Source organism: Hippoglossus hippoglossus, chromosome 1, assembly GCF_009819705.1.
Source record: "Hippoglossus hippoglossus isolate fHipHip1 chromosome 1, fHipHip1.pri, whole genome shotgun sequence".
Classification (NCBI taxonomy): Eukaryota; Metazoa; Chordata; class Actinopteri; order Pleuronectiformes; family Pleuronectidae; genus Hippoglossus; species Hippoglossus hippoglossus.
The window spans coordinates 5385922-5528717 of record NC_047151.1 but is presented as its reverse complement, the minus strand read 5'-3'; the positions used below and the strand labels follow the sequence as shown (position 1 = coordinate 5528717).

The following is a 142796-nucleotide window of genomic DNA, read 5'->3' as shown; positions in this document are numbered from 1 at the left end:
CCCAGAGTTCGTTAGTGAAGTTGAAGTCTTCACTAAATAATTCATGTTACAAAGGTTGAACTCCTACTTTTAATGCTGGGCTGGTATTCACACGAATTTAATAAAAGTGATATGGTGTGATGAGAGTTTACAGTAAAGTGAGGCTTTTATCAAGGAGATGCGATTACACACATGCCTTGTTTATGGGAATCCAATTTGAATGGAGCAGCTTGGAGATACCATTTGTTACAGATGGTTACTGCAAGATCCCAGAGTTGGGTTCAGAAGAAACATTGTTTGAATGGTTGCTTTGTTTGAAATTCTGCAGAATAGGAGCAACTTGTGTGTTTACATGACACCCCAGTAAACTGTGGGCCGAAAGACTTAATTGCACTTTTTTTGACAATAGAAAGTTATCGAAGACCATCAACAAACAACATAACTCAGAATTCATTATGCTTGGGTAATAATCAGAGATTGTTGAGTGAAATTTCGTTCTAGTGATGAAATGACAGACCTTGCCAGACAGATAAGTGGCAGTGTGTTTGAAGTCCCACGCTGGAACCATAGGCTGGAACACAAATGAAAAACAGGACAAATAGAAAGAAAAGAAACGTTTTCTCTATTGTAGCCAAAAAGAGACAGAAAAAGCATCGCTGGGCCACAGGTGGTAAAATGCTTCAGGTAGGAACAATTACAAACTGTCCCCATTTGACACTTTTCTCTATTCCATCTCCATGGCTACATAGTGTGGTAGGAGTCCCGAGCCCTGTTATAATGCTGGCACTGTCATAAACCAGCATGTTCACTGTGAGCAATCAAGATCTGAAGTGGGCCACAGCGGATCTTTCAGTAAGTTGGAGCCAGACTGGTATCTTATGTGTACAATCACATTGCTAAATTTATACAGACCTGAGGATGCAATAAAAAGCGTGTGTGTGCGTGCGTTTGTGTGTGTGTGTGTGTGTGTGTGTGTGTGTGTGTGTGTGTGTGTGTGTGTGTGTGTGTGTGTGTGTGTGTGTCAGGTCCTTTCTGTTCTGCAAAGTTTCTCTTCTCGATTGGAGAGTGCCAAAAGCACAATGGGTTGAACTACCCAGCTATTACCTAACCTCTCATCTGGATAAGTGGGGCTTATCGTTTAGTACTTACTCTTAGTTCTGACTCCCGACATTCCTGAGCCCACCCAGGAAACATTTAATGAGGCAGAAAGGTAACGAAAGACAAAGAAAATGCCTTTATTTCGGTCTCATGAAAGCCTCCGCAGGGGCCGTCTCTCCGTTCCCTGCGTATCTCTCTGCCCAATAGCTAAAATAGCAATGATGCAGTCTTTGTAATTTCACTGTTCTACCTGGTTGTCCTGGAGATTCCTTCTGACCAATCAACAAGAGCAACCTTGGGTCTTATTTGCTCTTGCAGCCCGAAAAAAGGTAAAAAGCAGACCTCTCTGTATTTCCTGTTTCTCTACCACCTCCCTGAACTTAGGCCCAGGCCTTACTGCCTTCTTGTTCTTCACTTCTAATTGGGCAGCAAGATCACTGATCACTTGACACAACTTTACACCATTTTTGCTCCATTTTCTTTTTTTAATGAGACACGAACTGTAGAGGCCAGCAGCCAGCGATGGGTAAAGCACTGTCCAGAGGGGAGGTCTGTGTTCACCACGAACTAAAAACACAAAAGTAAGACCTTTTGCTTCTTTTAAAGGTAAAGTTTGAAATCCTCAAAAAAGTCACAAAGACCTAACAGCTGTCAGAAAGATTATCTAGTATTCAAGAGTAAAAAAATAAAAGTTATTTTCTGCTTGAAGCAACACAAATTAAGATTCACCTTTAGGTGGGATGCGTGATTCACTGTCGTATATTGGAGTTGCGGTATGAACCTCACTATGCACACAATTACACGCACATGCAAGGGTTAGGGTTAGGGGTTAAGGTAGAGATTTTACACAAAGATGATGGGTTGTTTTTATTGGTTATTGTTATGGATGTTTTCTGGAAGCTGGTGAAAGGAGAACTCAGGCAGCAGCTGATGTCTTACGCCGGGTTCACACCGGACGCGGAAGCGACCCGAAGGGCAGCCGCGGTTCTGCTTTCTCCGCTGGGTGTTGTATGCTCCGTTCAATGTTGGGGTTCGGCGGGTAAATGATGATGGTCTTCATAGCCCGTCCCCCTCCACCCCCCACCCTTCTCTTTCTCTCTCTGTCTGTCTGCTTGGGTGCCTTTAGTGGATGGGCAGATGGGGCAGTTTCATCATGTGGGGGAAGAATTCGGGGAAATTGAAACTCCAGGAGAACAGCAGGAAAATCTAAAGTATGGACCGTATTCTGTTAAACAGTCAGTCAATACACAGGTCTCAGTGCTGCAATTCACTATATGAATAAGAAAAAACTTAAATTTGTGAACCATCAAACTGAATCTATTCAATTCCAATATATAGGTTTTTCCATAGTTATTCAAAAAAATGTGATGCATATTGTTGTTATACCTACATTAGGTGTAATGATGCATTCAAACCAAATGCAAAGCAAGTTTTTGCATAGTGTTACTTGCGCAAGTTTGGCTGCTTGATCATTTTTGTTTACTTGTGGTACTCCCGTGAGCAGCATGATTTAACACAACCCGCCTGTTCTCTTAGGCAGACTATCTATCTGTCTCCAGTGAGTTTCCTTCTCAACGTGGATTGGCCTTTGCGACAATGCGTCGCACTTATCTTTCATCAAGGTTTTCAACTTGAGTGGCTGAACCGAAAGATGCAAGTATTGCGTATTTGCTTCTATAACATACTTGTAGAAGTAAATACGCAATACCTGCAATGTACAAAAAAATGATTCTGTCTTAGGTCTAAATGCTCCATAAGAAGCTGCACAGTCCAGGACTGTACTGCAGTTTCACAGACAAGACTAATTCAGCAACGCTAACCAGGTTTATATATCTATTTTGTTGCAAATAAAAGATCGGCTGTCCAGTGAGAAATCATTTTGTGTTTCTATGTCTGTTCTGCAGTGTTGTCGTGCCAGGTGGGTACTGTAGCTTTAATGGATCTGACCTCCTGAGCCTCACTGAGTGATTTGTTCCCTGAGTTTGTCCTCCAGCCAGCACTTCTTCCTGGGCTTGGTGCTTATGTTGCCCATGGGGAAGCGCTGCCCTAAGACTTAAGTAAGGCAACAAAAGTCTCCTGTTCACAGTAAACACCACAGATTACTGTACATGAAAGACTCTAGGCCTGCATATAATCTGCCAGATGCATTGCTATTTGTCTGTTGCCATTTTTAGGTTGATATATACGGTACATCCTTCAGCCTAGATGTGGATATACGCAGTATACCAGCATATACGCACCACTACACCTCTGCTGGTCCACAACTGTACAACTACACTGGATCCCCAGAGAACAGTTCTGAGCATAATGGCCCATGACTGCAGCTAATTGCCAGCGCCTGTTTAGTCTCTTGAAATTGTGACCAGCCGTTGTTCTGTGCCCTGTGTTCAACACAGAATAACATAAACTCCCTTTCAGTGAACGTCTCCCCAATTCTCTGTTAATAAAATAAACAGCACCACTGCTAAATGTCAGCACTATTAGCGGCTTCTTGAAGTCTTCAATGTATAGGTTTCTGTTTAAAATGTGAAGCTAAAATGCTTGAACAGTGTCAGTGACTTTAAAATGTTCTCTTCTTTGTCCGATATCACTCTGTATGTTGGTGCACGGCTCTCAACATTCTCTTTCTGCCATTTACTGTCATTTGAGCTTCTGAAGTCTGAATTGAATCATGTTCTCTGTGGTCCTCTCCCTGAATGGCAGGAGAAATACAGTGTCAAAAGATGTGTCTTTTCACTTTTTGATAAAAAAAATCCCACAACTCAATGCTCTGCAATTGCTCCACAGTGGCAGTGGTTCAGTGCATAGCCTGAGGAAGGCCGCTGAGAAGTTGGGAACATTGGCAAGTTTTCTGGGAAGTCGCTCACTGCTGAAAGCCTCTTAGTTTGCACTTTGAGACTTGAGAAAAACATGACTAAACTTGCCAAATATGGATGGATGGACGGATGAATGTTTGGTGGGATCAGGAAATGTCAGTCAGGGTGAGAAAATTTATTAAATTGATATAATTGACAAGACTCTGCTGTCTCAAGGTAAAATAGAATAACATACAGTGAAAAGTACATGTTTTCTTTCTTTCTTCCTTTTTTTTTCTTTCTTTCTTATCTCTATTTGACACCCCTCTCCTCCCTCTATTCTTCCCCTCAGCTCAGCCCTCTGCGTCTCTAACTCTTACTTGGTATCTTACACCTCAACTGGTGCAGAGACAGACTCACAGTTCACTTCATCTACTCTGCTTCCCGCGACAGAACAGACAGTTATGTGCCCTCACAACACAAGGTTATGGAAGCACACTAATGTGTCACTCCACCACACACACACACACACACACACACACACACACACACACACACACACACACGAAGGTACACACTCTCAGAGCTGTGCATGGCTATGTGAAGCATTTACAACACACAAATTCCAAGTGGTATAAGCTACATAGTCACTCAGCAAGACGCACACACACACACACACACACACACACACAAATGAGTCATTTATATGGGCAGCCAAATGGACTGCCGAGTGCTGCTTCACCTCCCATAAAGCTGCCATAAACCCGCTCCGCCTCTGACAGCTGACTGATTGGTGTTATAACAAGGCAGGTATGTGTGTGAATGTGGTGGCTTGTGTGTGAGTGTATGCACTGAGGTGGACAAAGGACTCATACTGCCAGTGGTGGATATAAAGAGATAGAAAAGTATCTATAAGAAAGTTTCATTGTGCAATTATCTTGGACAAACTGATGCCAGTGAGCAGTATTTACCTCATAATTCTTCATCTAAGTTGAACCGTTTCATAGAACCATATATTGTATAATGCCAGGTGTTGGCCATGTCTTTAAGACGATTGTCCTGCTGGCTTTGGCTGTCACTCATACAATATTTTCCAGAGCTTCAAATACTTGTCCTGAGCCTAGAAATGTCAACACTTAAGCCTATATCCAGACAATAAGCCTGCAAAGTCTCTGCAGACAAAGTGTTGCTTACTTCACCTTCCTCCATGATAAATATGCACTTCATCAGTCTTCTATACGAAGACATAGGAAACCATATAACAACATTTACTGAGATTATGGAACCTGCTTCAGATTTTTGCTCCCATTCAGCCACAAGAGAATTTACTGAGGTTGGACAGTGATGTCAGAAAATATGACCTGGCTTTGAGATGGCATTCCATGTGTCAGCATTCATCCCAAATATGATGGATGCATCCATCCATCCATCCATTCATTTTCTTCTGCCAATCTGGATTTGAGTCACGGTGGAAGCAGGATTAACAGGATACTCCAGACAGCAGGTTAAACCTGGTTTAATTGTATTTCCTCTAATAAAGGTATGGCAATACACGCTACTAAATACCAGGACACTACGGTATGAAGCTGTGCATCTTGCAGTCCTGCAATAACAATAAAAACCTTGTTAAAACAAATGAAAGGATTCAGTCAACAGAAAAGCGAGCGTGCTTGTTGCAAATATTAATGCTGTGACACATTCGACATGACGACATTGGAATTGTGGTGAAAGATAATCTTGTTTATTCGGCTGTGAACCGCGTGCAGACAAAATAAGCAATACCTCGACGCCTTTAAAGAGCAACACGGCTCACGGAGGTGGTGTGGACACTCTAACCTGATAACATGGGCACCGAAGGGAACTGCCCGACCACCTCAAGGTCTAATTGTCTCTGTCCCTTTGTGTGGAATTCAGGCTCTGTTCATACCTGACATTAACATGTGTTTTGGGTGATCCCTCCAGAGGACAGCTCCATCAGATCACTTCCTGCTCTCGAATGTGTCTCCACATGCATCTCAAGCAACCACTTGTTATTGGAAATCACGTCGCTGCTCTGTATGCAAAGACCAAATGCATTGTTGGTTTTAGCCAGTCTAACTATGACGGAAGGGAAGTTGTTAATGTGTGTGTGAGTTAGCGAGGGAGGGAGAGCAGGGCAAGGAGGGGCTGAGTGAATGAATGCCCTTCGCACAGCTCTACATTTTACTCATTTCAAATAGGAAAAAAAAAAGAAAATCAATATGTGGTGGTCGGTGTTGATATTGTTGTGAGCTACCAGAAATAAATCAAAGTAAGGGAAACTATGAGGAGTGTAAAAATATTTTCCGTTATAAATCTGTCACAGGCCAGAGGACGTCAGTTCTTTCAGAGTGGCCCAGGAGGGATCACTGCGAAAAGAAAATGTGGCCCAGACCAAGTCCAAATGTGGTCTGAGTCATTGATTTCTCAAATGCGTCTTGCGTCCGATGTGTTGATGATGGTTTCCCCGTCCACTTGTAATCAGATTACCTGAGAGGAATGTTAATACGTGGTCTGAACAGAGCCTGAGTATGCTGCTGTGGCCCTTAATCTCCCGTACAAAACACAAGCTCCAGATACTCTTCACCAAATTAACCTTTGACAAATGGAAAGCTACGACTTTAAATAACTTTAACTGCTTAAAATATGTTTTATTTTCTGGTGATTATTAAAATTATAAATAATTTTCTGTATAAAAATGTATGTCCTCATTCTTCTGGCCATGTAGCATATGAGCGGCTCACCTCTGGTTTCTATTAATGATAGACATGTACACGCACACACACAGAAACAAAGACACACTTTTACACTCATTAAATAACCACAAGTGGAACAGTACTCCCTCCAGTTTATATTCTCTTTCCTTTGCTCACATTTTAAACTGGTAAAATCACTCTTTCTACCTCCCTCCCACTCTCTCGCTGCCTCACACACACACACACCCACACACACACTGGCAAGCACTTGCAACGGCCCACAGCACTTGCAGCGTGGACAGCTCCATCCATTGTGTGTGAATAATGTTCAAGGTCACTGTGTACTCAGAGGGTGATCATAAAAACCATACTGCTGCTAACCACAGGCCCAACCACTGAATTAGACAGATGCTGGGTGAGGCAGGGAGAGAGGAAGAAAGAGGAGGGGGAGAGTGCAGTGTGTGTGTGTGTGTGCTAGAAAGAGGAGACAAGAGAGAGGGCAGAGGAGCCTGGAGGATGGGGAGGAAAAGCACAGACAGACGAGAATAGGTGAGCAGGGGTGGAGACGCAAGATGGGGAGCAAAAGGGGAGAGTAAGGGACGTGTGTGAGGTAAAGGAATCTGCAGCTGTTGCTTTCTGTCCCTCTGATCAGTCCAGGGACGTAGGCGTTTTTCTGCCATAGGCCACATCTGAGGACAAAATCTGGTCTTCACACCAGTCAAGTGGGGTTCATGAAGATAGAGACATAATCTGATCTGTGTCTGTCCTACATATGTTTTCACTACACTTTCACTCAGTACAATGTAAGACAGTATGTCTTAATTGGGGTTATAGTTAGTGTCAGGTTTAGACCTCTGGAAAGTCAGGTTTAGACCTCTGGTTTCTAATCATGTTACATCCTGCCTCCTAAATGCTGCGTCACCCCTCACCTGAACGCTGCACAGATTCCTGTGTTGTTGTGAACGCATCTGAGCAGAGAATCTCTTGCTGCGTTGTGTATGTGTGAAAGGCAAACTCTGGAGAAAGTCCAGACCCAATTGTGCGGACATTCTCCGGCGTTCATGCATAAAAACTGCTTTATACTGAAGAAAATGTAAAACATGACCATTTCCAGGCAAGAGCTCTGAGAAGCATCTTTATGGGCAGTTATATAGAAAAATACATATATACAGATATATATATATATGTCTTCCTTATACATCAACGCATACAATACTACAACAAGTTGATACTGTTATGTTTAGAACACCTGCATGAACCTATCTCCACCTCTGTGCTAAACTAAACTGAGCAAAGCAGCTACTGGCTTTAATCTCATATTCACTGGACAGATGTGAGTGGAATCAATTTTATTACCCAACTTTTAGCAAGAAACTGAACAAGCAATTTTGAAATAATTAGAATTATTCCTTCAACAAAGCCAGAGTCCCCCATTTACATTTTTTTTTGTTCATCTCCATTGTTGGGACCCATTGTTAGAAATAATAGGCCTAGTTTTGTTAAAAGGTGACACAAACACTAGAACTGTATTAAACCAAATGGTGTTGGTTTCAAATTGTAAAACGATGTCTAACAAGAAGATGCTGTAACAAGAAGATGCTGTAACAAGAAGCTCCTTGCTAAACGAAAACTACTTTCCTGCTCAACACACTGGATCCAGTCATTTAGTTATGATAAACAAAACAAATAAATTAAGTTAACAAACCTCTTTGTTTAACATTTTATTTACACTAGACCATGGGTTTTCATCCACATCTACTGTATGATGTATTGAATAGAAAACTTGGATTAAAAGATCTGTCTTTCAAATTTAAACCTTGAGTTGAGTAGAGTGAACGTTCCTTCTTTTTCTTTTTTTCGTGCCATTTTTTTATTTCATTTTGAAAATCCGTGCAGAGGGCAACAGTAAAAAGGTGCGAGAGACTTGTATGGCGTGCAACAACAGTCCCTGGGCTGGGAGCAAGACCGTGGACATTGGGGGTGTGAACCTTGAAGGCTGAGGGTGTTTCGTTTCCTTCATTGATGATCAGAGACAGAGCTGATCAAAAAGCTACTACTGCAAAGCCATTTGACCTGGGAGTGAACACCACTTGTATCCTTATCTGTTACATTGCAGATGTTAATAGTCATTAGTGAGTTTTTTATATAGATATCAGATATAAATCAGTCCACTAAATATGCCAAATTTTTTCATCAAGATCCTTTTGTTATTACTTGTAAAATCAATGAAAACGTCAAAAGAAATGCTCTCAATGTTGAAGAAAGTCATAAATAAACTCCTGGCTCCTTCCCTTTGTCCAGATCTGACACAAAGTTTCGTGGAAATCTGCTCAGTAGTTTTTGCGTAATCCTGCTGACAACAAAACAACCTAACACATGGACAAAGAAAAACACAGGCAGGGGTGAAAACATATCCTCCGTGTCGGAGGTAATTAAGTTTGTGATCAAATTATATAAGTGATGAGGTGTGACTTTGTGAAAAAAGGTGCTTTTGTGAACATCTGGCAGCTCTGAAGTACGTTGCTATAAAGCCTGAACTACTATAGTGCACAGTGATTGGTCGATGCCTTTATTCCCGGTGCAAGCTCTGAAAAATAGCACATCTTCTAAAGATTATTACAATTTCCAAATTTAAGTGAAAGTAGCCATGACAAAAACAGTAGTTTACATTGATGTGCAAATTAATTGCACGGAAAAAGTGTGCCCCCTCTTGTCTAGCTGCTGCAACTCCACAGTGTGTGTGCCATCAAACTCATCCTGACTCTGGAGTCCGTCAGTCAGAAGTTTGGTATCGCTGAATATCTTTACACTGACAATGAGCCCACACAGTGGAAACTTGACGCTAAACTGTGTTTTCTATGCGGTAGTTGTGTGGAAAGTGAAGCGAGCTTAGTGAAGACAACCACATATCTTTAAAACATTAGTGGACTCATAAGTGTTTGTCACTGCATTTGTGACAGTCACCGTGTTGTGACGTTGTCGTGTAGACGTCGTTGTTTGTGTCCCATACTTTTTACTTACTCACATTTAAAATAGGTATGTAAATACCCATTTTGCATGGAGTGATTACATGGTAAGCTTCTTTTTATGTGTGTGTGTGTGTGTGTGTGTGTGTGTGTGTGTGTGTGTGTGTGTCTGTGTGTGTGTGTGTGTGTGTGTGTGTGTGGCCTGCTTCCCCTCAGTCCCCCATGCACCTACATAATTAGTGTGTTCTTGGTAATGTAGTCTAATGGCTTCACAGGAACACTCTGAAATGCTGATGAACATCTGTTTGGCTGAAAACTCAGCACACACACACACACAAATACACACACACACACACACACACACACAGACACACACACTCCGTCTCTGCCTCTCTCCCTCTCTCTGCTGCTCACGCCCCAACAGAAACACGCACTTAACGCAGCCGGGCGTCCAATCAACAGTTTTCGTGTGTGAATCTTTGGGAAGACTGTAAAGTGCACCTGAAGAAACGAATCCAGCCCAAAAATCCTAAAAATATGTAATTACAGAAATGTCTCTGCATAACATTCTTCCTCTCTTAGCATAGCATTAATTAGCATTGTAGACATTTCTGTTGCCTATACACACACACACACACACACACACACACACACACACACACACACACACACACACACACTCACACACACACAGACTACAGAGAAGAGGAACAGTTGAAATGATAGTTTTCTGTTTCCTTTTAACAAACACACACTCACAGACAAACCAACTGGCTGAATTCTTAAGAGGTCAATGACAACATGGAGTACCATTTAGATGAGAGCAGGTGGCTTGTGTGTGTGTGTTTGTGTGTGTGTGTGCTTGTGTGTGTGTGTGCGTGTGTGTGCTTGTGTGTGTGTGTGCGTGTGTGTGTGTGTGTGTGTGTGTGCTGCTTGTCTGCTTGTTAGGGCTGTACAGTTTGTTGCCCCTACCAAGGTCACAGAATGTCTCAGTGCACCCTGGGAGAAAGAGCATGTGTGTGTGTGTGTGTGTGTGTGTGTGTGTGTGTGTGTGTGTGTGTGTATACCCTTGCCAGCTGGCAGGGGCCCAACCTGCTATCAGTGTCACCCCCTTCTCCTGGAGACAGATCCACTGACTAGTTAAGAAGCTAAGCAGAGAATCTGACTCCCTCCCTCGCTCTCGCCTCTCGTCGTCCTCCTCCCTTCTTTCTGTCTCATCACCATCACTCATTTTCTTCTTGTCCTTCTGTCATTCTCTCAAATGTCAGCGCAAAGAGAAACAAGACTAAACCGTATGCATTTGTAGGCGGTTGGCTCTGCATTCGCTTGTCTGCTGTCTTACACCTTAAATCTGACAGTATCCACGACTGTACCCTGAGGGCGCCTCATCAGTTGGACCAAAACTCACATTAAATGTGACGCCGCAAGACTGACATTCATTTATTTCACTTCCTTGCCCTCAGACTGCAGGGTGGACAGATGAAGGGACGCTGGGATGTAGGGATGAAGGAGAAGAGAGATGCCAAGAGAGCCAACCACGTGACGACGGCCGCTCAAACAAGCTGCCTAATTGGGCACAAGAGGCCTCGCAAGTTTGGTGGCGGAACACTTCAAAAATACTTTTCTAATATAAACACATGCCGGAGAGGCAGATAAAAAGGCCACATATAAATACACACGATTGCAAACACACACACACAAACACACACAAACACACTTATAAATAAAGAAAAGAGATGATGGAGTCATGAATTTGGACGAAATGAATACTTCAGAAACACACGTTGCTCCAAAGCAGGGAGATGAAGGCTCTTTGTCTTTCAATGACACGTGCACATGCGTTACTTCCCCTTACACACAAAGAGAGAGAGACACACACAAAAGCTTAATATAATAGGAGTCCCTCAGATCTCAAAGCAGTTGCATTATTTAACAGCAGGACTAGGATAGCCTCCAGTGTGTGTGTGTGTGTGTGTGTGTGTGTGTGTGTGTGTTTGAGTGAGAAATAGAGACTCTTTTTCCATCTATAAATACACCTGCATCTGAGAATCCCCCTGTTCTCTCACTGTTTTCCTCTGTCTCTCTCGTCCTTTCCTCTCCATCTGCACTGGAACTATTGCACCACATTGATTCATCTAGCATTTGAAATATTTCCTGACTTACATCTAAATGGCACCTGGCATGAAAGCAAAATTCCGCATTACAGGATATCACAGGGAGGGAAAAGCCTTGTGTCACCGCCTGCTGCTTTGATTCCGAAACCTGCCATCAAAGGGAAATGTATGGTTTTCTCACGCACGGAGAGCTGTGATTTCACCTCCGTTTTCCTCTGAAGCTGATTGTTATCTCACAATGACAAAAGATTGGGCGGCTTTAAAAGGCATTGCTTGAAATGTCAGTGACACGGTTGACTGTAGAATGAACCGTCAGAACTGCAGTGTGATCACTGCCGCGGTCATGCTTGAACTACTAGTTTTTGGACAAACCTACCGGATGTGAAGCCGTTATTTCTTTGCTATTTACAGAATATATCTAAAAACACTTTTGATTGTTCTTTCCTTTCCCCTGTAGGTAAGGATGTAAAGTACAAATTCAGCTCTGATTGAACAGTTATTTCCTCTCCTTGCTGTTATACTTGTTCGCAAATGAAGTTTCTCAAGCAACATGTTTCCACATTATGTTTAAGTCCTGGTACCTTGTAAAAAGTATACCACCATGAATACAGAAACTGCATACTATGATAATCAGATGTTTCCGATGTATTTCAACTTAATTTGGAGCTGGGAGCTATCAGCTGCTAAATGCTAATACCAGCTAGATTTAACTATATTCTTTGTTTGACACTAATGCGGATATTTTGCAAAACAAACTTTTTACTCTGAGTTTTGTCTCGTTCACATGCAAAGTGTTTCAAAACTTTAAAATTGAGATTTTAACAAACGCCTTCCAAAGTGCAAATTTTTCAAAAACTGTGGTATCTGCGTATCTGTGCATACATGTAAAATGGAGGGTTTGGAAAATAATCATGTCACAGTTTACTTCACACATGTTTCCTGTTGCTTTGTGAAATGACAATGTACCAGCAACAGCAACAACAATGGCGGCAATATACTGGTTTGTCTACATTTGGTTAGCACTGTTACCGTAGCAAGTTTGTTGCTAAATGTAGTATCACTACACAACAACACCAGCAATCACAGGGGTCTGCCTCACCCAATATTACTTGGACTGGTATTTGACGGGTCATTGATGTAGACCTTATTGCCACCTACTGGTTTGTTTGAGCATATTTAGCCGTTTTTGTGTTCTCGTCTGGACAGATGTCTTGCGGAAATAAGATCGTGTTGACAGAGAATGTATCGGATCAAAAACATTTTGACAGTAGTGTAGACAAGGCATCATAATAACCAACCATCACTCTCATAGAGCCACATTCAAGTCTGTTTACCAGTTTGGGAGCGCTACAGCATAAGTGGAAAAAGTTGTATGGAACCTCTAGAGGGTGCTGTGTGAAGTCTGATAAATACTGACTCTTCACTTGAGTAAGTTTGTGAGGACTAGAACCTAAAAGCCTCATCCTCTGTGGAACATAAATATCTACAACATTTTATAATATTCCATCCAAATTTTGGGGGGATATTTTGACCTAGTCCAGAATGTTGGGCCAACCAACAGACCAATACTATCATCCCTTAAGGCAAGTGTGGCCTAAAAAGTTTGTATTATCTTATTCTGAAAGGGTTTGTGAGCTTGGAACCTCTTTCCAGTTTCCATAGAATTAATGATAATCCCTCTTGGCCAGTGAAACAAAGACAGTTCAGTTCAATTTAATTAAATTATCCATAACCTTTTGAGAACCTCCAAATAAAAGTGTGAAGTTAATGTTTTTTAAATCCAGGTTCAGTATGTTAGAGTGAGAGAGAAAGAATGTCCAGCCCAAAGAATTAATACTACATTTTTCGTGGGAAGCTTGCATCAGCATCGGGGGCCATGCTGCAATTACAGAACAAGGACTCAAATGGGACAATGGCAATCTTACTTACTTACTAAGGCTCTTTTGAGTTTCCCAATCCTTAATTTGAAAAAAGAAAGCTTTCGCTGTCCCTCAGAAATGGATTGCATTTTCAGTTCAATTCATCTTTTTTCAATTTAGTTCAGTGAAACTTCATCACATGGGAGGCAATTAAAATAATGGCAAGCAGCACACTTTCGACAGACGGACATGCATGAGACAGACAGGGACCGTACACACAATCAACTTATCACTGAATTGTGACTCCTTCTCTATGAAGTCGGTAACCAAGGAACTCAGCTCAGCTAATGGACAGAGACACTGGTCATCAAAAGACAAGCACACTTTTCTGCACAGCAATTTTTTTCACAGCAAGAGTAGAAAGAAATGAATTTGGAGAAACTTTTCCACCTCGGCCTGAAAATGGAAGGGAAGCTGATTACAGCTGTGAAAGGTCTCGCAGTTCTTTCTGACATTGTTCTGAAGGTTATGAGGAGATAGAGTGGAAAAAAAGATACAAGCCACACCATGGCACAATTCTAAAATTGAAAAAAATAAATGTCTTCCTGTGATAAGAATGAAATCGTGCCGGGTTAATTCTTGAATAATTTAGTTGATGACATGGTTGCACATGTTTAACCATTAGTCCATAAGACAAACATTAATGATACTTAGCAATTACTGCAGATATAAAACTACACATTCCACTTAAACAGGTCTAATTCCTGGGCTTCATCTGGAATACAGTCCAAACCATTTTGAATGAAAAATGTTGCGAGCAACGTTATTAAGCATCATAAAGTAAAACTCCATCATCTCATCTCTCCCTGACTCTATATCCATCCATCCCAGCGATTCAATCCCATCCTTTGCTTTTTTGTCTGTTTGCAATTCAACCCTTACCACTTTTGGAGAATGTTGCCCATTTATGCCCCTTTGGACTTTGGTGTCAGATCTGGCTGCTTACCTGCTGCTGACCGTTTTTGTTTTTACTTGATCCAATGCATCTGCTAATGGTGCTTTTGAGTATACGCTTTGTTTTGCTGAAACATATGTGGTTGCAGTCAACAGAGTTGGGATTTGTCAAAGATACAGTAAATAGAAAGTGATATTGTATCTGCTCTGCTCCTTTATTTTGTTTAGGAATGAAAGGAAATTAACAATGTACATAGCTTACCTAATGCAACCTGTTGGTTGCTCTTATGATGCAGAAACCACTGGAGGACTGTTGTCATATCTGTTCCCTTTATAGCACTGTATTTCATTCTTGCTTTTAGTCAGGGCCTCCTCCAGACTCCTTTGCTGATGAAGAAGCAGTTTTGATGAATTATATTCACAGTCTCAATGGGGCTCATGCAAGAAAAATTCTGTATCTGTACAATACATAGTTCTTATCTTTTACTTTTTACTGCGACTCTTGTTCAAATCTTCAAATTCCCAATTCACCAAACTCTCTTAACTGCGTAAACTTTAACACAGGTTTTGGATAGTGAGACCCTAAATCCTTAGGCTGACTTTTTGGAAAGAAGTGGACTGGAGGCCACAGGTTGACAGTCAGGAGTTCGACATCAGCATGAGATGCCATCATGAACGCCACCAATCTGTACACTCTGTACAAATGGACAGCACTTTGAGACACTCTTCATGACAGTCACAAACAGAATCCGTGAGATAGCACATTACTGTTAGATTGACTAGAGCATTAGCAGATCATTGTGGGTTCGCTGACTGTCAGGTAAATATGGGAAAATGAAGATAATTGGGCACATCTTGGCTACAGTCGAAATGTCCTGCTGGATAATAAGTCCTGAAGCACATATAATCACAAAATGGTTCCAGGAAAATGACAGTCCCATCATCTTACTCTAACTGTGTGTGACTGTACCCAAATGTGTGCTATTTTGGGAATCAGGAAGAATGGGAAGCTCGCAGCATGTTTAAAAATCATCAAAATGAGGAACTGTGTAAGTAGAGTAGTCGGCATCTTTTTTTTGAGGATTTCAGGCTGTTCTGGAGGGGAAAAGAAGTTGTGTTAGACGCCGTTGAGCTGTACCTACTGAAGAGGACATTTATGCACATGAATCGATGCGAAAAGTACTGTTGAAGTCGAAACGTCATTAAATCATCTCCTTCAACCTCATCCAAGAGCGGCTCGACTTTCTAAGACTCACACAGGCCATTAGAACAAAAAGGTATTTAAAGCACTGTCTGGTATTGATTTTTGTTTACTAGTAAAAATGGAATAACTCCCATGTGTGGACCTATTGGCAAACCATTATGTCTACTTTTATAGAACGGTACAGAAAAAACACACTCAAACTAAGAATCTCCTTGTAGATGAGGGTTGTAAATTTCCAGGTATCAATCAAATAATAAAAACAGAAGACAAAAGCAAGTTAGGAGGAGGAGAAAGAGAACAAACTAAAAGGACACAGTTGAGAACAGGCAGTTTCATCGGGGGAGCACAAATGCACTTGCAGGGGGAAAAGAAAAAACACAAGATGACTAAAGGGAGCACAGGGAAGGGGTGTCTTAGTTGTTCTTATTTTATTTTTTTCATTTTCACATGGAGAGCAGGAGAGAGCCGAGACATGGTGGGATGTTTCACATAAATTTAATATATTTTGCTGTCTCCTGCCACTAATTTGCCAAGGGAAGGAGTCTTGTCAAAAGGGTGAGACGTGGCGCTCCGGCTCTGACACCGGCAATTGATGGTATTCACTTTTGAGTCCAGCTATAAAAATAAGTGGGCCCAGTGCCCAAGTCTGAGCAAATTGAGAGGGTTAGGTGAGGTGAAAATAACTTTGTATGTTTGTGTCTATTCAGCCATGTGAGAGTTTCTTACCTGTAGGATAAGGTTGATCCTTTTTTTATGCACGTCACCTGGAGTTGCTCTTGTGGTTGTTCATCGACAGAGCTCTCCCTCATTAAGGACCAGATTCACTCCCTTCAAATCCAAAATTCCACTTGTTTTCTTCGTGTTTATCCATCTCAGTGCAGTTTCATTTGTCTCGTGTTAAAAAGTTCATCCAATATTGCAGCTGTCGTGCCTGAGCAGACAGACAAATGTGGAGGAGAAAAACAAAACAGCAGGATCAAATAAAAAGAGTCAGAAAAGCTTTGCCCTTCTGGTATCATTTCTCATATCTGTCTCATTCTTTCTCTGTCTTCCACATCCAAGTTTGAATCACTGAAAACTTAGCAGTTGGACACTTCTGCAGTGGCACTGTCGAAGAACCGCAAAACTTTTCAGAATGTTTTTTTTTAAATCTTTTTCCTGTTTTTTCTTTTTTAGATATTACAGAGTTCCCCCCCCCCCCCCCCCCCCCTTCTCATTTGTGGAAAAATAATAATGCATGGGAACAAGAGAAATAACTTGTGTCTACATGATATTTGCTGTCACAAGGTAAATCTGTGATATATTTATCTTCCATTTCAAATACATGTTTAATTTCAGAGGATAAAGGGAAGGATACAATTATAAAACTATGTCTAGTTATCCTGCTGCTAACATCTCAATAGTAATGACTGTTGGCCATGATAATATTTTACTCATCACTTCTATTGTAGGGATTTAGAATCCCAAAAAAGCTTAACTATTTCTGATCTGCTTTTTATTCATGTTGTTGGTCCTTACATAAGACATAAACTACAGAAAAATGTCTGGATGCATGGGGGTCAGTACTTCGTCTGTATGTCTGTACATATGAAGAGGGGCAGCAGGAGATTCAGTCAGAAGGGTTCACATCGACACTGATGTCTCTGGAGCGTTCAGGTGAGGGATGGCACAGCAGGCAGGACATAACATATTAATAACACTGCAGAGATAAGGAGTTTTTATTTACAGCACATCGACACGGGCGTCGGCCCTTAACACCAACAGTTCTTGACTCTTGTCTCTCAAAGTCTGTCCAGTCTTCATCTATGTCTTTTACCTGTGTGACACCTCTTTTTCACCCTGAGATGTTTGTATTCTTTTTTCTTTTGTTTTGTGTCTGTCCTATAAACGCCATCAATGCGCCCATGCACTCGAGGTGAATCCTCTGGACTGGAGGGTCTCCTTCTGTATTCTCACATGGGCTCTTTCGAACATTGTCCAGAGTTCTTATTTGGGTGTTGGCAGGAGAAACTCATATGCAGCCCCTCTGGATGACTTAGTACATGTGTTACAGCTGCTACATAGTCCATGGTCCAAGCAGAGCCAGAGAGAGACTTTCAGCACAGGAAAGACAGGCAGCACAAAATCACGAGACAGAACAGGCCTTGACTTGGAGGGAGATTGGCTCCTACTGCTGTTATTAATAAGGTATGATGTAGTCCAGTCCAGTTTGCTCGCCGGTGTAATAACCTGTTGAATCACACAGTCAGATGATGGTGGGTTTTGTTTGCAGACCTCCTTTAGAGCCTGGGTCACTGTGTTCTATAAGTATGAATGGCGCCACACAAACACCATGATAATTGGACGAGACTAACAGTAGCTCAGCACCCTGCTCAGGCACAGTATGTATGTTTGGAGCGGTCGGGATAATGGAGGTTAGCAGACATTTTTCCAGTAACTTGATGATGTTGAGAAATAAACATGTTGTGCATCACAGGTGAGTGAAAGTGAGTGTACAAAAATGAGGGATATTTGTTGTTTTATGGGCTACATTACATGCGTAGGCGTGTGCGTCTCTGTACACATTGTTGATGTGCTGCAGCCACTGATCAATGACTCCCTGTCCTTCTGCAGCCGACTACATCAGACTCTGTCCGCCAGCTCCGTCGTGTCCCAATAACACCCTTGCCTCCCGCAGATAATTATCTGCATGGCTGCTCCCCTCGACTCCGCTCCTACTCTGCATCTGATTCGGAAAGACAAAGAGCAAGTTTGTAAAAGAGCCTGAAAACTTGGTTAGGGAGTAAGAAGGGGGGAAAGAGAGCGCGACGGTCGGGTGGGACGGGGAGCGGGTTCAGGGGAGGGGCAGACGGCGGAGCAGACAGACGAAAGGAGAGGAAGGAGAAATGATGATGATGATTGTGGATGGGCAGGGAGGATTGAATCTTTTAATCTCCCAAAGTGGGAAGAAAGCGACCTGAGGCATTTGTGATTGGATTTCCTTTAAGTCCACAAGTAGGTCAATAGAGCTAGCATTGCTCATTAGCAAAGAGGGAGGAGAGGGAGGAGGCAGAGGCAAAAAAAGTTTTTGTGTCGATACAGTGAGCATCATTCATTTGCCCTTTCTTCAGAAGAGGGAGGAGGGATGTGATGGAGCAGGGAGACTGAGGGTTTTTGCAGTGTGGCTTTGTTGACTGTCTGTAAAGGATGGAGGAGAGGTTGGAGCAGGCAGCAAATAATGAAGTAGAGATTACAAAAGGGCATTCAAAGTATGAACTTCAAGGCTTGTGGAGAAAATATAAATTTCTCACTGTTAAAACTGAGAGGCCTTGTTAAGCTGACTGACAACCATCTGACGGCACCTCCAGCCAAAAAGAGAATAAGTAAAATCGAAACCCCGACACAGTCGTTCATCAGCCCTTAAAATAACTGCCACCATACTTCGAGGTGTGAACGAAGCAATGAATTAGCCACTTGTTCTGGCATTTGGTTAAATAATAAACAAGCACTGAAGGGCTCAGGATGATTCCTCCAGCCCAGATTTCTTTCTGCACAATTACATTTTGCTCCTAAAGCACAATGTGGTGCCATAGAACAATGGGAGAGAAGAAGGAGAGACGTGGCTGAGCAGGGGGGGGGGGCGATAAAAAGATGCCGAAAGGTTAAGTACAGTGGAGCACAGTGTGTATGGAAATGTCAGGATGTTTTTTAAAACATTTATTGGCCCTGGGTGGGCTTTGCTTTCCAAACTGCAAGAGCTTTGTCGTTCTGTCATTCTAATGCTTTCTTTAAAATGAATTGTTTAGTGCAGCTTAATTATGAAGATGATGGTAACAACAATACTCCTTACTTTACTCAACCTGAATTGCAGCATGCTTTTAATTAAAGTGAGCTTCACAAGGCAGGTTTGGTGGCAAATCTCATGTTTTCCAATATGTGTGTTTAAGGCAGTAGAATTGGATGCTACAATATATGCATTCTGGGTATTTCAGTGAATACTATATACTTGTTAAGGGTTATCTTAGAAAACCCATTCTACGATTAAATAGAGTTGGCGTTAGCCACCATGCTACAGACTGTACCATATCCTGATATATGTAGTACACATAGGGGGCACCAATATCTGAAATTTGATTCCAGTTGTTGTTGTTGTTAAATCAAACGTTAAACTAGTAAATTGAGATGTCGTTAAAGTTACATTTCTGATGATTAGCTGTTCAGCTGAAGACAAGTAAGTGGTAAAATGTTGCCCAACACATGTTTTGGTGAAAACGTAACATATGACAAAGTGTGTGTTGGTCCTTTCTGTGATGGTTCATGTGGGTTTTCTTCAGGATCTCTGGTTTCCTTCAACACTGGCTATTTTAAAGACATGAAACTCATAGAAGCTGAAATAGATGCTGAATACACAGTCACTCACATCCACTTGGTCAACTCTTTGTCCTCTTGTTTTGGTGGTTGAGTTGTGTTCTCGGACCCATAATGTGCCTGTAGCTTGCAGTCATCAAAAGCTGATACATTGTGGCACTTTTTACAAGCAGCAAAGCCACTGAGAACGTATTCAGCACTGCTTCTGTCTTTATGTGATCCATTTTGATATTCGAGCTAATTCAGTATATTCAGTGACAGTTATTTGAGCAGAAGTGAAGGGGCCATAGGCGTTCACAGTCAAATAATCCCTGCACCTGACCAGGTTTCATATAAGATGATTTAGATTTTAAAATTACCTGACTTCAAGGACTCAAGGCTGGACATTAAAACATATCCAACCAACTACGTTCTTGCTGCTTTAGGTCACATCAACGTCACACTTTCTGATGGTATAACTATAACCATTAACCAGATGAAGGCTTTTAGTCATCAGAGAACCAAGCTGAGAAAAGAGTCTCCTGAACAATGAAGACTGAGGGAATCCAAACCTCGAAACGAGCTGAGCATCTAGAAACAAGCCTGCAGCACCTCCTGACGTCCTGTGTTCACCAAATAGCGACAGAGAAAGAGAAAATGCTTTCCTCAGCGATGATCACTGAACTTAACAACAAAACACCATTTGTTGGAGTTATTTAACAGTGAAGACAGCAACTCTGTACACTTGTAATGGAATATTACAAGTGTGCAAATATTACATCCAAAGGTTCAAGTTAGCAACATGTAAATGGGTTCCAGTTTGTCCCCATCTGTAATGAAAAAAAGGAGACTGAAAAGTGTGTGATGATGGACGACTGCAGCTAACAGTGTTGAGCAGCAGCAGCAGCAGCCTCTTCCCATTTTGTGAAGCAGCTGGCTACTATTTTCACCCAGCTGGACACTGCATGCACTTGTGGAGAACCCTGTGCATTCTGGGATAAGCTGCGGCTCTCACTGTATGTGTGTGTGCGAGTGTGTGCGAGTGTGTGTGTGTCCCTTTAACACTGAAACTCTTCTCTTTCGCTCGATATAAAATCTTAAACTGAAAGTTCCTGTTGAAAGACTCTTCTTCTCTTCTATTAAAATCCAGAAATGAGAGAAGACCTTGATGAATGTGAACTTGTGTATAGTTTGTGTATATGTATACAGATTTTAGGGCCTTTTGTAATTTCACATTGACTGTATTTAGTGTAGAGTCTGTTGAGAGGAATATGGACTGCAGTCTTGCCCTACTCATACCATTTGCACTGAACTGAAATTGAAGTGCATATGAAATGTGTATGTGCACAATCAATCTTGCACACACACTTTTTTTACAAACAAATATTCATAAAAGTCCCTGTGCATGTGCACGCGCACACACACACACTCACGCACGTAATGTGCAGGGAGGTAATGCTGATGAAGCAGTGGCAGCCTTTGGGCTGAGACAGATGATGGATGGAAGGGAGTTGATGACTGTGTTGGGTGGCTGCTCACTCCCTTTCTTTTCCCTTCACACCCCTCCCCATACAATGTCTCTCCCCCTTTATCTCTCCTCCTATCTCTCTCTCTGTGTCCCGTTCTCCTCACACATCCATGTCCTAGTCCCCCCCCACATTCTCTGCTGATGAGTGATGGAGGGAGGATCAGCTCTTCCTCCCTGCCACTCAGGGTGTCAGCATGTCCCGTATCCTGTGTGGACCCCGGATAATTTATAGATGCACTTTGATATGGCCCAGGGTGTGGGGAGGAGGGGGGAGACCGGGACGCAAACAGACATGTAGGGAAAGAGAGAGAGAGAGACAAATTAAGAGGTACGAAAGTTTTAATTTGAAGAGGAAGCAAGAGACAGCTTAACTGATCAGACCAAACACAGCTCCACTTAGTCTGTATCAGTGATCAGCAGCTTATACCATGATCCTCCATGTTAATGATCTCTAAAGTCACAACCGGAACCGAAAAACTTTCATCATGAGCGTAAATCCAACGCTGACCACATGGGAGACTGGATGTCAAACAACAGACGTCATGACAACCGATTAAATCGTGTGAGATGGTTATTAGGATTAGCACAGAGCAATTAAATGTTAATGATGTAATGAATAATGAGGCCCCACTCATTCTCATTAGCAAACAGTTGTTAATTGTATACGAGGCTGCTACCCACTGAAGCAGGGAGGGGATTAGGGATAGAAGAGAGGATGGAGAATTAGAAAAAAAGGAGAGAGAGATCAAGCAAAGCAGGACAGAAAGGCACAAAGGGTGCAACATTCCTACTTAATTGTGATTTTTGGATTAGCGCACATGATAGACACCTCAATCCGAGTCCACGGTGAAACAGGCCTGCCTCAGTATACTCCCTGACATTTGGTGGAGACCCAGGAGCAGGTTGAGGAGCTGTGCAGCCGCTGTGGGTGCTCGGGACCTCTCTCATTTCCTGAAAACGCCCAGAAATCGGAGACAGCGCTGATAACAAAAGTAGTGTTCTCAAAAACAGGATTTTAATAGAGGGTTAGGGCCTGTTTCTTAGAAGCATGTACTATTTTTTGGTGAATAACCAAGTTATTTATTTCTTTTTTTTTCCCATTTGTTTGTCCTGAGGTAGTGGGGGTTTCTTCCATATAACAAGAGCGCCCCCATGAGGCGGGAAGCTCGATCCTCCGACTGTCCAGAGGGATGAGCATCACTTCGGGGACCTGGCGGCAGTGCACTGGAGTAGATTAAGAGGGAAAATTATTTATAAATTCCTCTTCAATTATTTATTGAGCAATTCCTCGCAGTGTTTACTCAGGGGTTATAAAATATTATGCTGCTAAGCTACTCAAAAGACAGAATCGTCAGAGGACATCCCGGGATACTTTTAATTCCAGCGCTCACAGAAATCACAGAGCTTCCAGAAAAAAGCGTGCTCAATGCAATTAACGGAACGGCTGCACGACCAGTTTTCTCACCATTTCACTTTTGTCCTCCTCTTCCTCTCCTTTTCATTATGTTTTTTTTTTTTTTTTCAGAAAGGAAAATCTGCTGTCTCTGGCCAAACACTGTTACGTGTGTCTGTGCGCGCGCACATGGACACCCGTGTATGCCTCGCTGAGAGGTAATGGAATAACTGTGGCTCATAGAGCTAATCCGATCTGTCTCTCCTTCTCCCTCTCCAGCCCCTGTCTTGCTTCTCTCTATCTCACTCTCTCAGTACATTGAGAGACAGACCTCTGTCTGCTGGCTCAGAGACCGTCAATAGTTTGCCCAGATAGTGGCAGCAGGCTTAGCCAGGGAGAGGAAATGTAGCCCTGGATTTTTTTTCCGTCTTGGCCTCCACAACAAGCCATCTAATAGGTTTTTGGTCAGAGGCAGGGAGAAAAACTTTAACCCTGATGAATATTATACAGCTGTAACAGTCTGAATCTGCCTGGAAGACTCTAATCGTTCGTCGTACTGTTGCCTTCTACAAATTGCCATTTGTATAAATACACACACACTCATTCTGCAAAACCGTGAAAAATTCACATCAAATATGAAACATAGAGAAAAGCTCACAGGGACGTGTGTGACATTTCTTCAGCCACTCTTGCTGCTTGTTGCCCCTTGTAGGGATTCATTCCATCTGCTCCGGTCCCTCATGAGCAAGAAAGGAAAAAGACTGAGGCGTGTGTGTGTGTGTGTGTGTGTGTGTGTTTGTGTTTTGCACTGGGTGGCTCACTTTACCGAGACAAAAAAAGGGGGAAAACACACACCATAGCTATCATCCTTCTCCACTGTCACCCACTCTCAGTCTGTCTTGCCTCCTCTCCCTCGCTTTGCTTTCCTATCCTGTCTGTGTTTGTTACTGTGTGTGTGTGTGTGTGTGTGTGTGTGTGTGTGTGTGTGTGTGTGTGTGTGTGTGTGTGTGTGTGTGAAGGCCAGAGGGTAGAACACTTCAAAAAACAGACAAAACAGGATAAGACCAATAAGTCGGAAGGTAGCAAAGCGAGAGGAAGCAGTGACAGTAAAGAAAAATGTGTCATCTGCTTGATGTCGAAAAGAGAGCAAGAGACGAAACCACTGGCAACGTTTTAGAATGTGTGTGTGTGTGTGTGAGTGAGTGAGTGTGTGTGTGTGTGTGTGTGTGTGATTAAGTAAGTAAGTTGTGCTCCAAATGACACTGTGCACTCATACACATCCCCCAAAAACTGTGTTCACCTTAAAATGTACAATTTACATGACTTGCTGTAAGTCCCCATAATGTCCCTATGTAAACAGATTTAGTTCCTCAAAACAAGAGTAGTACATAGACACACACTCACACACACACACACACACACACACACAGCTCAATCAGTACACGCTGGTGGTTTCCAGCATTTCCACGGTGCAACACTGACCCCTACTGAACGCAGCCCTTTTCTAAATGTACTTGAAATATACATACTGTGTGTATCTGTAGGATTCTCCTAATCACAGCTTTCCATACCAAGCCTGTGAAAGCAGAGACTCAAGGAATAATAGGTTTTGAAGAACAAAGCTTTGAGTGCTGCTAGAAACACGGACTAACAGCGAGGTCTGGTTGTGAAAAGCAGATGTGTGATGTCGAGTATTTTTCATGCACAAAAAATCTCCACTTTCTCTCCTTCTATCAGAACGAGCCAGTATAATTACACTGGCAGCTGATGCCGTAATCTTACAAATGCACCACTATGACTCCACAATAAAGGAGCGGGTTTTAATGAACAACCACAGGGAATGTGAGTGATTGTGTTTGAAGATTGAACTCTCCTGTCTCCTTCTCTTTTGTTCTCTGCTCTGTTCTGTGTCACCAGCACTGTGAGAAGGCCACGTTTATCATGTTTGGTTTCAGCAGCATAAACTTTTAATGACCTCCGTTCCTACTCTCTTCAAAAGTAATGATTGTTCAGGAGCGCGAGCTGGTGTATTTCTCGAGCCGCGTTTAAAGAGCATTGACGACATTTTCAAATGGCAGTTTGAGGACTCAGCAGCAATCTCTCGGCTGATTGAACCTCTAATGCTTCTTTGTGTGTGTGTGTGTGTGTGTGTGTGTGTGTGTGTGTGTGTGTGTTTGTGTGTTTGTGTGTGTGTGTGTGTCTGTCTGTCTGTCCACTTGTGCATGAGAGAGATGTGTTTGCTGATAAACCAATAAAAATGAAAAGTGGACTAGGCCACACCTGCTTAACTTCTCAGTTTTTTTTAATGTAGCTATAATAATGGTTTTAAAATAGGGATATTTTTCATCTTTTCCACAAAGACAACACCTAAAATTACATTCTTTACGTTTGACACGATTAGTTTTGGTTTGATATTGCGTTTTTAGGAAGTACACCAACTTGCGCGTGTGCATGTTTGGTGTGCACTACTATTCTGAATGAAGAAAATGCATGATGCGTTTCACTTCATTTATTTCATTGCCACTATAATATCATTATGGTATTACTCATCGATCAAACATGATATTATTGGAGGGGAAGACAGCAAGCAATCCTTCGAGCCGCTTCTGCTTCCTTTTCTTTTTCTTCTTCAATTGTTTAATGTTGTCACACCTTCCTGCAATAGGGCCGAAAGTCCAAACTCTCCAAAACCTTTTTTCAAACTGCAAATGAACTGGTCCATGGTTCAAGACCACCTGTTTTGGTCGGACTCAATTTTGTTCCAAATCGTGGTCCAAGACACCTTTCACAGCTGTTATTGTTGTTTGGACTAAACAGAAACGTCAGAAGGTCCAGACCAAACTAGGTTGGTGCTAATGTGCCTCAACCCCAGGGTGGAAATGTCTACAATCACTCATCTAATAAGTAAAAGTGACTCAGATGAATGTTTTCATCAGCTCTTCTCTTCTCTCATCTGGACTTTGGGAGGTCAAAATTTTAAAAGACAATATTTAGAATTTGGTTAGAAAAGCAACAAGAGATGTGAGTGGAACAAAGGTGGGATTTTGAAAAGCAGGGTGACACCCTTGTGACATCTCTTTAATAATTAAATTCTGAATTAAACCTGACATCTTTAGCACTTGGCTGAAGTATGTTGGGGCAAAAACTGAATCCTGTAAATGAAATAGAATCCCAAAAAGTCTCATGTCTTTTCTAATAATTTACTGGTGGGTCTTTATAGGGATGGCAAAATTGAACTCCACTCCACAACACTTTGGTCCATACTGAAATAATTCAAGGACTGAATGGATTATCATGACATGTTATACATTAGTGGTACCTTCTTATTATTATTTTCAGTTAAACGAAATCTATTTGATTGATTGCTATAAAAGTTGGTACAGACATTTGTGATGTCCAGCAGATGAACCTAAAAGACTTTGGTGAGCGCCTGACTTTTCCTCTCCACAAGCAGTTGAGTCAAATCACAAATCACATATTTGCCTTAAAGGGCTTAAATGATGGAGTATTTACCTATTATATAAAATACCGTGGCTTCAAGAACCCCTTCACCTTTTGTGTGTGTGTTTTATTGTGTTGTATATTATATTTTACAAAACGGATATAAGGATACACTTTTGACCATTAATCATCCCAAGGAAGAGATAATGACAAATTGGAAAAGGTTTTTAAAAATCTAAAACTGAAATCCCTCATTTACAAATGTTTTTAGAATCCTAATTCACCCCTTTGTTGAAGCCCCTTTGGAAGAGTCAGTCTCTATAAGATTTGCGTCCAGATTTGAACAGTTTATCTCACTCTTCACTGGCAAATCCTCTCAAGCTGCATCAGACTGGAGGGGAGACATCTTCTAGTCTCTCTACAGATGGTCTATAGGGTTCAAGTCTGGGCTTCAGCTCCTTGTAAACCATCAGAGACTCGTCCCAAAGCCACTCCAGTGTCGTCCAAGCTGTGAGCTTCAGCTCATTGTCATGAAATGGGCCTTTGATAGGAAAAGGTTTCCTCAAACCAGGTCGTGCCATCACCTGATTTGACCAGTCATCGGCAAAACTAATCAGCCTCTATTATACTTTATATGTATGTTGTTACTTAGCGTTTGCTAAGTAACAACATAACATAACATGTTTGCATAATATGCTAGCATGCTAACATTTGCTGAAATAAGATGGTGAACATGGTATAAACACCTGGCGTTAGCATTTGGCTCACACTAGACTATAAACTGTTACTGTTGTTATTGCAAAATAATCTTTTTTATATTTTCAGAGAAAATTTTTTTAATACAAAAAATCTCGAGCAGATTTTGGAAAGTGTACATTTACCGTAAATTGACATCTCACTTGTTTGTAGGCTTGTAATTTAAAACCTTTGTGGTCAGTTGGAAAAAGTATTGTTGTCTGTTCTGAAGGGAATAAAAGAAATACCCTTACATTTTCTATTAAAGGGTTAAATTACAAAAAAGCTCTGAGAGATGCATAAATATACTGTAGTTATACACACACTTAATTAGTCCAAAGGTAAAGCATGTAAAGAACAAGACTTAAATCAGCTCCCTATAACGTGCAAATATATTAAATATCACAAAGTGTTCTGTAAATACAGAAACACAGAAGTGGCATTTCAGCTTCCTGACAGGGAGACAGAGCCGCTAGTTAAACAGAATAATAAAAGTGCAGCCTGATGACGGTGGTGACAGGAGCCAGTGTGTGTTGGGAGTGTGGGTGGGTATGTGCCTACAGCTACGACGGGAAATAACTAGTCGAATTGGCACTTTTCAATGTTCTACCAGGGCAACATGAGTAACACTATGCTACGCTGCTGAAATTGCACCACAGCAAAGGGCCACTATTGCAACTCAGTGACAATAAATGCAGTGATCAACATGTTCAGCTCTTTAACACCCACACTAAGAAAGGAGAGGTCAGGGAGGTGAACCTGAAAAAACAGGTTGTACAAAGGAGGTGGACAGGAGAGGAGGTGGAGGGGGGGACTGTACAGATGAACACAGAGAGAAAAACTAGAAAGACCGAGAGATGAAATGGGCGAATACCAAAACACAACATGAAACATAGACTCACATTTACTAAGGCACTGACACAATCAAATTATGATAGGTTGAACAGTGATGAGCATTACTTCACCATAATATTCTCAACAGCAATATCAGAAAATTAATAGAGTAATGTAGTCAATGTTCAATTTACCATTGATATTTAGTGAAGAAGAAATGTCCGGACTAAAATTCACAAATACTTTGTCAATGACAACATTAAAAAATCACATTAACAAAAAGGGAAAATAGTCAGTGACTTGTTAATTAATTGTATCCAAGGCGACATCTGGACGTCTATGTTTTCACTTGAAAACGCATCCACTCTGCTACGGATAAACCTGGCATCCACACCACTGCAGAGTTTTTAGAGCCACTTAAACTGAGAAGTTTGGAAAAGCTGCTGACCCTGTTTTAGTTTGAATACTCCGGGGCTGTGTTTTATGAAAGTTGGGCAGAGACAAGAGATGTTTGGTAACGAGGACGTAGACACTCACAAACGCTTCCTGATTGAGTCTTTTCAGTTAAGACGTAGCCTTTACAGGGTAAACAGTGTTGCAGCCAAAGTAACCCCTTCTTCAGATGTAAAAAACAACAGAAAGAATATATATCATGCCTCCATACTGCTCGTGTGGTGTCATCCCTCTGGGGAGGATATCAGAGGGACTTTAGACTAAAAACATGGTGTAAATGACCTTGTTTTGGATTTGGCTGCTACACTGTTTACCCCTGAGACTCCTAAAGTGCTTTGTGGACATTTCACCCACCCCTCCATCGGCATAGTGGTGAGTAGATAATGAGTGAATTTTAATTTTGCCGTGAACTAACCCTTTAAATATAAATATGACCACTTTGACCAACTCCTTTAGTTTTTATCTTTCTTTCATGACATATATGCATAGTGATGATTGGATCTTCAAACACTTAAAAAAGGTATTTGAATTCCAATTTAAGTATTGAACTGCAACTATTCTGTTTCCTCACTTGGAGAAAACATTGGCAGAGTGTTGTTGTGGTGTGCACCAGCAGCAATACACCTACGGTCCTGCATTATTTATTATCAAATCCTGTGGCCCTGTCTTGCCATGTGTCAAAATCTGGTTTGAAGAACTTTAAACTCCAACAGTGTTTTAACCACATGGAGACTGTCACACATTATCAGCTCATAATATTGGTGAGTGTGTTAGTGAACAATCTGAACATCCAACAATCATGGTGCAACATTATCATACATTTGGAGTCATGTTTCTGGCCACCTGACACAAGTATCCGTCTTTTTAGATCTGTTTTGGTCTTCATACCTTTACACATTGTGTTCATCAGCTAGTCGAGAGTTTGTGGGTCTGCTGTTCGGTGCTGGGCAGGTTGTGTACCATCATCAGAGCTTTGGCTGGGAACAAGGGTTGATGAGGGGAGTGAGACTGAGCCATAAAAACAGTAAATCTGAGGGCCAGAGAGACAAAACACAGAGCTGAAAGATGATGAAACACTGGAGTAGTGAAGGGCACTGCAGAGTCTGGTCTCTGTGGGGTCATCGCTGTAAGTAACATAAAAATATTGATCAGTGCAGCTTTATAAGATAAGAAAATACTGTCAACAAATGCTATGAAAAGACCAAAACCAACAATATGTTAATCTGTGTCTCAATACATCACTGATTCCGACCAAATGAAAACATTAATCCTTAAAAACATGTCACATATTCAGTTTCATTAAAAATGTTACTCTTACTCTCAAACATGAGTAAATAGCACATTTGTTATCTGTGGATTAATACACACTTGGTGCACTATCTAGCATTAGTGACAGCAGGACTGTGTATGTGGGAATGACTCAAACTTAAGTGATGATATTCATCATAATGAAGGAATATGTCTCTCAGTGCATCGGTGTGGTTCGTTTATGTGTTTTTCAATAGGTCATGTCCAACGGAAGAGCTCTAGAGGAATAAGCCATATCAGGGAATGGGATTTGTTGACAGTAATATAAAATAAAAGTACAAGCCTTCGCTGTAGCCTCTGTTTTTTGTTGCGTTTAATTAAAATATCTCAGACTAATTCACAGAGGAAAACATGGGGAGAGTTGATATTCCAGCAGTGTACTGGTGAGTTCCTGGTTGTTTGTTTCTGGGCAAATGTTTGAATCTGCCCTGCGCTGGCCACAGTGTGACGACACCAGGTTATATACATAATGCAGAGAGATGATTGGACAGTTAGCGAGTAATTTGCCCCAGGGCCCTCATAACACATCAAACTGGCCATGTACCCAATGATATATTAACATTCATACAATTGACTAAATAGAAACTTTTACTGGCCTAATATATCATAGGACAAAATTGAATCAGTTAGAGAAAACACTCCAGACTCTCAGATTCATTTCAAAGGCCTTGTTAACAAGGATCTGGCCTGACCCTGTGCTGCTCTGCTCCACGCCAGAAGGCTCTCTGTGGACGAGTGTATTATAAATCAGACATGTAATTAATACTGCTAGAATAAACTCTTAGTGTGTGAGCAGAGTAGGAATATTCTGGGTTTTAGTCAGGCATGGTCTCTCAAAGTCCACACTTTAAGAAATAAATCTGCATCTGCTTTCAGAGAGAACACTGATATTGATGTTGACAATTTTCCATGTGATATTAAAATGGATGAAGCTCGCCAGGTAATTATAACTGTAGGTCTACAGTGTTTTCATATTCATATTGGCCTCAAAGGTTTCCATGTATAGGATAAAGTTTCAGTATGATTGCACTTGTTTACTATATACTGTACATACATACGTCCAATCCTTCTACCAAGTTTTGTGGAAAACCATTCAGTCATTATTGTGTCATCCTGCTTATAAACAAACAGAGGTGAAAACATACCTTTCTCACAGAGGTAATAACACTGAAACTGTATCCTCTACATCAGCACCATACAGGCCAAACTAATTATCAAAAGAAAACTGTAGATCTGCAGTTATTTATTATTTATTTCCTATATCAACATCACATGTAATCTTTCAACATCAATATCTGTGTGCTCTCTGAAAGATTAAACAAAGCAGATGCAAACTTTGTTTTTTTCAACTGTCCAATCAGAACTTCTAAGTCAGCAGCCAACCTCTAGAAACAGAATCCACTCCAGCCCCTCTGTGATGCACGTCCCTATGAAAAGTTTCATGAAGCAGAAAGCCTGAGTGAGGAGCGCTCTGAGAGGTTCTCTGAATGTTTGTGAAGACACCCCATGCTCATAATATCTGAGGAGAAACGAGGGAAGTAGTGTGAACTTCATAGCTGTGCTTATTCTTTGATACACAATAAAAAGAAGGTGAAGCTCCAGGACTTAAGTCCCCATCTTAATGGATTTAGTGGACTTATACAAAAAATGGGAATAGGAGTTAGAATGGAGAACACATCAAAGTTCAATTTCTTCTGCCTGAGCTGCTTTTATGAAATATGAAGGTGTTATGAATAAGGCACACTACCCTTGCAACACTTGGCATAAATCATCCACGACGCACTCCGTAGCCTGTTAAGCACTGAATTTAATAATGGAATTATTTGACACAGAGGAGAATAGAAGAAGTTTCTTTTAAAGAATAGCAATCAATTCAAGCAGGTGGAGACATTATTTTCCAAGTCTAGCCAGGCTCTGCCAATAACACAGATTGCCTCGTAAATTTGAAAAAACAGGAGGAAAAGAGTGACAATAATGTGACAATATCAGGGGTTAAGATAAATACTGAAGAAGGTGTAACTCTGTTTTCTCGGTCAAAGCAGCGGTATCCTCTTCTTCTTCTTCTTCTTTATTCTTCTCAGTTTAATTTCTTCTCGTCAACATGTTTTCTACTTTGCTTCTATCTCTCCCTGCTCAGGGAGACGTTAACGCTCGCTGTAATGAAAGGCAGCAAAAAAAAAAAAAAAAACACTTAACAATTCTGAGCTAAACATGTTGCAATGTTGAAGATATTAAAAAACATATTAAAAAACAGTGAAGGCAAAGCAAAAACAATCATTTATGGATGAAGGAATACGCAAGAGGTTTGTGTGCGAGGCATAGAATGTATAAAAATGGACATTGACCCTGGGTCTGGAAACTAAAGCCAATGCTGAAACCTGGATTCTCTCAAATGAATAAAGAAGTCAGTTTCAGTTCGGGAGGCCAACACCCTCTCTATTTTTAAGAGTAGCCTTAAAAATGTCCTTTTTGATAAAGCATATAGTTAGAGCTGGCTCAGGTTGGACCAGCTCTTAGTTATGCTGCTGTAAGCCTAGATTGTTTGGGGACATGAAGCTTCTCTTTCTCATCACATTTATGTCTCATCAATTCATGTTACTAACTTGACTTCGTCCCTGCAGAGTGCATGTGCTTTATCGTTTGCAGACCCAGGATCGCTGCAGCGGCCAAATCGTGTTGATGTGCTCTGTTACACGCAGCATCTGTTGCACTTCTGTCCGTCCTGGGAGAGGGATCCCTCACTTACAACCCTCTCTGAGGTTTCTACAGTTTTTTCCCTGTTAATAAGGTTTTTGGGGTAGTTTTACCTTGTTGAGGTCAGAGAATGTTGCACCTTTTTAAGCCCTATGAGGTAAATTTTGATTTGTCAGTATGGGCTATTAAAATAAATTCAAATAGATTAATTGATTGACGCTATATGAATCTATAGATATTCAACTTCTCATTTGATCTTTAAAATCAGTAAACATTTTCATAGAGTTTGTGGTCTCCATTGCGAGTTTCAAGCCTTCTTCAATTGTCTCCTCTCCTGTTGCCGGTACAGGTTTGTCTTTAGTTTTTTTTTTCCTGCACCCTAAGTTTGACGTCACGAAAGCAACGGAAACTGTGGCGCCCTCTCACCTCGCTGTGATGCCAAATTAATGCGTTCGCCAGGTGTCACGTTTCCATCACTTCTGACCAGAGCCGATTAAAACGTCTACTGCCGAGTCATTTGACCCGGGAGAGAATGCTGATTGTATCCATTCCCATTGCAGACAAAAGCTAGATGTTTGTGGCTGTTAGTTGTTTTTTGGACGAGTTGAAAAGGGGCTTAATTCAGGCTCACCCTCCCTGCTCCTCCAAATACATCTCTGGTTTCAAAAAACTAACATGGTGCTGAACAAAATGCCAGATTCAAGTCCTTAAAAACAGCAGTCAGCCAACTTGGCTGTGAGGGGCACTTGGCAATTAACAAATCTTTCTCATTTAGAGACTGTACGAAAATAAAATTAGATCAAATAGTTCCATCTAAAATATATACTGGGGTAAAACTACTGCAGGACACAAGGCCTTCGGCACAGAGCTGTCGCCTGCACTCACTGACGGCTGTTTATTTAGCAGATGGAAAAGAATATCCCTCAGCTCCTTCCAATTAAATGACAAATAATAGAGTGCTGCAGGGTTGGCATGGTTTTGTAGACCAACGTGCAAGTTAGCATCACCCCAGTTCCCTGGACAAAAGGCAATGGGATTTTTCTATTTGCTTATAGATGTCTGCTGAAATTAATGAACACCACCTTGAAGTCAATTTGATTTGATGAGCATACTTTCTTTAAAAAGTCTTTCCTGTGAATAGAGACAGTAAGTGTAAACACAATGAGGCAATAAAGGCCGACTTAATACTCTCATGTCTGGCGCGATGACGTTTTAAGTCCCTGACACCTCCGAAGTCTCATTTACACACTTGTTAGCTGCTTCCTTTTTGTAATGCCCTGTTCAGTCCTGGTATTAACGTCGCTTGGAGTACTGGTGGAGAAGGAGACATGACTCAAAATCCTCACCTGCTGCTTCACTTTATTTCTGTCACCAGTCAAGTGCAAGTGCAGGTGTACAAATGTGCAGTTTAGAAAAAAAGACGACAAAAATGGAAAATACTAAACTCTTCAAAATTATAGTAGACAACTCAAGTCACTTAAATACAACAGTACAACCAATACTAGGCCCCTGAGTATTGGGCTCTATATGCTGCCTCCAGGCCCTGATTACAGTTAAAACCCCCCTCTGGACTGGCCTACATGTGGTCCAAATGGGGTTAACATAGCACATGACAAGTAACCACAATTCTCCTACAGGGAATAAAATAGAACTGTAAGCCCCTTGTTTGTGTATGTCAAGTGTTTGCAACCTTACATATTGGCATGAGGTAACCCCATGACATCCCTCGTGAGATCCGATCACAAGTAAATGGTCTGTATTTATATTTATAAAGCACATTTCTAGTCTTGATGACCACTCAAAGCTATTACAGGACAGTTTTACCATCCACCCATTCACACACACGTTCACACAGTGCATCTACTCGCAGCACTTTCTCTATCACACATCATTCATTCGGGGTTCAGTATTGCCCAAGGACACTTCGGCACGTGAAATGGGGGAGACGGGGATCAAAAAGTGATCATTTTGTGCTGGTGGCCACAAGTAAATCAATGCATGGTCAGTGAAAAGTGTACAAATATTGCATCCACATATTATTATTATTATTATTATTATTATCGTCATCATCATCTAATAATAATAATACACTTCAACATGAAACAGGTGCTGCTTTGTTGTTGTTTGGGGAAATTGATGAAAAACTATTTCTGTCATGTTTTCCTTATAGAAATATATATCCAATTTTAGATATGGGGGAGGTTTTAAGTAAGTGATAAATCCAGCGAAAACAATTATATTCTGCACTCTTACCTATGCCAATCATTTTTCTTACAGCCCCTTAGTTGATGTAATGTGCAGCATGACACAGAGGAAGCAGGCTGGGCTTCACTTTCTTGCTCAGGGATCCTTCAATAGGAGTTGCCAATTTGTACAAGCTTGTAACAATATCGCTACGTGCTCCATGGTTGCCCAGATCCATTAACTCTCTTTCTTTGTGTAACCTTTTCCAGTGTGTGGTCTTTTTTTTTTTTCTAACCAAATCCAATTTAACAGCAGCTCAGCGCACAGCTTTTAGATATGGCCAAAAGGAGAGCCAAACAGACCTACCCTTCACATGGAAACCCCCGACTCTTGTTCATCACAATTCTGCCGCCTCAGGGTGACTGGCTGCTCTCTGAAGGGCAGGAGAGAGTGTATGTACAGGGAACAGAAAATGTGTCCAAATGTGAAGGCTAAGGACGGGGAGAGGGAACAGGAAATAAAAGCGCTTGTGGGTAGATTCTTTAAAGTAATTAAACATCATCAAGAGAAATGCTTACATCGCAGTGGTCCAATTAGAGGATACGCTGAGGATTCACATGAGCTTAATGTATTATAGATTACAGCTCATGTTGTAGCTCACAGGTTAGAAACACTTGGCCAACATACAGGGATGTGTTCACGTGTATATACAGTATATCTGTGCACTCCATCCCTTCGGACTGAGAACCAAGAGGCTGCTTCTTTTACAATTCCCCTCACACCGCAGCCTCCACTATCTGTAATGCTCACTGCAGATTCGGCTAAGTAGGTGTTTCTCCATCGCTCTTCAACTTCTTGTTATTGGGTTCAAACATCAAGACGAAAAGATATCATCTAGAACAGAAGCACTGCTTTAATCCACATTCTGTTCGTGTGTGTGTGTGTGTGTGATAGAGAGAGAGAGGACATTCTTTTTCTCACCTTGAAAATAAGATTAAAATGTTATCAGTTGTTCCACCTGCACCGTCCTGCTCTGACTCAAACTACAACACATGGAGCTTAGCTGAACACCAGATATATAACACACACACAGGCTCAGACACACATGTACGCCCTTAAACAGTGTCTACTGAATTACTGTTACTCTAACAGAGTGGTTTTCTTCATGATTACTCTTCTGTTCGATTGATACATTCACTGCTTAGAAATCATCTAGCGCAGGCGCTGGTATTTGCAGTGTGGTGAAAGGGTGACACCAAGTGGTCATTTGAGATACTACAACATGTTGTTAAACTTGACAGGTGTTGTTTTTTTAATAATTATCAGTGATATATAAATCCGTCTTGACTCATGATTCAAAATGTAAGTATTTTCAGTTGATCAGAAGGTGATGGTTTCACAATTTTTGTACAAAACAAAAACAAATCATACTCGAGCTTTTACAAAACCACATGGACCCTCGATTGCAATTACTCAGTTCAGTGTGAGAGTTCACAAGAATACTTTTATGTGCTCAGGGCAGGAATAATCTGTAGTTTGTTTATTGAATCATTTTATTGTTATTTTGCTTCATCCATTGTTCATACTTAAAAAATAAATCTGCCTTTTTTGTTTTATATTTGTTTTTATCCTGAAGGACTACAATAGCTATTATTGTATAAAAATTGTATGTATAATTTATAAATATACAAATAAGTATAACATAGAAATTGTCAGGTTGCAGAAATAAAAACAAATGTACAGAATAAGAATATTATCAAAATAAAATGCAATTAGACTCAATCTACACTATTGTGAACTAGAATGAAACTCTTCCGAGTGCATACCTCTGACAAGGTCAAACAGTCCCATTATAAAAGCACATATAAATTCATTAGATCTGGATTTCAATGGAGATCTGAACCAAATTCCACACGCTTAGAATCAAGATCCATGAATTATCTGAGAATGTAGAAAAATGCCCTGTTGTTAAATGGTAGAGAAAGTGAAAAATCATGATCCGAATCTGCACCAAAATTTAATGGATTCTTTCCTGACCAGTATCTAGTCCTTCCACCATGTTTCGTGGTAATCCATCCAGTGGTTGTGTGTTATCCTGCTGACTAATAGACAAACAGATGAAAACATATTCTACTTGGCTGAGGTGATTGTTTATTCATCGTGAGCGACAATAACACGTCTCAGAAGGTGTGTTCTCACCTCTCGTCCTTTATTTCAGCCATAAAGGATTTTATCATGAAGCTTTTTTGAGTGTAACATTTCACTTTTATAAGTTAAATAAAAAGGGATTGATCCATGGTTAATTGGTGTGTTTGTCACTCGCTCACAGGCACCGCACAATTGATATCATGAAAGAATATTCGTGTTCACAGAATAAATAGTATTTTATTGACCAAAAGTGACAATTGACCTATCTTTGTGCACAATACATTTCACAGCAAACTGCCTTTAAATCATTTAAATAACATTAACACATCGCCAGAAGTTACTACATGAGTCTTTCTGGATATCACAGAAGAACTTGGGACGATCACTTCAAGAGACGAGTACACATAAAGGATTTTTGCAATGCATCATAGTTACACTGCAAAAGAAACACTGTAGCATCTCAAAGAAACAAACAGCAATTGTGTATTTTTGTCACTATCTGTCCACCCTCATACATCCAAGTGGATCCTCTGGTGACGTTTCAGGTTACATTTCTGGGTGAAGCGTTTGCCACAAGCCAAGCAGCAGTACGGCCTCTCCCCAGTGTGGACCCGGCGGTGGGCTTTGAGGTTGCTCAGCTTGGTGAAGCTGCGACCACAGAGCGAGCAGCAGAAAGGCCGCTCACCTGTGTGAGTCTGCAGATGAGCCTTCAGGTTGCTGGGGTGTGGAAAGCACTTTCCGCACTGGCCGCAGCGCAGGATGTTCCTGGGGCCAGTGTGAGAGTCTGTGTGGGGTACGGGGCTGGCGTGATGTGAGATGGAAGACTGGGATCTGACGCTGACCCACGGGGCACCGGTTCGGCTGAGTGGCGCTGCCTGTTTGTCTACCAGGTGAACCCGCTGGGCCGAGAGAGGAGGAGGTGGGGCGGCTTTGGATGTGGAAGGAATTCTGCTGAGGGGATTTGAGTTCACAACCTGAGAATGACCTAAAGAGAAAGCTGCTGTGCTGCTGTTCGAGAGCGTGTGAGGGTGTTTTTTCAATGGTCTGTGGAGGTGCTGTATAGCTGCTTGCAATTTGAGACCTGTACCGGCTTTGGAATGCAGCTTCACAACCTCCTGCACAGTGGCTTTACGGTAAATGTGGTTCCGTTTGTGTGCTTCTGAACTCAGTCTGTGCTGTTTCAAAGAGCATGAGAAAGACTTCATTCCAGACTTTGGAATTTCTTTCTTTTCCGGATGCTCACTTTCCTCACAGCCGTCAGAATCAATAGTTATTTCCTGCTTTATTTTCACACCCAATGTTTTGCTGTTTTGTAGTCTAGCTTCAGAGCATCCTGACGTTGCATTCTGGGTAGCCTGAGCGTGAACGTCTGCTGTTACAGATTCAGACAGCTCGTGTTCTGCACGCTTTAGAGAAGCTCTCGTTTTGGCTGAATCATGATCATTTTCAGCCCCAAGTCTGTGATTCAGCAGAAGCCCAGTCCAACTAGTGTCCATTTCCAAAGCTGGGATATGTGATGGATCTGTAGCCATGTGCGTTTCTTCTAGTTCTTCAGGAAAACAAAATGCTGCAGATATCTGTGGGCCTTGCGTCATGATATCCCTCAACAGCTCCTCACTGTTCTCTGGAGTCTGTTTTGGTTGTGCCTCAGTCCTCTCAGTTATGCTTTGTGATTCCAGTCCTGCTTTGCCTGGATAATGAATAGAAATGGGGGTTATATTAATGACTTCAACGATAGACACTTACCAAAAAAGTAAGTCTGTAGTTGTCACGGCTTATGAGGTCAGCATAATAAATATGTGAATACATGATATTCCATCCACTGACATTGTTTTGGACTAAATAAGCCTAACGACGTAAGAGGATTGATGATCTAATTCTGTTTATTACAGAAGCTAAGTGCATTGGTGCAACATAAATTTGAGAAACTGCCGGCATGTGAAGATATTAACCTTTCTATCCACGAGCCACAGCAGCAGATGTATTCTGAAATCCACCAGCTACAGAGAAAAAGTGAAAATGTTCCCACATGGACGGATCAATAGGAACAATGAGATTTGTATACAAGGAAGAAATTAAAAATTGCTCAAAAATCAGTTCCTTTTTGTAGAAATTACTGAGAAAATGGGGTTGATGAAGCCAAGATGTTGAGCCCTTATTCAACTGCACGGACTCTCATCAACTGCTCAAGGCCTGTCGTTATCTGTTCCCTTTTCCTATTTAAATCCAGAGGTGACTGTGAGGCTGTTCCACCTAAACTTTGGAACAGACTTCCTCTTTCTATCAGATCTGTTGAATGTGTTGTTTGTTTTACAAAGCTCCTGAAAACTAATTTCTATAGATTAGCCTTTTTTTTTTTAAATCACTCTAAGTTTACCTTAAGTTATTGGTTATTTTGGTTAAATGCTGAATTGATGCCCATGTGTATTGGAGAATGCTCGACTGTGTGTAGTTACACTTTTCTGTATGTATTCCTGTATTTAGGCTTATTTGAACCTATATGTGAAGCACTTCATAGCTATGTTATAAAGTGCAACATAATTGAAGTATTATTTAATGGTATAGCTCTTTTAGAAATTAAGAAATAGATATGTAATTATGTGCATGTTACCTTGAGGCAAAGTCAAAGGTTCTTTTGTATTCAAAGCTCATTAAACTACATTAATCCCACTTTGAATGATTTTTTTGCTAGTTTTACTAGTAGTACCCTCCTCCACATTTAAACAGCACTAGATAGATATATAGATGGTGAGGGAGGTCACTATCATAATAGATTATGATTTTACTATGTACTAGAGATCAAAAATCTAAAAATAAAATTGTGTGTATCGTGTATTCGTTCAAATATATTAAAACACCCCATAACCCCCATGTGAATGCAGTCAGACATGTTTGAAAACTCTGTGGCACCTCCTCCTCTGCTGCTAACATGTGAGCCCACATTTATAAAGCGACAGCCCCACTCTGTAACTGCACAACTAATCCTAACTATATAATTGTAACTGTTCCATATATAGGGCCAGGAAATACAAGTGTCATAGAGCTAGAATGATAAATCTACTAAGCATTAGTTTACTGCAGGTAAATCCATGTGTTGACTGATAAGTAGAAAAAAGTACAGCTCAGAAACTGAAGATAGCAGTGTAATACATGTCTCCTCAAGACCCTCAAAACATCCTGCATCTTGCTGACTTTGGCCCCGGACCCCTGTGCTACCAAACTCAATAAGGTCACTGTATTGTTTTGGTTGGTGTAGTAACAGCTGAATCAAACACTGATATAGTGGAGTTGTAGTTGGTTGTTTGGCTCCACTTGAGGATCTGCAAAAGTTACCGCACCCCACTGATCTACATCTATAATCATACCTGTTAATGGAGTTTTTGAACTCCCAAATACCTCAAATCAAAGGTCCAAAAATAATGTCTCATGTGCAACATAGTGGACTCAAATGACACAACACTCACCATCAAGAGTATCGCTCCACCCTCCCAAATGCCCAGATGAGCAAGATGGCTTAGTACCTTCTTCTTCCTTCACATCCACAGCAGGCACCCCTTCCACTTCTTCTGCTGCCTGAACAGTAACCAGAATAAAAGAGCACAGGAGGATAAGGACATACAAAGTATTGAGTTCACTCGGTTTCCAGAGTTGATATCACATGCACAATCTTATTCGCTACAACATTTGCATCATTTATTTATGTTTAAATAATCAAATGTATTAATATGTGAGAGCAATTCTGATGTTACGCCTGCACGCCATACAGGCCCTGTTAAGACCTGGTGTTAACATCCGTCCAGAGAGATCTGTTCACAAGGCGTCAGCACTAGGTTCGTCTGTTCACAGCTGGCAGTCAAGTGCCTCCTGAATGTGTCTCCTGTGACCACTTGAGATCGGATCTTCACTTCACTTTATATGAAAATAAACATGTAGGTCATTTGTGTTAGCGGAGAGTTAGAACAAGTTATGTTGCTGTATTTTTTAGGAGGGGTTGAGTGAATCAGCTCTGCTATGGAATAAGATTTGACCCATTTGAGAGAAGAACAGAAATCATTATGTGATGATCAGAGTTGATATGTGGTAACACAAACACTGATCACTCAGACCACATTCAGAGGTGGACTGGGACCATGTGGCTACATTCTTTTCACTGTGTGAACACAAGTGCTTCCTGGACCGCACACGAAGGACCGCCCACTCAGCTGACGTCTCTGACACGCTACAGTTAGGGTACATCATTTTAATGCTTCTCAGTGACCATATGTTGATTTGTTTGTGCTCACCGCCAAAGTATCAATCCTGATCACCACGTTATGACAAATACTTTTATTAAATTGGTCAAATCTTTCTACAAAGCGGCACAAGATTCATTCAGACGGGCATTCCTCTCTCTCTCTCTCTACCTCTTCCTCTCTAGCTCGCTTGTTCAGCCACACAGACACCATCACATTGGATGCATCTGTAAACTCAGACTAGGTAAAAACAATATAATTTGGTCTTCATGAACAAAAATGACGCACAATATTATTAGCATGTGGAGAAGGGGAAGCAAGATCTCAAGTGGTCACAGGAGACACATTCAGGACGCATCTTAACACCAGATGTGAACGTACGTGGCCCAGGATGCATTGACGTTCACACAGCTAACAGAGTATGGACACGTGGACCAGACCACCTCCCAACGTGCGTTCACACCTGTCACAGAGCTGTCCGCTTGTGATCAGATCACAAAAAACACATGTTAATACCAGGTGTCATAGTCACATGAAGCAGCCCACCTGGGACTCCCTCTCCGGGCTGGGGGCAGCTGAAGCGTTGTCTGCCTCCTGTGGCAGCTCTGATACGACTTCTCGTCTGTGGCCTTGTGTCCATCTTTCCACAGGACTCCCCTCTTTCTTCACAGCACAGACCCTCAGCACATCTGGAGAAAAGAACCACTGCGGTATTACAAACACATCAGACATCCTTTGAGATACATCTGCACTCGTGTGTTCCTGCTCTTACCATCATGCTGGTGGTCGCACCTTTCTCCTGCTGTGTCTGGGGACAGCTCCACGTCCTTCTTGGCGCAGTCCACACACCTCCCTGTCTTCTCTCCCTCTCTGTCACTTAATTTCTTCTCAGTCCACTGCAGCTGCATCCTCAGGGTCTCCACCTCCTTCAGAAAGCCGTCCTCCACCAGCCTGGTCACCTCGTACATGGCCGTCTTCACCACAGACTCCATCACGTCCGAGAGCTGCGTCTGAAAGGTGACTATGAGAGAGTCCAGGTCCGACATGACGGACTCGGTGTCTGCTCCCTGTTACACGACGTGTCTTGAGTTGGTAAATAAACGAGACAGACAGAGTTGTCTTCTTGGGAGATTCTACCACATGTTGTTTAGGTTTCTCGCCATTGTCGCAGAGCTGCCTCTGTTCAGCGATACATGATGTTGTTGTTGTTGTTGACTACCTTCATGACAGCTAGCAAGCTAATGTCACTCCTTAGCTTAGCTGTAGCATTCGTATGCTAACCAACGTTCGCGGCATCAAACGGTGAACAAAACGAACACAACTACGAATGACACAAACCATAGTGTAAACGAACGTGTTCAACTACGTCGGTGCGCGTGGGTAGCTTCCACAGCTAACGACTATTCAGCTAAACAAATTCACGTGTACCTGACTTGTCATTAAGCCGAGCTAGCTAGATTTTTTTTTTTAAACAAACGCTGGTGCCCGTTGTTTTTGCTCGTGATGTCGTACATGACGTGGTACGGTGGCCTTACATGACATGTCTGAATGAGACAACGCGTTTTAAAAGAAGTGAAACCCATAGGCTGCACCACGTAGGTAAAGAACACATCGTGCAGTATGGTGATGATTGTGGCTGCTGTGCAACACATCATCACGAGGAGCACATGTGTGGGTGCTACAATGACACCTGTAAAAGGGGGCAAAACAAGAGTGTTGCATTTTTTTTTTTTTAAACCCGTGCCTATGATTAACACACAGACTGTATGGATTCACATGAGCCGTTTTCAGACATGACCTGCAGGCAAAATCAGGGGATATTGGCTACAGACTTTACTCTTAGTCTCCCTAATATAGGGTATAGAAATGTTAAATTCATACTTTATTATCCCCCTTAGAGAAATTTATCAGATGCTTTTAGATTACATATATATATATATATATATGCCATGACAATAGATCGTAGCTAATGCATACTAAGTGAAAAAAGGTTTTAACTATTCGTATATAATTATTTTTATTTTACCTGGAGGGTTCTTTTTGTATTTAAAGCTCAATAAATCACATTATTATATCATAAAACAAAATTAATCCCATTTTAAATTAGTTTTCACTTTCATCATAAGAAACTGACATTCAAGGATAACTGTTCCATTTACAGGGCAGAAAATATATGTATCATAGAGCTGGAACGATTAATTTGCTCGGCCAATGATTCAGCTGTATATGTTGATTAATCACACTTTGACATTGTGGTTTTTGGGGAGAGAAGTTTGAATAGTAATCCTGTTGATGAGGCCAAGTCATTCCTGAGAAGGTAAAAATGGATGATGGAGGTGCATTCAAACGCTACACAGACAGACCTCAGCTGGCTCTACAGTGGCCAAAAACAACAGAACCCTTTTGAATTGTATGCAATTTTATATATACATTATTCTTCATCTCATTTACTATTAGGAACAAACAATTTCACTCTAATGACACACAAATCATTATAATGTTCTTGTCCTTGTCTAATATATCATTCAATCCTTCACGGTGTATTTCAAGAAAAGTATGTGTACTCCAAGGCTAATGAAATTTAAAAGAAACTGACTGGAGGCAGGAGTTAAAAAAACAAACAAAAATGGAACAAGATAGGAGGTGAGGGTTAAGAGCTACATTATTTCATTTAAAAAAAACACTCAACTTGCTTTTTTGTTTAGTATTCACATGAAATAGCTGCTGATGTGAACCATGGTCTCAGAAGAGGGTCCAGAAAGGTTTATTTGACTAAAGCTGGAAAGTTACCTCAAACAGTTTAGTTCTTCATCAGTCCAAAGTGACACAAATTTGAAATGGAGACAATCTACTCATGTGAATACTCTCAAAAGTGGGCATCAAGCTAAGGTGTCTCCAAAGAAACAACAGACTGATCCGAGCAGTAAAAGTATCAACCCCAGAGTAACAGCGAAAGCCTTAACGGAATCATTAGAGCTGGTTAATCTCTCCGTTAATGAGTCTTAAAAAAATCACTGCACAATGCTGCATGGAGCATGGTGTGTATGGAAAGACACCACAGAGGAAGCCACTGCTCTCAAAAAAAAAGAATAAAACATCAGTGTCTACCTGACATTTGCCAAAAAGCAACTTCACACCCCTAACAGGGAAATGCAAGAGTGGCTGACCGCTAGCTGAAGCTCATTAGAAGTTGGGTGTTGCAGCAGGACAATGTCTTTCAACATCAAAGTAAATGTACTGCAGATCTGCTTCAGTAAAGACATTAAAGGATGACCTCAAAAGGGCTGTTCACACCAAACAATAAGATTATGGCTGAGCTAAAGCAGGTATCCAAAATTCCTTCTGAACATTGTGCACGTCTAATCCACAGCTATTGGGATCCCTTGTTTGAGATTATTTCCACCTAAAGGAGGCTTGGATTTTGTCGATATTGACAGAAAATTGAACTGTTGAATATTGTGGACTTCGAGCTTCGGCACACTGTGTTTCTCTATACATGTGACTTACTAATACAGAAACAAAGGATTCAAATTGTTTGTCCTGCCAAGTACTTTGTTTTAATGGATGTTGTTTGGTGAATTATGCTTTTTAATATGCATCAATCCTCCTTTTACCATTCAGAAATCCCGAGGTTTCTGACTTCAGAAATGTTCCTTTTATTCGCTAAACCTCACTCTCAGTTGAAGGATTTGACATTTAAATTCTTCTAAGATAATTATTTTGAGTGGGTCCTTCTCTAACACCCTTAAGAACCACTTCTTCCTACATTCTCTCCCCTGAACCACCCTCCATCTTCCTTCAAGGAGAAGGTGGATTTCTTAGCAACCCTCCATTGAGAGAGCCTGTAACCTTGAGCACTAATTATTTCATAGAACCCTCCAACTATTTTTATTCTCCCAACACTTGATCATGACATTGTCACCACCATCACTTCCTTCTTAAGCTTAAGCTCCCCTAAAATGTATGAAATCTGATTTGCCAATCAAAATAACAATATGCATAATATGTATGAATTCTGCATAAATATTCAAGCTTAATGGATTTAAATATGTACCATTAGTTTCTGCACTTGAGTTACTATATGAGCTTGTTATAGGTAATCTACGAGAACCATTGCTTGTCCTTCTGCCACACGAGCTTCACTTTGTAGAACTTATTTCATTATTTTAAAATAAACAAACAAAGCATTTATAATTATAATTTCATATTTATTTCTCAGTATATGTTATGTATTTGTTTTATTGACATTTAGATTCAATTCTACCATGCCAAAAGAAGAGGTTCTTCCTGATCAAAACTATGGTTTAATGATCACTACTCTCAGATAAAGACCTGATTAAAAAAAATTAAAACAGTTTGAACAACGATGTGATAGAAATGAGATTATATCTCATGAATTTGGCCTCATTGATTTTATTTACAGAAAACATTTACAGACACAGAAGACAAACCAATGATAAAAGAATGAGGGGAAAAAAACATAATTTTTAACTTCCTTTTCAATCTGTAAAGTAGTCACAAAGATGATGTCTACTCAGTCTTAATTATGTATTTTTTTCATTAACAAAATATGCAGCACAAAAATAGGTATTGGATGTTAATTTAGTTTTATATTTTTCACAACCATTTTTGGATAAAAAGAAGAACATAGTTATCCCAACAGAAAATACGACTGTGAGTTTTTGCTATGTTCATGAAAAACAACCATGACTTACAAAAAACCTCTTAAATTATCTGATGCTCTTTCCCCCAAACGCCCATTGTTTCATAGGTCTGACATGTGTTTGCGCTGATGTGATTTCAGATGGTCGAGGCGTTTGAAGCTGAGGCCGCACACAGCGCAGCAGTATGGTCTTTCCCCCGTGTGGGTGCGATGGTGAACCTTCAATATATCCGCCCGTGTGAAGCTCTTATCACACATGGTGCACCGGTGAGGTTTTTCCTGTGTGTGAATTCTGCGGTGAAGCTTCAGATTCCAGAGTCGGCTGAACTTGTTCCCACACACAGTGCAGCAGTACGGTTTGTCGCCTGTTTGGCCACATTTATGTGTCTTTAGTTCAGAGAAAGAAGGGAACCCTTTTCCACAATGGCTGCAGAGGTGGAGCCCCTGACCCGAGTGAATCCTCTGGTGAACTTTGAGGTTACAGGCTTGAGTGAAAGTCTTTCCGCACTGGGTGCAGGAGTATGGCGGCCCTTGTCCTGTGCCTTTATGGGTCTGCTTGTGAGCTTTGAGAGAGGCAGAATCAGGGAATGACATGGAGCACAGGTTACAAATGTGTCTCCTCCCTCCTCGCCCTGCTGCCTGATGCTGCAGCCTCTCTCCCAGGTTTAAGGTGTCACTATATGAATCTGAGGCCCCATACATATCCTCTGTGCTGTCTAAAGTGGGGTCAGTTCGGAATCTGCCACCTGAATCGCCTGACACATGGTCAGGGTACAAGATACCCGGGTCCTGTAGATAGCCTTCCTCATTAATTAATAAACAGCTGAATCCTCCACTTACATTAATGTTAGTCCTTGAGGGTGAGCCTGCAGGTGAACTGACCCTTTTGTTCCGTGGGACTCCTGTTTGGTACGCTTGATGCTCATTGTCCTCAGGTGCTTCCACATTCCCCTCATAGTGCCCCATGTAATTCAGATCCTTACCTAGATGGGACGGTGATACTTGTAACCCATCCAAGTTGCCCATTTCAATCATGCTGGCATCGCCATAGCCCGTCTTGTCAAAGCCAGCCAAGTCTTCCATGTCATACCTGTTTGGGAAAAGTGGTTCGGACGGGTCGCCCGAGTGTCCATGTTGGCCAGAGTCTGGCCTCTGGTCAAAGCCAGCCTCCCAGGTCACATGACACTTTGGGATCTTCTGGTCACTGAAGCGTTTACTGGGCCCTGGCAAACCTGATGTATCTGTTTCTGTCCAATGAAAGGAGGAAAAGAAGCATTATAGGTGTACAGGAACAAACATGATAAATCCAGCATTGAAAATGTGAATGATATCATTTATATTTTTCTAATACACCAGTAGCTGTAATAATGATATATCTCATCACTTCTCCAGTGTGTATGCTGTTATGAACAGGGCATTTTAGGTAAAACTATTTTATGTAAATTGTTCAACCCTGTGTAGATTAGAGGAGACTTTTATTTTGAATGTTATAATTCCCATTTTCCAAATTTGTAAACTTTTCTATGAAGTGAGTAAAATATTCTAAGTCACTAAAATAGTTTTGAAATTATCTTTACAGGCATTTCCCTCTGAAAACAAGAATTTTGTTTTCTATTTAATTTCCATGCTTTGTATATATGTATATGTGAAGTTACTTTAATCTAACATAAAGTGAAAGCATTTATATTTTTACATTTCAGTGCTTCTTCTGCAAGAAAGATCCTGTGAAGATTTAGTGTGTGTTTAATGCATGTTTGTATTATTGTAGTATTTTTCTGAAAGAATAAAATGTAAGACTTAATTTAGTTTTGTAATATTATTGGGTATTTGTCTCTCATTTGTCCTTGTTTTTCCTGGATAATGCTGTATTTCTGTCCCGGGAAGAGTGTTTGAGCCACAACACCTACACTTGACTCAATTTGATACTATTACAGATTCCTTTAAAAAAGATTGCTTGTTAGACTCTTTCAGTATCTGTACACTGACCATCCAGATTGACTCCCCATCTCTCTTGGGACTCATTGGTTTCTGACGGCATGTGAAGGGCTTCCTCCTTGAGCAGTCTTTCCAACTTTTCACCTTGTGCACCTGGGGACTGGCAGATAAGCAGAATGACAGGATTAATACAGGAAGTGTAACTCTGCACTCCTCAAGAGAAACTCTAAGCTTGGCATTTAAATCGATAGAAGGATTTATTTTTGTAGCATAGCTTTAAAAGAAGAAATTAACGGCCACTTTACTAAATATTGTAACACTATAACCTAAATTAGTGACGCTCATTTAGTGTAATAAATTGCCCCTACCTGTGTTGCCCTCATAGCACAGTGGCTCCCTGGTTTTGTGTCTTCCACTTCATGGTCATGTGTCGCTGCATCAGTGCCCTGGGAGCAATTCATCCCTTCTTGCAGCATACTCTCTTGTTTCAAACCTTTCTCTGTAACAGAAAAAGGAGATGTTTTTAAATTAGACAATATGAATGATCTGCTCTGCATCTGGAGGATTTGAAAAAGTGCAGATGAGGCATTGCTCTTCCTCGATTCCCCCAAAATATCAAAACATTCAAAGTAAAAAATGTATCCAGTAAGCCTGCACAACTGGTTTACTGTCTGGTAAGTTGCCAATTTATACAATGCTTTCACTTTGGTGTGTGAATGTTAGAGCTCTTAGCTAAAACAGGGGAGTATTTCATGGCCAAAATAGGGGAGATTGAAGACATTTAAAGAAACCCTGATATCTCTCTATCTCTCTCTCTCTCTCTCTCTCTCTCTCTCTCTCTCTCTCTCTCTCTCTCTCTCTCTCTCTCTCTCTCTCTCAACATATATGAAAAGACCCCAAATGAACACTGTAAGCGGGCTTAGCGGAGCTGTACAAGGCTCCCTGGGTGTCTGCCCCGGACTTGGCAGCGCTGTGGCCAGGCTGTGCGCACTCTGGGACCCGGACAGCTCCACTGGCCAGGGTCCCTGCATCTGTGCCCCGGGTCTGTGCGCTCTGCCTGGGTGTCTGGCTTGGTACAGCTGTTTTATTAGGGCTTTTTTGATCAGTTACCATGGTTAGACTGAACCAAACACTTTAGCTGTAAAAAATAAAGCAATGAGCCAATTAGCTGTGTCACTCTAAACAATATAAAAAGCAATTTGATCAATTAATATAGAAAACATTGATTGGTGCAAATTTTCAGCCAGTGCGGAGCCCCTTGGATATTGGTATAATTCCTAAAGATGATTTGTATTTCCTTGTGTTTATATTGTATGTTTACTTATTGTTACTTTTACTGATGTTTATTTTTTGACTGTCCTCATTGCTGCAGCAACAAAGCAAATCTCCCCCTTGTTGAACTAATAAGTATTATCTCATCTCATGTTGTGCACCCCTCACCAACGATTTACCAATGCTCCTACTCAAAAACTTTTCATCCAGGTTTGCTACTCAAATGAAGTTGCTGATGTAATTCATGGGGTAAGCATTTAGACCCATGTATGATCAGGTGAATGGTGGCTGAATATGGATGAGAAACACAGACTCACCTGTAGCTCTGGGTCTCTCCTCGACTCTCCCGCAGTCCACACACCTCCCTCTCCGGTCCCCCTCTCTCTCCTTGCGTCGACTCTCGGACCACCGGAGTCTCCTCTTCAGGGACTCCACCTGCTCCCTGCTCCGGGTCACCTCCTCCAGGAAGCTGTCCTCCACCAGCCGGGTGATCTCGTACATGGCAGCCTTGAACACGGTCTCCATGACACCGGACAGCTGGGACTGAAACGTTACTATGGTCTCAGCCATTATGACGGAACAGTGTGTGACAAACTCAGCCGATCACTTCCAGTAAAGTGGGTAGAAGCGTGTTAAAAGCTCCTGTGGAGTGAGTGACGTGTGTTGACCACATCCACGGACCGTCTCTTAAAACTGACGTTACTTAACCCAAACCTCTCAGTGTTTAACACTTTGTACACATATATTCGACTGTCTGCATTTACCCGATGGTGTTTTTTAGCGAATGTTACCAAACGGCTGAGTCGTTGGAGATGCCCATGTTAGCTAACTAGCCTGCTGCGCTAGTTTAGATTCGAACACCTCCTGAAACGCACTACATGAAAACATTAACCTGCCATATTTGGCACGAATAGAGTCTGTGTCAGCTGCAGCGTTTGTCTTTTAGCACAAATAACCCGGATGGTTTCGCTTTGATCTATCGTCGCACACTGATGAGCTTTTACGTTTCCTCTTGATTCCGTAAACAACGGCACTTCCGAGATTTACAACTACGGGTCGGGAAGGGGGACAATCTTGAGATGTTAGCAAAGTGGGTACCTGTTAATAAATTATGTATTCTGCTTGAGGGCGACACGTGGGGCATTAATGGTGAAGATTAACTAGAATAATTCGCATTTTATTGTGTTTTATTACCACAGGAAAATGTGTGAAAACACAGATTAGGATTGATGCGGATCAACCGGATGTAGCGCTGGACTCCCTCCCTCCCTGCTCGGAGTCTGTGTGCGTCACACAAAGCGGAGAGCGCGCCTGACAACGGGAAGGAGCCATGTTGGAGCAGCTCCTGACCCTGCGTGCTTGACAACGCAAATCCTCTGTCTGAAGAGCAAACTCTGGGGGACGACACATCCAACCCCACGATGTCCACGGACGATTTCCAGAGCAAGTACGCCTCCGTCATGGAGAGCATGCTCAAGAGTGCCATCGCGGAGACCACCAAACTTTTCGAAACTATGGTCGACGAGCTGAAGGCAGAGATCTCCAGAATCAAGAAGGAGAACAAGGACCTCAGGGCAAGATGCAGCCAGTTTGAGGAAAAACAGTCGACTGTTTACAGCAGAGGACACCAGGCTCCTTCGCACCCATGCTCTGAGAAACGGGACACAGCTGTACAGTGTGGTGAGTTAGGCTGTAGGTCAGAGAAACGTAAACAAAGGACAGTTTGGATATTAACTGTCTGCTGATGATACGTGATGTTTTCAGGCTAAATACTGAGTGTATTTGTGTTATATGCTATATAAATATAGCACCTCCTGTCTATTTGTCTATGTGGAGCTCAGCATACAGTCTTAAAGCGTGGGATCCAAACCAGGAGGGAAACCATACTGTGCTATCTTGGCTAGCAGAAGGGTTAGATCCCTACACTGATGATGTCAGGATGTGAGCGTTTGGATTCCATTATGTTGGAAGCTACAGGCTGTGCAGAAAAACGAACGGAAGTGGAAAAAGATCAAACTGCACGTCCACTACTTATATATGAAAGACCTCTTGACTTCCCATAATAACAAAATTAAAATAGCAAGAGCAAACTATTTCTCCAAACTACTCACCATAATCCCAGATTCATTTTTAAAACCATCAATAGACTTGTAATGCCTGCTTCTTTCACATACTGACTGTGAAAAGTTTTTATCTTTCTTTTAGCAAAAAATCCATGACATCAGAACTAACATCGCATCAGCTACCACTGTCGTCCCAAATATCGCAGAGCATCCTGCCCGTCCCATTCTAATTAGTAATTTCAGCAAGCTTCACTTCCTGATTTCATCGACACTGTGTCGCACATGCAGTCGTCGTCAAGCCCTCTCGGCATCCTACCCACATCACTCCTCAAAGAAGTAATCAGTACTAATGGTCCTAGCCTTCTTAGAATTATGAATTGCTCCCTTTCTTCTGGCCAAGTCTCTGATTTTTTTAAGAAAGTCACCATTCAGCCTTTATTGAAAAAGCCAAATCTTGACCAATCACTTCCATAAAATTATAGGCCCATTTCAAAACCCACATTCATGTCCAAAAGGTGGTTCTGACCCAACTGGTAGATGTGTGTGAGAATAATACAATTTTTGACAAATTCCAGTCAGGATTCTGCAAACGTCACAGTACAGAAACCGCTCTCCTTAAAATTACTAATGAGTTGTTAATGTCTGCCGTTGCTGGTGATTGCGACGCATTACTACTCCTTGACCTCAGTGCCGCATTTGACACCATTGATCATAACATTCTGATCAATAGACTAATGCAGTGCATCGTCATATCTGGAACTGCCCTTAGATGGTTCAAGTCACATCTCTCAGATAGACAGATCTCCGTTTCCATTGGAAATAACACCTCATCGTTGGCTCCACTGATGTGCGGAGTGCCACAAGGCTCCATTCTTGGTCCTATCCTATTTTCACTCTACATGCTCCCATTAGGAAATGTCATCAGCCATTTTAAAGGAATATATATCATTTCTATGCCGATGACACACAAATTTACTTGTGCTTCAAGCCAGGCAATGTCAGCCACTTGAGTGTCCTAACAGAGTGCCTATCCGTCATTAAGGAATGGATTTCACTTAACCAGTCCCGACCAGCTAGCAGGCAGACCTCAGTTCTCGGTCCCCTGGCCCCCAATATTAAAACAACAGCTAAAAATCTAGGTGTCACATTTGATTCTCATCTGAACTTCAAAACACATGTTAATCCTATCATTAAATCCTGCTACTTCCATCTACAAAACGTTTCTAAAATCAAATCGGTCAAGTCTCCCTGACTTAAAAAACTAATACATGTCTTTGTTTTCTCCTGCCTGGATTACTGCAACGCCCTGTATACATGCCTCAGCCAAACCGTAGTAAGTCGTTTGCAGCTTGTTCAAAACACTGCTGCTCGTATTTTAACAAAAACAAACCGTAGAGCTCATATCACGCCAATTCTTGCATCCCTTCAATGGTTGCCAGTTAAATTCAGCATTGATTTCAAGATTCTTTAAAGGCTGGCTACTCAAGGTGACCGGGCTTTCTCTGTCAGGGCCCCGAGGCTCTGGAACTCCCTGCCTGATGAGATTAGGCTCGCCAACTCACTACCTATATTTAAATCACTGCTCAAAACGTATTTTTATAGGAAAGCGTTTCTAACATGCGACTTGTAACTATTTTTATTACAACAATCAGTCTTACAAATTTTGAGTTGATGTTCCTGATCTCTTTAAAAAAATGACCACTAATCATATTTGTTTATGTTTACAGATCTCGTTCCTTTACGCACCATGCTGGTGGAACAGTGTCAATCATTGGAATATTCATCATTGCAAATCGAACAGCAACAATGCTGTCAGTGGGAGATGGAGAACAGGTTACAGGATCACAACTATGGGAATGGAAATTCCCAAATGACACTTATGCTTGTCAAAGAGGAGGTACGAGTGTATCCTAGCAGACATATTTTATCTTTTGTATATGCCCTCTCGACACTGACATTTGTTTAACTCCTCCACAGGAATCTTATGATGATTCGTCTTTGCTGCCTGTCATAAAGCAGGAGGACGTTGAGCCCAACGTATTTTGTGGCAAAGTCACAAATGCAGGTGAGAGAAAATTACTTTTTTCCCCCAATTACAGTTGAATAATTTGTAGAATTTGATACATCCTACAGAATTTGGTAAAATTTGGTTAAAATATAACTTCTTATTTATTTTTCATTTATCCTCCATGTAATCCTCATCACTGCTGTTCTTGGGGTCAGCACGGGGCACTACTTGTGGAAATGAAAATGAAGGGTCTCTCATTGACCACATGTGTTCAACTGGAGAGATGTTTGAAAATGATGAAGAGACTAGAGTCCCCTTGGAACTACGCTGTCATGGAATGGATAATGATTTAGAAAGAGCCCAGAACCAACCATCTGAACCAGAGCATCCACTAGTTATCACAATAAAATGTGACATGGGGGACCAGACAGAGGGACTACTTGTAACGTCTGAAGAACAAACATTTGTGACTGCTCAGCAACAATCCATGGTTGAACTTCAAAAGGAGCAACTATCAGTGGTTCCACAACAATGTCACAGAGAGGGTGAAATGTCAATAAGTGAACAGACTGATGCTACTGTGCAGCAATATGCAAATGTACAGTGTACAGAGGAACATTTACCAGAGCCCACAACACAAAACATAGAAATAGCATGTAAAGAACAAAAAAATGGCATGGCAGAAAGTGATGCTAGTACCCAGCCTGTACGCCGTAGACGAGGACGGCCACCGAAGAAAGTAAAACAACTACAGCAGCCTGTCAAAGAAACTGATGTAACAACTGAACAAGATGTGGTGAATTCCCCTTTAGTAAGAGTGGAAGAGGTTGAGGTTTCTTCTGCCATTGATAAGGTTGACACCACTGAATCTGCAGCTCCAGTATCCCCAAATAAACTAAACATTATTAATCCATCCGCTCTGCAGAGAACTATGGAGTCTGCTGTAGGAGACGTGGAGAACAGTGAATTAGGCTCTTTACCTTTTACAGTGGAATCTTTGACTCGAGGATGTTCCTCTGACATGGAAAAAACGTCTGGATCTCAACAATGTTCCATGGAAATGGAAGCTCCACCCACCGAAAATTCATCTGCAACTGAAACATTAAATTCCCCACCAGCAGAGTCACCACAAGCATCACCAGTTGAGCTCAGAGAACGTTGTTCCTCTGTAACGCTTCAGGATGCAATGTTACTCGTTGAAGCCATGAATCTGTCATCAGGGGAAAATTCGTTATCCTCTTTCAAAGGAATGATGGAATCACCCCAAACCCAGTTTGTTCCTCACATGGATACGTTACAAACTATGGACAAGGTCCCAGCAGAGCCACAGACACTGACGCTTTCTTCTGAAACTTGTGACGCTGCAGGCAGTCCAGCCATAACATTGCTGTCCACAACACAATCGACAGTACAGACACTTAGCACCAGTCCTCAGGTTACAGATTCCCATTCAACCAATAAACCCAAGCCCCACATTAAGATTGTCATTCAAAAACATTTGGTCAGAGCATCCAATATTGCCACACAGCAAATGCCCTCATCAATCTGTGCAACTCAAACAAGTGAGCAGTCAGAGCAGCAATTTCCCCGTCCTGTGATAAGATGGCTAACACAGAGTAAACCGAGTAATGCCAAGTCTAACAAAATAATTGTTGTGCCAAGACCAGAAAGCTTATTAATGCCTTATCAATTTGCTGCACTGTCCCCAACCCAGCCTCCGACTCTTGTGTCAACAATTGTTGCTGCACAGAATAATAGTTTACTTTCATCTTCTACGGAAGGACCTTCCTTTTCCTCCCTCCCTGAGAAAACAATATCTGCTGCCTCCAGGAAAGCAGTTCCTGTTGTCCCTTCGCAGTTGGCAGCCACCTCAACAGACCAGCAGTCAGGGTTTCTACCCCACACAAAAGCAGTTATATTTCCAAGACGGGTGTCAGTTGTGGCATCAGGGACACATCAATCACAGACAGTTTTTACAGCAAAGCAGGAGTCAGCAGAACCAGCTAATGCTGTGACAGTGTCATCACCACAGCTGATTTATTTGTCACAAGAGTCAATCTATTCTGTGGTTGGACAAACTGCTGAAGTGTCTGCAATATCATCTCAAAAGAAGGATAATACATCTTCCAACTTTGGATCTCCCAAACAAACTGCCTGTGTTTTTGAAAAGACAAATATACCACAAACTCATTCCAGTTTAATAATGTTAGTTCCAACTAAGTTTGTGCCAACCTCTGTATCTCCACTGGAACAGAAACTCTCTGCAGTGGTCAGATTAACCAGGCTGCCAATTTCTGTATCAACGAAAGAATCTGTGTTGGTCTCAAGACTGCTCTCAAATGGATTTCATGAATCGCACTTAGTTTTGAGAGAGGGTGCCACACAAGCTAGATTAACTGTGGACATACTACAACGGCCATCAGAGGTGCAAGTGACATCCCCTAACATTTGTCCCAGTTTAAAAGAAACTGCAGATTCTGTGTCTTTCAATACCTCTCAGTTGTCAAAAGAGAAAAATAACAATCAAGATATGTACGACAGCGAGTATGTGCCGCCCCCTACACCACCCAAGGTGTCAGCACCAGTCTTGGACATATCAACAGAAGCCATCAGCAAACCTTCAGCTGTTGAACCTATTTCTAATTTGGAGAAGGAAATATTCAGCAATGCAATGCAAGGTTGTGCACGTTCTAACGACGCAGCAATAGCGGAGAAAGGATCAGCTAACCTGATACAGCTGACCTCCATCCCGTCCAAGGACAGATCGGACCCTCATTTGCAAATGAGCAAAACCCAGTTCTTGGCGCAGCTGGCAGTGTCACCTGTTGTTCAAGCCCCCAAAAAGGTAAACACTCAATCACAATTTTAAGTAAAATGATTGCTACTGTCAAAAATTATATTTGCACTGATAACCACACATTCATGCAGCCTCAAATGGGCAAAGTGAAGAAAAGGGTTGCAGCTAATGATTTTTATTTTGGATTATTGTGACTATTATCTTTTCATTTACTTGTTTAAAAAACAGCTAAAAATGCCATACATCTTTCCACAGCCCAATGTGATGATAGACAGAAGTCTTGTGTTTGCAATAATGAATGACAAAGAGAAGCAGTGTAAATCTTCCAGTTTTACAAGCTAGAACCATTGAATTAATCATTTCCTCCAATAAATCCTTGATAAAGGATGAAAACAATTTACAGAGCATCAAGAGCTGCTGAATAGTTTTCTGTTCATTGGCTAATGAAACATTTTTTTTTGTAGGCCTCCTTCAATGCAGTTGCAGATACAGGAGCTTCTAGCACAGAAACCAGCAGCAGTGGCAGGAAAAGGTTGGAGAAAAACACCCTCATGGCCCAACTCCGAAGTCACCTCAAAACTCACTTGCATACTAGACGAAGCGAAACAAAGCCATATCCATGCACAGAAACAGAAACCACTACTGTGAGTCCTAAGAAACATCGATTACAGAATGGCAATCCAAATAATACAAACACAACCACTGAACCTATTCCTGTTAAACCTAAAAAGTCAGGTTTCGTTGAAGACATTGCATCTCTAAATAAGGCTGCAAATGCCTCCATTCCTAATAGTCCAAGGACTGGATTATGTAGAGACCCAAGACCCAAGAGGAGTGCAAGTGAACCCACTAGCAGGTCAAAGCCTACTAGTGAAACCACTCCTAAAAGTGGTAGGAGGTCTAGCTCAGGTAGAGGTAGTGTAGGTTCTAAAACTGTTAAATGCAGTTCTGTTACTCATGGAAGGCCTAGTTCAACTAAAGATGGGGTTAACTCTAAACAGACAGAAGGCGGTGTTACCCTTAGAAATACAAAACCCACCACCAAGAGGATTAGTTCAAGTAAAGATGGTGCTACCCTTAAACAGACTAAATCCACTTCTGTGAGTGCTAAAAGGTCTCGTTCAACCAGAGGACAGTCAAGTCTTAAAAAGACTGAATCCTCTGCTGTTCCTCCCCGGAAATCTAGTTTAAGTGAAAATGTTGCAAAATTTAAAATGTCTACAAGTGAAATGATTACTGTCAGCCATAGGTCTCCTTTCACCCAACACAGTTCGAGCACGAGACAGATTGAAAGGGAATCCAGTCCTTTAAGTCTTTGGAGGAAAACCACAGATATTGCTGGACCAAAGAGTCAATCTGGCTCCTCAAGTGTTTGTTGCCCTAAATTGGCTAAAGATGGTGTCAGTCCTGAAAAGACTGTAGAAACCACTCCTGCTAAGAAAGCCAGATTGATTCAGGAAGTTACAAGGCCTGACAAGAATTTAAGTGTTTTGAATGCAAAAAAATTAGCTAAAGCAGCAAAGGCCACAACATCAGCTAAAATTAAAAATTCCAATCAATCCAAACTTCAGAATGCAGCTAAAACAAGACAATTAACAGAGAAAACATATAAGACCCAAGCTGTGTGGATTCCTCCTACAATACCAGCCAGTAGAACATCAGCCGGGGGAAAGGCATCTCCATCACCTGTAAAGAAAGAGACGAGATCTACAAGACCCCAGAATCATATTGCAATTTACCAACCTAGTGTTTCTCTCAACCCCATACCTCCCAAAGCACCATCCGTGGTATCACCATTACAGCCCTTATCAGTCATTGGTGGGCGTCTGCTTAAGAATCAGTGTGGGGAGTGTGGCCGCATCCTCAGCAGCAGTGCTGCACTTGAGAGCCATGTCAGTCTTCATAGAGGACGCAGACCTTTCTCTTGCACGCTTTGTGGGAAGAGTTTCCCAGACTCCAAGGGTCTGAAAAGGCATGGCCGGGTGCACCGCAATGGTAGGATCCACATCTGCCAGGAGTGCGGGAAGGGTTTTGTCTACCGTTTTGGCCTCACCAAACACCTTCAGATGGTGCACAGCAAAATTAAACCCTTTGTCTGCCAGATCTGCAACAAAAGCTTCTTCACAAAGCGAGATGTGGAAGCCCACATACGGATCCACACTGGAGAGAAACCATTCCAATGCAACCTCTGTGAAAAACGATTCACTAGAAGAGTAGAACTAAATGTACATCTGAGGTGGCATAACGGCGAGAAGAGACACTGGTGCTCGTACTGTGGAAAAGGGTTTTTAGATCTCAATAACCTGAAAAGGCACAAGTACATCCACACAGGAGAGAAACCACATTCCTGCCCTCACTGCCCCAAACACTTCACACAGTCAGGGCACCTGAAAAAGCACGTGAAAAATGTACATAAAATCCACTAATAGAGAGACGTAGAAGATGATGTGACTATAACTGGTGTTGAAAAGATTTTTGTTTGTTTTTTCTTTGACAAACATCATTTGCAAAACGAATATAATTGAAGAGATGCAATCGGTTTTCGCTTGTCGTTTAATGGAGAGTAGTGTATTATTGTGTTTTAAAAAATGCTTAAAGGAATTGTTCAGCATGATGTGTTTATGTCTTCTTGCCAAGTTAACCATGGTCATCTCCCAGTTCTAGCTCCATATTTAATTTACTTATTTCATTTAATTTAATTTAGCAAAAGCCTATTTCCTAAAATGTCAAAGTAATCTTTTTAAAGTAAAATGAAAAACGTATTTCCAGGAATATTTGTGAAAACACAACACTCATTTGTCTTTCTTTGATTTATTTGAACTCATAACCCTTTTTTTATTTTTGTGATAGTTGATATCAAAAGAATTGTGAGGTTATTTAAAACACAGTTTTGAAACACTATCTCTTACTTGATGGCTTGTTTGGGATAATGTGATAGAAAAGTGCTGAGGCTAATCCGACCTCTAGTGGCCTTTAAAAATGTACATGAGCTCTCTTGGACACTTGATCTTTAGAGTCCTAAGTATTAGAGCCCTCGCACTTTTTTACTGGAATATATTTCACTTTGATTCCTCACAATATCTTCAGTAGATATGTTAACATGTCTTGCTCTCTTTATATCACTATTTAAAGTGTTGAAAATATAGTTTTACTTTTCAGAGAAGATGTACAGAATGTATAATTTTACAATAATTTTGATATTTATTTGTTTAAGCAAATTCTAAAAAGAAAAGTCAAACAATGTATCATTTTCTTTAAAATGTTTGAACATATATAGTTTTTTCTACGAGGTACTAAACGGAATTGTTGTCAAATAATTTGCAGATCCATTGATAATGAATCACGTTTTATTATTATTTGCATTTATTAATTTATTATTTTTTTTCTTTTACAATTTTCTACCAAAAAAAAATAAGAGATTGAATGTACACAATATTTGACAACTGTTTCAGTGTGAGTTTCGGAAAGTATAGTAAATGATTAAACCAGACTAGGTAAGAACCTATGTGGTAAGACCATGTATTGGACATGTGCAAAATTGAAGGTTCAACTGAAAACCTTTTCCTTTGCTGGCACAGCCCAAAAAAAAGAATTGTAATTAGTTGTTAAACTGTAAAAATGTCAATAGTTTGAATTGTTTTAATCATTTTGAATATTTGTTGATTCTGTAAGTATTCTACTTTTACTCCTGTTGTTACAAAAAATGCTAATAAGGGTGAACTGCTTCTGCTAATTTACCACTTGAAACAAGATCATGAAAGTGTCTTCACACTTGACATGAAGAATTGCATCACAATTTAAGAAAGAATTTGTTTTATTTAATGCCAACAAATGTGACAGTAGAGTCATCGTGTCTAGTGGTCTGATTTACATTCTTTACAATAATGACAAGGATGTATATATTTCATATTGCTATATTTTCACTTTGAGCAGGTGCACATTGGTTTCAGTTCATGTTGCGTAGAGACACCTTAAGGGGATATTGTCCCATGCTGAGTATGGGAGCAGTGAGGCAAAGCTTCAACAGTCAGCATATTCAAAGTCTGACTAAAGTTGGAATTAAAATGTTTATTTTGTAGTTATGAAAGTGTACGTGTGATTGCTCAATTCTTGTTTTAGTCTGAAAGATGTGTTTAAACCTTGTCTCCCATTTCTCAATTCTAACTTCATTGAAGAATTGTTGGCCCCTTTTTTTTTTTTATAATTCAACCCTATTTAGGAAATTGTAAATATTCTGTATATGTTGATTTGATCTTGATAAGAAAATGTATATTTTCTTGTTTCTGAAAACGGGTAATAAATGTAAAGTTGTCCTACTAATCCCTTCTTTGCACTTTTTTGTCAAAAAACATTTGATTTAGTTATTATGAAAGTTGGTTGACTTTCATTTGCCATTTTTTATTTCAGATCATTTGTATTTAAAAAGTTATGAAATGAGTAGTTCTATTTCTGCAATTCATTGTTCAAGATATGTTTATTAAGATGTTTATAAGATGTGTTTACTAAGCTCCAATTTTTAAAGCCGATTTGAGACTTACTATGTAGCTGTGATTAGATTTTAATGAAACATGCCAAACTTAGATAAGTGTAGAATATTGTATTGCGTCTAATGTGTCAGAAACAGAACAACTGACACGAGCCCTTTTGTGTGTGTAATTTTAAAGTTAGTATAATACTTTGAAGATCCCCCACTCACTTGTGGGGGTCCCAACGGGGAATCCCCTGCTGTGTTCACACATCGTCTTCTCCTGGATTTCTACAGACTTAATAGGTCAGGCGGATAAAGTCCATAGAAACTGCAGAGCGTCTTACTTGGACATTTGCGTTCACACATGCACCTCAAAAATGGAACTGTGGAGTCCAGTGCATGTCTGAAAGTAGCTTAAGTCTGCCATACCTGCTGCTACTAGGTTATCTGCCCTCTGAAGGTAAGACCCCAATATTCTTTGAGTTTTATTGGATTTGTCTTAAAAAAGTCTTACCACAGCAACCCAACTGTACCATGTGCATTAAACAGTTTGCCCTTAAAAAGAGTAATTGCCTTTGGGCAATGAATCAAAGTTTTATTACATTCAAATGTGTCCATAGAAGATTATTTGCTGTACGTCCATGTTGTTCCATGATAAATGTGGCTATAATGATGATAATTACTAACACAGATTATCAACTGACCTACTTCCCCTGAACGTATCATATCTATTAGAGCACTTTGCAAGAAAAGTTACAAGAATGCAATGTTGAATGGGTAAATCTTAAGTGCTTCTTCCTTTGCATAGCACAGAAATGCCACAATCTGGATGTCTGTGATTCCTCACGAAATGCTTCACTACACCGACCACACTGCAACCAAAGATTTGTCCCAAACATTTTTATTGGAAAAACTGGAACAGGAGAAAATATTTTGGCAATACAACTAAGTGTTTTTCAAAGTAAACATTTTATAAGAAGTGGTTGATAAACATTTCCTTTATCAGTTGTCGTGTTTTATTTAAGCATTTTACGATGACCGTCACCAGCCGAAAGTTTCCCTCTATGACAGGCACATTGATTTAACTTATTTAGGATAATGATAACCAGTGCATCCAATACCTGCAGCGAACAAACACAAAACACTGAGCAACCTGTACTGAAGCCTTTAGGGTCTCACTATAAAGGCAGACACTATAAGGCAAAACCACAGTGACAGTGAGAGAGCTGAAGCAGGCGGGCAACCGGAACGAACAATTGAGTGATAGCACTTCCCCACATTGCCAACGTCATCTACAGCTATGAACTCAACGATCTGTGAGCAGCAGGACGCGTTGTATTTTGCGTGGATGATGGTACTATTCAGGGGGGTATGTGTGAGGGTTCCATTACCCTGTTGAAGGGATATGCTATTTATCCCAGTGCCATTTCCGTCAGTAATGTTGGCAGAGTACTCCCATTGGAAAGGTCCACAGTCTGACACATCTTGAGGGCAGTCATTAGCCAGCACTTTAACCACTTCACACACAGGCGGAACAAAATCTGTAATCTGGACAGAGAAGAGAAAAATACATTTATGCATGGAAGGCAGCTAAGGGAGGAGATCTGTTGATATTATAACTTTTGACTCAGTGCATCTATTATATGCATATTTTCACAAACACATGTAATGCAGGATGTATCTGGTTACCTTGTTAATAACAGACAATCTGAGAATAACATAATTGGAGTCGACACCATCAGATGATCTGGCTTCCATAGTCAGAGTGACATCAGTGCCTGATGGTGTGCGGGCTGGTGGCGTAATGGTCAACGTATCATTGATGTTTTCTCCGGTTGTCAAGCTGAGGCTGTCAAGAGAAGACAGAGAAAAATAACCCTCCTTGGTTACAGGAACTGTAATTGTGTGCAATACATTTTTTTTTATTTTTTTTTTATTTTAAAGCTGTAGGGGGTGAGAGGCAACAGAAGTAATGCCTTTGGGTGGTGTAATAATACATGACTCACCCTTACCTTTACTCCAGTTGATGCGGGTGGGGTGAAAATCTACACGAAAGTAACTTTTTTTTCCAACACTCTTATTGGGTTAAATTTTAACCCAGTGTTGAATCAATAGACCATGCATTACTGCTTCAACTGGGTTCTAGCATCACTGGGCTGTTGTGACCCAGTGTTGGTGTTATTTATGTACTGGGGCCTGTACTACAAAGCCGGATTTGTGCTAACTTGCTCCCGGGCAGGTTAAGTTGGAGAGAAGAGATCAACCTGTATATAAGGACAGCCCACTGGCCAATCAATTCCTTTGAGGCATAACATCCGTGTTCTTAGAGGATCCCATGGAGCTGGTGTGGATTGTTAGAGTCAGAGCGGGACAGACATAGTTTAATACTTTAACCTTTAAGTAGGGTTATCCTATGAAATTCAATATTTATTTGAGGAGGAAAACCTGGGTTGACTTATCGAGTTGATAACCAACTTCGTGTGGCCGCTTAGCCTGAATGCGATTGTTAGGTTAAGTTCACTCAGCTATCGTAGCGATATCCTGGGTATGTTGAACTCACCTCGTAGTACAGACCCCTGGTGTCTGTCAGCGGTTCAAAACAACCTATTTTTTATACTGTTCAGTCAGTTTTAATCAGGGTTTTTAATGCAAGCAGGATGGGTAGTTGAGATTTGAAGAGACAATTGAACATTTCTACATAATATATTTTTCATAACATGTCCTTATATGTGGCATTTATAAAGCTCCACCCTGCTGCTGGTTAGCTTAGCACAAATGGCTCAGTCCATTGGTGAAGAAAAATCTTTGTATCCGCATCTCTAAAGTTTACTTATTAAAGGTTCAGTGTGTATAATTTTATGATATTTAGTTGTGAAGTTGCATGTGGTAGCCTTCCATTGTCTTAAAAACTCAAAAGGTGTTTAGTTTTTCTGGTTTGGACCACTTTAAAAAACATGGCGGCCTCCGTAGAGAGGACCCTCTCCCAATGTAAATATAAAGTATTAAAATATAAAAGGCCAATTCTAGGGTAAAGAAAACAACAATTTGTACGATTTTAGATGAAACACACTAGTTAAAACATTACTTCTGCCAAAAGATCCCTTTCACCTATATCTTACACACTGAACCTTCAACATTATCTCTGGCTTGTTTAATCTGGGCAGAAAATTCACAATTTTGTGGATTATATCTTTGCCAGGACCAGTAACCCTCTGAAATCTTAGCTGATGTCTAAAATAGTCTTGTACATTGTTGACAGGGATATTTTATGAAAAAAAGTTGCTTCCCCTCACCTGCTTGGGTAGTCCATAGGGAAGTCTCTGTCATTCTTGGCATTGATGGAGAAGATACCACCAGGGCCCTGGGTCATTACACTGAATGGAAGCTCTAACAGTTTCCCTGGCTCCATGCTGCTGGACACCACAGCCTAGAGAGAGAGAAAGAGGAAGAAATGAACAAGGGAAAGAAAGAGATGAAGAAAAGCGATGCAATTCTCGATGCATGCTCCTATGTTTTAATTGGACTTGTTTCAGTTTTTAGATACAGTATGTTTTGGATAGCCCATTTGGTTGCTGCGATCTATCAAACAAAAGTTGCATGAATGGTTACACTGGTTGCCAGGAAGAGACAGACCTGGATGTTCACTTTGGACATGGACATCGCGGTGGTGGACTGCCTCTGAAATTCACTTTTTGACTCTTTGTCTTTTCCAGTCAGAATGACCAAAAACTCCCCCTCAGGGACCTCATCAACAGTCACCAGGATGTCTCCACCGCCCATGTCTGTCATTTTGCTGATGTTCACAGCCTCAGGTCCAGACAAAGCTACCAGGCCAATGTTTCCCACAGTCAAGGAGGACGGTCCTTTCTTTCCCACTACTGAAAGCAGCAGGGTGACAGGCTGGCCTGGGTTCCCAGAGAAAACAGGCAGAGAAACCAGGTAGGGAGAATAGTTAGAACATTTATTTTTATGGTTAAATGTGGTTGATTGATTGTTTCAAGAATAAACATGATACTTTTAATCATAGGTGTTGAAAGGAAGCCTTGATTTTCAAATCTCAATCAGGAATGTGATGTCAGATTGACAAAATGTTTGCCGGTCCGTTGCACTAAAATATTATTATCTAACTTGCAATTTAGTTTAACAAACATGACTTCTTTGGTCCCTTATGAGCAGGCTGTATTCACGTTGTATTGACGTTGTATTACTGCATTTCACAACTCGATGGTGCTGTTGTAGGACAATGGGGGCTCTGTCCACAGATAACACCTTTTCAGCTATTACCCACACTGAAACTTGTTTTCACTTCTAACCATCACGTTTTAACTCACAAGATAAAAATGTGCGTCTTTGATATTGTTTAAACATCAAAACATGCTCTGTGATTGAAATATATGTAGATGGTGTACAACTGTAATGCTGTCGTTAAACAGTAAATCTGATTAATTGCATCTTACCTGCTTGTGGACGCCCACTGAGCAATGCATAACCTGGGTGAGGTCCCTTGAACATTTCCACAAAGTTATAGATAAACGTGATGATACTCTGACCTGGAAACATAATAATAGCATAGTAAATACAGATACACAAACAAGAAATCAGTGAATCTACCAACTGTGACTTTCAGACTCTGGTAGAAACATCAGTCTTTATCAAACTTTGCATTGACAGATAGCAGAGGGAATAAATAGGCTACTGATGAAAAAAAAGTGTGCAAGAGGACACAAAAGCGCTTTTGTACTGAAAGTGCATGTGTACTAAAAGTGCAAATGTGGAGCATCTGACCTGTGATTTTAACTGTGTATGGTTGCAGGCTGTCTATTTGGACCTTCCAGGTTCCTATGCGGTTGTCATCATTGAGACGAATCCTCCTCAGGTTGCCAACTGTCTGAATTGTCCCCAGTTTACCACTGGCCTCAGAGTTGGACTGGCTCACACCTGCATTTGTTTAGCATGTCTAATTGGTCACAGAGATCTATTCCAACAGCATTCTCAACGAAGCACATACAACAAGTTTCAAACTCAAGACTCTGACTGATGCAAACATGGCATTGAGACAGATGAGCTACCTGTAGGGTTGGTCAGTGAGAAAACGTCAGCTTCTGTGATGTAGATGGTGACGTTTTTAATAGATTCGTCCACCATGAAGTGGAAGGTCTCCTTCTTGCCAGGGTTCACTGCCCTCTGAAGAATAGTCACCTAAGACCAGAGGAGAAAAATGTATGATCTCCACCATATACAGTGGATATAAAAAGGATACACACCCCTGTTAAAATGCCAGGTTTTTGTGATGTAAAAAAAATGAGACCAAGATAAATCATGTCAGAACTTTTTCCACCATTAATGTGACCTATAATGTGAACAATTCAATTGAAAAACAAACTGAAATATTTTAGGGGGGAAAATAAAATAATGTGGTTGCATAAGTGTGCACACCCTCTTATAACTGGGGATGTGGCTGTGTTCAGAATTAACCAATCACATTCAAACTCATGTTAAATAGTAATCAGTACACTCCTGCCATCATTTAAAGTGACTCTGAATAATCCCAGATAAAGTTCAGCTGTTCTAGTAGGATTTTCCGGACATTTTCTTAGTTGCATCTTACAGCAAAAGCCATGGTCCGCAGAGAGCTTGCAAAGCATCAGAGGGATCTCATTGTTGAAAGGTATCAGTCAGGAGAAGGGTACAAAAGAATTTCCAAGGCATTAGATATACCATGGAACACAGTGAAGACAGTCATCATCAAGTGGAGAAAATATGGCACAACAGTGACATTACCAAGAACTGGACGTCCCTCCAAAATTTATGAAAAGACGAGAAGAAAACTGGTCAGGGAGGCTTCCGAGAGGCCTACAGCAACATTAAAGGAGCTGCAGGAATTTCTGGCAAGTACTGGCTGTGTACTACATGTGACAACAATCTCCCGTATTCTGCATATGTTTGGGCTATGGGGTAGGGCGGCAAGACGGAAGCCTTTTCTTATGAAGAAAAACATCCAAGCCCAGCTAAATTTTGCAAAAACATACATGAAGTCTCCCAAAAGCATGTGGGAAAATGTGTTATGGTCTGATGAAACCAAGGTTGAACTTTTTGGCCATAATTCCAAAAGGTATGTTTGGCGCAAAAACAACACTGCACATCACCCAAAGAACACCATACCCACAGTGAAGCATGGTGGTGGCAGCATCATGCTTTGGGGCTGTTTTACTTCAGCTGGAACCGGGGCCTTAGTCAAGGTGGGGGGAATTATGAACAGTTCCAAATACCAGTCAATTTTGGCACAAAACCTTCAGGCTTCCGTTAGAAAGCTGAAGATGAAGAGGAATTTCACCTTTCAGCACGACAACGACCCAAAGCATACATCCAAATCAACAAAAGCATGGCTTCACCAGAAGAAGATTCATGTTTTGGAATGGCCAGGCCAGAGCCCAGACCTGAATCCAATCCAACATCTGTGGGGTGATCTGAAGAGGGCTGTGCACAGGAGATGCCCTCGCAATCTGACAGATTTGGAGCGCTTTTGCAAAGAAGAGTGGGCAAATATTGCCAAGTCAAGATGTGCCATGCTAATAGACTCCTACCCAAAAAGACTGAGTGCTGTAATAGAATCAAAAGTTGCTTCAACAAAGTATTAGTTTAAGGGTGTGCACACTTATGCAACCAGGTTATTGTAAGTTTTTTATTTTTTATTTTTCCCCCTAAAAGATTTCAATTTGTTTTTCAATTGAATTGTTCACATTATAGGTCACATTAAAGGTGGAAAAAGTTCGGAAATGATTTATCTCTGTCTCATTTTTTTACATCACAAAAACCTGGGATTTTAACAGGGGTGTGTAGACTTTTTATATCCACTACATATATACTTCTGAATAGGATGTTTCACTGCTAACTTTCTCTTACATTTAAGGGATACACATTGCTTAAAAAATACCATTTAATCTGCATAGGAATATCCCAGCGAATATCTCAAGCCAAAATGAGCATCATATCAAGATTGTTCAGGATAAACCAGTAGAACAGCAGAGTCCTACCAGAGCTGAAGTAGATGTATCACGGATGATGCTTGTGGCCTGGGGCAGCTGTTTCTTAGTCACCAGGATGGCTTGGCCTCCAGAGGCCAGAGACAGCTTCTTGTATTGTTCAAAGGCTTCAGCTGTGGTGGAGCGACGGCGCCTTCTTCTAGAGCTAGTCATGAAGAATGTCACCTGTAGAGATCAAGCCTGCTGTCTTTTAAAGTTCAGTTTTTGTAAATACACTGTGTGACTGTTTGTCATGACCGGGGTTAGTCAGAGTTTACCGTTGACTTGGTGCACCTGACGAGGGCAGCAATTGTGTCCTTGAGTTCGATGTCTTTGGCTGCAGCATCAGTGAAAACATAGATGTGGGAGCCGGATGGAGCGCCAGTCAGAGCCAACTGTAGAAAATAAATGGACCTACTCAGTGTATTCTGAATCACTACAGTCTTTTGGGGATGCATAAAAATACATTTCACCCCTAATCAATGACAATCTAAGTTACAGCATGACAAAAGCATAGCTGTAGTACCTGAATTCCTGAATAACACATCTCAGGGGCATCACCCCCTCCACCTGGTCTGAGTTTCGCGATTTCTTTTTTCATCTTATCAGGGTCTGATGTTCTAATCATAGGTCCAAACTCTACATAAGAAAACACAGACAACATATTATTAAATCCCACACAACCACTGTGACTGCTAACTAATCACTAAAATATAACTAGTATCAAAACTATACAGTCATACCATATAAAACATTCAATGGAATAGGGTCTAATACAACTAATAGTAGACTAAACATCATCAGTGGGGAAATTATACCAGGGTCATTGAAGGGCACCAGGATGTACTCAGAGGGCTCATCCTGCGTTCCTTTTTTGCTGTCAATCATTTCGTTGACAACTGCCCTGGCTTCTTTGATGTCATCAGACATACTGCCGGTGGTGTCAATAACAAAGCACACAACAGCTGAGCGGGCAATGCCCATCATTCTGTGAGAGAGAAAATAAATTATAGAAATTTCAAACCGTTTTCTTTCATTAATGTGCAACAAGTAGATACTTTTTCATATCTCATCAATATACCTAAGGAATTCTTTATCCCCGACAGCTAAGCGGAGGTTCTCCAGTAGCTGGAGGCTTGCAGATGTGGCTATATTCACAGCAGTATTGTGGAGGGCCACGTTGTCAAAGCGACGCTCACATTTGCTGATGCCACCGCGGGGAACTGTTTTGCTGGTCAGGTCACTTTCACCTCCATGACTACATTTACCTGGCACAGGACAGAAGGGACAGTTAGAACTTGTGGGCCTGTGCTGTATTCCAGGGAGCTTTTACTACTCTGTACATTTTAATTAGTTTGTCTTGTTCTCTCGGTAGGACAAACCTGATTTTAAATAATGAGTAAACACTGGGGCAACTTAAATCCCAGGAGTACACAGTATCAAATGTTGATGTATAGGTTAACCATGATATCTTAATTACCTACAGAGGGTAAAGGAATAGTTAAACATTTTAGGAAATACACGTATTTAACAAGAGTTAGACAAAAACATTAAAATCACTCATATTCTCTGCATAATTAAATATGAAACGAGTACAACCCCACTTCAGTCGAAAATGCTCAATCCAGTTTATGGATGTTTGTTTTAAATTGTATAATCTTATTAATCAAATACTCATATTATAGATATTAATAATAATAATAATAATAAAAATAACACTAATGAAAACTAAATCTAAGCATTCTCAAAAGAAGACTAAACCAGCAAACATGCTTAAAACGTACCCTATAGAACTCTCACTTGTGTTTCTTATTATTAGTAATGTATTTGAATATGGTCCGGACATATGTTTGTCACTGTTACCTTGAGGCTTGGATGAATAGAAGATTCCCAAGTAGCCTGATGTGAGTTTCATTTCTTGTAGGATGCTGGGGAGGATGGAGTTGGGGCAATTTCCATTTTCACAGTCACGGCAGGTCGGAGTGTTGACATCTACACAAGCAAAGTGCAAATAAGATCACGGATAAAAAGCACATTTAAGTTCCGACCAAGGGAAATAGACATTGCCTCATTTAATAACTTGCTCACATTTTTACTCACAAAAACATACTCACATTATTTGTGAGTATATTTTGGGATAATTCACAAAAAGCTGTGTTTGGCAGTTGATTATTCCTCAAGTGGATTATTCCTCTTCTACTGCCGTCTGTATTTTATAACAGTGAAATGATTGTAATTCCTTTTGTTTGTCAAGCTTGACATTTTTTTTTTTCAATTGAAATAACTCAAACATCCAGGTAACAATACAATAATTACCCAGCTAATAATTGACTTTTACCTACTACTTCCACGATTGTCTTTCTGTATGTGGAATGCATATCTTGTGAACATGTTATTGCCTTCACAATTGACATGTGTTTTGTCAATGGCCCAGGGAAATTTGGTGTGATTTGGCCTCATGATAAATTCTATATTTTTATATTTCTACGTCCTCTGATAAACTACAGCAGTGGTTGGCAACTGGCAGCCTGCAGTCTGTCTCACCGGATCATTTTGATGATTTTAGATTTTTTTAATTTCACCGTATCAGACTGAGACAGACAGACATGGCTGTTACAGGTGCTGATCTCCGTCATGGCAGCAACATTAACAGAATAAGCTATAATAAGAGCATAACATTTGTTTTGTTACTGTGTCACTGCTTATCCAAAAATAAAAAGCATCAAACACTGGGCAGCTGTGGCTGAGGGGTAGAGCGGTCGTCCTCCAACCTGAAGGTCGGCACCGAAGTGTCCTTGGGCAAGATGCTGAACCCCGAATTGCCCCTCATAGAACAACAAAGTGCTGCTAATAGATGCACTGTATGAATGTGTGTGTGAATGGGTGAATGTAAAACTGTACTGTAAAGAGCTTTGAGTGGTCATCAAGACTAGAAAAGCGCTATATAAATACAAAACCATTTACCATTTAAGTCTATTGATATGCTCTCAGATGGAGTTCAACCACTTTTTCAATTATAAGACCTCCTTCATGAGCCCATATTCAGCCTATACACAGTTCCCCTGTGAGTATAATAAGTTCACAAGCTTGTACACAAACCTGCCAGGTTTTCAAGTGGCAGATCTGGACGTATGAGGTTGATGTACGGCGCTGTGTGTCCCAGCTCCACCCAGTTACTGTGGCTGTAAAAGTCCTGGAAAATACATGGAAACACACACATTAACCCGTTTGTACATATAGGCAGGTTTCATATTCAGTATTTATACACACAGTAAAATTAACATTAAGATCTTTTCTTTCTTGTAGTTTCTATATTCTCTTTTTCTGCCTCCTGTTACCTTCATCATTCTACTTTCCAATTTCTTTATTATTCCAGCTCCTTTATCATTTTGTCTCTTAACTCCTTAATGCGTCATTACTCTCCCACCTGTAGTGTGTGAAGGACGCGGCCCAGTGTTTCTCTGGCAGCCTGGAAGTTCTCCTTGCGAATGTTCGCCTTAATGGCCACCATGCCCTCCGTGATTAGGCCACGACCCTCTAGGAACGCCTCTGAGTTGAAGTGGTGTGGAGCACTGGAAAAAAACACATTTGAAGCTTTGTAACACATGCTGTTGCATTATTTTATCATTCTTGATAACTGTTTATTTACCTGCTGACAAAGTCACGGTCTACCAGTCCATTCTGGTTGTAGATTTCTTGAAGAGCAGAGCGAAACTTGGCTCCTGACACTTGTCCTGTCGCTGTGGGTCCGAGACAGGCCTGAACCAGCTCCTCAGGAGAGGAACCCTGGAGGCAGAAAAGACCATTCGTTCCATCAATGCAGCCACGCAGAGAGTATGGTGAAATGGTTGGAAAATTGGCCAATGGAGCCAATCACTTGTGCAAACTTTGACTCCCATATGCCTCAGCTACATTCCTTGCTTTGATGAATTTTGTGAGAAGCTACAACCAGCAGCTATTATCCTGGCTTTGTCCACAGGTCAAATGATCTTCATGCTATGCTTAGCTATGCTTTTGGTTGTAAGCATCTAAAAGGGAGAAGCAAGTTTCCCAAACATTTGAACTATTCCTTGTGGGACAAACCACAACATGACATCTGTCCATTGCCATATTCCCCTTTTTGCTTTATACTGCTAATTTGACTTTTTAATTTGACATACCACACAAGTATATTAAAATGTGGTTGAATGTCTGTATGTCTATGTGTACAGTGCACCCGGAAAGTATTCACAGCGCTCCACTTTTTCCACATTTTGTTATGTTACAGCCTTATTCCAAAATGGATTCAATTCATTTTTTTCCTCACAATTCGACACACAATACCCCATAATGACAAAGTGAAAAAAGTTTGTTGAAAATTTTTGCAAATTTATTAAAAATAAAGAACGAAAATATAACATGTACATAAGTATTCACAGCCTTTGCTCAATACTTTGTTGAAGCACCTTTGGCAGCAATTACAGCCTCAAGTCTTTTTGAGTATGATGCTACAAGCTTGGCACACCTATTTTTGGGCAGTTTCTCCCATTCTTCTTTGCAGGACCTCTCAAGCTATCGGTGCACAGCCATTTTCAGATCTCTCCAGAGATGTTCCATCGGGTTCAAGTCTGGGCTCTGGCTGGGCCACTCAAGGACATTCACAGAGTTGTCCCGAAGCCACTCCTTTGTTATCTTGGCTGTGTGCTTAGGGTCGTTGTCCTGTTGGAAGATGAACCTTTGCCCCAGTCTGAGGTCCAGAGCGCTCTGGAGCAGGTTTTCATCAAGGATGTCTCTGTACATTGCTGCATTCATCTTTCCCTCGATCCTGATTAGTCTCCCAGTTCCTGCCACTGAAAAACATCCCCACAGCACGATGCTGCCACCACCATGCGTCGCTGTAGGGATGGTATTGGCCAGGTGATGAGCGGTGCCTGGTTTCCTCCAGACATGATGCTTGGCATTCAGGCCAAAGAGTTCAATCTTTGTTTCATCAGACCAGAGAATTTTGTTTCTCATGGTCTGAGAGTCCTTCAGGTGCCTTTTGGCAAACTCCAGGCAGGCTGTCATGAGCCTTTTACTGAGGAGTGGCTTCCGTCTGGCCACTCTACCATACAGGCCTGATTGGTGGAGTGCTGCAGAGATGGTTGTCCTTCTGGAAGGTTCTCCTCTCTTCACAGTGCAACGCTGGAGCTCTGTCAGAGTGACCATCGGGTTCTTGGTCACCTCCCTGACTAAGGCCCTTCTCCCCGATCGCTCAGTTTGGCCGGGCGGCCAGCTCTAGGAAGAGTCCTGGTGGTTCCAAACTTCTTCCATTGACGGATGATGGAGGCCACTGTGCTCATTGGGACCTTCAATGCTGCAGACATTTTTCTGTACCCTTCCCCAGATCTGTGCCTCGATACGATCCTGTCTCGGAGGTCTACAGACAATTCCTTGGACTTCATGGCTTGGTTTGTTCTCTGGCATGCACTGTTAACTGTGGGACCTTATACAGAAAGGTGTGTGCCTTTCCAAATCATGTCCAATCAACTGAATTGACCACAGGTGGACTCCAATCAAGTTGTAGAAACATCTCAAGGATGATCAGTGGATACAGGATGCACCTGGGCTCAATTTTGAGTGTCATGGCAAAGGCTGTGAATACTTATGTACATGTGATCTTTTCGTTTTTTTATTTTTAATAAATTTGCAAAAATTTCTAAAAAACATTTTCCACGTTATCATTATGGGGTATTGTGTGTAGAAGTTTGAGGACAAAAATGAATTTAATCCATTTTGGAATAAGGCTGTAACATAACAAAATGTGGAAAAGGTGAAGCGCTGTGAATACTTTCCGGATGCACTGTATTTCTGAGAGTGCATGTTTGTGCACGTTGTGACTAGGTTTATCTTCCATCCTACCGTGGGTTGGAACTCGTGACCAGCTTCCTTGATTACTGTCCGACAAGCCTTGGTCACTTCTTGCAACAGAGCCGTTCCAGTAATGTTGACATGAGAGGACATCTCACTCCCGGCGGAGAGAAAGGCCACAGTGGTCCTTGCTAACAGGGCCAAGCCGAGCAGTGCTACTCGAAGCACTGACATCATGATTAATCTGCAGGGAGAGAAGGTCATAATCAGACATTATCAGTCAATGGCAATTGCTGGAAAAGAAACGTTAATGTCGTTTGGTTAAATTAAGCCATGTATAAACTAGAATTACCGCACTGCGGTTGTATACCTCCGCCAAGCAGTGCCGTTTCCGTTTACATATTTCTACATACTTTTTTTTCCAGATTCATATAAGGTCAATTATAAGGTGACCTTTGACCACTGAAATGTAATCACTTTATCTTTGAGTCCAAGTGACAACTGATGAAAAGATGTTTTTTGAATCCACCGTGACCTTTGACCACCGAAATCAAATCAGTTAATCAGCGGATCCAAGTGATTTGTGCCAGATTAAATGAAGTTCCCTACAGGCAGTCCTAATGTATCACATTCACAGTTACATGAGGTCACTGTGACCTTGACATTTGACCTCCAGTCACCAAAATCAATAAGATATGTTCACTTCCAGTTTATAGTCTTCAGATGCGGAATCAAAATTCATTGTAAGTACGAATTTAAGTATATTTTAAAAAATCTAGTTTCAATATCATTTTCCTACACACTGTTTCACTATTATCTAAAACATGCACTTTTCCTTTAAAGCCAGAGACTGTATATTGAGATCAATGACACATCTCCACTTCCTGCCACTATCTAGAGATTGAGCATTGCCGAGTGTGTGCAGTAGTCAGGGGATGGAGATATGGTATAGAGGGGGTGCCAATACACACGCTCAACCAATCCAGAGCCAGTCTCAGCTGTCAATCATGATGTTTCACCTGCGGGCCTAATGTCACTGTTGATGAGCAGCTGATGCCATTTAGGGGCCGCTGCCCCTTCAGGCAGTACATATTGTCTAAACCCGCAAAATACGGAATCAAGATCTGGGCTGCCTGTGATGCTGCTTCTTCGTATGCATGGAACTTGCAAGTGTTGCTCGTGTTGTGTAGACTGCGAGAGTGTGTTCAATTTCTAATTAAGTTCCAAGAAATAAACATCAATACTGATATTTGTTTTTTCCACCCATATCTTGATTGTAGTTGATGTTTCTTTTTTTAATTGCATTTTATCACAAAAAACGAAAAGCACTTTTATTCATAAATGTGATTTAAAAGGGGTAAATGACCAATATTAACCATAAATGATGTCTATATTGCTTGTAATTGGGATAAAGTAAACGTCTGTTAAGTATTTTTACATAAATTGTTATAGCTGTATTGATTGAAAGACCCAATAATGCAGTGGGTCCACCAGACCGCAAACATTGGCTGAGTGACAAAAACATAAACACCACACAAGGGTTAAGTGAAGTTAACCGGATGGTGACAGAGACATTTTGTAACCAAGAAACCAAACACATCATATTTTTCTCGCTTTGCTCTGAGACACAGTGTCTGTACAGTGTGTCATCATGGATATTACAACACAGTCTGAATAGTCAGGGGAACTAGTTCACACAAGTCCATCCTTGGTATGCTGATGTACGACAGATAAGGTTGTGTCACACATATCATATTTCCGTCTCTGTGACTTCCTGATTTCTTTCTCTTGCTTATGAGATTTTGCTGTGTCTCGCTCTGTTTCCTGTACCTGTCTGAACTGAAACATCCGTGAACACTGCATCCATCTTCACGCCCATCCACTCGTAAAAAATCGAATCAGTGTGCGGGGTGGAGCAACAAGGAGGTGTGTATGTGAACAGGAATCATTTGAAAGATTCTCACTTTTCTCCCTCCACTGTGAGTGTCACCACATCTAGGTGAGTGTAATCTAAACCTCTAATTTAATGTTTACAGTTTCGTGATGATTGAATGTGGTTGTGATGACATGAGCTATTTATTATCCTACAGCAGTGTTTTGTTACCAAGCCAGAAAAATACAAATTATCTAAATAACATTGTGTAATTGAGCCATATTCCTGACTTCCTTGAGTTATTACAATTATTACATATTATAACACATTTTTTATGGTTATAACAAGTTATCATATTATAACTTGTGATGTTTCAGCGTATAACAAGATAAATAACAGTAAAAGTTTCTTGTTTTACCATGATAGACATATTTTGTAATTTCAGGACAAAACAGATTTTCATAACGCGAAACCAATCCATTTTTCTGGCATGGCAGCAATACGCTTCCTCTGCATTGCCATTGCATCTAATAATGATGCTGACTTTTCTTGGTTTTGATCAAATTCTTTAAGTGTTTTGTTTCATTGTTGGCTTTTTATGATACTCTATATCAGTGGTCACCAACCTTTCCGAGCCCAAGATCACTTTTTTATTAAACTGAGATCTACCACCCTGATATCTTCCAAGAAACCCACTTAGAAGGGTCATATTTATTAGTTTTTGCAATTTCTGTTAAAAGCTGAATGTACGAGCATAAATATACACAAAGAAAGGCAGTTATGCAGCTTTGGATCGAGATTGAAGACTGCAAGATCGACCGGTAGATCGTGATCGACGGGTTGGCGACCACTCCTTTATATTTTGTTTTACATTTCTTATTGTTAATATTTGGTTGTTTTTGTTGTTATTGTAGACCTCTTTTTCCATGCTGCACTGATACTCCAACAGGTATGTTTTTGTTTGTTTTATTATATATTCTTTTTAATTCTTTTTAGGTGCACTGCTATCAATGTAAACATAGGCACAGGTACATGCACACTTACACACATACACAACTCTATATTCATGAAATTGAAAGTATTAATTAATAGAATAAAAATCTGATTCAACAGCGTGGAGCATCGGTTGAGCTGCTGAGTGTCTCACTTTGACCTTCATTATTCCTCTGTACTGCTCAGTATTTCCCACATCTGCCTCTCATACTGTGGTTATTCAAAATATTTGTGTTTTATTTTAAAGGCAACTTTCACGCCAAGATAGTATAAATGCCTTTTTTTCCAGGTACAACTATTCACTGCAGTAAAGAGTTGAGTCACGTCAGCATTGTGTCATGGATATCTTTACTCACATTCATGTGCATACACGGTGAAGTGTTTACCTCATCCAGACAGTACGTGAGGGGACGTGACTAAGTTACCATGGTGATGGCTGTGTATTATCAGCATTTAATGATAACATTCAAATTCAGAGGAGTCAAATTTTTTGTCAGCGCTACTTAGTGATAACTAGATGTTTTTTTCTTTCATTTGACTCTGAAGTAGAAAACTGAACTAATAGAGTACAACTCGTTTTTTAATGCTATTGTATCACAAAGTGCTCTGTGTGTCAGTTAAAAGCAACATGAATTTACCACCTTATTCAATCTGCTAATGTTACTGTTAATGCCACTGTCAGGAAATACCAACATATCCTCCAACCCAAACAACCATCGAGGGCATATATACCCTCAAATGCGACCAATGGGAGTATAGCAGTGACGCGCACTTGTTGACGCTTTTTTCTCAGTTAGAATTTTCTCAGTTAACAGTGTGACATACATTTACAACCATGGATCTCAGCAGGTCAGGCCTCACAGTTATGCTTGTTTCAAAACTAATGTCCATTATGCTAATCGACTTATATAAAGGTGGCCGACATGCTCCCCCAAAGTGAAGCCAAAGCGTCTTAATCGCCACCTGGTGGCTTGCTGCAGTATAGGTCATAAATCCTGCTGTCTCCATGTAGGTGGATGGGACGTAGACAGATAGTTGTTTCTGTAATTTTACGTAGTTACCACACTAATGTATGTCCAAGTTCCACTATGTTTGATTTTAAGTAGTTCTTAAATGGGTGAAACGTCTTGATTGACAGCTGCGACTGACTTATGATTGGTCGAGTGGGTGTATCAATGGACCTCATCACTGTGCGTTCCTTGCCCCCATTTGCTACTGCACAGACTCTGTCTTCAAATGTGCAAGATGGCAGCGTTCATATCCTGGATATTTTGGCTGCTTAGTTTTTATTAGTTTATTGTTTTATTCCTGACTAATTATTTTCTTGGTGACAGACAGAGTTCAGTTACATCCCCTGAGCTGTGGAAACACTCTGAGGGGCTTTGCAGTGGGTGATAGGGCAAATCTATTTTTTTGGTTTACTCTGAACAGACTTAAGTGTTAATATCAAAAACTATTACTATGATGAAATATGTTACATATATCAAGGACCTTTTTTTTTTACATGTCTAAGAGGAGACGATGATGAGAGGGCGCTGACGTCATTAAACACTGGGACTTTATCAACATTCGATGTTGTTTACAAGAAGAATGTAATTTTAAATAAAAAACTTTACCATCAGGACACAATAAGTACCGACACTCACTTACTAGTACTTAACAATGAAAGCAACAGGGATTTAGAGAAAGAAACAAGTTGATGTTTGGACCTATTTTCTTCCCAGAGAGCCAGAGAAAAAATCGATGCATTGCTTTACCAGAGGGGAAGCGATGTTACCATTAAATAGCTGGTTAAAAAAAAGACCCCAAACCTGGGCAACTTAAGTGATTTCAAAACTTTCTTTTTTCCCGACAGCTCTCAATGGTCTTTAACAATTTTAAGGAAAGTATCAAATCCCAAGTTGTTGATTGGTTTAAAATAAATTTGCAAATCCGAACATGTTCCATGCCTGAATGTGTTCATTGAATGATGCCATCAAACCACCAGACCATGGACATCTGCAGAGCTGCCTTCTCATTCATCCAGCCTGCAGTGGGTTTCATCAGATAATGATAGGACAACAAAAATGGTTGGGCTTGGTTAAAGTAGATGGTAAAAATATCAAAGGTTTTGATGGAATAAACATAGACTTAAGTAGTTATGTTTTAGTTTTCTTTGACTGGGATAACACTATTCCTGGGCTTGCAGTCAACTAAAACGTGACCAAATAAGCAGGGTGACTACATATGATAACAAACAACAATCATATTTGTTAAATATAAATACCTGACAAAAATGGTAGATTGATAAATCTTACCACAGATAATACTTAAATCCTCACAACAGCCAGCTGATATCTAAGCCATAAGACTGTATTGCCCACCTAAGTATGTGTAGTTGCTCAAGAGCTGGTATGTGGTTGGTGACAACAGGCGTCAGCATGTTCTTGTCACAAATAGAAGATCGTTTTTCATTTGTCATCCTCTTAGTGCAGTTTTCCCTACAGCTTCCTCGGCAGCAAAGTGCATTTATAATCATGATCATTTCATTTAATCATAGTCTGAAAAAAGGAAGTGGTTGTTTATCCGACTTATGAGCACCAGCTTTGGATCAGTTCTCCATAAATGGGTCTCCTTGTCTCTGTTTTTTCTTTCAGAGCACAGATGTCAAACGCAACAAGCGGAGTGCTCCTCTGCCCCCTGCTGCAAGACATGCGGAATCACAGCCTCAACAGCAACAGCCAGGCCAATATGGTGGTGGTTTGCATCCACGGTCTGTTATCCTGCCTGGGGATTCTGGAGAACGCTCTGATCCTCTGGGTGGTTGGCTTCCGCCTTCAGCACAGCACCGTCACCGCCGTCTGGGTGCTCAACCTAGCCCTGTCTGACTTCCTAGCCACCCTGACCCTCCCCCTCTTCACTTCTTACCTCTACCACCTCCACAGCTGGGAGCTCGGCAACGCACTCTGCATGACACAGGCTTCCATCTTCTTCATAAACATGTTTGTGTCAGCCTTCCTGCTGGCCGCAATTTCACTTGACCGCTTGCTTCTTGTAGTCAAGCCAGTGTGGAGCCAGAATCATCGGTCAGTGGCAGGAGCATGGAAGGTGTGTGGATTAGGTTGGCTATGGGCTGCACTGAATACAATACCTTACACCATGTTCCGCTCAGTAACTGAGAAACAGGGTGGGGGGAATTTGTGCTATCATAATTTTGCTTTGATTTTATCCTCTCGAGCCACTTTGGAGAGAGACTGCGAAGTGAGACAGGCAGCAACAGCCATCTCCAAGTTGCTGCTGGCATTCCTCTTTCCCTTGGTGGTGATTGCAGGGAGTTATGTCCAAATAGGTCTCAGCCTGAGGAGCAGGAGCATGAGCAGGAGGAGGAAGCAGAGCACCACCAGACTAACTGATGCACTGATCATGTCAAACAAAGGCCGAGCATCAGGAGCTACAAACACAACAACTAACATCATCCTCAAGCCTCCGTCCTCCAGTCCAACTTTAGCTTCGACGCCAACTACCATGTCCGCCACCATCTCGAATCAGACCAATCTGGGCCAGCTGTCCCAGAGCTTCATCAAAATGGTGACATTTGTGATCACTGCATTTGCACTGTGCTGGGCTCCCTATCACATCTTCTGCATCGTCGAGCTGACGGCACATTACTGGAGGAACAATCTCAAAGTGGTGGAGGTGGGCCTTCCCCTCGCTACAACCATCGCATTCTTGAATCCGGTGTTGAACCCCATTCTGTACGCCTTCAGCTGTCCACACTTCTGCGTGAAAATACGACAGAGTCTGGGAGCAGTGTTTGACGGACTGGTAGAAGAGGACGGAGGGTTCCTAGTCGCTCAAGGGAAGAGCATAAGAGCTCATATAAGGCGGAGAAGCAGTCGAGATGTGAGCCCTGCGACACCAGGGTCATCAAAGGGGTCATCATCACCCTGTAAATCACCTGTCATCCGACCTGCCTTCCCTCTGCCTTTGGCCTCTGAAAACCTTGAAGATCATCAAATGGACAAAACAGGACAAGAATCAAAAATTATGATGGAGCAAAGCTGAGGTCCCACTTGTTTTTGATTTAATATGTGTGTTAATGGTATGATAGATGTATCCTAATTCATGACACATACGTCTTAGTTTACATGTAAGCCTAATTCAGTCGAAGGACTTGGACATATTGCATAAAAACTGAGGCTGCCGCAAAATGTACTAAGGAAAGGAGTCAGCAGGAAGGTTTGGTTGACTACCTTTAGCCTTGCTGGCGACATGGCTCTACATCTACAGATAGCATTGTCGATCTGGGTCCAGTCTAAATATCTGACCAACTACAGGATGGATTCCTGTGAAGTTTTGTACGGACATTTGTGCTGCTGAGAGGAAGAATCCTTTTGTGATTCTTTGACTTTTTCTCTCTGGCAACCATAAGGCTGATATGTCTGGTGACATTCGAGAGAAAAAAATATTACGTGGCCACAAAATAATTACGCATTCATGGGGACGAGATAATAAATCATCCAAGGCATCCAAGAGCCCCTTATAGAGGCTACATCATGTGATAAGATGCATCCAAGAGGCTTCTTCAGTTTAATTAGCCAGGGCTTGTTAGTAAAGAACAGATTCATAGTCATTTAAATTATTCCCACAACTAAATAACTTGTGGCCGTGACTTATTTATCTAGTTCGCAAGCGTTATAATTTCGTGGCCACGTAATATTTTTTTAGGATGACACTGTTGGTTATATTGAAATATCTCGTAAACTGTGTAAAATCCTGTGAAATTAGGTACAAGCATTCCAAAGAAACGGTTAAAGAAATCCTAACAGGACTGCAGAGGAACAAAGGAAGAAAACAACAATACATTCCTCCTGCTCTAAATTATGTTTATTTAAAAGTCATTTTTGCAAATTCTTATGTAGTTTTACTTATTTTGGCCCCTTTAGTGTATTCAACTGAAATGAGAAATAAACACGAGTACCCAGTGTTTATGGAAAATCCACTGTTGTAAATTGAGTGCCCATGCTATGCCCATTCTGGCCATCAGAGAGCAGTATAGCCCTGATTGCTTAAACAGACATGAAATTATATGGTAGGATTATGCTTTTCAGGTCCTGTAATCCAGGAGCTTCTAAATCTGAACAGCCTAACGTCAGGCCACCTTTCTGAGTGATTGGATTTCATCATGTCTGATATTGTTTTTGATTGACTGTCTCACTGCCGCCGCCACAATCGTCTGGTTCCATCAGACTCAATTGGAAACACGCAGCCACACAGGCCGAGGTGTAATTTAGGCCACAGTAGCAACAGGATTGCCATGGAGGTAGTTGTAATTTGGTGAGAATATCGGAGGGAAGATCCAGAATATAAACACAGTGCAGGATTAAACCTAAACGGGTCAGACTGACATACAAAGTTCCACTTCCCTCTCAATCATTCAGTTCCAGCAGATTATCTTTCTCTGTCTCTCTCTCTCTCGCTCTCTTTTCATACTTTTTTGCTCAGTCTACAGCAAACGCCAGAGAAAGGGGAGGAGAAAATACTGAAAAATAACATACATTTAATTGATGTGTTTGAAATGTGTTCGATGTGAAACATGTGCATTGCAGAACAAGACTGTAATGAAAATGTATGTAGAGGCACAGGATCAGCTGGTGGCTCATTGGTCAATTTGCCAGTTTTGATAAACAAAGAATAAACTGCATTTTACATGGTTGAACATCATCTCAATGATCTGCACAACTTCATAATAAAAGTATAACTCAAGTTCAGCATGTCGTGCCCAGTAATAACTGGTAATTTATCAGCTCTGTCATAAAAATTTTGTATATCTTTCACGAATTTGGCAAATTGTACGTCTCATCTGAAATTTGGTGTCTATGAGAAAATGATGGTCACATTAGGATATGGTTTGAATTCCAGTGCACAGTCATGTAAGATTTCATCTATCCTTTTCCCTTGTTTTTAGAATGTGTTGATGATAAACTAAACCACTCAGATACTGTATTTTAACGCGTTATGGTTTGTTTGTTTTTTAGTACGTTTCTAAGCCACGTGGAGGATCTAAGGTAGGATATTACTAAAGCTGGAGAGGGTTATGCTTTTGTAGAAACACAAGATCAAGCCCCCCCTGACTACCCCAACAATTATCATACAGGGGGTCAGAGGAATCAGGGGATATGTATCTGAGACAAAACCAACAAACCAGTGAACTAAATTAAATAAATCTTAAAATTTCCTGGTGTCATTCAGAAAACTTCTCCATATATGTAAAGATACATGTAAACAGAGGTTATTTCTGAGAAAAGTGAGATCACAAACGATAGAGCCACAGAGATTAAATAAAGTGTTGCGAAAAAACAGTTTGTACAGATGAGAGATAAGGAAGGAATAGGTGGAGGGAGGGGGGGAGGAAGGGCTGGGGAGTATTGCTTGGTGTTATGCACTGCCACTGTACTTATAGCTGACAGATGCTAGCTGGAGATTTAAAGCCGAGTTACACGTCAGAGATTTCCTAATATGAAGTAGACCATTTGTTTGTTTTCTTCTTCATAACAGAGGTAGAGAGTGACTCATTTACATCATCACATTTGAGGTTCTTCCAAATTATCATTAGAAATTATCAAGAACTTTTAAATTTAAAGAAACAAAAAACACATTGTTGAACAATGAATGCTGTGGTTTTCCACCTTTGGGCTTGTGACTCCTTAATATTTCAATATAAACAGCGGAGAGATTGTGAACGGCTGTGGCTACAGGAGGTAGAGTGAATCGTCCACTAACCAGAAGGTCGGTGGTTCAATCCCCTTGCAGGTTTTGAAGTGGTGAGGTGACCTAAGGCGAAACACTGAACCCCAAATGTCCCATGATGGCTGTGCCAGTAGTGTGTGTGTGAGTGGTGTTTGATGGAGAGAGTATTGCACATAGTTGAACTGTATGAATGTGTGTGTGAATGGGTGAATAGTAAACTGTACTTTAAAGCACTTTGAGTGGTCATCAAGACTAGAAAGGTTTTACATAAATATAGATAATTAACTTTTTTTCATGAAAACAGGTCTGTGTTGCAAATCTTTGTTTTTTTTCACACTTTACTTGTGTAACTCTTTGTAGGCACAAGCTCTTGCGTTGGGAACCACAGGAACAAGCAACATAACTTTATATGATATAAAATCAGCTATATTATGATGATAATAATATATCAGTCACAGGGTCACTTTACCTCAGAGCCACAACTTCTACTTTTGGTTATCCACTTTACTGCCCTTTTACTTACTTCTGATTATTTTTATATGCAGAACTTATAATGGAGAGGTATGAGTTCTTTGATGTAATAAACTTTCTTAAAAAAGGATTTGATGACTTCTTCCACAGCTGCTGCGTTTATTATGTCAATGCAAACTGAGTGAAACACAGCGGTTAACCGTTAACATGATGACACACTACTACCTATGAGTACTCTGTAGTCATTACTACAATATTACACGAGTAGTCTGTCGTCATTAATATGTTATTGTATGGGAACTTAGTTTGCATCGGTCGGACCACACACACATCTTCGTACGCTTTCTCCATTTTCACCTGACAACGTTTCGGGACTCCGTCCTGCACTGTCACACTGACAATCATGTCCCCACACAGACAGTCCTATAAATAACTGCTAGAGAACATAAATCTTCCTCTGTGCTTGTTCCCAAGCGTGTTTCCAGGAACATGGATTTAATTAAATTATGTAAATACAATTATAATTTGCATGTGTTTATATAAAAAAGTCTCTAATAAAGTTTAGCTCATCTATAACGTTAGTTCTCTTGTTTATGACAGAAGTATTTTCTTGGTTTGTATTTGTGACTTAAGGTCAAATCTTTAACAAACAGGTTAATACTTTATACTTTTCATATAAAGTTAGATTCAACATTACACCATCAACACTCAAAGAGTTTCATAATTCCTGATTCTGTTAAATAGAGGCAACTTATCTGAAGAAAGTAACCGTCTTCATATGAAGTGCACAGATACTATTTTAGTGAAAGCAGCAGAAAGTAATAAGTCAACTTGCTGTAAATCTCCGTGTTATACTCACCCCAGAGCTCTCAGGTCGGACCAGGACTTGTTTTGGCTTCAAGTTTGTGAAGAAATTTCGATAAAAAATATGTTGTTTGCTGTCAGATTGTAAAAAGTGGGGATATCTTAGATGATGACTTCAACTGATTATTGGTTTCTTTTCAAGTGAAATAGCTTAGAGTAGGTTTGTCAGTGCAGGCAGAGACAGTTACTCTGCTTTGTTACAGCACATGGAACTGTGTGTGAATTTCTGTGATGCTGTGCAAGTAAATACTTGGTTTAGAGGAAGTGGGAGTGAATGTGGTGAAAGTTTCTCGTAATAGTGAACCAGTAGCGTTGTCAGAAATATTAATTTGGGTGGTTTCAATGTGGGCATGATCCAAAGGAGAAAGCGATCTGTTGATTAGCCAACACTGTTTTTACTCTCATTAAAGCATTAGTCACAGTATTTAAGTACTGCTGTATTGGTGGCAGCCTACTATAATGTTGCTTGGCAGCATTTAATAGTTTCAACAGATCAGTTGGCAAATTATTGCCTCATTTAATGCGACAATGATTTTACCAATAACAAGACAACACAACTGTGGCATTAAAAAAGTCAAACATGGAGTTAGAGTGGCACACTCCCAGAACATGAACAGTTTTTGTTTGTAAAGCTTATTTGCACTTGAACATAGTGAAAGCATGCCACTTATAAAAACTAATTAAACATCACTTATCCAATAAAACTGCACCAGTGTGAGATTAATAAAGTTCAGCTTCATTAATAAACCATCATTACATTCACAATCTCTCAACCAAGACCACTAGGTTGCATTCTTTTAAAAATGACTGCTACCTTAAAAAAGCACAATTTATACAAAATTAGTATGATTTTATGTCGTCACGTCACAAACATACAGTAGTACAATGTAAGATAGTGGGGCTCGGTCTGGACAATTGAAGTGAGCTAATTTAACTAATTTAAACAGATGCATTTAGATTACAGTTTGAATAACAGAATCCTTACACTAGGATTCTACTATTGTGACAACTTGTACTTTTCCTGTGGCCCACCGACCCCATCTCACACTTCACATTCTTCAGACCTACCTGTTGACTCTTGTTCGGCTACAGCAACAACTCCTCATTTAACCCTCCTGTGCTATTAATTTACTGCTACAGTTCCTGCCCTACCTGTTCTCATTTAAGAAAAAGCATCTCAGACACGGATGTCCCATCAGACCTAAGCAGGAGTATTATCCTACACCTCATACATCATGCTGTACGTGCAGAGATGTGTGCTAAGTCTGTGTGTTAGTACGCGCACTGCACAAGGGCCATAAGGTGGATGTAATAAACAATGGGAAACACTATAAAGTGCAGAGGATTGAGGCCGAGAGTACATCAGCATCAGAACAGATGAGATCAGAGAGAGAGAGAGAGAGAGAGAGAGAGAGAGAGAGAGAGAGAGAGAGAGAGAGAGAGAGAGAGAGAGAGAGAGAGAGAGAGGCAGGAAATGAATAGAGGATTACGGGAGATGTCATATACATGGACAGAAAATAGTGTCAAGCTAGTGTCAACACAACATGGCTAATAGCTTGAAAACACACAAACACACACATTAGGTGACATATTAATGAAAACCAAGATGTTAAAAAGATAGAATCAAGACCGATATAGCTCACTAATGTGCCTATGTTACGCCCCTAGAAAAGGGGAAAGGACAGAAATGAAACGGACACGGTGTTTGCTGGCTTCAAGTCCAAAGTGTAATGCATTAACAAATAGAGACATTGCATTTTCTGAATTTTACAGCAAATATCAAATACATCAGGAAAATCGGAACATGAAATATACAAAATAGAAAAATACATATGTGGCATCTCTGAATAAACAACATAATACACACACAAAACATTCACCCAACCAACAGTAACACCTCCACCATACAACACACACAGCGGCCCGGGCGCTGCCCGCACATCTGGGCCCTGCGCCGTCTGCGTGTGCCCACCCAGCAAGCATGGTGCATCGGGCCAGCTCCCTCATGTTCAAACTTTCTAAACCTACTTAGCAAAACCCCCTGTAAACAACTATCCCACCACCAGCGCTCTCCCCACGACCTATAACACACAGCACAAGCGTGCAGCCCCCACATTACAACACCTGTCCTTACCTAGAAAAGGGGAAAGGACAGAAATGAAACGGACACGGTGTTTGCTGGCTTCAAGTCCAAAGTGTAATGAACGAGCCGCCCCCCCTACTGTCCAAACCAGGAACCCCAGTGTGATAACAACCCAAAGACCAAAGCAACAGACCGCAGACATCACCGATAATTCAGCCCCTGCAAACAACACTAGAAAATGACACATCCACCACACACTCCCCTTCAACCCAGATGTCGTCCCGACATCATAGCCAACAGTAACATCAAATATCAATGTTTATAAGTAGTCAGCAAGGGCATATAATGCAACGGTTCCATTTTGAAATGGTCCACACATGTGGTCTACGTACAAACACTCTGCTTTGTAGAAAGTTCATCATCGCATGAAGCTTGTTGGAACACTCAGCTTTCTCAACAGTCCATGAATGCGTATAGTATATATATAAGTGAGCACTCTGCTTTCTTTAACAGTCCATGAGTGTATGTGGGGCGTGTGTATATATGCCTTCTCGGTGAGGAACAACAGGCTGGTAGCTAAACTGCTGCACCGGGGCCATCCACGTACCTGTTCCTTGCATTGCTCTGTAGGATCCTGGCGGGCACCAGTACCTGAAGTTGCTTTGGGGTCCAGCGCTGTTACAAACTGGATTGCCTAGCTGGTTATATGTGAAAATCCTCGGAGGTCGTCTCTCTCTCACCGGTCGCTGGAATCCTGTTTCAGTTTCTCTGTTATTTTCACTCGGAACAGGTGACGGCGGTGCTTGTATTCTCTCTCCCAAAGCAAGTTCTTCTTGAACTCTCTCCCCTTGGCCTAATGTCTCCTCTTCATTCAGCGCAACTCCTCTGTCCTGAGCCTCTTGCAGTTGGGGTATGTCCTGGTACTGATGCTGCACATTTTGTGAGGGCCTTGTGAGTTCCCCGTCAGCATCCTCTCTGTCTGTGATTACCTGCGGCTTCATCACAGGCCGAGGCTGAATCCTGGGCATATGATAGTACCCACAGTCATCGTCGTCACTATCATTATCCTCCTTTTCTTGGTGAGGTTCCTTCTTATCTCTGCTGGTCCGAGCTGTTATTTGTCTCTTTGATGTTGGAGGTTTAAGCTGGATCTCTAGCGGTAGGTGGTCACATGGCAACAGGAGATTACGGTGTAGTATCCTGCTTCCTCTCCCTTTACCTTGCTCCGGCAGTACTTCATATATGGGCATGTCTTTTCCCATTTGACGGATGACTTTATGAATGCAATCTTCCCAGTGGCTCCGAAGCTTTCCCGTCCCACCTCTGGGTGTCAGATTCCGAACGAGGACACGGTCACCCTCGTGCAGCACAGAACTCCTTACTTTACAGTCATAGTTTCTCTTGCTCCTCTCAGCGCATTTCTTTGCATTTCCTGCTGTAATCTCATATGCCTCTTGCATCTGTTGTTTCCATCTTCTCATATATTCCTGATGATCAGCAGTTCCTGTCTCAGGAGTCAAACCAAACATTAAGTCAACAGGTAGCCTCGGTGACCTCCCAAATAGGAGATAGAATGGGGAGAATCCGGTAACTTCACAGCGCGTGCTGTTATATGCATAAATGAGCTTAGGTAGTGACTCTTTCCAATTTGACTTCTGCTTTTCAGTTAGCGTCTTCAACATTTGCAGCAGTGTTCTGTTTAAGCGTTCGACTTGACCATTCCCTTCTGGGTGGTACGGTGTGGTTCTTGAACCCGTCACTCCACAGTTCTTCTGCAGCTGTGCAAATAACTGATTTTCAAATTCGCCTCCCTGATCATGATGGATTCTCAAAGGAAATCCAAACTTCAGTGCATAATCATTAAACACCTTATCTGCAACTGTCTTGGCGGATTTAGAGGTTGTAGCATAAGCTTGTGCAAATCGTGTAAAATGATCAACTATCACCAATATGTATTCATAACCCCCTGTACATTTGTCTAAGTGTAGGAAGTCAATGGATATCAATTCAAATGGCTGTGTCGTGACGATGGGGGTGAGAGGGGCTCTAGTCTCTCTAGAGGGCTTCTTCTGTTTGAGGCATGTACAAATCTGAGACACGTAATGCTCTATCTCTTGCTGCATGCGTGGCCAGAAGAAACGATCTCGAATGAGGGATGTTGTTCGTTCCATACCTTGGTGTCCCATTTCATTGTGAAGTTGTCTCAGAACTGTTGCCTTGTACTTCTCTGGTAGCACCAGTTGTGTTCTGTTGGCAGTCTTTCGGTGAAGTATACCGTCTCCATCTAGGCTGAGTTTCTCCCAATCCCGGAGTAAACACTTACTCTGAGCACTGAATAATTTCAGTTCCTGCCCCACCGGCCTCTTATCTAACTGTCTAGCGTGTACAACAGGGCCAACGTTCTGATCATCTTTCTGGGCTTGACGTATAGCTGATCTAGAGAAAAGCATAGGTGCCCCCACATCTCTCTCTGCACTCTCGATAGCCCTCGTGAACCACACTGTGTTTGCATCTATTGTTTCCACTGCTTGCACTGTTGCTTGTATCAAAGGAGAAGACATTTCCTCTGTACATTATTCTATCATTGTTCCTATTTCACAGGGCATTCTTGAAAGACTATCAGCATCACAGTTCTCTTTTCCCGGACGATATCTGATAGTTAAGTGAAAATCTGCTAGTTCACCAACCCACCTATATCCTGTGGCGTTGAGTTTGGCTGTCGACAATACATAGGTAAGCGGGTTGTTATCCGTGTACACCGTGCACGGTGAACTAATCAAATAATCTCGAAAACGTTCAGTAACAGCCCACTTCAACGCTAAAAATTCTAATTTACCTGAATGAAGATGGTAATTCTTCTCAGCTTTGGTCAGTGTGCGGGATGCATACGCTATAACACGTAGCTGTCCCTCCTGTTCTTGATACAACACTGCCCCTAGGCCTTGATTTGAAGCATCTGTGTGCATGATGAAGGATTTGTGGAAGTCCGGAAATCCAAGTATAGGCGGCTCCACCAGACAGTCGATCAGTTTTTCCAGTATCTGCTGGTGCTTGTCAGTCCATGTAATCGGCTTGTGTGAAGGTGTCCCTTTGTTTTTTCCTTTCACATTCCTTGTCCTTGCATAGCTGGTTTTTGGTTTAGCTGCCTCAGGGTCTGATTCGAGTAGAGCATACAGGGGTCCCGCTATTCGAGAGAAGTCCCGAATGTACTGTCGGTAGTAGCTCAGTAGTCCCATGACTGCCCTCACCTCTCCTACAGTTCGTGGCTTCTTCTCCTTTAAAGCTCTCACAGCCAGAGTATCAGCCGGGTCCATTTTACTGCCCTCAGCAGACACCATCCGCCCGAGGTATCGGACCTCACGCCTGAACACTTCACACTTACTAGGCTTCAGCTTTATCCCATACTGCCGTAGTCGCTGTAGTACTGTCCTCACATCCTCTACATGGTCGTCAAATGATTTGCTAAAGACCAGAGTGTCATCTAAATATGGAATACAGATCTCATCTCTCAATCCTGCCAAACATTCCTCCATGCAACGCTGGAAGGCAGCTGGGGCGTTCATTAGGCCAAAGGGGATCCTGATCCATTCATAGAGGCCCCAGGGAGTTACAAAAGCAGTCACAGGTCTGCTCTCTTTGGCCATGAAACCCTGGTGATAGGCTTTACCTTGGTCTAGCAGTGAGAACCAGGAGTTTCCTCCAAGACCATCCATGATATTGTGGTGTATTTAGTTAACATGGATCATTTTGACACGTGTGTAAAACATAATGACAGGTTTACAGCTAGCGGCGCCTGGTTTCTGGACTCTCAGACTCCCTAAGTGCTATTACAATATGTTACTTGTTAGTTATCTCTTCCTGAGAATGCTCTTTGACCTGTTAGATGGAGAGGTTCCCATCTTCAAGTAAGAAGCATGTTTTGAATTAGATGCCCCTATGTATGATGTCATTTTATCTCAAGTTTTGGGCGTAAACAAGTTCCCTATATGAATGCTTGTCCGGCACCGGCGACTGAGACTTCTGAATTGGCCGAGAACGTCTCCGGGTGTGCCGGTACCCGTCCTGACCTGTAACTTCTGTGTAATAAACCTTATTATACAAGCAAGAACGGTGTCCGCGGAGATTCCTTCATCATCATCTTCAACATCACTGCTGCTTAAATATACGACAATATCTTGCACTCTGGGAATAGGCTGGCGGTCCGGGAGCGCTTTTTTGTTCACCTCACGGAAGTCACACAGAGTCTTAAACTCCCATCTTTTTTCCGAACACAGACGACTGGTGATGCATATGGTGAATTTGACTTCTGAACCCAGCCCTGTGCGATGAGATCATGCAAATAGTCTTTCATTTCCCGGTACAATGGCTTAGGCACTGAAAGGTAGGTCTTTGCAACAGGTTCTGTGTCTTTCAGTGATATTCTGAGTTGCAGTTTTTCTATGCAGCCAATGTCGTCATCCGTTCGTGAAAAGGAGGCAGACTCCTCCCTTAACATCTGGTGAGCTCTTGCTCGCTCTGGCTCACTAAGGTGGCTCAGATTCACAGGTGGGTCCCATACATCGTCAGCAGCTTGGTTACTTTCCACTTTCATGTGATCCCTCATGTGAGGGGCAGGGCTGGATCCTTCTAGTATGGAGGCTGGGTAAACTGCCTGAATGGGCTGGACAGTGCCAATCACAGTTCTCCCTGCCAACACTATGTCATGGTCTGTGGGGTTCTGCACAGACTGTGGGGTGTGGTCTGTGGGGTCCCCCGCTGTTGACAACCGAAACATCTCCTCATACGTCCACGGTTTGGTGGAGGAAAACTGCGCTGTGGGGCAAACCGTTGCTGATACTGGGCAGTCTCCCCTCGTCCAAAACCAGGAGTGGACCAGTATCCTTGTGGCGGTTCCTGCATCTGCTGGCCCGGAAATTGCTGAACTGATGTGCCCTCTGCCCCACCTGCTGGTGGATATTGTCTAGGTGTGTACTGAGGCTGCTGCATAGACTCTCTGATTTGAGACACTTCAGCTTTGAGATCTTTCAGTACAGCCATCTCAGACCTCATCTCTTCAAGCTGGGAGAGTACCATTGGGGGAATTTTATCTGAGCTTTGTTGGGCAGACAATTTTTCTTCCTTCTCAACAGGAGTATCTTTGGACTGGGCTGAATGAATCATGACAGGACGTTGTTGTCCTATTAATTTTCTTTTACTCTGTCTCTCAGCCTCACAGGCACAAGCTGCATTCATCCGCTCAAGTAACAACTCATCTGAGATGTCAGTCTGTTCAAGATATGGCTGGAGATCACGTTTCACGTTATCACTCTGTAGGCCAGTTAACACAGTGTGCAGGAACATGTTCTGTACTAAGCTTGGGTCATATTTAAGGCCTGACTCTGCTTCCTGCGAGGCAAACAAAATCTTCTGTCTCAGGTCGAAGGTTCGGATAAGGAAGTTCTGTGGGGTTTCTTTGATGCCCTGCACCTCAGAGGTGAGCTGTTTATAGAGCTCGGTTTATAGAGCTCTTCTCCTGGTAGTGAGACCGAAGTATACGTCTCAATGTGGGCAATGTCAGGTTAATTTTCCCTTCCAAATAGCTGCGGAGTTGCATACCAGGAGAAATTGCTCTTATCACTGCATCGACAATCTCGAGTTCTGGAAACCCTTTACCTAGGCCATGTTCAATTTGACGGGCTAAACTTGAAAATGTAAGCTTATCTTTTTGTCCTGGTTCACCGATTTGGCCAGATATTTTTAAATCCTTGTGCCATGGGGGAGGTGCAGGACTGCTCTGTGCTGTGTTGTTGCTGGAAAACATTTTTTTTGTTTCTTTGTCCACTTGCTTATCTTTCTCACTTGGTTTCTGTATCTTTTCTAACTGGAGCTGCAAGGCCTCGATCTCGTTCAATATCTTTTCCCGTTCCTGATCCTTCCTAATCTGTTCCTCATTCACAGCTTCTCCCTGTGAATTTACTTGTTCTTGTGTGTCACTTGAGGCAACTACCTGGAGCTCAGACATTTTATCCTGAAGATGGAGTAGAACAGACATTCCCTCGTCCTCCAGCTCTCCGAGCTCCTCCCTCTGTATGTGGTTCGAAATGAGTGTCATGAGAGCTGTTCGACTCTTGCCAGTTACAAACTCAAACTCTGCTCCCTGCGATGATTAGGAAGTCACATAATGCCACCAGAATATCTCTGGGAAGTACACACAGTTCTCTGATTATCCCCAGCTGTAGCTGTTCCATCTCTGAAGAACTCATCTTTCTAGCAGAGCGTGGGGATGAACGTTGACATGTGGTCCCTTTTAACTCTTTATAGAGGTAGGTTGGTAGCAGCTCTCCTGGTATTTAATAACACCTCAGATAACATGTACTCCGTCCTCAGGTTGTCAGGATTCCACTGTAGACACTTCACCACCTGCTCTTGATGTCTGTGTAGTTTATAGAGGGCGGCGTGATGGTTGGGGACATCTACTTCCTGTAGAAGCTGATCCAGACCGTACACATATCCCAGCGGTGCCTCCAACTGTTACGCCCCTAGAAAAGGGGAAAGGACAGAAATGAAACGGACACGGTGTTTGCTGGCTTCAAGTCCAAAGTGCAATGCATTAACAAATAGAGACATTGCATTTTCTGAATTTTACAGCAAATATCAAATACATCAGGAAAATCGGAACATGAAATATACAAAATAGAAAAATACATATGTGGCATCTCTGAATAAACAACATAATACACACATTGACAACATTCACCCAACCAACAGTAACACCTCCACCATACAACACACACAGCGGCCCGGGCGCTGCCCGCACATCTGGGCCCTGCGCCGTCTGCATGTGCCCACCCAGCAAGCATGGTGCATCGGGCCAGCTCCCTCATGTTCAAACTTTCTAAACCTACTTAGCAAAACCCCCTGTAAACAACTATCCCACCACCAGCGCTCTCCCCACGACCTATAACACACAGCACAAGCGTGCAGCCCCCACATTACAACACCTGTCCTTACCTAGAAAAGGGGAAAGGACAGAAATGAAACGGACACGGTGTTTGCTGGCTTCAAGTCCAAAGTGTAATGAACGAGCCGCCCCCCCTACTGTCCAAACCAGGAACCCCAGTGTGATAACAACCCAAAGACCAAAGCAACAGACCGCAGACATCACCGATAATTCAGCCCCTGCAAACAACACTAGAAAATGACACATCCACCACACCTAAATATGTGTGTCTGTGTGAATTCACATCGGTGTCCCAGTTGTGTCTTCATGGAGATAAGAGACGGCAACAAGCCGGCAGATGAAAAAAGTGAATGATGGATACAGAGGCAGGAGGAGGGATGAAAGAGATAGAGAGTCAGATGTGAGAAGGAGGAGCAACAACAAACAGAAAGGGGAAATCCTTGTTAAGAAAGCATTCCAGGGAGGTGGAGGTGGTAAACTGACCCACAAAACCTGGGATAAACCTCTCTCAGAAGGCCTCAGAGAAGAAGCCATTCAGAGTATGTGCAGCTTGGACAGAATAGATTCCAAAGGATCCTCACACCAGCTGACTGGGAAGGTAAACCATGGGGGATCACATTCTCAGATGGAAGTGACAAAACCTATGGAGCTGTGATGTATTTGAGGTGGGAGACAAGTCAAGGAATTGAAGTCCGATTTGTTGAATCAAAAGCCAAGCTTACACCACTGGATCAAAAGGGAGAAGCAGTCAAAGCTGAGATCTGTGGAGCTGTCTTTGCAGCCAGGATCAGGAAATATGTTGAAAAGCATGGAAGAATGGAGATCGAGAGATGGTTCCATCTAGTTGACAGTCAAACAGTTCTGGGGGCCATTCAAAGAGAAAGCTATGGTACTAGACCTTCTTCGCAAATAGAGTGGGCGAGATCCAGAAGGCTGGACCACTGCAAGACTGGTGGTGGATACCGGGAAATCTGAACATTGCTGACATCATTACAAGAGGCGGCACTCCTGAAGATCTAAAGGAGAATTCCACATGGCAGAATGGACCGGACTTCTTGAAGTGGCCGATAGAGGAGTGGCCTAAAAAGTCTGCTGGAGAGGTTGCAGCTCATGCCAGGGAGAGTGTAAACAAACTCCAGAGGAAGGCATTCACAGCTGTATTGACAAGAGCTCAAGCAAAAATGGGCCAGAAAAGGAAATCCTGCAGGCCCCGCAGGAGAGCCAAAAAAGTGAAATTCAAGAGGAAAAAACTGCATCAAACCCAACTTCTCTTCTTCCAAGAAGGAAACCTGCTGGCTGGGTAATCAAAAATCTTGTGGAAGTGAGGAAGTTCAGTAGCTTGTCCAAACTGGTCAAGGTCATTGGCTGGGTGTGGCGAGCTGCACATAAGTGGCTGGAGAAGAAGGGCCAGCCCAGAGGTCAGTCAAAGTGGGAGGCAATGTCACTCAAGGAAAAGACCAAGGGAGCTGTGCTGACTGTGGAAGAACGTGAGGATGCACTCAGAGACCTCTTTCTCGCAGCTCAGGAAGGTGTAACTTTTCCAGACACGACTCTAAGCAGATTGGCAGTGTACAAAGATTAGGACTCTGGACTTATTGTTTGTGGAGGTAGGATTCAGATGTTTGATGATGACAAGACTGCAGTGCCAATTTTACCATATGAAGCATGGGTGTCTACATTGTTGGCACAAGAAGCCCACAACTCAAACCATGAGGGAGTGGCGGGGACCCTTCTCGGAACGAGGAAAAAAGCCTGGAAACTACATGCCAAGAAAATTGTAGACAGCTGTGTGCTCTGCAGGAGAAACAAGGCAAGGCAGTGTCAACAAATCATGAGTGAACTTCCACCAGAGCGAACAGGCACAGCTGCACCATTTGAATTCACAACCATAGACCTGTCCGGCCCTTATGAAGTGAGGGATGAAGTAAAGAAAAGAGTCAGACGCAAAGTGTGGGGAATTGTGTTCTGTTGCATGGCCTCCAGAGCCATACACACTGATGTGGTGAGTGACCAGTCATCTGAAGGATTTCTGCTGGCTTACCAGAGGTTCACTTCACTGAGGGGATACCCCAGGAAACTGTGGTCAGACCCTGGCACTAACAAATTTCTGGACCAACTGAACAGGTCTGAGCTTGAAGAAAACGCTGCCAAGCATGGAACGGAGTGGTCTTGGCGGATCCACCCTGCTGACTCTCCCCATAGGAATTGGGCAGCTGAGGCAGCTGTCAAGATCGTGAAGCCTTGAGCAATCTTGGTGGAGATGGAGGTTTCACCTGGGGGGAATTCCAAACATTTCTCTTCATGGCAGCCAACCTCGCAAATAAGAGACCCATCGATGCCTGAACTCAAAGCAGGAGTATATTACCCCAAATTCTTTGTTGCTAGGACGGGCCAGTCCAAAGGGTGACCCAGGAGACTTCAATTTTGATGGCTACCCATACAAAAGACTCCAAAGTATTCAAGGAGAGGTCAGCAAATTCTGGAAGAAGTAGTGCCAGTTGGCTGGTCCTAATCTGTTTATAAGAAACAAGTGGCACACCAAGGAGCGAAATGTTGCAGGAGGAGATTTGGTATGGCTGGCTGACCAAAATGCCCAATACAAGTTGGCTAGAGTGCTCAGTGTCAACGCTGATAGGAAAGGCATTGAAAGGGATGTACATGTGATAACCTTTCCCAGCTACCCCGTCCCAGTCACGAAGCCAACCAGAGGAGAGATCACAAAAACAAACAAGGAAGGAACCAAGAGGCTCTTAACAAAAATCCCTGCGACAATTCTGCATAGGGATGTCAGATGCCTAGTTCTACCTATTGAAGAACAACCAGAGGCTTGAAGGACTGGTGTGACCTCCCTGGGTTTAAAAAACCAGGAGTGGGAGGTGTTGAGGTAAAAAGATGGAACTCTCCAAACTCTCCATTTTCAAGGTTCATTTCAGTTCCTCATCACATCAGCTCACTTTACTTTGCCTAAAAGACTGCAAGTCCCATAATGCACCACCAGCAGACAAGTGCAGTCGTCTCATTACTCATTACGACTTAAGTTGGAACACCTGCAAATGGAAGGTCACTCTCAGCAAACAGCAGAGAGAGAGAGGCAAGCAAGGATTCAACTCATGGTACAACCAAAGAAGCCACTGGTGCTGTGACAAGACTTTTATTTTGATGATTATTTAATATTGGAAGTGCTGCTATAGTCATTGATGTTAGGATGTCTTGTTTGAGGAATTGTAAAATAATAACCAAGCAGCACACAGCAAACAGGCAGCAGGCATATCAGTTTGCTGCATGCATATAAGTTTGGCTTTTTGTTTGAGTGTACTTAGTTTTTTTTTCAATTTATATTGATGTTTGAATACTGTTTGCATTCATTTAAACAGTCCTTCATTCATTAGTTGGGACTGTTTCAGCAATTCCACCTGTTATAATCCTTGGTACTTATTTCCTTCATTTTGACCTAGGTACACTGTAAAAAACATATATTTACTTTATTCGTTGGATTGAAATTGTTTGAAATATATTTGCATATTTGTATAACTTCTTCTTTTTGTGTTTTGAAGGTTTTCAACCTGATGGACCAACCAGTCAACAACAAACAAATAAGGAAAAATAAATATTGAGCTCTGTTGGAAAGAGTTGTCCCATGCGCCCTTTGGGGTTCATGTACCAGGCTATTTAAAGTTGGGCAAGACTTGAACAGAAAACCTAAGAACTTGACAGTGGTATTAAAGAAGCTCACTTCAACTTATGCCGTTTTTTTGTTTTGGGTGACTAATTCAGAGCTAAAAGTGTCTGTGTGAAAACATTTATTTTGTTGTATAAATTTGACGATTTGGGGGAATTGCCATTTGAAATGTTATGTGTTGACAGATGTGCAATGTATATATAAAATACATTTTACCTTTTTATTTCAATTATTATGTGAGATGACTAATTACTATCCCTTCATGAATATAATTATATTTTAATAAAGAGGAGAAACTCCCCGGAGACAGATAAAAGCCAAAGCAGCACAGCTACAATATTCTAACTTAACTCCAAATGCTATTTCCTAACTTTCCTTAGACTCTCCTTCCTCCTAAATGCTCACATTATTTTAACCCTACAGCTCATGGTTGCACATTAACCCTGTTAAAAGTTTCTGTGAAAAGTGCACTCAAGGGCGAAAAACCTGATCTGGTGTAAAGCAGTGTCACTTCAAAGAAGTAAATTATTTGAAAACGAATCTCACTTGCATAGTTATACCTATATTCACAAAGCCCTGCAGTTTTTTTTGTTGCTGTTTTTGCAAACTTTCTAATGAACCAAATAACCATCCGTTTTTATTTTGTGGCTTATATTCTGGTGTGTAAACAGTCATCTGTGTGTGGCTCTTCTTCCGATCTGAACTGACTGACAGAAACACAAGTGCTGGGATGAGATAAGAGAACATTGTAAGGGATGAGCAGCTCTGTCAGGACTCCTCACTTCCTCTTACTCTGACTTAAGTTGACTTGCTCAGTGGAAACTAAGACTTGTTGCTGTCAGCAGTAGTGGGAAAGTGTCATCCTCTGTCTTTTTGCACTGTAGTTTGTATTTTATCAAGATGATGATTAACACAGATAATGCACTGATATTAAACACATACCAGTGAAATGGAGGAGGTATCAGGGTCTTAAAAGCCTATATGTTACTGTGTATGTTGACCATGTTGACACTCAGACACACGGAGGACTGAGACTCTAGAAAAGACGGAGCTGTAAAGCTAGTCGCTTTAAGTTGAAGTTTATTTATGTTTGTTGAAGTGTGTTTGAGATAATAAAATGTTAAAACCCTGAATGGTTTGTCTCTGGCTGCTGTGGAGAGAGTCCCGTGGCATGGTCAACTGCCACACTGGTGCCCAACGTGGGGCTCCACGCAGCCAGAGACGCGAACCGGCAGGCGGAGCTGGTGCTGGTACGGATGGTGGAGGACCTTGTTGCCGCGTACCGGGGGGGCAGAGAGCGGAGAACAGACGGAATCCAGCGTCCCCTGCTCCTGCACTCAGGCTGGCGGTGAAGCCAGTGTTCCCTGCTCCTGTTTCCACGCCCCCTGCTCCAGTTCCTACCCCAAGGTCGGTGGAGAGGCCGACACCTGCAGCCCCTGCTGCTGGTCCCTCGTCGGCGGAGAGACCGACGCTTGCAGGTCCTGTACCTGTTGCCAGGACGCCCGTGCGGCGTCGCCCATCTGCCCGGCCTCCGGAGAGATGCTGCTCATGCCGACGCCCACCTGCTAGACCTCCGGAGAGCCTCAGTGGGTGGGCTGGCTTCCTATCCTGGTCCGTGGGGAGTAGGTCAGGCCGGATGGCTCCCTGGCCTGAATTTGGTGATGGGTGTATGTGGAGGTGAGGGGGCTGGGAGAGCACCTCACCTGCACCACAGAGGATCAATCAGCACAGGTGAGAGCTGTTAGCTGATTGGTTCTCTCGCTTAAAACGCAGAAACTGAGCTGCCTCAGGGGACGCTCAGACAAAGGAACTCAGACACACTGAGGCACGGAGGACTGAGACTCTAGAAAAGACGGAGCTGTAAAGCTAGTCGCTTTAAGTTGGAGTTTATTTATGTTTGTTGAAGTGTGTTTGAGATAATAAAATGTTAAAACCTGAATGGTTTGTCTCTGGCTGCTGTGGTGAGAGCCAGAAGTGCAAAGGGGAACACATGCAGATTTATAAAGTGCAGGGCGAAGTTACACGAAGACAGAAGGTTTGGTTTTAGTTTCTGAGACTGCTCAAAACCAAATAACTCCACTTTACAATTATTTGACTGTGTTATCATATCTCCAAACACAGGTAAGGTTTATTTGTTTCTCTTACATTCTTGAAGTGTAATTTAATATTATCCTATTTTGCACTTTTTCTAGAATCAAGACATGGCAATGTAAACTTACTGGAGGCCACAATAAAGAAAATAAATGAAGGGAAGCAGCTTTTATATTAATTATACTGAAAACTGAGCTATTTCAGAATCTAAGGCTACTGTTTCTTTTTTCTGGTAAGACTCCATTGCAAAGATGACTGTCCAGTACCATGCTTCTACTGTGACAAACATGGACATTGAAGAAAGTAAAATTGTCTCTAAACAGTTTTTCGAGGATGGCAGCAGCCGCCGCAATTCAGGTAATGAAATAAGAGCTTTTTTTATTATCAAGGAGTTGATGTATACAACGAAAGATTAAAATTTAATGTAGTTTTTTTTTTATTTTAAAATCTTTTCAAACCTGTGCTAAATTTGCAACATCAGCCTTAATTTGGAGTCATAATAAAAAGTCAATACAGAGCTTTTAACACCCTAAGAAGCATTTCGCTCAGGAGTCACTGGTAAACACACAGAGTAAAGTGAAAATTGGAATTCAAATCTCTCAGATCACCAGAAACATATTATATATATATATATATAAACATATTTAGGTATGGTTCTGTAACATTCATATGATTTATATTTTATTATATATCTTTTGTTGTATTAGGTTAATATAGGCAGTATTGCAATTCACAGAGCAGCATTTATAGAATAGTTGCATTCATGGAATTAAGTGTCTTGATTTTTCTGATATTTAACTTCCAGGACTAACCACTCCTGTCTACTTATTTACTGATTCAATTTCCAAATCATTGGGTGTAAAAAAATTTAATAATATGAAACATTTTGCCGTGAGAAATGATTCAATCACCCAACTCAAGGTATAGCCATTATTCTCTTGACAGATCATTTGGTTTGTCTATATGTTGTACAAATTATACAGTTTAAAGATATTTATGTTTGTATATAATATTTTGTTTGTATGACATATGATGATGTCTATTTCTAAAATAACATTTTACCAACAATGATTTTTGTTTACGAATTTTGCTGGAAATGTATCTTCTGGACAGTATTTTGCAATCCCAGTCAGATTCAATCCAGATGAAGCACAAAACCAAAAGTTCCCTAGATCACTTCATGAAATTCAAGTTTCTGTTTCTGTTCTGGTTGCCGCTCTCACTCAGAGTTTGTGTTGAGGAACAGTTCCTACAGGGTTGCCACAGTTTGCCTCGGGCTCCTCTGTGTTCTCATGCTGGCCGGTATCATAGGTCAGAGCATTCACTGTAAGTCCACGTCTTTGTGTGTGTTTAAAAAGTTGCCAAAATGTGTTGGTGAATCTATTGATTGACAACATACAATCTCTCCTCTCTGGCAGATCAAAAAGTCGAAAAAGAACATCAAGACAATGTAAAAGTCATGGACAAAGAGAAAGAGAACCTGCAGGACAGCCGGAAGTCAGTGCAGGAAGAGAAACAGGATATTGAAGCCAAACGGATTCAGTTACAGAAAGATAACAATGTTTTATCTCAAAAGAGAGACCAAATAGAGACAAATAACAATTTGCTGAGCGAAGAAACAAACAAACTAAAGCTCAGCCAAAGCCAGTTAGAGACCACTAACAGTGCTTTGAACAAAAACATTGAACAGCTGAGAGCCAGTAAAAGCCGGTTGGATACCAATTACAATGTCTTGTCTGCAGCCAAAGAGCTGTTACAAAAACAATATGACACAGTGGTCAAACGTAAAGATGAGTTACAGGGCAGTCATGACTCGGTGAGCAGGGAGAGGGACAATTTACATAACAAATTCAATAATGTCACCAGATCTAAAGAGAAACTGCAGATGAGTTACAATGACTTGATTAAAGACATAGAACATTTACAGGAGAGATACAACGCATCTACCGGTGAAAAGGACACGCTAGCAAACAGTCACCAAAGCCTAACGACAGAAAGAGACACTCTTCAGGAAACTTTCAACTCACTTAAAAAAGCAACAGACATATTGCGGGATAATTATGCGTCGCTGGCTCGGGAAAAAAAAGAGCTTGAAAGCAGCATTAATAAAGTGACTGCAGAGAGAGAACTGCTGATGGTGAAAATCAGCAACCTGACTGCAGAGAGAGATTATCTCCAGGGCCTAGTTGACAAAATGAACAAGACAATGCAAGGTACGTAGAAAGAACTGACCAAAAATCCTATATGTTAAAGTTTCATCTCAGTGCTTGAACGCTTTTGTCTCACTGCTTGATTATCGTTGAATCAATATCTCACATGTACAGATAAGAAGTGTTTCAATGGCTGGCAAAAGTTGGAGTGCAGCTGCTACTACACTTCTAGTGGCAAGAAAAGCTGGCAGAAAAGCAGAGAATACTGTCAAAGCAAAGGAGCAGACCTGGCAATCATCACAAGCCGAAATAAAATGGTGCATTTTTCCGTGAGGATCATCGATCAACAAATCAAATTTCATTTGTATAGTCCATATTCACAAATCTTTTTGCCTCATAGGATTTAACAAGATGTGACATCATCTGCCCTTAAAGGTTCAGTGTGTAGAATTTAGTGACATCTACTGGTGAAGTTTCATGTTGCAGCTGAATACCCCTCACCTCACCCTCCCCTTCCAAACATGAAAGAGAACCTATGGTAGAATTCAGTTGTCATAAAAACTCAAAAGGTGTTTAGTTTGTCCAGTTTGGGCTACTGTAAAAAACATGGCGGCCTTCATGGAGAGGACCTGCTCCAGATGTAAATATAAAGTAATGAAATATAAAATTCTAGGGTAAGCCGTACTCATATGGGTGTATGTGAAAGGGTTTGCTCATACGATGAATCCACAAATAGCATAAACATCCACCAGGGTCAAACAGTCCAACCACATTTCACACAATTGTGGTTAGGAAAAAGCATCTTAGACACGGATGTCCCATCAGACCTAAGCAGGAGTATTATCCTACACCTCATACATCATGCTGTACGTGCAGCGATGTGTGCTAAGTCTGTGTGTTAGTACGCGCACTGCACAAGGGCCATATGGTGGATGTAATAAACAATGAGAAACACTATAAAGTGCAGAGGATTGAGGCCAAGAGTACATCAGCATCAGAACAGGAGAGAGAGAGAGAGAGAGAGAGAGAGAGAGAGAGAGAGAGAATGAAAAGGGGATTACGGGAGATGTCATATACATGGACAGAAAATAGTGTCAAGCTCAAAAAGAGACAGTGTGTGTGCACAACTGTCTCACTGTATCATTTTCAACACTTGACTTGACTTTTCATCAATTGGAATATTTTCAATGGGAAACGCTGAAACACGCACACACACATTTGTTTTTCCATAACTTAAGAGGACATCACATTGACTTATATTGATTTCCTGGAGACTTAGCTCTAACCCCAAAATTGACCTAATCCTAAACCTAACCTTAAAACATGTCTTCACCTTAAAATGTAATGATTGACATTATGGGGAGTTGCTTTTGGTTCCCATAAGGACGACAAGTCCCCATAATGTGACTGTGAGAAGAGATTTAGGTCAACACAACATGGCTAATAGCTTGAAAACACACACACACACACATTAGGTGACATATTAATGAAAACCAAGATGTTAAAAAGATAGAATCAAGACCGATATAGCTCACTAATGTGCCTAAATATGTGTGTCTGTGTGAATTCACATCGGTGTCCCAGTTGTGTCTTCATGGAGATAAGAGACGGCAACAAGCCGGCAGATGAAAAAAGTGAATGATGGATACAGAGGCAGGAGGAGGGATGAAAGAGATAGAGAGTCAGATGTGAGAAGGAGGAGCAACAACAGTGGGAGATATGCCTCAGATTATCAACCAGTGTCAGATGCTCTAGGGACAGATAAAGAGGACGAGTGGACCAGAGTGTGACAGGAGGGAGAGAGAGAGAGAGAGAGAGAGAGAGAGCGAGAGCGAGACAGAGAGCGAGAGAGAGGACGTGCATGCAAGCTGGGCTGCAAAGATGACTGATGTGAAAAGCGTATCGTCCGTGGAGGTGCAAGATGGGAAGTTAATGAAGAAGGTCAGTAGACGTGTACACCAAAAATGAACTGAATTGTGTTAAATCCTGCCACTGTTCCAGTTCCATACTCAACATGTTGTTGTGTAGTAACGCAGGGTTTGTCATCTGAGGCCTGACTGGACATACTTTCAAAAACAAATTGGATTATTCGGGTGCAAGAACATTTACATCAGTTACAATCTTTTTCTGACACTGTCAACTTGTTCTGTTTCCACCATGCAGGATCCTGTCTGAGTTGTTCCATTATGATAGTTGGGTGAAATGTTAAATTCTGCTTGTGTCAACGCTATTTGAACACAAGACGTCTTTATCTTACCTGTGTCGCAGCAGCTTCTTTAACTCAACTGTTTTACCAAATCCTTGCTTTCAAATTACGTTGCATTCAATATTGGAGTGTGCAGTGAGTTAAATACATTTCAGTTCATCATAAAACCTGCTGCATGAATAATCATCTGTCACTAAGTTTCCTTTCTTGTTGCTGTTCTTTCATTTTTCTGTCCGACCACTATTTTGTGTGATTATTGTTTTTCTTCACCTGCATTTCAACTTCTGCCGAATCTTCATCCTGTGTGTTCCAGGGCTCCATCAAGAAGAAGATCGAGTCGCTCCGGCGATGGAGTTCCGCCAGCATAAAGAGGCCCACGAAGCCAAAGGCCAAGACCATGAGTCTGTCCTCCCCGGTGGAAAATCCTGACGACCTCTGGCTGCAAGAGGGAGACAGGAGGAAGCTGCGACCCATCGTGGACTCTGTCTTTGGGCAGGTAGGATACTGAGCAGGGCATCACAGCCCAGGTGTGTTTGTGTAAGTGCACTTAAAGGGGACATAGCATGCCCATTTTACCACAAGTTGATATGGTTCCTTGGGGTCTTAATGAAATGTCTGTAACATACTTTGGTCAAAATACCACAAGGATCATATAAAACAGCACCCTTTTTACCCTGTATAAAACAGCCCTCCACAGAGTGACCTGTTTTGAGTGCCTGTTCCTTTAAATGCTAATGAGCCAGCCCCCCCCTCCCCCCTCTCCCCCCATGATTTTAAACGATATAAATTACATATTTTATATGATATAAATTATCAAATATGCATCCCATACTTTGTATTCCCCTTCTGTTGTCCTGGAGTTTTAATTTTCCCAATCACATAATTAAATGTCCCCCTCTGCCCATCCACTACAAGCACACAAGCAGACAGACAGAGAGAGAAAGAGAGGTGGGGGGGGGGGGCTATGAAGACCATCATTTACCCCCGAACCCCGACATTCAACGGGTACAACAACAAGCGGAGAAAGCAGAATCGCGGGCTGACCTTATATATACAGTCTATGGGGCTGACCAGCGGAGAAATGCTCGTCCCGTGTGAACAGCCAGGTGGCTGCGTGCTGGAGAACGGCGCTGCGCTGCCTCGCAGCGGCGCTTCCGCGTCCGGTGTAACCCGGCGTAACTACTGTACCCCGGCGTAACTACTGTAACCCGGCGTACAGTAGAGCTGAACACTGCGGAAGTCTTCCACACAGCTGGCAGTGTGGAAGACCGCTGCGAGGCAGCGCAGCGCCGTTCTCCAGCGCGCAGCCGCCTGGCTGTTCACACGGGACGAGCATTTCTCCGCGCTGGTCAGCCCCATAGACTGTATATATAAGGTCAGCCCGCGATTCTGCTTTCTCCGCTTGTTGTTGTACCCGTTGAATGTCGGGGTTCGGGGTTACAGTAGCGCTGAACACTGCGGAAGTCTTCCACACTGCTGGCTGTGTGGCGCTGACACAAATTCCAGCTCACGCATGGGAGAGCGAGCGGTCGCTCCCGAGCAGCTGCTGCAGCCTCCCAGTCCCAACGATCCAGACAAATGCCACATGTGAGTGAATCGCGGGCTGACCAGCGGAGAAATGCTCGTCCCGTGTGAACAGCCCGGCTGCGTGCTTGGGAACGGCGCTGCGCTGCCTCGCAGCCTCCGGTGTAAACCCGGAAGTAACCAGTGTGGGGGGACGGGGGGGCCAAGACCATGTAGGGAGACTTCCAGTTCCTTGTTACGACACAATACCCAGGAAGCGCAATCGAGTCGCTCAAGCATGACGTTTCTGACTTAGAGGAACTATAACAAAACGCGCGAATGTTTTTTCCCCAGAGTTTTTGGGTTGGTAGACATGCCAGATACCCACATTAACCTGTAGAAGCACTAACAAAGTGGAATTTGCATGCTATGTCCCCTTTAAAATGACATGTATGCCATCGTTAGCATGTACTACTTGGCTAAGACACACACACACACACACACACACACACACAATTGAAGACGGCATCAACCTTTTGGACACTGTTTACTTCTAGCAAACTCAACCACACTCAAGTGCTTATGAAGGAATGACAGAATGAGAGAGTCTCACTGTGACGGTTGAGTTTATCAGCACATTTGAGACTGTTTGTTTGCCTGTGAACAAAAGTCTAACTCTTGCTTGATTTAATGTGGAGTTGTTGACAACTACAGTGATATGGAGTTTTGTTGAGTGCCCTGCTTTGTCTGTATTTCAAATCAATGAGTCCTGCTCTCAAACTGGAAGCCCACACTCTTGAATAAAGGGAGGAAAAAAACATAGTTCGCAACATTGCGGGAAAGGAAGGGGGAATCGCTTGAACTCTATTATTATTATTATTATTATTATTATTATTATTATTATTATTATCAGTTGTTAATGTAATTAAAATTTGATCAAACCTATTAAAAAGGTTTTAAAAGGTTTTTTTCTCCATTTTTGGCAAAATTATTAGAACAGCCTTTTTATTATTCACCTCTCTCTGTTCATTGCATGGCTCAGTCTTGCGTAGATACACTGAATCATGTTGCTTGCTTTGCAGTAAATGAGCCACGTAGAACAGGTAGATTTGACATGTCGTCGACGAAGTACTCGGGATATCAATAACGAAAAGCGAGACAACAGAAAGTTGCCTGTGCGCGGTCATAGACAATGAAAATTATCTTTCAGCACAGTTCCTATGTTTATCTGTTAAACATATGTCACAAACATTAATGTTTGCAATACTTCCTGTTCCCATTTCTCAAATGTTTTCAGGAGCGGAAGATGCACAGCTTCACACTGTATAGTACTTTTTACTTCTATTTGATTACATATGACTATTACAAGGAAATGCAGCTCATCTGATGTAAAGAGGTGTGGCCACTTTTGTCATCCTTTTTATGATTTATTATATTTTCCAATCAACCACTGCTACTGATGAAGTAGGCCAGCTCATTCCAAATCAGCAGATTGCAAGTGTATTATGATAACTTTATTATTATGTATTATTATGTCACTACTATTAAGGGACAGATTGTGCTTTATGTACCTTATGGATACCTTAGAGCCAGGGCCCACTTCAAGCCATGCAGTCAGAATGGAGACAAGCAGAGGTGAAAAATAAAAGCAGGGTATGATGAGGTCTGTGTCTTTTACAGAGGTGTTTAGAGCCAGTGGGGCATTACTGGTGTTTGACAGACTTTAGAAACATATTGACCAAAATTTCAAATACTACTGAATTTTAATGAATTCCTCAAAACTGTTTTTTTCACATGTTGCTTTTTGCTAGAAAATAACACTATCAGTAGTAAGTATTAGGTAACTAACACTACACAACACTAGAGCTACTAGTCTACAAATTATTAAACTACGGGTCATCAAATGGGTTTTATATTCTTTCATAGGGCCAAAATGTCTAGCAGGGCCCCTGACTGGACCTTTGTCATCATGGATACTGTAATAAATATGCAGATGGTGTTGTGAATTAAAGAAATATCATTGATTATCGGTTTCACATGTGAAATGAATAAAGAATGTTGAGTGAGATAAAGGAGTAATTGCTAAGAAGAAATCTCCACGGGGCACCTTTAAACATGACAAAAAATAGTTACAATTTCCTTTATTTAACTTACGCTTATATGAGACAACTAAATATGAGGCTATGAAACCTTCGAATAAAATAGCATTGCAAAGAAAAAAATAAATTATGAAGAAAACAGAGGTAACCAAGCAAGCAGGTATCGTGACAACATTCCTATGCCCGTGTTTGCAAACATGTGAACATTTTATAATTTCATTACAAGTCAAGATCACATGAAAAACATGGAGATGAACACGTCGTTCGATTTTTAATTGATTGACAAAAGCCAACCTTTCTGTGAGGTCTCAGCCTCAATCACCCGAGACACCACAGGCCAGAGGAGCACATGTAGACTACAAGTTACAGTGTAGTCCAAAAGTCTGAGAACGCCTACTCAGAGACCGAAAGAGCAGAACGTGGGAAGTTCATTTTGAATGAGTCAGAGTGAAACATGCATAAAGAATAATCACTCTGTGAGTAGATCATCAGAGCAGCAGCCTCTCAAACTCTAATCTGTGACCTTCTATATGACACATAAGCTTCGCACAGTCTGTCTCTGTCTGTAGGAACATGTTGAGTGTGCTCAAAATGCAAATCAGAGCAAACAGATGGGATAAGTGTGGTAGGATGCTATTTTTTTTCTCTTTCAAAGAACATACGTTTGGATGATGAGTCAATATTATCTATAGCAGTGGTTCTCAACTGGTCTGGCTTCGGGACCCACCATCACCCCTTAATGACAAGCCGCGACCCAAATCGGGGACAATTTTCAACTTCTCAAATTTCTTTAATGAAAAGATGGTGCAGTTTGAACCTGAGATAGTACAGAATATCACCGTATGCCAACACAAAAAAACAAGTTTAATGATAAACCAAAATGACCAGCAGGTGGCGATGCTCAATTAGCTGCATTTTAATTAAAAACCAAAAAGTGCATCTTAAGGACACAAGGTAATACAACATACATAACAATTCAGTAACTTCAGCCTTTTTTAACAGACTCAACAGTGCTTTCATGCACAAACATGAAATAAAAAAGTCCAACTACTGAGAAGTAGTTTCAAAAAGACAAAAATTATGTAGCTTTAGCTGAGAATACTCACTTACTGAATCTATGACAACCAACAAAACTGATCCTATTCACACTCCTTAACAAATACTGTTAAGGAGTGTGAATAGACGGCACTCCGCTGCTTAAGAAATCCCCTTCAAAATAAAAGCACAGGATTTTTTTCGTAACATTTGTTTTTGCCCAGGCAAAGGCCCGCGACCCACTGAAAACGGGTGGGTCGCGGCCCACCTGTTGAGAATCACTGATCTATAGTATAAGTGGATTTGAATCAGTATTGTGTGGACGACATGCTTCAGATTGTGTTGACTACAGAGTGTAACAGTGAATGCCCACTTTTAGAACGCCGCTGGTTCCAGGAGTAAATTTTACTTTCTCCATTGATGTTTAATAAAATCCTTATAATAATAGTTTTAAGCCAGGAACCAGGCTAACACGCTACGAGAATCATGACCATAAACATTCGATATGGAGAAAAAAATATTGGACAATAGAAAAAAGGCAAAGGAACAAGACTGTGTAGAGAATTATATTACTGTGGAAAATATATCCCTACCAACAGCAAGCTCAACCAATCACAGCTGTCGCTATTACACCTGAGGATTGTGGCTAGTGTAGTTCTCCTCCTTGACATCGCCAATTGAAAATGTTTTTCTTCAAACACAGTTGATATCATACAGACTTGTGGCTTCTACAGGAGAATATAAAATCGTTTCACAATCTTGCAGCTTGTATTTAAGTCGACCATGGATGGTTAAAATATTATGGCTGATGATCGAAATCTCTGTTCAGACAATGGGATTTTTACTTCCGGAACCATACTCTTGAGCTGTATACCCGGTTGCTGTGTGTAAGTGTACAGGTGTGTAAGTATGAAGTAGTGTAAAAGGTCTGAGTGTTGTTGTGTATGGTCTCTGTCAGAACTTGATCTCTGGTCCCGGTTGGCGTGCAGCAGCCTGAAGGAAACTTTCATTACACTCGGTTGAGTTGTGCCCCAAAAATGTCCTGCCTCACCTTTTCTCACTCTCATCTAATCATATAAAAGTTTCCCAACAGCAAGTGTCCCTGATTCATCCCAAAGGCGTCTGTATGACATGTGGCCTCAAGCAGTTCCCAGTCAGGTTTCGCAAAAACAAAATTACTATCTTAAATTTCAGGTTGACTCATTAAACTCTTGCTCCTCTAAAATGACATGTACCCTAAAATTATGACTTTGTTATGATAATATTATTAATTTATTCTAGTAATATAATGACCTTATTATAACAGAGCTATGGTTATGTGAAAAACGTACACCTACATTGATCTTTCATTGTTTCTTATCATACTTACAATGTTCTCAAACTCACACAAAAGTCAGCCCAGGGACAACGCCTTAAACCAATGCATGGAGTACTGATGCTTGGGACAGGGTTCTTTAATACCCATACCCACCCAAGTTAGTTAACCTGACTGAACCTAACCCACACACACACACATACACACACACACACACACACACACACACACACACACACACACACACACACACACACACACACACACACACACGGGGCTGGGAAATGTATTATGTCAATGAGTGTCCTCACTAAGATATGAGTAGAAACGTGTGTGTGTGTTTATGAGAAAAGGACAGAGAGGTGCACTAATCACAGCCTACTGCACATAAAAGTTATTTATAGGGTAGTTTTTGTGCTGCTGTTTTGACCCGACCTGCCCGAACCTGTGATATCTAATTTAATTAAAACTGACAGTTGTAGGTCAAAGATGTATGAGAATTGGAGTGGTAAATCTGACTTTGTTATCATCAAAAACTACTCAACCAATTCCCATGACATTTTGTGGAGGGGTGCAGCTCGGGATCAGGGGGTGGAGCAAGGATTTTTCTTTCTCACTTTCTTTAACATTGCACGATATTTTGTTGATGTCTCAGAGAATCATTCGTGGACCTTGATGAAGAAATGAGTGCAGATCCAAATTAAAATCTGGATCTAGTAAATGTTAAATGTGGTTTCATAAAGGGACAGTACTGAGTGCCATTCTCGTTATAAACTGCAATATCTGCCATACAAGATGAAAAGCCTGACAAAGAAAGCAAATAGTTAACGAAGGGAGCAAGGTTAAAACAACAGTCAATTTATGGCACATGTTTTATACTCTCAAAGTTTGTCCACAGTTACACTGGATTCATAAAGTGTCCACTGAAAAGAAAAAGAGGCCCCACTCTGTTGTCTTTTTGTTTTTCTAACCTCCTGTTGTCATTGCCCAGATGAGTCATCCAAGCAGTGAGCAGCAGATGGAGAGATTGATGAGAAACTGATGGAGGGAGGGCTGGGATGAGGGCAGCGTATAGCAGTGGACGGCTGGATATCATCAAGAAATAGAGAAGAGATTGATTGCGGTGTAAGAGGAGATTACAGCTCAAGAGGACGAAACTCATCATTTGTCCTGCAGAAGAAACTTGAACGAATTAAAATGCTGTCAAATCTTAACTGTGACAAACATGATTATATTTCTAAGATTAAAAAAAACATCAGAGTGTTAATGAATGAGTCAGTGTCAGTGAGAGATTTATTCTGTTTTAAAGTGAAGACTCATGCAGCACAGTGACCTGCAGGCTAATCCACGATTTATACGCCTATAATTACTCTGATTTATTTCTTTCTTTTAAATACAAAACATGGCTTAATGGTCAGTTTATTCACATCAACAAGCTAGTTGCTGTTAAGCGGGTAAATTAAACATCGTGAACAAACTAAACTGTTATTGCAAACGTGAGTCACATAGGTTGTGGGAGAAGCTTCATTGTTGGATGATACCGACGGATACTGTCACTGTTAAACATCCAAACATGCATATTTAGAGTGTTTACACCTGTTCCACCATCTTCTCCTCTCTCCTCCTCTGTCTGTGATTCTCTCTCTTTCTTGCATGTTTGGTTGGTGTGCGTTTTACGGGTGATCTATTCAAAATGATTGCTTAAATGATAACAGGTGCAAACATGGTAGAGGCAGTAGTATGTAAATGAGTGTTTTGCGTGCGTTACTGGTTTCCGCCATGGAGCATTACGGAGAGGAGAGTGACCACAAGCGCGAAGCGAAATTTAATGCAATGGAATTGGAGGTGTTAGTGGAAGAGGCAAACAAACATGTTGTTGAGCTACAGCAGAGAAATATTAATATAACTCATAGAAACGCGATATGGGAGTGTATCTGCGAGAAAGTAAATGCTGTGGGTAAAACAAAAAGAACAACCGATGAAATTAAGAGAAGATCGCAGGACACAAGAAGAAGAACAAAATAAAAACTAGCTCATAATAAAACCTCGGCAAATAAAACAGGTGAGGGGCCAAAGGAGAGAGGCCTGTGACCAATATTGCGCAAGAGGTGAGAGCTGTGTCCTCTGTGGCACGAGCGCTCAGGCGCGACACTCAGGCCATTGTAGTGCACATGGTGTGACGATATGCCGTCAGTGCCCCGGCAAGAGAGGGATTCTTTTTTGCTTCTGTCAATCCAAACACGTTAACACGAGCAGAAAAAAAACGTTCTCACCATCTTCTTCCTGCCGTCTCCTCCTCACCACAATAACTGCAGTCATACTTCTACATGCAAAACTAGATCTTATTCCTACAAATGTGGTGGAAAACACATGCATCTATGGCTGCCTGCAGTATATAATCCATATGCTGGTGAATTTATTTACCGGAGCGGTTCTTTGTAATTAATTAGGTCCATGTGCATGACATGGACATGTTGTATCATGTTGGTATCAAGTTTTTTTAACAATGACAAAAGTGTCTTAGTCATCAGTGCCCAACAAGTACACCTATAAATCATCCTGCTGGAATTGCACATGAATAAAATCTGTCAATAACATATTTTATGAGCGAATATTGTGAAATCTCTTGCTTATAGTAAGGTAATCAAAAGTTGTTGGGAACTGTTTATAGACTTGTGTATCAGCATTACTAATTACCTATAATAGACACAACACTAATATTTCATTTGAAACAACTAACCCAAACTGACTGAATTCTATTATTAAATGCATAAATCTCTCTCTCTCTCTCTCTCTCTCTTATTTCATTTCAATGCTTTGAGCCTCAGGCACTGGCATGTCACAGCACACACAGGCTAAATGTTACCTAAAAGTAAAGTTCAAACTAATTCAATAACACAATAGTTTGAATACCTGCACGTTTGCACAAGAGGTTCAAGACCTGACATAACCTCACTTGTCTGTGGTCCCTCCTCAACTGCCTCAGTGGGCTGGAAAACGAACAGGTGAGCCCACCGAGTGATGCATGGTACCACAAACAGTCCCATTGCTTCTTTGCTGTTCATGGTGTAGAACCCAACATACTTTCACATTTTGCTTCTCCGATCGTGTCATGATCGTCAGCTCGGGACGGCTTTTCTTGCTTGATTCCTCCATTTTCGTACCAAAACAACGTAACATTACAGACTTACTTTACTAATAGGTGAAGAGGCCATGCAATAGGTCAAGCTGACAGTGACCGCCCTCTGCTGGATCACACGGCAAACTACTTCAGACGGTCTGATGCAATTCTAGGCTGTATAATTACAATTTAAAGAATTTCCTCACAGTTTCCATATGACCCCAAACATCCACACACACACACACACACACACACACACACACACATTGGAGTGAATGTTTGAATTTGGAATAAGAAGTGACAGCCCTATGACACAGCCTACAGGTTGGATAACCAGTCTATCTAAGGTAGACTGGTTTTGTTGTCATTATTCAATATCTCTCATTATCTTTCATTCAAACTTAGATCAATCAATTTAAAATGTACCTACATTTTCATGTTTTATTTTATCTTAACATATGAATGAGAATAGTCCCCAATATTTTACCTTTTAAATTGTGAATATATTCATTAAAATATTTAGCAATGATGCAGTCATGAGAAAGTTACATTGCCTTGAGCAGAATTATTATTGTTAAACCTCAGTGTTTGGAGACAATGCACACGGAGCAACATTAAAAAAACAGGAGCAGATTTAGTGGACAGATTAAAAAGTGGGTTAGTTGATGGACTATTACCACTGGGGCAGTCTGAGCACCAACAGTTGTGTCCTATACTCATGCATGGAGATAAAGAACATGCAGTCCCAACATTTCTGTGACTTTCTATCCCTTCATCCTACTTATCACAGAGAATCTCTAATCCACAGGACCTCCAGGACCTCAGAGGAAACTCAAATCTAACTTTTAGGTCACATGAAAATGCATGAACAAAATCTGGACAGGTGCAAAAGGCATTATCCTCCTTTTGGGAATGGGTAAGTGGACGAGAATTTAGAGCAGGGAATGTGGGACAGTCCAGACGGCCATATGTGGTCACGTGTTCAACGATTTCACATCAAACTGACTGTTTCAGTCCTTTTTCCTTATATTACCTCTTGGCCAACACAGTTAGTCTGGCATTCGAATCAAAGTTCATGTGTGATCCAGGTTTCATGAAATAATAGCACATACATGAGTATACAGATTATTTTTTCTGGCTCATGCTCACACATCTGTTTTCTGAAGTAATGCTAAATAGTGAATCCGCCTCTCAAATAGAAAATGTGCCTGATTTTGTTCTAAACTGATGTTGAATTGAGAACTGCCTCTCTCTCTCAATTCAAGGATTGTTTTTAAAGCACATGTGGCTCTTTAGCTGCTAAATGCATTCCTACTACTACCAGCTGGAGTCTGTGAGTTTATGGAGCATATTCACTGAACACAGGTACCTGGCATTTCTGTAAACTAGATTGATAAGGGACCAAAAAACGGAACAAAAAAGTGCAGGCTATGAATGGCAAAAGCAATGATTTGACAGTTAACTGAGGGGAACTGAAGAGTCAAGAGAAAATATTGATTAGTGCAATTATTACCTGCAATAGCTTATTATCGAGAACAGCTGCTCATAACACAATATCGATATTTGAGTTGATTTGGAGCTGATTGCTAATTGCTCTCCTATTTCTACTCACTAATTGTATTTGTGTTGCCCTAACCCTTGGGCAGGTTGTGTGCAGATGATCACAGAGCTTTCTTTTTGTTTTTGCTTAAGACAGCCACATCTGGAATAAGTTGCAATAGATAGAGTGAAAAGAAATCATTCAAAGTTGTGGACGAGAAATCAATACAACTGGCTGAAAGACGCAAAGATGCTCCATTGACTCATACATTTTTTCCACTATAAGTACAATTAGTGAATTGTGAGTCTTTAAGGAAAGGTGTATTTATCATTGTAACATCTCTAGACCTTTACATACAGGAGTAACTCATGGATTCGTCATTGCATTACCATTGAGTCATTCTGTTTCGAAATGTTGTACTTTTGTCAGTTTAGGATCAAATACATGTTTGTGCTCTTATAAATTCCAATGTAGAACATAGGAAAGGAATATGCGAAAAGCTTACATTGAGAGTGGAGCATGTGCTTGTTTTTTCTTTTATTTCCAGTCATTGTTAGATGGAGTGGCTTGGTGGTTACTCCTCCTGTGACCTTCAGATGATAAGCAGTACAGATAATAAATGGATGGCACCGTCAGTGACCTTTGTTGAAAGTGTTTTGACATATATGTGTGGATCTGGCAAGTGATTTCAGCTGTGTGCGGTGGGCCGTGTGCGGGTCACAACTCATCTCAGCTGGGTTCAGCTTGATTTACCTCGACTTGATCCACTTACCTACAGATGATCTTACAGACATTTCTTAGCAGATATGACCTATAAATTCCAGAGATCAGCTGACATTTAAGGTCAGAAGGCATTGTTCGATGTATGGATGTACACTGCATCCTTAATGAAGGGCTGAGCATGTTACATTTCTGTGTGACGTCAGATAGGCTTCATATACTACACACAACAGTGTTATTACCGATTTAATGCACTGGGATTATGGTACCAATATTACCCACAGTCTGATGACACTGATACTATGCAGCTCACTGGTGTGTAGTCACAATATATGAACATAGATTTAGAACATGCTCCCAGTTTTTAGATGGAAGGAATATCTGCATACTTTCATTTGTAAGTCAGCCCATTCACCTCATATGAACTGATTTACAGTGTCTGCAATAAACTTGTTTTTGTATGTCAGTGTGCAAATGTGAGCATGAAAGTACACATGTACACACCCTCATGTCATCCAAAATCCAGATTTTTGAACCGGTTTGTTTACTGGTGCTGGATTTTCTGTTGGCCTCTCCTCCATCCTTGTCTTTCAGGCATCTGGTGTGCTTGTTGTTGTCGAGGGACGGAGCATGAATTCGTGCCCAAATGTTTTTGGTTTTATAGCCACAAAAAATTTGAGTTGACACCAGGCTGTTTATCTAGGTAAACAGCCAATGCTCTGCTCTGCTTTTTTTTTCTCTCTCTCTCTTCTCTCTTTTTTTACGAGTAACTATGTATTTGTGCAGGAGGTCTCCAGTTAATACCACCTGAAGCCATCTGTAATATCATGTGTATGTGCATGATATATATCATAGGGAGCAATGGAGAGGGAGAAAAAAATCCAGGACTGAGGCTTCCATTCGCTAATCTGTAGGTGTCCAGCTGGAATAGTGGGATAAGGCACATACCATTATATAACTGAGACACTGTGGATTCAAATCCTTTGTCGCAAGTCATATAATCACTCTCTATCCTCTCTACTTAACAGATTCTCCATGGAACTTCTTTTATTTTTTTATTTTCAAGTGCGTAGAGGGAATCAGACTTCAGGGTCAGGTGGAGAGCTGTGTCTTAAAATCAGGGTTTTCCCCTTTAACATCTTCAGACTTAATGTTACACATCTTTTATCTTTTTTGCTTTGCTTGATGTCTAAAAACAAAGAAATATTGAAAATGCACCATGAAAATACAATAATGGGCCGTAGTCTGTAACACTAAAGCATTAGGATGACATCTGTTGGTTGATCATGGATATTACAGCTAAACACAAGGAGTTATTTTTACCAGCAACAATCTGAATTTGACTCCCCTCTGCTGGTGATACAGTCACAGAGTAAAGCAGAGGCAAGCTTGCGGGTCAGTATTCATTCCTGTAAACGTACCACATGAATGAGATATTGTATAAAGGTTTGGCTTGTGTGTTCTTATTTCCCACATGTGGCATGTGAGTGTGTAACAGCCCAGCCCTTTATGAAACCAGAAAGCAATACAAATGGGGTTGTATTATTAACTGAGAAATAGTAATATGCATGAAACACAAAAAGCAGAGAAACTCGTTGAAACAGATGAATGTTCACATGCACCCATATGAAGAAATGAAGAGGGAGAAAACATGATAGTTTTTGTAAACTGACTGTGGAGGATTAGGGCTGCAGGCGCTCAGAGCACTGGCTTTACACATACTGCACTAATCTCTGACACACACACACACGCGCTGTACCACACGACCAGCAACATACAACAGGCAGCAACACACACACACACAAGCATTTAGAGGGGGTATGTGTGATGTGTTGTATTAAATTGTGCAGACAGCTGTGGAAATTAAAGCTAAAGCACAGCGTCTGATAGGTCTGCCAATCATAAACTATGTGATCAAGGAATAATCCAATCAATATCTAAAGATATATATATCTCTTATTTTTTGTACTTCAAAAAAAAGTAGCTGGACAAAAGAGATTGTCCTTTATTAGTTCTATACTTCCTATAATATAGACATTAGTAGGAAATAGTACTAAGTAAATATACAATACAAACATGAGCGAAATATAAAATAGCAATAATATATACAGTGTAAAAGGTTATATACAGTACAACATAAACTGGATGGCACATGGACAAGAGTGCACAAAGAACGATTGAACAAGTTATTGTAACTGGACAAATAGGTTGAGTTTTATGAAATTACATTTGAGTTACTTTGTAGTACATTTGTTTGTCAGACTTCTGGTGTATGTGGTCCACTGAGACCAGTGCAAGTTGTAAAGCTCATGCTAAAAGTTTAAAGGACAATCTCTCTGTAATTCAGTCTATTTATGAAGTGAATCAAAGTGTAAGGCTGAGTTTAACTGGCCTGAGATCTGGTCAAGGGATCAGTGGTTCTGAAGTTAAGAATACAAGTAATACTCAAGCTTTTGCTGTAGTCATTTACAAACTAGAATGGTACTCAGTAGAATGTCTACTACTGCCAGGGTCCAAAAGTCTCCTTATGAAACCACATTTAAATTGCATTTTTTGTTGGATCTGCATGGAATTGCAAACTCTTTTTGTTTAATCAAGATCCTTGAAATATTCTCTGAGAAATTGGATAAAATGTTCAAGAAAAACATTTACAATGTTACAGAAATTGATAAAATAATTTCGGTTTGTCCAGAATCCACAGCAAAATTAAATGGGTTCTCTTCTTGGCCTCTGCCCCATCCTCCCACCAAGATTTGTGGAAATCTCTTTAGCAGTTTTTCTTAATCCTGCTGACAAACATACAAACAAACAACACAACAGATGCAATGAAAACATAACCTCATTGGCAGAAGTAACGGATATAATGCAGCTCCCTTACTGTGGCAAGTGACGACCAGCCTTCAGTTTATTAGATGCAGACACTGTGGTGGACAGAAATGTGAATGTGGACCCATCACAAACAATATTTCATGCTAACACAGAAGGACATTTATATATATCATTCAGTTACATACTGTGCTGAATTTGACCAGATACAAAGACAAGTACATTATACCTTACATTATACAATTACACACATATTAAACGTGTTCAGTTTTTGAAGGCTAAGACAAAAAATAAAGTGTGATTATTTCTACAAGGAGAAGAGACCAAGATTATAGTAACAGGATACATGACTGAATAGATGAATAACTAAAGAAAATTGATTTGATTTGTGATTTTCATTAAATTGAAATAAATTGAAAGTTAGATGCGTATGAGATTGATATGAAATGTAACTGCTTATTGAAAATAATCAAATGAAAGATTTTATATTTCTGGAATCAAATACCTTGCAACATATTATACTGTAGAGATAGAATAATATATAAATTAACAGATTGATAAATGCAATAAATACATTTAAATACTCTGAGTACAAGAGTTTGGTTTCTAGGGATACTAAAAAAGTTTCTTTGAAACTGATTTGAATTTATGATGTTAGTATTTCTGAAACCATGTCCTGTAGCTGGCATTAAACACATACATCTTTTTTAAAAAAAAATTATATCTACTGTATTTTTAGTTGAGTACCCTCTCTCTTTGTAACTTGTTTCCAGTGTCACCAGTTCCTTTCTTATACACTTTAATGTGATCTAATTGAAATGTCCGTTGTCTACTTCTGCTTCAAGCGCACACTCCCATGGCCTGTCAACATAACTCTCTCTAATCTGAAATGCCAGGGATTAAACAGGCAGCCAACTCTCCATCCATAAATCTACCATCGCCTACTCCTCTCTCGCTCTCTCTGTCACGCACACAAACACATATTTTCTGTTTATGTTACCCCCATCTCACCACGAGTGATCCCTTGAATTTGGACCAACTTAATCTAATCCATCCCACCTACCATCTCCTCTCCGCCTCTCTGACATCGTGCTTAAGGTCTCCAAATGACTAGCCTGGCAGAACTGCGTGTGTGCGTGTGTGCGTGTGTGTATGCACTTGTGCTTCCAGCTTTGTGAGGACCAGCTTGACTATTTGAACTTACAGATTGAGGACAGTTTGGCAAAGGTAGGACATTTTGGCCAGTTGTCACTTTCCGGCATGACTTCAAATGGACTGTTTCCACTGGAGACACAACTGTGTGTGTGTGTGTGTGTGTGTGTGTGTGTGTGTGTGTGTGTGTGTGTGTGTGTGTGTGTGTGTGTGTGTGTGTGTGCGTGCGTGCAAGTGTGTAGTATGTGTTTTGCATAAGTGAGAGAGAGAGGGAGAGAAAAAGGGAGAGAAAAAATGGTTGAGTCATGCAATCAGATTTTGGCAGCAGCAGGTTGTTTCAGTGCAGATATGAACCACCCCACCCGCCCCGCCAATCCCATGCACCCTGCCGCTGTTTTCCCTAATATCCCACTACACATCTCAAAGCTCATCATGACAGCCTCCGGCGACCTATAGCAGTTCAGGATTGGATGCAACATCATATGCCCATACCTTGTCTGTCACTGGACCAATAGGATCTTGGATTGTAGCACGTGCACCGAGAGGAGACGCTTTTCGTGGTAGTGGTGTCAAGTGGAGTGGCTTTCCTCTGCCTCACTGGGTGTGAAAGGCCGATGAGATGCAAAGGATGTAGAGTGGAGTTTGGACTTTTATGTGAGCTTTGAGCGTGAAGAGAAGTGTGGGGACAAACAAGGAGCAAGGGGAGGGGGGGAGACATTGAGAGAGAGAAGGCAGGGTGATGGGAAACATCAACAAGGCGTCTAAAAAGAACAGTAAAAGGAAGAAGGTAAGACATTATTCAGCTGATTTTAGCTGAGGAAATTGTTCAAGTTTGTTTGATTTGATTAAGATATTGAAGTTGTGTTCTGTTGATGTCAGCATATAAACTCTTAACATCTTATTTGAAAGTTAGTCATATATCAAATGGACACAACAGCCTGTCAAATGGATCTGGTTTATTATATAGATTATACAGTAAATAACTCTATACTTACATTTGACTGTTTTAACTGTAAGAGCTTGAGGTTTGAATTATAAACGTAATAACAGTCAGTGGATTAAGTAGTAACTTTATCTGGTTCCCCTCCTCTAAGGGGGTGTCACCCGTAGAAAGAAGCAGCTCCCCATTGGCTGCCGCCATGTTGGGGGACCTGGGTGGTGCCGATGAGGTGGACACAGACGACGAAGATGAAGGAGGCAGCGAGCGGGAGTTTAATGATCCCCTGTGCGCTCTGGTTAAGAACTGCAACATGCTGCACAACATAGTGGGGCCTGCTTGTATCTTCCTTAGACAGGGCTTCTCACAGAGCCAGCTTGTATGTATGACACACACACATACACACACACACCCCACAGAGTCATTATATCCCAAATTTCCCATAAATCTGTTTTAACTCGTCCATTTTGATCATGCCCTGATTGTCCTAAGGAAGGTGAGGGCTCACTATCACTTCATCATTCTTCCCCTCCAATCTCCACCAATCAGAGTTTCCCTCTGGGAATACCAACCACCTCATCCACCTCCGCCGACCACCCTCCACCCCTTTCATTCCAGCACATCACCACATTCACCATCCACAACGGCAGTACAAGATCATTGCTGTATAATCATTTTTGAAAAGAAGGAAGGAAGGAAGAAAGACAGAGAGAAACAAAGAAGGATCACCTGCTCATATGATTTGTCCTACATGAGTCCTGAGCTATGAAGAAAATAATTGGAGATATATAAGATTTCTCTCTAATGACTGAGGGACTGACCTCAGTTTGTATAATATAGATCATAAATCCAACCTTCCAACAGTGCTTGAGATATCACGTGCGCCTCTTATCCCACATTAATGCGTCATGCAGAGAAGGTAGAGATGTCCGAGAGCGGTAACAGAGTGATTTCCTGACTGAGCTGCTCACAGGGCTAATTGAAGATAGCCCTTAAGATGGTGGTGTAGTCACTGATCACAGGTCCTTTACTGAGCTATAGGCTCCTGAGGGTTAAGAAGTCCTTGAGCTGAGTCCAGAGGAGAATGGACACAAACAATTTGTGACATATCTATAATTGACCTTTTTAAAATAAATGTAATTCTAATGAAAGAAAAACTGAATCAGTCTTTTTGTCTTGGTCAGTGTTTTTTTTCCTGGTGCTACTTTCGTGGATGGCCCCTTGCTTTGAGAAATTATGCTTTTGTTTTCTTCAGAGAGGTTTCATGTCTGTATGATAAATATGAGTCTACAGGTTAGCCTTACCTTGCTGAAAATTTCTGAATTCTGTCGAAAAAGTCCGAAGGATATTTTTTCCCAAATATAATTTTCATATGGCCCTAATCCTGTTCCAGAGGTTTAGCAAATGAGATATAATTATAAGTGAAATTTAGAGGTACTGGTCAAATTGGCTTTTTTCTATAAACTATTCTTAATCTCTGTCGCCGGGACGGATCACCTGCGTGGTCAGAGCAACGATTTACGGCAGTCAGGCTGGAAAAGCCAACGTTTAGGCGGAGGGAGAGGAAACAGAAGGGAGCCAGGCGACGTACTAGGCTAAAGGCTAGGCTAAAAGCTAGGCTAAAGGCTAACCTGTACAGACCAGCGATCCCGAGCCTTTTCCTCGCAAACTCCACGTCTCTTACAAACAAGATGGATGAGATCAGAATGAGAATCCAGATACATTATCTCATTGCTATGCATCCTGCAAACAGCTGTGTGTAATGGTGTGGTTTGATATTCCAGCCAACTTTAAGCCCCTACACATTGAGTGACTTGGTATTGTCTCAGGTGGGATGTTCCATTTGCCCACAAGAGGAGGGGGAAGTATGGCTTTTAAGCAAACAAGATATGATAAATAGTGAGATTTACAGGTACTGTTTGGCAGATATTATTATCTATTAATAGCAAATTAGCCACCTCCTGCTTGTAGGAGTACGGATGTAGGAGTCGTAACTCATCTAATTCTTGGCAAGAAACTTAACAATGAGCTCACACATTTTCAATGCTACATAATTGGATGCACTGGCATCAAAAGTGCAAAGTATCAACACAAAAGCAGCACCTGAGAAACTTAATGCAACTATACTATGGCATGTATTAAGAGGGTAACCAACCATTATTCCTAATTCTCACAAAGCTATACAGGTCTTTGGGTTGGTAAAGCTAGCGTTAGCATGCTAGCGTTCTTTTTCTGCATGGTAATCCCGTATTTTTGCATCGACTACTGATGACATGTCAGGTTTTTGCGACGACCACTGATGATGTAACAGCTTCTTGAAGCTTGTCCCAATTCATAGGGGAAGATTTCAACCACTACCCCTTGTGACTCCGTTTCAAGGAGCAAGATAACCCTGGAAAACAAAGGGTAGGGGTAGGGGCAGGGCCAAGGGGTGAAATGGGTTTTCCAGGATTACCAAACCCTGCTTTAAGGAGCTAGCAAGAGACACTGTGGATTCATGGATTGTTTTTACTTTACAAGAAGGGAGGGTCAATTGAGATTGACAGTTATAAATGGTAGCAAAAGTGAGATCCACAAAAAAATGTGTGTTTGCTGCATGTTCAGCCTGTGCAGGTGTTGTTTCAACAAGCGCAGGTCAGACTGTATTTGTAGTTGCAGATGCAGATGAAAAAAGGTCGGCAGTAGATAGGGAAATGAAATAGTGATGAGCCTCAGTGATTTATAATACAATTTACCGCTGTAATCTCCCTGCCACTGTTCTCTCCCTCACATCCTTTAATCCAGGCCTGTATTATTTCTGCTGCTGATGTCACAGCCCTGCTGAACATGCCGTGAACATACTTATCCTGGTATCACCTTTTGTTGATGCCAACACATTGCGAAGCCAATTCAACTTCAACCATAAACAGGGGTTGTGGGCGAAAGTGTTTTGTCTTTTAACTCCCTTTGTACAATTTGATTTAATGAATGTACTTATGTTAAGCAGTTGTGGCTTTCTTTGGTTTCTCAGCAGTTTGCCAACATATAAATCATTTCATCAGCTTTGTTTTCCGTGCATGCATGCATTTGTGTGCCTTATTTCTGTGTTTGAAAAGGGGAGAAAGAGGCTAAAAGGAGGCTCTTTGTATTGTCATCATGCATCTGCAAGATTTTGTGTAATACATATCGTATGCTCAGCAGACTCTTAAAGCTTCTCCAGAATGAGATTGGACACGAGACTGTGTAGCAGGTCTAAAATGATATTAGGGTCAGTCAGATCAAAAACCATATAATCCTGTAATAGAATCTCCGCTTGGGCAGATGAACATGGAACAACAAATCCTTCACGGAAAAGGAGTGAAGGAAACACTTTAAGCTGATGTTCTAAAAATGTTTCCAGCCTGATTTGTGAATGTGGCTGAGTATATGAAATATTCAGGGTGAGATCAAACTGTTTGTGTGTAACCTGCCTGACTGGATGTCCATTTCTCTCCATGTATGTTGTGTCTTCTATCCGTACCATCGCAGGACAGAGATCTGAGACCGGAGGAAATGGAAGGTACAGAAAAATCCAAATCTTAATCCAAATCCTCACTTCATCATCTCTCCCCTGCCTTCTTCATGAACTGCTTTTCTCCCAACCCTTGTTTTTGACTGTGACAAATTGTTGAGCTGCATATGGCAGAAAAAAAATCTTTATTCATCCTCTCCCTGAATGTCAGTGTGAGCCAAGTTATTTCTTCCTGCACTTGAATTTACTAAGATCAAAGTGAAGGATTATTTTTTTCACACTTTCACATTCAAAGCACACAACAGAATATATTGCCACTGTCATGTGATTTTAACTCCCCTACAATGAGTTTTGAACTGGTTATGAAACTATCTTATTTTAATATTGATGCCTCTTTATGACCTATTCACCCAAAAATCTGTATTCACACATTATCTACTCATCACTATGCCAATGGAGGAGTGGGTGAAACAAATGCAAATGCAGTTTTTACCACAGGTTACAGTGGAAACACTAATGCTTTTGACCACAGTTCCTTGTAGGACCTTTAAAATAAAGAATAAATTAAAAACACACACCAAACACTGACATGTTATTTTGGAGAGAATATTAGTAACTAAAATAAACCAGGGTTCCCCCCTAAAATAAGTAATCAATTATACAATAAAGGGTTCATAATTTGATATGGTTCATTGAAGGTATATTGTTTACCAATGCTTTATAGATGTGGCATTGCCCGATTAGTAGATTAACAAATGTACTTTAAAGTGCTCCAACAATTTAGCATTAAAGTCAATTTCATTCAATCACAATCATCCACACCCACAGCTGTTTCCTTCCCTCTCTAGTTTCTGTTTTTCAACTACCTAGACCGAATAAAGCATAATGACATATTAAAATCAGCTCTTTTATCCACGACAGTTAGTAGTAGCTGAGTAGGTAACAGATAAGGAGCTGTTGATAAAATCACAAAAAAACAGATTGACACTGCATCAGTAACAGACATGTTAGTGAGACATTTGTTAGTGCAGAGTCCAAGACACATTTTCTACTAAAATACCAACAACGTGCTTTGTGTTGTCCTATTTGAATGAATCCCCCTCCTGTGCACCTCTCTTTGCACCTCTGCATCTCTGAACATGGCTCCAGATGATTACATGTCAGAGCATTGCTTGGGCTCATTGTGGCAGACCCCTATTCCCCCTCCCCACTCACATTCGCAGATCCAGTTCAGAGGCACTGAATTGAACACATAGATAAGACCCATTTTCACCTGGACTGCATGTCACATGTTTCTACAAAAACCTCTACTGAAATTTTTATATTCACATAAAAAGTCTACAGTATGGGTGAGTTGTATAAGATACAGTTTACATTTAGACCATCAATACTGCCCTTTTTTTCTCACTTATTCACTCTTATTTACACACACACACACACATCCACAGAGCTGCGTGAAGCCTTCAGGGAGTTTGACAAAGACAAGGATGGCTTCATCAGCTGTAAGGACCTTGGGGAGTGCATGAGGACTATGGGATACATGCCGACAGAGATGGAACTGATCGAACTCAGCCAGCAGATATGTAAGTCCTGCATGAACACATGCACACGTGCGCAATCCGAGATATCGATTGTTTGGAAGTTGTAATTGAGTTGTTGATACAGGGCCCAAAATATCTGCTTGTCCCTGTACCTGCTGTTATATTTACATTATTAGCATTAGTAATGCTATTAACAGGATCACTACTATTGATTTTACTTATGTGTATACTTATTGCTATGTAGAGATTGTAAGTACGCTGTTACACATGGGCCCCTTGCTGGCAGTGTCAGAGGGACAAGAAAATAACTCACTGATCAACGACTAATATATAAAGGACCTTGAGTAAAGAGCAACTGGTAAAATACATTTTTATTAGATAAACAGAATCCCCCAAAAATGGATTAAATAAACATTTAGTGAATCTATGACTTTAACAACTTTCATTACAACTTACATTTGTTACCAGGTATCATTGGTCTTATAAGAATATGGTATCCTCATTTTTTAACTGTTGCTAAACAATAAATAAAGTTTTATCCAAGAATGTGGCTCTCAACAGGCAGTAACCTTGTTTGTGCAGTACAGCCTGGTGGTATTTACTTGGTGCTGATGATGTTAAATGCTCGCACTTTACCATAATGCAGAGTTCGTAGAGCTGTGGCATCAACACCCACACTATAACCCCCATAGACACTCACAGTATGTTACAAATTGTGTCATGCATCACTTTAGTTCCGAACTAATTGATGTGGTCTTTATTTTCCTTGCTTGTTAACAAGACAAGTGTATTTATGTTATTGCCCTGCAGGTGGTGGCAGAGTGGACTTTGAGGACTTTGTGGAACTGATGGGTCCAAAGATGCTGGCAGAGACTGCAGACATGATTGGAGTCAAGGAGCTGAGGGACGCCTTCAAAGAGGTCTGCAATATAACCGTGTTATGCATTACAGTTCCTTGGATATCCTCCACTTTCACCTTCAATGCATTCCTCTTTTTTTTTTCACTTCACTTTCTTAGTTTGACTCCGATGGCGATGGACAGATCAGCCTTGCGGAGCTCAGAGAAGCCATGAAGAAGCTGATGGGGGAGCAGCTCAACCACCGAGAGATCGACGAGATCCTGCGAGATGTGGACCTCAATGGGGACGGACAGGTGGACTTCGAAGGTGAGTTGTCAAGACTTTGGGCAAGAAAGCAACAAGAACAAAAATATAGAGGGAAAAAAGCAAAGGAATGGGGGAAAATGTCTGCAAAGTACCAGATATGGTTTGAGGTCAAATGTCTTGCATTATACAGAGGTGGTAGATAACAGAGATTTTAAATGGATGTTCAGGCAAGGCAAAGGAAGAAGAGGGAATTCTCAAAAGAACAAATACAGGTAAAATCATCCTTCTCTTTTCCTTCTCTGAAGACAGCAACATGTGTTTTTCTTCACAGAGTTTGTGCGTATGATGTCTCGCTGACTCTTCACCCAACTCCACTCTGCTGCACTGAAGTCGACATGGACCAGACTGCACACTTTATGTTCTTGTAATTCTTGATGTACAAACTTCTTGATGTCTGTATTTTTATCAGTTACCTCCGTCATCTGTCAAATATAAGAGAATCCCTTCGATGTGTTAACTGTTGTATTATAGTGATATGTATTTTAATATGTAATGAGAGATTATAGAGTGATGAGTCAGCAAGGAGATGGTTTAACCAAAGCTGTGGGGTTCATTTACATTTGAATATACTGTATTTCAACTGAGAATACCATGCAGCAACACTATGTCTATTTGTAAAATCTTATTTAAAGGACATTACATAAGGAACTTAGTGCATCAGTTCACACAATATTGAAAAAAAATCTCACCTACCCCAACTTGCTGCTAGTTGGCCCTTACCCTATCCTTAGCTTGAGCTTTAGTTGCCATGTCTGAGATTTCTGTCTCCACTGTTGGAGACAGATGGAATTTAGTTTGTTGTGTTCATAACATAGAAAATTATATAACTTTAAAAACCCAGTCAAATATATCAAATAATATGTATAGTTAGATTTATCTATTTATTTATTTTTGTAATTTAAATAAATATGCAATTTATGACACTTGAATCTGAAATAAGATGTAAGGATGTGGGTTTATTATCAGAATTTGAATAATACCACGTTTAAAGTCTTTAATTCAAACTTGAATCTAACTGTTTGACTGTGACTTTGATACACCATTGTAGTATAGATAGTGACAATCAAATTTTTGCTTTTAATACAGCAAAATACATTATATATCTATATACATGTATATCCACTAACCACATACACTCAGAACATATCAATTACTTTCGGCATTATGTTCAACTTTGATATTTGGTATAATTGAACCGATGAAAACAAAAGATTATGCTAACAGAATCATTTCTGGTGTCTGCTACACATTTGTGCACATCAGGTTCATGTCCATATTCCTGCTTTCTTATTCAGGTGGGAATTCATTGACAGAGGCTGTCTCCAAGTACACGTTACTTTATGCAAACACATGTACATTTAATACTTTATCTATACAGTGTTCTACAGGTCAGATCTTTAAAATGCACTGTAAATATAAAAGGTGAATAACAGTGTTAATAAATTACTTTTTATTGTCTAGATACCCTGTCTTTATTTCTTTTTTCACATTAACTGGATTCCATTTTGTTAATGAAGCAGCTACTATAAAGTTGTTCCCATTAGTTTTTCTTACATTTCTCATACAGCCTTCCAAAAGTTTTCTACCCTCAAGAAGTAGCTCCACAGTGAGTGTTACTACTCCTTTGTCACGTTCGTGGCACTGAGTGTCTTGAACCATCTGTTTTTTCAGTCCCTCTGTGTCAATGATCATGATGCAGTCACAGCCCAATTCCTCCCTCATGTCTTTGTTGACATTTAGCCGCTGGATGAACGCCCCCCTGGTGCATCTTCCTTTGCTGACGGCAAACCTGCCTCCAAACATGGTGTTGAGCAGAATAGATCCAGAGAAAAGGGCTCCAGACTTAAAGAACAAACTGAAATTTGCTTGTCAATCTCTGCAACCTTCCAGTTTCTTGGGGAGATTTTTGCAGTGGCTGTTTGTATCGATCCTGCAGAGATGACAGCTGGGGCGCAGCAGATTGTCTACTTCTATTTCCAACCATTTGAAGAAGTAGTTGCGCTCAACACTGCAGGTGTCCTCTCAAATCTTTGCTGCTTCTTTTTAAGCTCTTTTTGTTTTGCTTTCAAAGACCTGAGGTAGATTTCAATGTTCTGGTTGCTCACTTTCCGCATTGTACAGAGGGATATCAGCATGCACATGTCTTTCTTCACAGTTTAACTTTCGTATTGCATGCTTCGAAGGTCTGAAGGTTCCACAGCATCATTGTCATTTCTCTTGGGCAGCAAGAGATGGACGGCAAACTGGCAGAGCGCCATTTTCAGAACTTTATCCTGCTGAAGAAAGCCGTCTGAACAGAGAAACAATGCAGTTATCAGGTACAGGGGGATAGATAGATAGATAGATAGATAGATAGATAGATGTACTTTATTGATCCAAATTTGGGAAATTGTTGTATCACCACAGCATGTCAAGGGCATTTCACATTTCACAGAAAAAAGGCTAAATAAAATAGATGAAAAAAGAAAATGACTAAAATATATAAATGTGACCATAAGATGTGAAAAAAGAATTTGAATATAATATGTGCAAAAACTTAAAAAAAATCGTAAGTCTCAGCAAAAAGGCCTCAGGAAATGACATTGCACTTTTAGGTTTGTTGTCTAAAGCATCATTGTTATTATGGCTTTTTGACATGGCTCTGTGAATCAACAAGAGACCAATTAATGGGCAGGATGCTGCACGGAGTACTGATCAGCCTGTCAAAACTTACACTGTAGTATTTGTCACTGTATAATATAATGTTTTCTGTGGAACTGAGAAGCTTTTGTCAATACTGGGATGATCCCTAATAATAACATGAGCGTTATCTTGGCTTAGGATTTTTTATTCTGATCCTTTTGCACTGAGCACCTGTGGAAAAACTGAGTGGACATTTCTTTGTATTGTGGTTTTATTTATTTCAAATCATAGCTATTCTGTTGGTTGATTAAAATAACTGTAAGTACAAGATGCACTGGCAACTCAGAAAACATCTACAACAACTTTGTACAGACATTGGTTCCCATGTTAATGATTCTAAATTTGAGGTTTTGGCTGAAACGTCTGGACAGCATTGCCTCATGATATGTGCTAAAGACGTCTCTTTACACCTCAGGATGAAATAATGCAAATAGATCAATGCACAAGTGTCTACCTACAAAGTCAACAACATTAGTCTCAGCTGTGCATCGTGTTGAGTGCTCGTATTAGCATGCAAACACTAATCTAAAAAGGTGTTCATGGTAAACATTAAGATAGAATATAAATCAGGATTGTTTGTCAAATGTTTTTTGTTTCTGCAACTCTGTGAAAACCAACAATCTGACTTCCCTACTGAACACAGTGAATGGCCGTCAATGTGGAGGTTAGAAAGAAGTGTTTGAACATTTCTCCTAAACTCTTCTGTGCCTCTCAGGAGAAATGTGCATCTTCATCTTGATATTTACATGATTACTGCATATTACTTATTTTACTGTGGTTTTACAACAACCAGCATGTTAGCATGTAGCATTTAGCTTAATGTATAACTGCCTTTCAGAGCCACTAACATGGCTGACAAAAAAAATTAAAAAAATGAAAATAAAGCAAATATCTCAGGGTGAAAAAGTGGAGCCACACACGTAGAAGACACTGAGGAATATGTCAAGAGAGTGTGTGGTGATAAGAGCTGACAAAAGTGTCTGTCTTGTCATATCTGAAAACGGCTCATGTCTCAACTTGTCTCAGTACTAATTGATATTATATATCTCTGCCTCTCTAATGTATTCACTTCGACATACTTTCTTGCAAGTCTCTTAACAAAATACATTTTTATATGTTTTATATAAAGATGAACAGTACCCGTACATTGATATTCAAAGCGATGTTTCTTCAATATTTAGCTTGCCTGTTATGAAAAAGTAAGAGACCGGCATACTGCACAGACTGTTCAGCGCCGTAGACACAGATATAGTGTACTCTGTGTCTGGCTCCATGTCTGAAAACATCTTGTAGCAGTCCTTGGTGTGCATTGCTAACCATTCTTTCATTGGATTTCTGACAGTGATAAGAAATTGATGTACAGTAGAACTCCCTCCATGTTGTCTCCTTTGGTCCATTTAAGGGACAGAGCTGTGGCCTCTGAATGTCCTTTTGTTAAGTGTCGAGGGGGCGGCACTGCTGCAAGACAGCAATCGTTTGAAATAGAAGATGTGAACACACTGCAGTGAAAGGAGTATGAAATGTCTTGGCATGTCTCATATTACCTGTGAAAACAGATGCAGTGATCCATTTACTTAAATTGCCCTACTCATCCTCTGTGGCCACACTGAAGAAATACTGTCGTCCAAACTGAAGGTTATTTATTTCAATTTTATGAAAATCTTTGATGACCAAGCAACCTTCCACCTTCGCAGGAGCTCCACTTCAGCTGGAAGCTCTTAGGCCTCTCCAGTCCTTTTGGGCAACCCAGCTCAGGACCACAGATTGGATTCACTGACAGGAACTCAATCTCACCAGGAGGGGGCACCACTGGCAAACATAAGACACCAGCTTCGTGCCACTTGAGCAGTCAGTTTAGACCCAATGACCAAACATGGTCAAGGTAAGAAACACATTTCTTTATTATACAAACTCTTATATATCTGGCTCCACTGCCAATGAAGTCAGCAATTTCCCAAACAATCAGTGTGGTTACATCCAAACTTGAATTCAGTTCATTTCTTAGAATTATCGTTTTATTGTGCTAGTATGTGTTTCTCATTTTGAGAACCAAAGATTCCTTTAGAAACAGTTTTGTAAATAGTTGTTTAGCGAATCCATCTCCAGTAAATCTACAGTCATAAGTAATTACTGGTTTGGCAGTTCAGTCAAAGTCTTTAGGTGCTAGAGAATAAAGGATAAATAGTGAAAAGGATGGATCCATATGTAATATCAGCAGTGTACAATACTGCACAACTCACATTTGATAGATTTTACCTTTGTTCAGCCATATCAGACAAAATTCAATGCAAATGTCACAGACTCCTCTCTTTTTTCAAAATGAGAATTAAAATGCAATTACCACATCAAGTAATAACAGTATGTATACTACATGTGCAAGATGTTAGCCTGGTTCTGAACCAGAATGATTGGACTAATTGTCAGACGATGCTGTTCGCTAAAGAAGGCCGTGCGCTGAAGTATTCATAACATAGACACTGTCTCTTTACTTTGATGCTGAGTAATAAGCTAACAACCCCATTTTAACCTGTTATTGTCAATAATAACAATGATCATGTTAATATTATTCCAAATTCATTTATTTCATGATTATATTCAGATTTATCCAATATTGAACACTTTGGGGCTCCATATCTATTAGATGTGTCATCAGCATCATCACAGCTTGGGCTACGAAAATACAAAAAAAAACCTGAACGAAAGATCACGTGGGAATAGACAAACGATGACAAATTGCACTGAGGGAAAATGTAAGATCCAAGGTATTCCAATATTTGAGCACTTTATATTTTTCGTCATTATTAAGTCTGAGTCTGTATTTCTAAAAGAATATTCCAACAGTTTTTTCAAAGTAAGAGGCCCCATTTCCAAAGTATTGCACAGTCTTCAATACTCTCGTGCAAAATAGTTGTGTTTAAATTTTCCTACAGACAAATCTTAAATCCTGTGAAACTGAGGTCAGGAAGTCTAATATAAGAAATAAAGATAAGAAATAAAGTGAAGACGGCTGTCCTTCGAAGACGGGTCCCACTCGTAGGCAAACTGGTCACAGTCCCATCTGAAAGAATAATAATAGCTACTGATCATTCATTGAAGCTCCAACTAGCCACAGCAGACATGTCAAGCTTGGACTCACTGCTGTTGTGTGTGCAGAGCTATATGAGTTTAAATTAAAATTTAAAGAGGCAGTATTCTCCATCTTTTTTCTAGCTTTACATATATCAAAACCTATATCAAAACATAAAGAGCTACAATGTAATGAATGCATTTAATTTGATTTTACCTGCTCTAACTGCTCTGCTCTAAACGCAACCATTTGCATGTCCAGCTAACAACCTGCAGCATTTTCATTGCAAAACTTTCATTATGTACAACAGAGAACAATTCATTTAGCAGTTTTCAATAACAACCATTATCCTACTAATTGATGTTAGCATTTAGTCATATAATAACAACATTTAGACCATTGGTTCAGCACTTTAGACAAGTTGATCCATATCCATTAGCAGGTCCTCTGCAAAAGAAACTTTCATTTATAATAGAATAATTTCTTTAAAGAAAATTCTTGATCAGGTAACTGGTAAGAAAAATAGCTTTACACTTGAAGCCAAAATAATTTATCTGTTGAATCTTTGTCATGGAATTTAGACACAAGACTCACATTCAGCCTGCAAAGTGTTGGAAAAGGTACAGAGCTGAAGTGCAAGTCTGCAAGGTAGTTTATCAAGATCCAGCTGATTTTATCATGATCTACATTAAGTCTGTACAACCATTTGAAAATACTTTTACTGAAGTACCTAAGTAAACACTCTTGCATTACATGTGCAGCAAGAGCCAGACGTTATGAATGCCAAAATTCACATTGTTGTTGTGTCCGTGACTCTGTTGGTTGGAGTGATTACTTGTAAAGTGCAATATTTGTAAATTATAAAACATTTGGATTCATGTTTAAATTGTTGTCAGTTTTTCCTTGTTTAGGTATTTTGCCTTCTCTTGTGTTGTTTCTCTCCTCAATGCATCGAGCATCAATAAAACGCTTCTGCAGACACCTGGGTCTCTTGAGCGTTCATCCAGCTGCTGACAAGATTTTTCCATCAGTTATTGGACATAATCTGGGGTTTTGCAATATTTGCCATTAACATGTAACAAGATTGACTAACAAAAAAGTTGCAATTTGAACTGGGAAAATTGCTTTTGGACTGGGCTACTTTAATTGTGGCTCGTGTACAGCATATAAAGACAACCTGTACTGTTTGGCTAGTATTAAGTATCAGTCTAATAAACTGTATAAAGTATTGATTCAAAATTCTCAGGGCTCAGAGAGAAATGGGAAAATGTCATAATAAAAATAAAAGATTTCTGACCTGAAAGAATTACCTGGTGAATAAATGTTTGTAGAGCTCAAAGTTGAGAGAGTCTTTTGAGAGGTTCATCCACTGATCAGCCATTAACTGTATATAAAAGTTGGGCAACATAACTGCTCCCCAAAACTGAAGCCAAATCATCTGGATCACCCCCTGGTGGCTGGTATAGGTCATATATCCCACCTTCTCTACGTTAGTGGATGGGACACGGGCCAAGCTTAAAGGACAAAGTGCACATTAAATTAATTAATCACAAAGATGTATCTGTATTGTCGGGTGTTCTTATCACACTGATGTATGTTGAGGTTTGCATGTCTCTGATAAGTTTGCTTTTAAGAAGTTATCTGAGGCAATAAAAATCTCATGATTGACAGCTGCTGACTTGTGTTTGGTCAAGCATGTGTAGTGGCAGGATCTTGATGCAGATGGTTTTAAAGATTTGATAGAATTGGTTGAGTTTATGTTTCCATGATGACAGAAAATATGACTTCAGAAAATATATGATTATAACAAGTGAACTGTGCACTTCATTATCATGTGTTGAAAAACTAAATTATATGACTGAGTTGTAAAAGAATGAATGGGCCAATATGTGTGTGTTATTCTCAGTGTGAAGTCTAACCTACCATTCGTTTGTTCCCCTTTCTTTCTTCTTTCTATTTTTGAGGCTGAGACTTTTTATGGCACCTTTCATTTGAGAAGTGTGAGTTGCTCCCTGACAGCTGTGGGCCAAACTAAGATCTCTTCACCTACCTGTTTGAGTGGGTAGGGTAGTGAAGATTCTAGATAGACAGACAGTACCTGTATGTGTGCGTGCATGCATACATGCGTGTGTGTGTGTGTGTGTGTGTGTGTGTGTGTGTGTGTGTGTGTGTGTGTGTGTGAGCGTGTGTGTGATAGACTCCATCTTCCAGGCGCTCTGTGAAGGTGGTCTGGAGAGGAATGAGTGGGATGTCTATGTCAGGTCATATGGTGGAGGAGATTTAGGTGATAAAGAGATCAGACTCCTCTTCTTTCAACACTGTATACTGTTTATCAATTTAGGTGTTTATCTTATCAAGCAGAGTGGGTTGAGCTTTGATGCTGTGGTACCATGACGATAAATGAATGTCAAAGTAGCTTTCTCAGTAATATGACCGACCATAACAATCCTTAAAAATGCATATATATTTACTGCCACTAGATGTCAATCTAGAGCACCAGCATCTTGGACCGAAACCTCAACCTCACTGGTGAGACGTGTGAATTGGTAGTGCAAAAGAATGCATGTTCATTTATGACCAGAAAGGCCTGTAATAGAATTATCTTTATCTATTCATCCCCGCACAATGTTTTAAAGATGATTCTGAACATTTATTTTGATCCTGACATTGGGCGAGAGGCGGGGTTCATCCCGGACAGGTCACTAGTGTATCGCAAGGCTGACATACATAGACAAATAACCATTCACACTCAAATTGACACCTATCGTCAATTTAAAGTCTTCAATTTACCTCACCCCAATCTGCATGTCTTGGTACTGTGGGGGGAAGCCAGAGGAAACCCTCCCAGAAACAGGTAGAACATGTAAAGACCCCAGTCAACCCAGGATTCAGGAAGAGAACCTTCTGAGGTTAGACCACTGACCACTATACCACCTAGCCGCTCCTCCTTGAGAACAACTGCCATAATTAATACCGTCTAAAGATTTAGTGTATAATATCTACACATAATAGCTTCATGTGCAGTTTCCAAGGTTCTTCTACAAACTGATACACTCTGAGTGATTTATTTGACAAATTCTAGAAAATGAATTATTTAGTCAGCAATCAGTTGATTGTATGCTTGAAAATGTAAAATGTGTTTATTTAGAATGCAGAATGTTTTACAGAAGGAATTGAATTGTAAGCACAGCACAGTCTTTTTTTCACATGTACATCTCAATAGTAAAAGCACCAATTCAATGGATATTAATGATGCAGTAGTAATAGAGTATAGTCTATGTTTATGACTAAAGCTGTTATCCCAGAATCAGTGTTATCCACATGTGCAGTTTGTGCTAGTGGTCACACAAGAAGCAACAACAACTGAGTACAAAATAGCCAACATCAGTAGATTAACACTTTAAGAGTACAGCACATGGGAAATGCATTCATTAGTCATAGAGTCAAGTGATTACAATAAGTGCAGTATGTCAATCAAATCAACTTGACATAATCTGAAAGTGTATTTTTCTATAAATGGTTAACTGTAAACTATATATCAATCATCATGCATTGAATTATTTTAGTAAATATCAAATCATCACAGATATAAATTACTTGTTACCCTTCATTACTATTAAACAGTTTCCACAGTGTGTACAGATATCTATGGAAACCTCAGTCACCCTTTAAACAAGCTGTTCCAAACAATTTACGTCAACCTGTGTCTGCTCCACTTTTATCAGCTGGGTCTTCTGCTATATCCAACTTAATAATACATTACTCACTGCGCATCACTCCATTTCAAGATTTGGCTGTGAGCAATGCTGTGTACCTTTGTGTAAGATGGTCACACGATATAGATTTCTAAACACTGACTTTGTTTACATGCGTCAATATTCCGACATTTACCTGATTAAGACAGCAGTCTAAATCAAACAATGCCGTGTAAACAGCATTTTCTGATTACAAGGTCGTACAAAAGGACATAGCATCAATCGAATTGAGTGTATTCCAACCTTAGTCACATCATGTAGACATGAATAGGAGTTCTTCACAGCATTTTGTGAAATTGACATTCAACAGTTACCAGCTGCTTGAAGATGCATGTCCTGTTCACAGGACGGCTGCCACTATGAAGAAGTAGGGAGAAAGTAGTATGCTATGCATTTTAAGAGGAATGGATATTATGAAGGGTGTGGATGGGCGCAAATATTGCAATGGGGATATTTTCAAAAAGGTTGCGTAAAAGTCAGATGTATGACGTAGTATTAATATTCTTAACGCAACTCATCTAAACACCATAATCAAATGATTGTCTTTTTCTGAATAAGTTCAATATTTGGAATATTGGTGTCCATGTAAATTTTGTCACTGTGATTAATATTGTCATTATTTACAATGTACTGACAGCAGTCCCCAATGTTTATTCTCTCTACACTAAACTGAGAGTGATTATCAAGATTACAGTTATTAGTGTCAGGCACGGAGCCAACATTAACCAAAGCACTGCCCATACAGGAAAAACACTACATTTCACAGATCCAGTTTTGTTCTATATTACAGTTCTCGTCATTCCATTCGCCTTTCCCTGACGCACGGTGCAAGAACTCCCCACAGTCCTGGTCCGTCCCGTTATAGCTGTTGGGCTGGCCTGCAGCCCAGAACCTGTAGGACAAGGAGAGACAGCCACAAAAACAATTAATGCTGCCCTGTCATTGGCTACAAGAAGTCAACATTACCTACTTTTTGTTTTGTATATTAAGAGATGTGCGTTGACTTTCTTACGCTAAGGTCAGTGGTGTCCCGTCCACCCATTTCCACTCGCCCTCTACTTCTTCATCAGTCAATCCAATCCAGACTTGTTTGTCATTTCCAAACAAGCCATTGATGAAGTTCTATGTGGGAAGCATCGTGCAATTAAAAGTTATTGAGGTCTTTATGTTTTCCACAAATTAAGATGCACCAATATTAGAAAAACTGACTTAAATATTTTACTCTCATGTCAGTCATTAAGTTATACAGAGCAGCCCCAAGTTTGTCTCTTATTCCATTGCTATCAGCTGATCAAATAAAATCTATTAAGGAAGTAAATAAGTAAACAAGTTATTTTCTATCAAATATAAAGCTTAGATAATACTGTACTCTTGTGTGGAAAATAGTGTCAAGTTTCAAATGTTCAATTATTATAGTATTCAAATGAAGAATTCACATTAAGGGAACTGATAAACACAATTGTGTGAAATGTGGTTGGACTGTTTGACCCTGGTGGATGTTTATGCTATTTGTGGATTCATCGTATGAGCAAACCCTTTCACATGTTGATTAGTTGAGCTGTAACAATGTCAAATACTCTCAAATCAACATGGTGACAGTTTAGCACATGGCAGTGCAGATGATCCACATCATGGATTATGATAACAACTAGATTGCTTAGACATACAATATGCCAACTTATATATTACTGTCAATGTAATATGACAATCCTTCCATCATTACAATTGTCATTCCTGTTCCCTTCATCTCTGTCAGATATATGGTGTATTTTTTCCCTGTTGATTGGGTAGTTTTTTGTAGTCTCTCCTAACTTTGTCAAGTGTGTAAGATTTAGGTGAAAGGGATCTAGTGGCAGAAATTGACTGTAAAATAATCCTAGTGATGTTTTACTAGTGTGTTTCATCTAAATTGTATGAATTGTTGTTTTCCTTACCCTAGAATTTTATATTCCATTACTTTATATTTACATCTGGAGCAGGTCCTCTCTATGGAGGCCGCCATGTTATTTACAGTAGCCCAAACTGGACAAACTAAACACCTTTTGAGTTTTTATGACAACTGAATTCTACCATAGGTTCTCTTTCATGTTTGGAAGGGGAGGGTGAGGTGAGGGGTATTCAGCTGCAACATGAAACTTCACCAGTAGATGTCACTAAATTCTACACACTGAACCTTTAAGGGCAGATGATTTCACATCTTGTTAAATCCTATGAGGCAAACAGATTTGTGAATATGGACAATACAAATGAATTTTGATTTGTTGATCGATGATCCTCATGGAAAAACGCACCATTTCATTTTGGCTTGTGATGATTGCCAGGTCTGCTTCTTTGCTTTGACAGTATTCTCTGCTTTTCTGCCAGCTTCTCTTGCCATTAGAAGTGTAGTAGCAGCTGCACTCCAACTTCTGCCAGCCATTGATACACTTCTTATCTGTACATGTACGATAATGATTCAACAATAATCAAGCAGTGAAACAAAAGTGTACAAGCGCTGAGATGAAACTTTAACATATAGGATTTTTGGTCAGTTCTTTCTACGTACCTTGCATTGTCTTGTTCATTTTGTCAACTAGGCCCTGGAGATAATCTCTCTCTGCAGTCAGGTTGCTGATTTTCACCATCAGCAGTTCTCTCTCTGCAGTCACTTTATTAAAGCTGCTTTCAAGCGCTTTTGTTTCCCGAGCCAACGTCGCGTAATTATCCCGCAATATGTCTGTTGCTTTTTTAAGTGAGTTGAAAGTTTCCTGAAGAGTGTCTCTTTCTGTCGTTAGGTTTTGGTGACTGTTTGCTAGCGTGTCCTTTTCACCGGTAGATGCGTTGTATCTCTCCTGTAAATGTTCTATGTCTTTAATCAAGTCATTGTAACTCATCTGCAGTTTCTCTTTAGATCTGGTGACATTATTGAATTTGTTATGTAAATTGTCCCTCTCCCTGCTCACCGAGTCATGACTGCCCTGTAACTCATCTTTACGTTTGACCACTGTGTCATATTGTTTTTGTAACAGATCTTTGGCTGCAGACAAGACATTGTAATTGGTATCCAACCGGCTTTTACTGGCTCTCAGCTGTTCAATGTTTTTGTTCAAAGCACTGTTAGTGGTCTCTAACTGGCTTTGGCTGAGCTTTAGTTTGTTTGTTTCTTCGCTCAGCAAATTGTTATTTGTCTCTATTTGGTCTCTCTTTTGAGATAAAACATTGTTATCTTTCTGTAACTGAATCCGTTTGGCTTCAATATCTTGTTTCTCCTCCTGCACTGACTTCAGGCTGTCCTGCAGGTTCTCTTTCTCTTTGTCCATGACTTTTACATTGTCTTGATGTTCTTTTTCAACTTTTTGATCTGCCAGAGAGGAGAGATTGTATGTTGTCAATCAATAGATTCACCAACACATTTTGGCAACTTTTTAAACACACACAAAGACGTGGACTTACAGTGGATGCTCTGACCTATGATACCGGCCAGCATGAGAACACAGAGGAGCCCGAGGCAAACTGTGGCAACCCTGTAGGAACTGTTCCTCAACACAAACTCTGAGTGAGAGCGGAAACCAGAACAGAAACAGAAACTTGAATTTCATGAAGTGATCTAGGGAACTTTTGGTTTTGTGCTTCATCTGGATTGAATCTGACTGGGATTGCAAAATACTGTCCAGAAGATACATTTCCAGCAAAATTCGTAAACAAAAATCGTTGTTGGTAAAATGTTATTTTAGAAATAGACATCATCATCATATGTCATACAAACAAAATATTATATACAAACATAAATATCTTTAAACTGTATAATTTGTACAACATAAAGACAAACAAATGATCTGTCAAGAGAATAATGGCTATACCTTGAGTTGGGCGATTGAATCATTTCTCACGGCAAAATGTTTTATGTTATAAAAAATGTTTACACCCAATGATTTGGAAATTGAATCAGAAAATAAGTAGACAGGAGTGGTTAGTCCTGGAAGTTAAATATCAGAAAAATCACGACACTTAATTCCATGAATGCAACTATTCTATAAATGCTGCTCTATAAATACTGCCTATATTAACCTAATACAACAAAAGATATATAATAAAATATAAATCATATGAATGTTACAGAACCATACCTAAATATGTTTATATATATGTATGTTTGATATGTTTCTTGTGATCTGAGAGATTTGAATTCCAATTTTCACTTTACTCTGTGTGTTTACCAGTGACTCCTGAGCGAAATGCTTCTTAGGGTGTTAAAAGCTCTGTATTGACTTTTTATTATGACTCCAAATTAAGGCTGATGTTGCAAATTTAGCACAGGTTTGAAAAGATTTTAAAATTGTAAAAAAACTACATTAAATTTGAATCTCTCGTGGTATACATCAACTCCTTGATAATAAAAAAAGCTCTTATTTCATTACCTGAATTGCGGCGGCTGCTGCCATCCTCGAAAAACTGCTTAGAGACAATTTTACTTTCTTCAATGTCCATGTTTGTCACAGTAGAAGCATGGTACTGGACAGTCATCTTTGCAATGGAGTCTTACCAGAAAAAAGAAACAGTAGCCTTAGATTCTGAAATAGCTCAGTTTTCAGTATAATTAATATAAAAGCTGCTTCCCTTCATTTATTTTCTTTATTGTGGCCTCCAGTAAGTTTACATTTCCATGTCTTGATTCTAGAAAAAGTGCAAAATAGGATAATATTAAATTACACTTCAAGAATGTAAGAGAAACAAATAAACCTTACCTGTGTTTGGAGAGATGATAACAGTCAAAGAATTGTAAAGTCAAGTTATTTGGTTTTGAGCAGTCTCAGAAACTAAAACCAAACCTTCTGTCTTCGTGTAACTTCGCCCTGCACTTTATAAATCTGCATGTGTTCCCCTTTGCAATTCACAGAAATTAAGGGCTGGTCAAAAGGCGGAGCGAGAGCCTCACAACTTATCAATTAATGTTGACTTTGAGAAATAAGATTTCTCTGTTTGATCAATTGGAATAAAACTTGCGAGGGAATAAACACCGGCCACCTTTCAGGCCACAGTGGCACTTAGGTAATTGGGCAACACTTTCTTTGAGATCATGGGTAATAAAAGGAATGACACTTGTCATGAAAGCTCGACACAAAAGCAGCAGCAGCACCAATTTGCAGATTCCACAAAATGAAGCCCATAAAAAGGTTTTGAGGAAGAACAGATTTCAGATACCACAAATATACGGAATGGGCAGTTTTCATTGCCCTCACTTAGATTACTCCAAGTTTCGCTGCAGCATCCATTTCCTGATTAGTTCCAAGTTGATTTTTTTTCCAGAAACAGGTATGATAAAAACAAGAGGTCCACTATTTATAGCAGTAAGTTAATGTTGTAGGTGTCTCAGAATGCAAATGTAGCAGTTGCATTCTGAGACATTCTGTTGCATTCCCCATGCCACAGGGCTCTCACCACAGCAGCCAGAGACGAACCATTCAGGTTTTAACATTTTATTATCTCAAACACACTTCAACAAACATAAATAAACTTCAACTTAAAGCGACTAGCTTTACAGCTCCGTCCTTTCTAGAGTCTCAGTCCTCCGTGTCTCCGAGTTCCTGTGTCTGAGTGTCCCCTGAGGCAGCTCAGTTACTGCCTTTTAAGCGTGAGGACCAATCAGCTAACAGCTCACACCTGTGCTGATTGATTCTCTGTGGTGCAGGTGAGGTGCTCTCCCAGCCCCTTCACCTCCGACGAGGGACCAGGAACAGGGGCTGCAGGGGCTGCAGGTGTCGGCATCTCCGCCGATGAGGGACCAGGAACAGGGGCTGCAGGGGCTGCAGGTGTCAGCCTCTCCGCCGACGAGGGACCAGGAACAGGGGCTGCAGGTGTCGGCATCTCCGCCGATGAGGGACCAGGAACAGGGGCTGCAGGGGCTGCAGGTGTCAGCCTCTCCGCCGACGAGGGACCAGGAACAGGGGCTGCAGGTGTCGGCCTCTCCGCAGACGAGGGACCAGGAACAGGGCCTGCAGGGCCTGCAAGAGTCGGTCTCTCCGCCGACGAGGGACCAGGAACAGGGGCTGCAGGGCCTGCAGGTGTCGGCCTCTCCGCCGACGAGGGACCAGGAGCAGGGGCTGCAGGAGTCAGCCTCTCCGCCTACGAGGGACACGGACAGGGGTTGCAGGTGTCAGCCTCGCCGCCGACGAGAGACCATAGACAGGGGCTGCATAGGCTGCAGGTGTCGGCATCTCCGCCGACGAGGGACCAGGAACAGGGGTTGCAGGGGCTGCAGGCATCGGCCTCTCCTCCGATGAGGGACACAGGACAGGGGCTGCAGGTGTCGGCATCTCCGCCAACGAGGGACCAGGAACAAGGGCTGCAGGAGCTGCAGGTGTCAGCCTCTCAGCCGACAAGGGTCATGGGACAGGGGCTGCAGGTGTCGACCTATCCGCCGATGAGGGACAGGGGCTGCAGGTGTGGGCCTCTACGCCTACCAGGGTCACGGGACAGGGGCTGCAGGTTTCGGCCTCTCCGCCGACGAGGGACACAGGACAGGGGCTGCAGGTGTGGGCCTCTCCACCGACACGGGACAGGGGCTGCAGGTGTCGGCCTCTCCGCCGACCCTGTGGTAGGAACTGGAGCAGGGGGCTTGGAAACAGGAGCAGTGGATGCTGGATTCCGTCTGTTCTCCGCTCTCTGCTCCCGGTACGCGGCAACAAGGTCCTCCACATCCGTACCAGCGCCAGCTCCGCCTGTCGGTCCGCATCTCTGGCTGCTTGGAGCCCCACGTTGGGCGCCAGTTTTGCAGTTGACCATGCCACGGGGCTCTCACCACAACAGCCAGAGACAAACCATTCAGGGTTTTAACATTTTATTATCTCAAACACACTTCAACAATCATAAATAAACTTCAACTTAAAGTGACTAGCTTTACAGCTCCGTCCTTTCTAGAGTCTCCGTGTGTCTGAGTTCCTGTGTGTCCCCTGAGGCAGCTCAGTTGCTGCCTTTTAAGCGTGAGGACCAATCAGCTAACAGCTCTCACCTGTTCTTATTGATCCTCTGTGGTGCAGGTGAAGGTGCTCTCCCAGCCCCCTCACCTCCACAGCAAACATTCCTGTTTAGTTTTTGTATCATCAAAATGCAGTCTTCACCCCACAAGTGTCAATCCACATAAACTTGCACCTGCTTAGGCCTCTCCAGTTTCCTGTAAGTACAATGTTGTATGTAGGTCTATGCAGGTCAACATACACAGTAACATATAAGCTTTTAAGACCCTGATACCTCCTCCATTTCACTCTCATTCAGCTGAACTGAAAAGTAATTGGTATAGTTACGAACTAACTCATAGCTGCAGGGACGCTAACAGATTAGAAGGTATGTGTTTAATATCAGTGCATTATCTGTGTTAATCATCATCTTGATAAAATACAAACTACAGTGCAAAAAGACAGAGGATGACACTTTCCCACTAATGCTGACAGCAACAAGTGTTAGTTTCCACTGAGCAAGTCAACTTAAGTCAGAGTAAGAGGAAGTGAGAAGCCCTGACAGAGCTGCTCATCCCTTACAATGTTATCTTATCTCATCCCAGCACTTGTGTTTCTCACAGTCAGTTCACATCTGAAGAAGAGCCACACACAGATGACTGTTTACACACCAAAATATAAGCCGCAAAATAAAAAGAGAAGGTTATTTGGTTCATTAGAAAGTTTGCAAAAACAGCAACAAAAAAAACTGCAGGGCTTTGTGAATATGGGCATAACTATGCAAGTGAGTTTCGTTTTTCGCCCTTGAGTGCACTTTTCA

At 41.1% G+C, this 142796-nt stretch overlaps 9 protein-coding genes and 1 pseudogene across 18 annotated transcripts; 4 read left to right on the top strand and 6 right to left on the bottom strand.

The window, feature by feature from the left end:
- Nucleotides 1-36944: 36944 nt before the first annotated feature.
- LOC117762190 (zinc finger protein 526-like) lies at nucleotides 36945-42479 on the bottom strand. 2 transcript variants are annotated; one of them, XM_034586724.1, is made up of 5 exons: nucleotides 41732-42479; nucleotides 41506-41648; nucleotides 40254-40300; nucleotides 40192-40223; nucleotides 36945-38417 (listed from the first exon to the last, which is right to left on the bottom strand). In XM_034586724.1, the coding sequence occupies exons 1-5, from the start codon at nucleotides 42003-42005 to the stop codon at nucleotides 37237-37239; spliced, it is 1677 nt and encodes a 558-aa protein (XP_034442615.1). In that variant the 5' UTR covers nucleotides 42006-42479; the 3' UTR covers nucleotides 36945-37236. The 2 variants fall into 2 exon arrangements, with proteins under 2 accessions (XP_034442615.1, XP_034442607.1); XM_034586716.1 differs by having other exon boundaries at nucleotides 40192-40300; nucleotides 41732-42478.
- Nucleotides 42480-45189: 2710 nt separating this feature from the next.
- Nucleotides 45190-49997, bottom strand: si:ch73-109d9.2 (uncharacterized protein LOC565042 homolog). Of its 2 annotated transcripts, none has more exons than XM_034586735.1 (4): nucleotides 49147-49997; nucleotides 47926-48056; nucleotides 47609-47717; nucleotides 45190-46863 (listed from the first exon to the last, which is right to left on the bottom strand). In XM_034586735.1, the coding sequence occupies exons 1-4, from the start codon at nucleotides 49397-49399 to the stop codon at nucleotides 45725-45727; spliced, it is 1632 nt and encodes a 543-aa protein (XP_034442626.1). In that variant the 5' UTR covers nucleotides 49400-49997; the 3' UTR covers nucleotides 45190-45724. The 2 variants fall into 2 exon arrangements, with proteins under 2 accessions (XP_034442626.1, XP_034442622.1); XM_034586731.1 differs by having other exon boundaries at nucleotides 45192-46869; nucleotides 49147-49992.
- Nucleotides 49998-50103: 106 nt separating this feature from the next.
- On the top strand, nucleotides 50104-58361 carry LOC117771638 (zinc finger protein 1-like). Its single transcript, XM_034602238.1, has 7 exons — nucleotides 50104-50509; nucleotides 52620-52789; nucleotides 52870-52959; nucleotides 53112-53780; nucleotides 55401-55745; nucleotides 57500-57766; nucleotides 58335-58361. Exons 1-7 carry the CDS (start codon nucleotides 50251-50253, stop codon nucleotides 58359-58361), a joined length of 1827 nt encoding a protein of 608 aa, XP_034458129.1. The 5' UTR covers nucleotides 50104-50250.
- A 2689-nt stretch (nucleotides 58362-61050) lies between these two features.
- vwa11 (von Willebrand factor A domain containing 11) lies at nucleotides 61051-84202 on the bottom strand. The gene is made up of 18 exons (XM_034588502.1): nucleotides 83942-84202; nucleotides 73068-73260; nucleotides 70837-70973; nucleotides 70615-70759; nucleotides 70287-70380; nucleotides 69051-69179; nucleotides 68269-68455; nucleotides 68006-68175; nucleotides 67714-67826; nucleotides 67466-67582; nucleotides 67200-67373; nucleotides 65235-65364; nucleotides 64951-65103; nucleotides 64623-64715; nucleotides 63799-64070; nucleotides 63459-63592; nucleotides 61855-62014; nucleotides 61051-61713 (listed from the first exon to the last, which is right to left on the bottom strand). The coding sequence occupies exons 2-18, from the start codon at nucleotides 73251-73253 to the stop codon at nucleotides 61333-61335; spliced, it is 2775 nt and encodes a 924-aa protein (XP_034444393.1). The 5' UTR covers nucleotides 73254-73260; nucleotides 83942-84202; the 3' UTR covers nucleotides 61051-61332.
- LOC117763415 (prostaglandin D2 receptor 2) lies at nucleotides 74957-80477 on the top strand. Of its 2 annotated transcripts, none has more exons than XM_034588514.1 (2): nucleotides 74957-75015; nucleotides 78519-80477. In XM_034588514.1, exon 2 carries the CDS (start codon nucleotides 78526-78528, stop codon nucleotides 79924-79926), a length of 1401 nt encoding a protein of 466 aa, XP_034444405.1. In that variant the 5' UTR covers nucleotides 74957-75015; nucleotides 78519-78525; the 3' UTR covers nucleotides 79927-80477. The 2 variants fall into 2 exon arrangements, with proteins under 2 accessions (XP_034444405.1, XP_034444412.1); XM_034588521.1 differs by lacking the exon at nucleotides 74957-75015 and adding an exon at nucleotides 75819-75838.
- A 2333-nt stretch (nucleotides 84203-86535) lies between the features above and the next one.
- Nucleotides 86536-88408, bottom strand: LOC117771633. The gene is made up of 2 exons (XM_034602225.1): nucleotides 88311-88408; nucleotides 86536-87702 (listed from the first exon to the last, which is right to left on the bottom strand). The coding sequence occupies exons 1-2, from the start codon at nucleotides 88311-88313 to the stop codon at nucleotides 86536-86538; spliced, it is 1170 nt and encodes a 389-aa protein (XP_034458116.1). The 5' UTR covers nucleotides 88314-88408.
- A 10241-nt stretch (nucleotides 88409-98649) lies between these two features.
- Nucleotides 98650-101400, top strand: LOC117768143 (tax1-binding protein 1 homolog B-like). 3 transcript variants are annotated; one of them, XM_034596282.1, is made up of 6 exons: nucleotides 98650-98769; nucleotides 98977-99096; nucleotides 99967-100065; nucleotides 100158-100225; nucleotides 100373-100952; nucleotides 101064-101400. In XM_034596282.1, exons 2-6 carry the CDS (start codon nucleotides 98991-98993, stop codon nucleotides 101294-101296), a joined length of 1086 nt encoding a protein of 361 aa, XP_034452173.1. In that variant the 5' UTR covers nucleotides 98650-98769; nucleotides 98977-98990; the 3' UTR covers nucleotides 101297-101400. The 3 variants fall into 3 exon arrangements, with proteins under 3 accessions (XP_034452173.1, XP_034452163.1, XP_034452184.1); XM_034596272.1 differs by having other exon boundaries at nucleotides 100158-100952; XM_034596293.1 differs by having other exon boundaries at nucleotides 100373-101173.
- A 1090-nt stretch (nucleotides 101401-102490) lies between these two features.
- On the top strand, nucleotides 102491-125912 carry cabp2a (calcium binding protein 2a). 2 transcript variants are annotated; one of them, XM_034585112.1, is made up of 8 exons: nucleotides 102491-102830; nucleotides 103409-103591; nucleotides 119501-119722; nucleotides 122851-122881; nucleotides 124282-124416; nucleotides 125185-125294; nucleotides 125393-125540; nucleotides 125812-125912. In XM_034585112.1, exons 1-8 carry the CDS (start codon nucleotides 102771-102773, stop codon nucleotides 125835-125837), a joined length of 915 nt encoding a protein of 304 aa, XP_034441003.1. In that variant the 5' UTR covers nucleotides 102491-102770; the 3' UTR covers nucleotides 125838-125912. The 2 variants fall into 2 exon arrangements, with proteins under 2 accessions (XP_034441003.1, XP_034441013.1); XM_034585122.1 differs by lacking the exons at nucleotides 102491-102830; nucleotides 103409-103591 and adding an exon at nucleotides 119112-119193.
- A 333-nt stretch (nucleotides 125913-126245) lies between these two features.
- LOC117771511 lies at nucleotides 126246-135063 on the bottom strand (annotated as a pseudogene).
- On the bottom strand, nucleotides 134420-140154 carry LOC117761310 (C-type lectin domain family 4 member M-like). 4 transcript variants are annotated; one of them, XM_034585076.1, is made up of 8 exons: nucleotides 140084-140117; nucleotides 139769-139816; nucleotides 139442-139594; nucleotides 138477-138575; nucleotides 137590-138384; nucleotides 137336-137478; nucleotides 136057-136166; nucleotides 134420-135936 (listed from the first exon to the last, which is right to left on the bottom strand). In XM_034585076.1, the coding sequence occupies exons 3-8, from the start codon at nucleotides 139545-139547 to the stop codon at nucleotides 135798-135800; spliced, it is 1392 nt and encodes a 463-aa protein (XP_034440967.1). In that variant the 5' UTR covers nucleotides 139548-139594; nucleotides 139769-139816; nucleotides 140084-140117; the 3' UTR covers nucleotides 134420-135797. The 4 variants fall into 4 exon arrangements, with proteins under 4 accessions (XP_034440967.1, XP_034440980.1, XP_034440959.1 ...); XM_034585089.1 differs by lacking the exons at nucleotides 139769-139816; nucleotides 140084-140117 and adding an exon at nucleotides 140124-140154; XM_034585068.1 differs by lacking the exons at nucleotides 139769-139816; nucleotides 140084-140117 and adding an exon at nucleotides 140124-140139 and having other exon boundaries at nucleotides 139442-139561.
- Nucleotides 140155-142796: the final 2642 nt, after the last annotated feature.

Excerpts from the sequence above, each read along its gene's own strand:
- LOC117762190 (XM_034586716.1), bottom strand. The coding sequence starts at position 42,005 with ATGTCGGACCTGGACTCTCTCATAGTCACCTTTCAGACGCAGCTCTCG. Across the intron at positions 41,649-41,731 it reads GTGCGACCACCAGCATGATG|ATGTGCTGAGGGTCTGTGCT; the intron begins GTAAGAGCAGGA and ends TCTTTTCTCCAG. Across the intron at positions 40,301-41,505 it reads GCCCGGAGAGGGAGTCCCAG|GCAGCAGAAGAAGTGGAAGG; the intron begins GTGGGCTGCTTC and ends GTTACTGTTCAG.
- si:ch73-109d9.2 (XM_034586731.1), bottom strand. The coding sequence starts at position 49,399 with ATGGCTGAGACCATAGTAACGTTTCAGTCCCAGCTGTCCGGTGTCATG. Across the intron at positions 48,057-49,146 it reads GGAGAGACCCAGAGCTACAG|AGAAAGGTTTGAAACAAGAG; the intron begins GTGAGTCTGTGT and ends TTTCTGTTACAG. Across the intron at positions 47,718-47,925 it reads GTGCTATGAGGGCAACACAG|TCCCCAGGTGCACAAGGTGA; the intron begins GTAGGGGCAATT and ends CTTATCTGCCAG.
- LOC117771638 (XM_034602238.1), top strand. The coding sequence starts at position 50,251 with ATGTCCACGGACGATTTCCAGAGCAAGTACGCCTCCGTCATGGAGAGC. Across the intron at positions 52,790-52,869 it reads TTATGCTTGTCAAAGAGGAG|GAATCTTATGATGATTCGTC; the intron begins GTACGAGTGTAT and ends ACTCCTCCACAG. Across the intron at positions 55,746-57,499 it reads TTGTTCAAGCCCCCAAAAAG|CCCTTATCAGTCATTGGTGG; the intron begins GTAAACACTCAA and ends TCACCATTACAG.
- vwa11 (XM_034588502.1), bottom strand. The coding sequence starts at position 73,253 with ATGATGTCAGTGCTTCGAGTAGCACTGCTCGGCTTGGCCCTGTTAGCA. Across the intron at positions 65,365-67,199 it reads ATACATCTACTTCAGCTCTG|GTGACTATTCTTCAGAGGGC; the intron begins GTAGGACTCTGC and ends CTCTGGTCTTAG. Across the intron at positions 64,071-64,622 it reads CAGTGGGCGTCCACAAGCAG|GCCAGCCTGTCACCCTGCTG; the intron begins GTAAGATGCAAT and ends CTGGGAACCCAG.
- LOC117763415 (XM_034588514.1), top strand. The coding sequence starts at position 78,526 with ATGTCAAACGCAACAAGCGGAGTGCTCCTCTGCCCCCTGCTGCAAGAC.
- LOC117768143 (XM_034596272.1), top strand. The coding sequence starts at position 98,991 with ATGACTGTCCAGTACCATGCTTCTACTGTGACAAACATGGACATTGAA. Across the intron at positions 100,066-100,157 it reads CATAGGTCAGAGCATTCACT|ATCAAAAAGTCGAAAAAGAA; the intron begins GTAAGTCCACGT and ends CCTCTCTGGCAG. Across the intron at positions 100,953-101,063 it reads AATGAACAAGACAATGCAAG|ATAAGAAGTGTTTCAATGGC; the intron begins GTACGTAGAAAG and ends TCACATGTACAG.
- cabp2a (XM_034585112.1), top strand. The coding sequence starts at position 102,771 with ATGACTGATGTGAAAAGCGTATCGTCCGTGGAGGTGCAAGATGGGAAG. Across the intron at positions 103,592-119,500 it reads TGGACTCTGTCTTTGGGCAG|GGGGTGTCACCCGTAGAAAG; the intron begins GTAGGATACTGA and ends CCCTCCTCTAAG. Across the intron at positions 125,295-125,392 it reads TGAGGGACGCCTTCAAAGAG|TTTGACTCCGATGGCGATGG; the intron begins GTCTGCAATATA and ends TCACTTTCTTAG.
- LOC117761310 (XM_034585068.1), bottom strand. Across the intron at positions 138,385-138,476 it reads CATAGGTCAGAGCATCCACT|ATCAAAAAGTTGAAAAAGAA; the intron begins GTAAGTCCACGT and ends CCTCTCTGGCAG. Across the intron at positions 136,167-137,335 it reads TCACAAGCCAAAATGAAATG|AACTTCATCAATGGCTTGTT; the intron begins GTGCGTTTTTCC and ends CTTCCCACATAG.